Source organism: Lytechinus variegatus, chromosome 3 (assembly GCF_018143015.1).
Source record: "Lytechinus variegatus isolate NC3 chromosome 3, Lvar_3.0, whole genome shotgun sequence".
In the NCBI taxonomy this organism is placed as follows: domain Eukaryota; kingdom Metazoa; phylum Echinodermata; class Echinoidea; order Temnopleuroida; family Toxopneustidae; genus Lytechinus; species Lytechinus variegatus.
In genome coordinates, this window is record NC_054742.1 from 21,070,827 (window position 1) to 21,206,502 (window position 135,676).

General features: G+C 35.5%; 1 protein-coding gene and 1 long non-coding RNA gene across 8 annotated transcripts; both read right to left on the reverse strand.

Annotated features, from left to right (window-relative positions):
• Positions 1-1,725: 1,725 nt before the first annotated feature.
• LOC121410474 lies at positions 1,726-60,509 on the reverse strand. Of its 5 annotated transcripts, XR_005969340.1 has the most exons (6): positions 60,113-60,509; positions 40,277-40,359; positions 24,226-24,288; positions 14,957-15,031; positions 3,657-3,726; positions 1,726-1,953 (listed from the first exon to the last, which is right to left on the reverse strand). It is a non-coding gene; the product is annotated as an uncharacterized LOC121410474 (long non-coding RNA). The 5 variants fall into 5 exon arrangements; XR_005969339.1 differs by lacking the exon at positions 14,957-15,031 and having other exon boundaries at positions 1,731-1,953; positions 60,113-60,500; XR_005969342.1 differs by lacking the exons at positions 14,957-15,031; positions 24,226-24,288; positions 40,277-40,359; positions 60,113-60,509 and adding an exon at positions 19,982-21,866 and having other exon boundaries at positions 1,735-1,953.
• Positions 60,510-75,476: 14,967 nt separating this feature from the next.
• LOC121410475 (protein bicaudal D homolog 1-like) lies at positions 75,477-115,819 on the reverse strand. Of its 3 annotated transcripts, XM_041602596.1 has the most exons (5): positions 115,272-115,815; positions 98,712-99,053; positions 95,320-97,038; positions 81,027-81,042; positions 75,477-76,994 (listed from the first exon to the last, which is right to left on the reverse strand). In XM_041602596.1, the coding sequence occupies exons 1-4, from the start codon at positions 115,500-115,502 to the stop codon at positions 81,034-81,036; spliced, it is 2,301 nt and encodes a 766-aa protein (XP_041458530.1). In that variant the 5' UTR covers positions 115,503-115,815; the 3' UTR covers positions 75,477-76,994; positions 81,027-81,033. The 3 variants fall into 3 exon arrangements, with proteins under 3 accessions (XP_041458530.1, XP_041458531.1, XP_041458528.1); XM_041602597.1 differs by lacking the exon at positions 81,027-81,042 and having other exon boundaries at positions 115,272-115,816; XM_041602594.1 differs by lacking the exons at positions 75,477-76,994; positions 81,027-81,042 and having other exon boundaries at positions 91,532-97,038; positions 115,272-115,819.
• Between the last annotated feature and the right edge of the window lie 19,857 nt (positions 115,820-135,676).

Genomic DNA, 135,676 nt, shown 5'->3' on the forward strand with positions numbered 1-135,676 from the left:
GAACGTTTTCAGAATACCAATTTAAGAAAGTGACGTAGATAAGAACAAAATTAAGATAAGAACGTTTTCAGAATACCGCCCCAGATCCATAAACTTTCAAAGTTATGATGGGAATTCAACAGATATCCCCAATTCGGCCAAAGTTCATTGACCCTAAATGACCTTTGACCTTGGTCATGTGACGTGAAACTCAGGCAGGATGTTCAGTGATACTTGATTAACCTTATGTCCAAGTTTCATGAACTAGGTCCATATATTTTCTAAGTTATGATGACATTTCAAAAACTTAACCTCAGGTTAAGATTTCGATGTTGAATCCTCCAACATGGTCTAAGTTCATTGACCCTAAATGACCTTTGACCTTGGTCATGTGACATGAAACTCTAATAGGATGTTCAGTAATACTTGATTAACCTTATGGCCAAGTTTCATTAACTAGGTCCATATACTTTCTACCTCAGGTTAAGATTTGATGTTTACGCCGCCGCCGCCGTCGGAAAAGCGGCGCCTATAGTCTCACTTTGCTTCGCAGGTGAGACAAAAACACTGTACCAATATAATTTAGGTCAATTCATGTATCAGTTAAACAATAATATGTTACCACCCATATTTAATTTTTCATTTAACAAAAACAAAACCCTTCACAAATAAAAAAATCCCACACGTCAATCCGATGAATTTCATTTACCACTACCCCGGACCATCCTTGCAAAATCAATTTTTACTTTTGAAGGCCCTAGACTCTGGGGAACTATCAATAGTAACATCAAAGAATCTCCAAGCCTTAATTCTTTCAAATATAAGTTCAAAAAAAATTTCTTCAAGATAACCATTGAATTTAACTCTTCATCACTCAAGCTCTTGTATTTTTTTAATCAAACATGTTTATCATGTCACGTACACTTATACATCTCTTTCGTTTTCCTGTTGATCGGCGAGGTCCGTCTGTGAGTGCTGGGGCTGGATTCTGGAGACCTTTAATCTCTCTTTTTCTTATTTTCTTTTCTATTTTTATTTCCAATTTTTCTTTTTAATTCAACTGGTCATGCTCAAGTTGGTACCTTATTTTTTTTATATGCTAAACAACTGCAAGAATATTTATTAGGAGGCTGCACTCTACAAGCTCCGCTTTTTAGCAGCCTCCTCCATTTTCAACCTGATTTGTAATAATCTTGAATATAATTTTCTGTACAGGAATAATTAAAATATGTTTTGTTATTTATATATGTCAACATGTACAGAAGAAACTGTAATTGTTGAAAATGGAAATAAACGAATGAAATGAATGAAATGAAATGTTTCCATCTTCTGTCAATTCTCATTTATATTTTGTTTTCTCCTTCCATTTTCTTCTTTATGATCTTTTTATGTTTTAATTCTTCTTTCACTCTTTTTTCTATCAAGTCTTAGGTATTTGTATTTTTAATTCTTCTCTTTTCTTCAATCAATTATGTATTTCAATGTTTTAAGTTTTCTTTCATACTTTCTTCTATCAATTCACATGTATTTTTGTGTTTTAATTCTTCTTTCATTCTCTTTCCTTTCAAATCTGTGTTTTTGTTTTATATTTTTTTTTATCTTTTCTTCTGTCAGTTCTATGTATTCCTATGTTTTAACTCTTCTTTCATCGTTTTTCCTTAATTCTTGTCAATTCTTTTTTTTTGTCAATTATTGTGTATTCTATGTTTTTATTCATCTTTCTTTTTCTATTAAATCTTGTGTATTTCTTTATTTTCTCCTTCTTCCGTTTTCTTTTCTATAATTTCTCATGTATTTCTATGTTTTACTCCTTCTTTCATGTTTTCTTCAATCAATTTTCTTATGTATTTCTCTGTTTATAATTATGTCTTAATTCAACATACCTCAGACTTGTGCTTTGTCCTCTGTGCCGAGACTGTTTAGATCTAACGTGATGCGGTATACCTCCAGAGGCGCTATAGATTTTTGGCAGATCTAAACAGGGTTAAGGAAGATAGGTTTATACTTTTAATTTCAGGCCAAAATCAGGCTTTTGATGTGCAGTTAATTCACAACATGGTTGCATCCCTTATCTATTTCATTTAAACGCTGATTACAGACAGCAATCAAAATCTCACAAAAAGCGCTTTAAAAATTCCCTTTTCTCCCCTCAAAAGACCATATCTGGGGAAGCATAAATGCATTTAAATGACATTGTAATAAATGGGTTTCTCAGTTGATCGAGAGAGTAATAAGACAAAAAAAAATTGAAAAGGGGTGCACCTAAACTTGAAATAGAGTTGCTTCATTGGGGTATTAAGAGCTTGTGTATGGTGATGAACAACTCCAGCACAAATAAAACACATTTTGCACCATCCATAAAGGTCTAGCATAAGATTACAATTTTTCAGACATGTCTCATGTCAATCACTTAAAAGGAAGCTTTATTTCAAATTAAAAATCAAACCTACTACACCCATTGCAGTTTTTTCATCCTTTATATACATAAAAACAGAAAAAACATACTGAACATACAAGGAAACCAGCGAAATATTTAATAAAGCAAAGCAAAATCATTTCATCAAGATCTATCACTTTTTTTCAGGAGATATGTAATTAGGTAGTGGGGTGAGAACTTTGAAACAGGTGGAAGTATTCTGCCATATCCATCATCAGAGGCTATATAAAATACTCTTCTAAATACCTAATAAGGTCAAGCCTGAAAAGTACAGAAGGCTAGACTCAGAATACTTTATTAGGAGCAGGGGATACCTACAGTTTGAGAGTGACAAATGAAAACCAGTTGGTTTAAAAAAATCAATACATGATGTTGCACATTTTATAAGCTAAAAAATACCAGTCAAGTAAAGCTGTGTCTGATCCGTTGAACATTTTAACACTGTCAAACATTAAACTGCAACAGGATGTCTCAAATATTGGGTCATACTTATATGCTTTTCACATTGCATTTCCTTAACCCCACACTATCCTTAACCCCATACTATCTTTTTTTTTTATTCACACTGTCTTTCTTAACCCCATACTATCTGCTTAGCCGGGGTTAACGCCTTAACCCCGGACTATCCCACAGCTCATGAATATTGATGATTTTACAATACAGAGCGTGATTAACATGCAATATCGACTTCTGTGATTGGCTATTGCTTAGCCCCACTTTTCCTTAGCCCAGTTTAGTTTCACACTGCATCTCTTAGCACCGCAATATTGGTGCTAGCACCACAATAAGCCGGCTAACCCTGCTTTTTTTGCAGATAGTACCATACTATTTACTGTGCTAGCCCTCTTTGCTAAAACGTAGAGTGAAAACGAGGTGGGCTAGGCTTAACTCCGGGATATTGGTGGGGCTAAGACCTCCCCCCCCCCCCTCCCTTAGCCCCACCAATTTCCCGGGGTTAAGGGAAAAAAGTACAGTATGAAAAGTATATATGTAAACCCTTCAGCTTACTCTAAAAACAGGCCTGTACAACCAATCTTCATTTTAATACATATCAAGCATTATTGTAAGTCTTCAGCAAACTGCCAAAAAAGTTACTTTTAATTGTATAGGTCTATATTCATCACACCATCTGGTTACATTTGTTACCACATGTAACTCAAAGAGCATTTAGTAACAAACGTATAAACCATTTCAACTTAAAAATCCTACTAGTTTAATTAAAATTATTAAAAAAACATACCTGATTCTCCTAGTATGAATCCAATCAGCTATAAGGTATCCAACCCAGTCTGGACAATGCTACAAGGTATCTGTAATGATAGAGAACAAGCCATTTAGAAAATATTGTCAAGTGTCTCTATTCACTGGTTGCAAATTGCTCTTGAACAAACAAATGATTCTTACAAAGGAAACCTTCAATCAAAAGATGAGAGCAATATGAAGTCAGGAAGTCAAGTGTGTCTATGGTGAACTCACATTCCAATGCTACCAGTGGTTATTTGGATAATGCACTATCCAATACAATGAATTGAAGCAGTTGATAGGAGATGGGTCGGCCTACAATAACAGACCAACTTGCCTTCAAGAACAAGAAACTATTTTTACTTCCACAAAGAGAGACTACCATAGATGACTTGTTTGTACACACAGCCCTCACAAAAGTCCTGTCATAAAAGTTCGAAAAAGCAGCAAAGCCATGATTATCTGTCATGTCTTGATTAAAAAAAAATCCTATCTCAGTTCCACTCTCAATAAAAACAAATAAAGCAAGTCCTATGTTCAGACTTTTTCTAGGACTACATAACATAAAGAGGGTTTTGTTGAATGAGACTAGATCTAACCCAGACATCATAAATAGAACCACATCACCTTGATGACCTTTGTCCTTAGAGTGTCCTCATGCCAAGGCAGTCATTATCATTGTTTACATTTATCCATCATACTTAGGTACAAACTTTTCACCCACAACACATTCTAGAGTTGTTACATTCCAATCTATTATTACCAGCTAAGTCCCTCTCAGTTTGAACAGAGGACAGAGCCCAGTACTTGTAATGAGAGCAACTTTCCAAACAAAAATCATCCCCTTCCCCCTTCTCCCTTTCTTCCAACTCTTCTTTCTCACTCCCTGTCTTCTTCCCTTTTAGATTCCCCTCTTGCTTTCATTTTCTCCTTCTTCTCCTCACCATCCCTTCTCTCCTCCATCTACTCTCTCAGCCCAACACAAGATGAAAATGTGTGTGTTCTTCCTATTATTTGCTAACTCGATTACTGGTGTGACTGTTAATCTGTGCTTTATCACGTTCCTCATCGTAAATCACACTACCATCTTAAAACGCACCAGTGATAACTCCACAACCACCATCCTCTCATTCCTCTCATTCCTCTGTCTGTTTTCATCTTATTTCTTGCTGTATTCTGTGATGCCTGCTTCAGTTGAAATCACACATTAAATAGAAAACTCAAGTAAAAACATGTTTGTGATAGCATGGTTCATGGTGATAGTCAGTCTTGGACCCAATCCAGGTTTAATATATGGACCAATACCAAGTGAAGAATTGCAGAAATGAAAACAGTATACAGCAACATCACAAAACTCATTGCAAAAGAAAAGAGGCTTGATATTACACAATGATATTTGCCTGCAATACCAAAGATATTAAATTCTTCTCTTTTTTTAATGCAGACAAGAAATAAATGCTTGGTCAGTTATTGTTTGGTTGTAGTAACTTTGTATATGTTGTGGTAGAAATACATGCAGAAATTATATCGATAGGAAGTCCTTGTGAAATTTTCTTACATGGTTTACACCTAATTCCTCAAGTTGGTATGTGGAAGGTGGAGATGCAATGCAATAATGAATACATAAGCTGATATCCTCTGTGGCTACTGACAGGTAATTCATTATGGACATGTCTGCTCAAAAGATGTCTACTGGACTAAATAATTCAAGGAAGATATCAGGCTAGGATAAAGGTCGCATCTTATCAAGTAAGATGATGCATTCTTGATGTTTCATATGGGTTTGAAATCTCTTGAGAGAATTGGATAGAGCAGCCAAAATGCCATAAACCCTCTGGCTGATTCTATAAAGAGTACAAAAGCATAGTTTGAACAACAGATAATGTCTTTAAAAATTTGATGCATCACATAAACTCTATGAATTTCCTGTTATTACAGCCGGAATATCCAAATTGTGGGTATTTAAGAAAAAAAAATCTTTACAAATTGATGAGTTTGTTGAGAGTCCACCCACCTATGCCCCCTCAAAATGAGAGAGAATGTTCATAGGAAGTAACCCATTATCTCTGATAACATTTGGCAAAATATAATCATCAAATCTAAGTAAGGGTTCATGTTTATACAGGTATCCATAATAAAGGATATAATAATAGAAAAAAAAGTATTTTAGATACCATAACCTCCATCCTCTATTCTACAGTCTTCCTTCCCTCTCTTGCTTGCTCTCTGTCTGTCTCCTTTTTGCCACTCTACATCTCCTCTTACTTTTCCTCTTTTCTTTCTCACTCTTCCCCAATAAGATCCATCACAAATCAATCCTTCACACAAAAGAAGACAAGAAAATAAAAGGATAGTGTCTACCTGTGATTGACTACTGAATGTCAAGATCAAATCGATCCATCAGAAATAGAGAGTGTGTTTTCAACGATCACCCCCTTACAATGGAACCACTTTGATTCATGGCTTTCTACATCTAAGTGCTTCTCGTTCTCCATCTTCAACGAAAAGTATCCATCTCTTGACGTGTTCATACACACTCAACGCTTTATCTCACAAACGCCACTCTGGGACATATAATCTTACAAAAAGAATCCTGATAGATTGCAGGAATTTGACTCCTCAAAGAATGCATTTGTAATAAGATTTACCTGTTCATTCAATGCAGATAAATGGCGATTTCTCTGGTGTTTCTGACAAGAAATTTTCTCAACTCAAGTTATCATGTATCTTGTATTTGTCATTTTTTCTTATAACCAAACATCATTGAATGGATGTTTTGTGATATTTCTAAAGATTTACATGGCTTAGGAGAAGGTTGGCAAGATGAATCAGATCTTTAGCTAAAGGATCTTCTGTTTTGATTATTGAATCTAGTACTTCAGTTTTTATAGATACGATATATCAAGAGTAACATGGAAAATACATGGATAGGAAAGTGTGAACAACTCATTCACAACTCAAGATGATGAGGTAAGGATGAGTTTTCTTCTTTTTTTTTTTGCATTTCAGCAGAATGAAGGAATGTACATGTCTGTTTTGAGTTCCATGTATTTTCAGTTCCCTATAAAGTCTTGAGTATATCTAATGTAACAAGCCAACAAACTGCCAAAATAATACAGTCAAGTTCATGAATATGGTAGAAAAACGTTATTCTTTTTTACTTCTCTATTATTTCAGTTAGTGAATATTAAGTTCATGAGTGTGATATTTCATGAGCATGGTAAATTCACCATTTCAAAACAAACAATAATTAGGTTCAGAGGCAAGGCATTTTGATACCATGACCATTAAGTAAGAAAACAAAACAAACAAAAGAAAACACATTCAAAATACCAATGGCATTGACTATGATTAGTCTTGTGCAATGCAGTAAGAAGTTTGCAAATTTTAACACCATATTGCTGACAATATGAGTGACATGCGTACTCATCATCTAATGGGGTTATACACCAAGAAAATAGCCCATCTTACACAGACAATATCCTGTTAGTTCATAATGCAACACATCCCTCCAATGGTTCATACATTAGCTAATCCTACGTAATCAAGATGGACGTGTCTTAAATTAATTTCACTGGCTTCCTCTTACCTTATCCCACATTCAACAACAAAACCAATTTTCTTCTCAGAAATAATTAAGGGTGTTAAGACATTCATATATGAGATGACAGGAGGCAAAGAGTTCATTCCTCCTCTTAAATGGCAAAAAATAAATTTCATTTTATCTTCTATAAGATAAAAATCCTATTTTAAGTTTTGGCAAATCCATTAAGAGCATCTGTTTCTGTTCGAAATTGCCCTAAAGCTGTTACATGTGGTAATGTGAAATAAAAACATGTATTGATGGATGTAGTTTACAATATTACAGGAACATTAAATTTGATCAGGTGCCTGATAAGAAGAAAATATCTGCATATTTTTAGGGACAGTGAAAAAGGAAAGAATTCAGGGAAACAGCCTTTCGAAACAGAAAGGGGCATTTCAAACAGAAAATCACAGAAATCATTTTTCCTCAAAATACACAGAACAGCAATAAAAATTATTCCAAAATCTCAACAAAATAAGAATATAAATTGGCCACCATACCCCCAAAACATGATCTCACTTCGCTACAATTATGACAATCCACACATTGTGACTACACTCGACTCCAACACACTTTATAGTACCCCTTGCCCTGGCCCTCAGCCAGCGGGGTCGGCCGTATCAAAAACATTTACATGCACACATCGTTTGATTTTAAAAACACGGCCGTGTGTTGCTGCCCTCTACTTTTGAAGATGTAACAGCACGATAACGCAATACTCTTGAAATCCCAAATGGCGGATAGGCAAAAATCGTGGACTGTTAGAAACGATGTCCAAAAACCCCAAAAATTACTGATCAAATTTCAATTAATGGTAAAATAATGCTAATAATATGAAAGGTGAGGATGTATTCATGTTAAATGTGTTTGTCAAAATATTTTGTGTACCCGTATACATGTAGATCTGATTAGAACGGATTCGAATGCGTTGCTGGTACAGTGTATCGTGACATCAGTGCGCATTGATTTTCTGTGTAAACGGAATTGTCACTTTTTCATGTACAAAAAGTCTAAGTGGAAACAGAATTTCTGTTTTCTGACATGCTGAAATGGAATTTAAGATTTTCTGAAATTGAAAAGGCATTTTTTTTTAATCACTGTCCCTAATTTTTTTAAATATCAAACTATTGTTCAAGGGATGGGTTTAAAAAATAGGATATTGTCCTTATATGTAACTCCTTGTATCCAATCACTAAATTTGTGTTCAAAGAGGACATGAAATAACTGCAAATTCAAAATAACATTTTTCCAACAGCAGTCAATATCAGAGATTGTTACAAGTAATTACAAAAAGTGTCATATACTGCAAGAAAAATTTCAGACCATAGTGAAAACAAGATTCATCACGACCTTTGTTACACTTCCCCTTTAAATGTCAACTGATATAGTTTAAATTTTTTCTGTACAAAATAAAGTTGAAGAAAGAAGTTTCTCAACGGAAATATCAACAGGATTAGGAAGGATACAATGGTGATTGTCACTGGAAACCAAATGTGCTTTAATAATAATCTTGGATCGGAGAGTTTTATTGTTTACTATGAGCTGTACAGATGATACCAATCTTTAGAGGAAACAATTGGAGTGAATTAGTAAAAAAAAAAAAAACTGAAAGTACAAGTGAAAACTGATAGTAATTTGCAGAATGGGAGATGTTTTTATATGGTCTCTCAGAAATATGCCGCACCTCCTGAAATAGTTCAGGCACACAGCTAATAAAGTACTCTGACCTCTTGTAGTTGGATAATGATAAAACAAAAAAGTGAAATAATAAGCTTTGTTCATTCAAGTATAATTTAACCTCATAATTATTCTTTCAAATATCTGATCATCTATCTTGTAACTTAATTTGGAACACAACTCATGTGACATCAAGACAATATATCATAAACAATTGAATAAAAGGTAAAATCCCAATAATTTAAAAAGGAATGATGTACTTTTTTCATTTTTTAAATGTTCTTTAGAAGTAGAGGGAGTAATATTTTGTGCTTTGTCTCTGTACTTTCCTATCTGATGATGAGTATACCAGATAAACTTCCCACGCCTTCTCTCCAAGGTTGCATTTTAGGTCACAACTTTATACAGGCATATGGTGACGGACTTTTCAATTGCGATATGGAGTGCTGTTTAGAAGAGAACGTGATTGAACGACAAGCCTATCCAATGGTATTTCAATCACAAATTATCATGTTAGAATATGACAGGCTCTTTATTGAGATGTAAATATCAAATTTTGTTTCATTTCTCAAATCTTTCAATCATAGGTTTGAGAAGAACGTGATTAGACTTCCTGAATAAAGGTTCAGGTCGTTTTAATCACAACTGGTTCAGCAGAACTTGAATGACCATGGAAATAGCCTGTCAGGGAGGAGGTTCTACTTTGATGGTTTGATGAAATGACAGCATCTAATAGAGCTCTACGAACTTTGTTACTTCAACTTTAGGTCTATTCACCGATATCATGACCCTATATCAGACTAGAGAGTATTGCCCTCTCCCTGTACTTTCTAGAACCTTATTCCATGAGCTTAGACGAGGATAAATCATGGAGGGAAAGATTTTTTTAAAAACCTCATAAATTCTGGAGAGAACAAACTAGAACTACAGAAGATGAAAATTATGTAATTATCAAGATATTTGAGGGTATAGAACTTCAGGCATTCCATCTTTCCAATGAAATGTATAATTTAATTCAGTAAAAAAAAATGTTCCAGTGATAAGAAACAGAATTGCCATTTGAAAAATGAAATAGAGATTTAGAATGTTCTGATGCCCATGGTCCATGCTGGAATGACAAGAGATGACAAAAAACATTTCTACTTGAGCAGGAAGATGCATACCATTTTAAGCCTTTCAATACCCAATGGAGAAGAACCTTTCATTTTGTCACTATCTCACTTTTGTTATTCATTTAATGAAATATTTAGGGCAATGTGTGAACCTCAAGACCAGAAAATGATGGCAAGACGTTCAGTACCTATTGATCTACTTCAGCTTGGACTTGCCATTTCCCTCTCTCCTTTTCCCTTCTTCCTCTGTCTTTAGTATCCCTTCCCCTATCTCCCCCCCCCTTCCATTCATGTCTCTCATTCTCTCTACATATACTGAACTTTCCTTTTTTTTATACTTTTCTCTTCATTGACAAATAACAGTATCTGTCTTCCCCTCTGTATATTAACATTCCCAAACTTGCATCAACAATGTAAAACAAAGACATCAAAAATGAAAGAAAATGGTACCAAATATTCTTATGTAAAGAAATTATTTCAGATAGTGAAAGTCAAGTGACTGAATCATTTGAACATAGTTCATTTGTTTTCAGAATGTTTGGTATGTTTGATACTAGCATCCCACATACATCCACCTACGCAAGCTACTCCCTATACAACAGGCCACCTGTCTATTTGTTTCTATCTTTTCTAAGACTAAACCTGTCATTACAGCAACTAAGGCCATGTTTATGCTTCCACTTTTCAGGCAAGAATCAGTGTTTTCATACTGATTAGTCCAAAATACGGTTGCATCCATGCTTACTTTCATTTAAACGTCGTTTCAGAACGCTGATCATAAACTTACAAAACGATGCGTTTCTAAACTTCGCTTGACCTGAATCAGGCTTTCTGGGGAAGTATAAACAGGACCGCGATCGTAAACGTGTTTAAATGACGTCATTTTGTACATGCTTCCGGCGAGATGAAAATCCACGGGCAAATACAGTAGCACGGTTCTAACAGGGAATTACCTCTCAGCTCTCTCTGATTCTATCAATGATCAATGTACATTGCATGTATGATTATTAAGTTAAGTACTATCACTATTACTATTCCTCTACTTTATATTTACAAAAAAAAACGGAATATGAGTTATGATGAGACATCGCTGAGCCAAAAGCCCTAGTAGCATAAACAAATCAATGTCTTATTATTTTCTTATGTATACTTTAATATTCTTTATTTTATCTTACTATTATCCTCACCATGGTAAAAAATTCTATAGCTTTGTCAAGTAGCTCCATGCAATTACTTAAAGATAAAAAATAGTTCCAAGTTAAAATTGTCGACCATAACACTCAGAAAAAAACTTTTGAAAAAGGGCGCGCCCAATTTGACCTCGCTTTCCTGCTCAATGAAAATTACGATATGAAGCAAGCTGCAGATCGTGATTTCGCCTCTGAAAAATTAAGCATAAACAGCATCTCCAGAACCACATTTGCGATCGGTGTTCTGAAACGACATTTGAAAAAGCTGATTCTGTCTATGCAGTGGAAGCACACCCTTAATGAGCTAGAATCACAAACATGAATAACAATTCAAGCAACAAACACAAGTCAATGGAAACTGTGGAATCATTGTTAAATCAACACTAACAATCACTCAAATACTGTTTATCCCTTGCTTCAAGCCTAGCCAGTGTGCATTATAGGAAGGACGAACTGTGTATGATTAGTTCAAGTTGATAAAATTTTCATTAATCCATTCAGGATTTTAAAATGTATGGAAATAACACTAATACCCTTTTCATAAACCTATCCTCCAATTAGCCGCCTAAGAGTAATGCGGATAATTCAATAAAAATTGCGTTCATAAACTCCGAAAATAAGCCGCATTATTTTTACAAGCGCCCGTCCTGAAAAAGGCGGATAATCGCCACGACAACTGGACACGCCCCCTCCGATGCGGTTGTGTTGGAAAAGGGTGACCTTGTGACCGCACCATGGCAGTTATCCGCATTATTTGGAAATGCGTTCATAAACTCAAAATCTTATCCCGATGCCGCTATTATGCGGATAATAGCAGCATCAGTAATGCGGATAACTCTTGTCCTCCTCCAATTTTACGACCAAATTATGCTGCTATTAGCCGCCTAATTCATAGTAATTGGGTTTATGAAAGGGGTATAAATAGACTTTTTATGATGTATAAAACTTTTATAATCATTTTCCAAGTCTTTAAAAACGAATGATTACCATGTGCTCATCTTCAATAATTACTAGACAGGTGCTTTTAATACATCAAAATGGCTGAAGAATGAGAAGAACAAAATCAATTTAATAATGAAAATTAGTAAACTTGTTAAAATGTAATACCTGGAAGCATATCATTGCATTATCTCTACATATTAGGCATTTGATTCTCTGATCAGAGTATCATCAAATTAATGTTAGACTTGGTCTATTCCAAGAATCTCACCATCTCATCATTCTATTTAAAGTTGCATCTCCTGATACAGATGCAAAAGTCTTTATTCCTGACCTACATGACCTATCATGTGACTCATACAAGTGAAAGAAGGCCAAACTAACTCTGATCCAGAAATCCTCAAGTTTCAAACAAAACTAGAAAATTAGATATTCAGGTTGCATTGCCTCCTAATCTCTCATCCAATATGAAACCAGTTTCTTTCTCCTACCCGACCCTAGAATGGAAAGTAACCGGAGAGATCCCAATACCATTGATTATCTGCCAATATATGGGGGTCTTATCGGCACCTATCTATGACAGCAATGCCAACAGATGAAACAGTGAAGACTCACGTAGAGTAAATTGCTCGCATACTCCCGGGTATGTGTCTATTACAATACAGAGGAAACGTAAAAACTCTTAAGAAGATCAAACATACCTACTTTACTCCCGTTAACACGAATTGAACCGACAATTGCTGGGGGGCACGGCGCATGCACATATATATCCGATCTGCCGACGAGATCCAAACGAGGTTGCACACACTAACGACGTTGCCTCAGCTGCCGACTTAAATCAATTCAGAGACACGCTCCTAGGTGTACATTTGATAGTGGCATGCGTGATACTAATCAAAATACCGCTGCACCAGCTTAAGCACATTTTAGGATGGAGAAGCAGACAAGTCTTGTCCAGCATGTTTGAAGAGAGATGTAAGCTGGTTACAGGGGTACATCAATGACCCCAAAGGACTCAAGGCCAACAGATCCCCTCCCCTCTCCATTCTAGGTATACATGTACATGTAGGTCCAAAGCAATTGAATGAACAGCTATCTTTTGTGTAGTTGAAGGAAATATCTGAGTGGCTTGCCTGCACATTTTGCAATATTTCAAAACTATTCAACTCTAAAAAGTAAACAGAAATGACTGAAAAACTTTTTGAGACATCAGCTAAACCAATGAAAGTGTGGAAAACATTCTTTTCCTCCTCAGAAATACAAGTTCATACAGAAAAATCTTTTATATACATGTCCCCAAACAAGATATCTGCATATGCTTTCTCAAACTGAATATAATTTCATGGAATTACAATACATGTACTAAAAATCCATGGTAAATAAAGGTCACTCTGAAATGTAAGTGGAATATAGATAGAGGTAGAGAGGCATCTCTTTTATGGATGCTGCATCCAGGGAGTGGCCTCAATGATAACCTTGCTGATACATGGATAATGTATATGGCTTTTTGTTTGTTATATTTTCATATCATGCTACCTAATTCACCCTATACTCATGCGGATTAGAAAAAAATATATTCTCCAGCAGGAAGAAAGCGTGTAAACCTGATTAAAAATCAGCCATTTTACTCTATTTCAGTGTGCCAATATAAATATTGCAATTAGTCCTGTAACCATAAACCCTGTTTGATAAAGTTTATTTCAACCATGGCTCTGAGGGTAAGCATGTGATTTACATATTTTTCTTTACATCCCATCAAAAGGACTTTCAAATGTGATAAATGCATAAAAACTTAAGATGATACTAATACATTTACTGGTTTTAAAGACAATCGTCTACTTTGTTTTATTATGTTATAATGATTGAGATTAAAAATAAGTTTGTAGAAGTTTACAGTGTATTTTTTTTTTGTATTTTCGTGTTACAAATACATCAGACTATAATACTTGCTGACAGTTTGCAGAATACAGATTGTAAAACCATTTAGGCAATCTATAAATCATATGAACTAAATTTTTTTCACCATCTTTAATAGGATTATACTCTATAATGAACATGTCAAAACATTACCATAACATTAGGAATATTGTTCTTAAATATTTCATAAAATAAATTTCTCTCAAAGAGCTTAGGGTAATGTCTGGATCTTGAATAAAAAAAAGAATTATTTTCATTTCTTAAGCTGCTTTGGGAAACCTGATAGCCATTACCATGACAACAAAACCCAAACTAATGGAAAGCTTTATGAAAAGCCCTTATACTCATCTCTCCTTTGAAAGAAAAGATTGCATTATGAACATCTGATGACTAAATGATGAATAATTCTATTCTTCTTCTATTGCTTTTGATGACTTTCATGGGTTCCTTGCTGCCGATATTAAATTGTAACAGTGTTTCATTTCGTCATTGAATGCTGTAATTATACCTTTATTGATCGAGAGCGTGCCACGGACAAGCATGTTCCGAAATATGATTGCTCTTTTTGTGCCATTTCCAAACATATTGTTCACTTTCTAATGAGCAGGGCGCTCCATGACCTTGGGCAACAAATGATCATAGTTTCCCTGATGAATATCAAGAAAGAAATGGGATGATATTTGGCAGATTGCTTAGGCAACTTTCAGTGCTCATAGCTAGGGCAGCCAATATTATTATCCTGTTTAGCAGAAATTTGTTACAAAGATCAAGGTGGTTGTGTTGACATAAATAGGTCCATGGTATTGTTGTTCAGTCTATGCCATGCTCTTTACAGCTTGTTTATAATTCATAAGAAAGATGAGAACAATAACTATACCCTGGCCTTGGCTGCAAGATTGAAGTACAAGATTAATTATTCATCTAGATTTTGCCTTGCTTCACTTCCATAGATCTATGAATAAAAGAATCATTCAACGATATGAGGTGGTATTGAAATCGATTCATCAGGTTCATTAATTGCTGACTTAAAGATAATACATGAAATATTCTCATCACAATTCATGGAGCATCTTGTTCAATTTCTATTCATTGATGAGTTAAGATGATCCCAATTTGATGAGCCCACTGTCAAAGTAGATTTTATGTGCAATCAAGTGAAATGTAACACATGGACATATAGGCATATGTCGACAATCATAAGAACCGTCATTTCGGTCAGTTTTGGGTAAACGTGGCAAAATTTTAATTTTTCCCATTCCAAGATAAGAAACGATTTTCAATACAAAGACACATTAATGGGGAAGTTCACCCTAACTAAAAGTTTGTTGTAAAAATAGCAGAAAAAATAATAAGAAATATTGATGAAGGTTTGAGGAAAATCCATTACAGATTAGTAAAGAAAGTTATTAGAATTTCAAGTTTTGGATTCGTGACGTCATAAACGAGCAGTTGCTTGTTATGTTATATAAAATGCATAAATTTCAATTTTTTAATGGTTTGAGAAGACTCATTTTTGTTTTCTTTTTAGAAACAGGTGTGAAATGACCGATATATGCCTACTAAAGGTACAGTAAAAACCATTTTTAATTCTATGAGAAAATGACATTTCATTGATTTTTTACCATTCGGTATGTAGGAAAGCTGCTCACATATGACGTCACAAATCAAATAATTAAAATTCTCATACCTTTTTTATTCTTTGACAGATTTTTCTCAAACCTTTGGCCATATGTTTTATTATTTTTTCTGCTCTTTTTACAATGAACTTTTTGTCAGGATGAACTTGTCCTTCAACCTTGCACAAAAATGTGCTTCCGTTGAAAACATGTACATGTACTGTAAGAAGTCAGTACAACTGCTCTCATTTAATATGCAAATCCTCGTTCAGCAAAGTGACAATTGCCTGAATTTACTTCGCACAAAGAAGAGCAATGAATACTACAATGATGGTCCGCAGTGTTGCAATAGGCCTCTACTAATTTTATAAAGATAAAATCTAGACTGCTTGGAACTAAAATTGTACCATGTTTTAAAAGATCTACTACAAATCTGAGGGGACCTAGGAGGTTACCTCAGGTCATCCTTTGTCAATGCTTGGATCTAAATGGTCTCAGCACAAAAGACAAAGCACATATCTAGGTGGTTTCAAACCGCCTCGATCACAAGAATCCCCGTTATATTCCGGGAAATGTTTTCGGCTAAAAAATACCCATTAATTATTCCTGCATTCACACCGCCCCAAAACATACCCTTCGGGATAAGTTCCTGAAGTTACAAGCATGCGCATAGTATGGTCTGATAAGCAGGCAAGGCGCGAGATTCAAAATCACTAGCCCAGCAGCCACCCACAGCTCCCGCGCCCAACGACACGCTGGGGTAAAAGTTCCCGTAATTTGCTTTCACATAGCCAAAATACCTGCGACCTTGGAAAAATCCCCGCGAAAGTTCTCGTAATTTCGCCAAGTACCTACTATTTAGCGGGTATTTTCTTTCGGGGAGATTACGCGTAGTTTGCTTTCACATTACCAAAATACCTGGTATTTTCTGATCGGGGTAAATTTCCCGATCAGAGAATACCTGGAACTGACGAACTTCGAGGCGGTCTGAAACCACCTTCTGTGGAAAATTGTGCAAGGAAGTCCAGTACGGTCTAACATGACATGGCACAACCTGTAGTATTATCCCGTTGAGAGTAGGGTTGCGTTTATGCGACCTCAAGCCAGAATCATGATTTGAATGACGATTTAAAACACAAACATGAATCACAATACCACAGAATCAGGGTCTAGACAACTCTCATTCAAATGCTGTTTCTCCTCAGATTCCGGCTGATCCAGTGGGCATTTCAGTGCGCAGTTTGGGCAACTTTTTCGCACGTTTCTAACTTTATGTCGACTGCTATGTTTTGCATGCTACAGTAGTACACGTACAGCGCATAGTTGTTTGTGCAACGTTTGCTCGGCTCTCAAAAAATCTTTTGCTTCCAGAGTTCAGTCTATAATACCTCATTTTGTTTATTATCTTGTCATTTTAACGAAAATGGTGTTGGGAAGTGAATTTCACCTTAGATCCAATTCAATATTGGCAGTGTTAACTCAACAACTGAGCTCATCTTCTGTCAACTTAGTTCCTTTACCAGAACTTGAAGGTGAAGCCATGAAAAAAAAAGCAACAGACGATGCAATGACAAACACAACAAGTGGAACACCTCTGGCAGTCTCGCCTGCATTACGCGATTCAATATTGCACCAGTGCTGACTTTGAATTGAATAATTATTCACAAAAGAAAACATTTGTATGATAATAAATACTATGTCCATTGACCCAAAATGACCTTTGACCATGATCATGCGATCCAAGGGTGCGTTTATGCGCCACTTTTTTACCCTAGAATCATGATCTGAATCATGATTCTGCAGAATCACAATTGCGTTTAGTCGAAATCGAATATAATCATGATTACAATCACAAACATGAAACACAAAAAAGGGGCGTTTGGAAAGACGTTTCTGCAGAATCACGTATGAAAATTTTGTGTTTTTTTTTTTTGTTTTGTAGGAATAATCGATATCGTGATTACAATCATGATTCTATGACCTCACTGTTGTGTCGGGCTACTATCGGTTTGACTCATGCCAAGCTCAAGGCGCTCTATATGCTCATGGTACGTTCATGATTATGTACCATGCATGCATTTATTGTCATGTTCAAGTTCTGTGTTGGTCCGTCCACTACTTTTCATTTTTCGGTCATGTCTTCAACTTCAAGTTCTAATAAATGACAGACAATGAGCTCAGTTGTTGTTGAATATACAGTATCAATAATAAATTGGATCTATGCTGAAAGTCACTTCCGAACTCCATTTTGGATAAACCAACAAGATGAATAGAAGCATATGGAACCTATTATAGAAGTAAAAAAAATGAGGTATAGACTGAATTCTGGAAGCAAAAGACTTTTCGAGATCCAAAACACATGCGAAAAACTTCCTCTGTCAAACTGCGCACTAGTGATGCGCACTGGATTGGCCTGAATCTGAGGAGAAACAGCATTGGAATGAAGGTCATCTAAATGCTGATTCTGTGATATTGTGATTCATGTTGTGTTTTGAACCATGATTCTGGCTTGAGGTCGCATAAACACAGCCCAAGGTGTGTGCAAAACAATCATTTATACTTGATTACCCTTATGTCTATGTTTTGTTTTATGAACTAGATCCATAAACTTCCTAAGTTATGATGCCAATTCAACAAATAACCAACATGATCAAAGTTCATTGACCCTATATGACCTTTGACCTTGGTCATGTGACCTGAAACTCACACAGGATGTTCAGTGATACTTGATTACTCTTATGTCTAAGTGTCATGAACTAAATTCATAAACTTTCAAAGTTACGATGGTAATTCAAAAAATACCCCCAATATAGCCAAAGTTCATTGACCCTAAATTACCTTTGACCTTGGTCATGTGACCTGAAACTCAAGCAGGATGTTCAGTAATACTTCATTACCCTTAATGGCCAAGTTTCATGAACTAGGTCCAAATAATTTCTTAGTTATGATAACATTTCAAAAACTTAACCTTAGGTTAAGATTTTGATATTGATTCCCCCAACATGGTCAAAGTTCATTGACCCTAAATGACTTTTGACCGAGGTCATGTGACCTGGAAACCATTACAAAATGTTCAGTAATACTTGATTACCCTTATGTCCAATTTTCATGAACTAATTCATGACGAATATTGTACATGGTCCAACCAGTTTCTATTAGAAACAATGAAAATAGCTATCGAGAAAAACAAAAGAACCTTTGAAATAAATAAGGGAATGCCTTGAGCACATAATCAATGTGGATTTGAGATTTAAAATCCTCTGTATTTTTGTAATAACATAACTTTCTGCAGAATTATAATTATTTTCCAGTAGTCCATAATGGAACTCCTGTTTGCTGAACTTTTCTTATCAAATATTCAATAGAAAGCTAATTGTGCCATTCTCATTTGACAATATTTTCATGATGCAAAATTGCCAAAGTACCACATTTCAACTCTAGTTCAAGTTTTTATTTCAATTCAACAAAACATTATATATGTCACCAATGAAGTAATAATGAATAAAAAATCATTAAAATTTAGAGCTGAGGTGATCTGTTAAAAAGCACAGCTTGTAAGACAGATCACCTGTAAACATATGTACAGGTACAGTGCTAAGATACATAAGAAATGCACTCATACATACATTAGCAAACAGAATAGGAGAGAAGAAAGTGTAGAGGGCAGAAGTTTAAGGAATAGAATTTAAAGAAGACGGCAGAGCTAGGAGGTATATCGAAAAGATGAAAGTGGAGACAGGAGAGGAGGCTAGAGAAGAAAGAGTGAGGAAGGGAGAATGAAATAACTTACAAATGTACGGCAAGTACCTAAATTCACAAAAACACTCACGCACATGTGCATGCACATAAACTACAAAGAAAGGTAATAATAATACCAGAATATCAAATTGAAATCAATATCCTTCTTTAGACAACAACAGTCAAATATCCATAATCTACTTTGATTTAAAACAATCATTCAATTTGATGTCATTTTGGTTTATCAATTTTATTTGAAACACTTTTTTTCTTATATAGTTATACAAGAGACATGTCAAGGACCTCACATTCATCAGCAGTATTTCAGAGCTCCATATATGTAACACCATCCTACCTACATTATTCATGCACTGCTTTGCTAAAAACCCTACTGAATATCATTCCTATCATACATCTTAGACATTCAACCATCTTGAAGACATCTGATATTCTCACTCTCTCATTCGGATGAAAAGTGAAACCACACATCCATGCAAAAGATATGATGAAGAAGCATGAAATGAAATCTTCATTCATAGCAACAATACCTTGGACAAATGGAATGGTATTTCATCTGGTCTTCTACTTCTCCAATTAGATATTTGATATGTCAATCTGTAAGTTTTAAATAAATGAATGGAAATGAATCCCATCCTGTGTACAAAAGAATATGCAAACAACCTCTCCAACACAAACTATACAAGAAAGAGAGAGATGAAAAGCTGATCTGGAGATTTCTATTCCTAAATATTCTAATTAACAGTTTTGTAATACAAAACTGAAAATGATACAAATAAACTAGTAATAAGGATTCAGAAAATATTCTTTGCTTCTTTCTCACTCTCATGAGAATGCAAGCCATTATTGTATAGCAAAAGCTACCAGTATCTAATATCAAATGTGAGAATAGCAGTTCATTATTAGTTTTCATAAGTAATCATAAGATAAATTTCCACGAGAAAACAAGTGCAAAGAAATTACGTTACTATTTTTTATTTTAAAAACAATCATTAAGATGATTCATTTACCATATAAAGATGACAATTAACACAAAAACATCATCCATACTTTAAGAACATTGAGGTCTCAAGGCTCTGACTCTCGCATTTTAAACAAAGGGTCTTGAGTTTGAATCCCAGCCATGGTGCAAGTTCCTTCAGCAAGAAGTTGAACCACAATTTGCTGCACTCAACCCAGGTGAGGTGAATGTATACCAAGCAGGATTAATTCCTTGAAAGCACCAAGCACCTTTAAGCAGCTGGTGCTAATGCTAGTAATATACTGTACAAGAGGGACCTGTGGAACATCCATGGGTCCTCAAATTCGCGGGATTTTTTTCATATTGTATAATAAGAAAAGAAAAAAAAGTTTGATAGCCACCATTTTTGGTACAAAATTTAGCATTAATCTGTATTAGGCTTATACAGATTCCATATATACGTACGCCATCCCATTCTTCCCTTCTTTTCTTATATTCCTGAAAGCCTGGCAATGTTATTATTTACTTTTCCCCCTTTTCTTCATTCTTTATTTTCCAATTCAGCTCCACCTTAAGCTATTTAGCTAATAGTATTCTACCCTGTCTCCTTTTCCCCAATTTTTGTGTCTTTTCTCTCCCTTTCCTGCTTATTTTGCCATATGCATATTCATTTCCCCTTTCTACTCATACTTCTTAGTATTTCGTGATGATCTGGTTATTTTTCTTCTGATTTATATTACACAAATATTTAACAAAATACTCAAAGTGACCCAAAAAAATGTTGATTGAGATGTTGGGTTTGCAGAAAAATAACTGATAAGATGCAGAGCAAACAAAATTATATCTAATTTTTGAGGAATTAACTGGAAATATATATATAAAAATATTCCTCTCCTCCCTTGAAAAAACAAAATGAAGAATCATTAGATTCGAACCCGCATTAGTTTAACAGAATTTCTGACAGGTGACAAAAGGCATACCCCGCACACCAAAGCACTATTGATCTCCGTGATGGCGTTTAATAGGATATAATTTTTCTTATCAGGCACTGCGGCACTCTTGACTAATCAGAACGCTGCATTGCCTAAACTCGTTTTCGATACAGATGGCCATGAAAACGGCTAGAAATATGGCGGTCAGGGGGTCAACTTCGAATGCCATGCCCGTATTAAAAATAGTGGACTCTCCGCCAACCAGCCTGTGGAACAGAAATCCACAGATACACTCTCGGGACAGAGCCTTTGTAAAAATTCAAACGACATTCCAGACGCCGAAAAAGGGTGCACAGGAGGCTGTGCAGAAGACCAGGCCCATTAGCCTATTACTGTAATAGATAGTGCTCTGTTGAATAGGCAAAGTTTTAAATAATCCATCGTTGTTTTTTATCTTAACTGTAATTCATGTGTATGAATGAATATGAAAAGATCGTCTGCCACATTAAAACAAGGCACAAGCAATTTTGTGTCTCGCCCACTTATGAAAATAACCAGAAATATCGTGATTTGCAAGGGCACGCAACAGAATTGTATCGAAACTTCATTGTGAAATGGCTGGGATGGAATAACACTGTTCATAAGAGCCTTGCACATAAACTTTAATGTTGACCTGAAAATGACCTTTGACCTTACCATGTGACCTCCAACTGCAGCATAACATGCAGGTCCCCCAAGTCCATCCACCATCCAAGTTTGGTTGAAAAGTGACTTACGGTTGCGGAGTTAGGTGTCATAAGAGAGTCTTGCATGTAAACTTTACTGTTGACCTGATAATGACCTTTGACCTTACCATGTGACCTCACACTGCAGCATAACATGCAGGTCCCCCAAGTCCATCTACCATCCAAGTTTGGTTGAAAAGCGACTTATGGTTGTGGAGTTATGTGTCATTATAGTTTTGTGACGGACGGACGGAGGACGACATTTGGATCCCTAAGTCTTGACTTCAACTCCGGTGGGCGAGACAAAAATCAACAAAGTTGAGAAGGAACTTAAAAATAACACTTATTACAACTTCAATTATTAAATATTTTTTCTCTTTTAAGAGGATAGTGTGATTTCATTCCTGCACTGCATCTTTCTCTGACTTTCCTAACTTGAAAGATATTTTGCAATCAAAATAAAACTGCTCTTTAATTTCTTTGAAATGTTGTATTGTATACAATCTACATAGGATGTTAACTTGGACTGTTTTCCAGACCTACATGAAGTGAGAACAATCCATATCAAATACCCCCCACAAAAAAAAATAATAATGAAAATAAATATATAAATAAATGAAAAAACGATATAAATAAATAAAATGAAATAATTTTTCCTAATAGAATAAATGAATTAGTTATCAATTTAAGATTCTTTTAAATCTAAAATGATTTGAATTCAAATTGAAATTTTTATCCAGTATTCAACTGGTCACTAATCACAACTGCCCTGGGTTTAGTGTAATTTAGTTTGATACATTTTATTCATCATCTTACAATTTGGCATATCATATCAATGTTTCTCACGTCCAATATCATGTCATCAATTTATCTTAATTCTGTCACAAATCTTAAATATAAGAAAGGAAAGCAACAAAAGAATTTACGCATCAATTACAAGAGGTGGCACCAACTAGTCAACCTGACACATTTGTCTAATGCTAAGAGATCACATCTTGTATTCTTTACAAAGATCAATGTCATCCAAGAGAAAAACATGTAACCTCTCAGCTGCTTCCGTTAAAGGACAAGTCCACCCCAACAAAAAGTTGATTTGAATAAAAAGAGAAAAATCCAACAAACATAACACTTAAATTTCATCAAAATCAAATGTAAAATAAGTTATAACATTTTAAAGTTTCGCTTAATTTCACAAAACAGTTATATTCAGAAAATAATATGTATATATATATAAACAAATTTAGACCTTTGAACTTGCATACATAATGAGCTGTGGCCTTTGACCTGCAGAATCACAATTTGAACTTAGCCTGTGCTTTGGTGTCATCTACATACACACCAAATTTTGTTTTAATCTGTTGAATATTTTATAAGTTATCAGGAAGAATCCCACTCGCATACATGAGCTGTGACCTTTGACCTGTGGACTCCAAATTTGAACTTGGCCTGCATTTTGGTGTCATCTACCTACACACCACAAATGTTTGAAATCCATTAAATATTTTTGAGTTATTGTGCGGAAGCCAAGTGGGGGACAGACAAACGGGCAATGTTTAATGCCCCCTCCGGACTTTGTGGGGGGGGGGGGATAAAAATAGAAGGATTACATGAACTTCAATCTTTTCAAGGTACATTTGCAATTAAACAACTATAAACAATTATGTATTGCTGTTGCAGGCAATGCATTAGCCATTTTTTTCTTGAGATCAATAACAAATTTAAGATCAGTGTGTAAACTTCGCATCAGTCAATAACCTTGTAGTCTGCCGAAAGGTTTCAGTACCACTGTAGCATACAAAGTCTTTTATGCCATTATTTTTTCATTTCAAGAAAATATTTTGCTGGACATATTAAATCTGATGTATCTTTATTTTAAATAAAATAAAACTATTAAATCACCTTTTTTCAAAAATCCCTTCAAGGAGTGTGAAACATATATTATACATTTTGGCAACCTATCTGTTCTGCAGTGAGCATTAAGTATTCAACTTTAGCAGCCTTAAAATGATTGAATCATGGGTTCTCAATGTGATGGATAGACTAGCCAACTCAGGATGACATCCACAAAGCACTATTACCTGCTACTAAAGAAAAAAAATCAGCAGTAATCACTGACTCATACTACAGGCAAAATAGACTGGATATAAATATCTCACCTTATTTCTCCTAAAAAACAGATTTAGATGGTAGTCCAGAATAAAATGTCCAAGGGCTTTGTGCTAGAAGAAAACATAAAAATACATTCGCCAAAAATTTGTAGATCAACTTCATCAACGAGAGACAAACTTGTAGTTTGTATGGGTCATAGATATGACTGTGATATGATTATAGGCCTCCCTGCCAAGCTCAACTAAGGGACGTCCCTGACTTGGGACAGAGTTTGTGGAGTGAAGTAGTCTTAATCAACAGTCACTTGCAAAGCAAGCTACAAATTTGATGTCTGTTAACTCAATAAACAAATTAAAGAACTGATGCATGCTTATCTAGAGCAAACAAAGCAGGCAGCAGCAAAGCATACCTCACAAATAGGCCCTACATAAATATTATTGAAGTTCCCCTTAATCATTGTTAATATAGTTAACAAGCAAGGGTATCTTAAAGATGTAACCTAGATTTTGGCATAGAAGATATAAAATTCATAATTGTGAACACTATTTCTTTGATTTTACTTCAGAAGGTGTCAAGGACATCTATAATCTCAGGCCAAGAAGAAAAAAATCTTGATCAGTGATTTCCTTATGATAGCCTTATCATATTTTCCAATTACTTTTCTTCAAAAAAATTTTTTTTAGATATGAATTAATAAAGAAAAATCACAACAAAAGAGTATATTAGGGGTAATACAAAGTGTAAGGTACCCTTTCTCTAAACTGCTAACAGAACACTCAAGTAGGCTGAATAAGAATATACTGTCCAGTGTGGACTAGGAACCATTTACAACTGGGACTAGAGTCTAGCACTTATTTAGCAGAGAACCATAGTGCTGACAGCTCAACACTTCTCTCATTTCCTGAACCCTACATGAGAGGATACGTGACGGTTACAACTGCCTAGCATCTAGGGAGGGGAAAAACATGAGGTCAGGAAGCCCTACCCCCCCCCCCACACCTTCTCTCTTTGGCCTACCGCACCCATCTAGCTCTTAATCACTGGCACAGACATTGAACATACACATAAATGGGTAAGCATGAAGGTATGCAGATAGACAGCACATAGAGTCTTTGGATTGACACATTGTTTATAACCACATAAAATGACAAGCAACTGTCATTATCAACAAATCAAAAGACAAAGAACTGCGTTACTATAATATAATAAAAATAGTTACATCATGTTAGGAAGTTGTTTTACGTAACTCTACAAAAGAATTTTCAAAGATTTTTTTTCCAACTGAACTACAATTACATAGATACTGCTCAAATCTATTAAATACTTTATTATCAGCTAACCATATTTCACTATAGTCTACACATGCAGCAACAGCTTTATAGAAAAATCACACACCTGAAATTTCATCAAAATCAGCTACAAAAATGAAATTACACCATTTCAAAGTGTCTGTTAATTTACATAACAGTTTACATGCACAACACATATGCAAGTGAGAGTATTTCTTTTGTTTCAGATTTGACATTAAAGGGGAATGAAACCTTTGGAACAAATAGGCTTGTGTAGAAACAGAAAAATCTAAGAATAAGAATAAAGAAAGTTTGAGAAAAATCGGACAAATAGTAAGAAAGTTATGAGCATTTGAATATTGCAATCACTAATGCTATGGAGATCCTCACATTGGCAATGCGACAAGGATGTGTGATGTCACTGATGAACAACTTTCCCTTTGGTGGACTATGAATTACCCTCAAAATGTCTCTTTTTGCTTTTTCATATGATGATACAAACTCTTTATCCATGATGTATTCTTAAAAAATATGTATTACATGCCCTCATGTAGACAGAACACATGATTTATGGATAGATAAGATAAAAGAGGCAATTCTAGTGAAATATATACTAAAGTAATGGGGAGAGTTGTTCACAAGTGACATCACACATCTTTGTCGCATTGCCAATTTGCTATCTCCATAGCATTAGTGATCGCAATATTCAAATGCTCATAACTTTCTCATTATTTGTCCGAATTTTCTCAAACTTTCATTGATCTGTTTCTTTGATTTTTCTGTTTTCACACAAGCTATCTTGTTCCAATGGTTTCATTCTCCTTTAAGGAAAGTCTTGATTGAATAATACATGTGGGCTACATCTACATGTACAACTAGATGAATAAAGCCAGCTTTTACATTATTTTGAGTTAAAATGATATCTAAAATGTAGGCCAAATATATTTTATGGAGAGTTCATTCAATAAACTGATTATTTTGTAATCTACGAATTTCAGTAAAGTGAAATAGGTTTCCCAAATACACATATACTGTATGTATATGTATATGATAAAAATACTTGAGATAATACTTAAGTTACTAAATTGTCTTCTTAGAATCTAATGAGAAGGAAATTCGGCAAATAGTCATGGATATTGATTCTTTTGCAAAGATCAGCTACATCAGTGCTTTTGTCAGGGCTCTATTTATACACTTACCTGACAGCTATGTAGGGCAAAGCTGCAATTTAGCTTCTTTTTTTTAGAAGGGCTACACAAAGACTAGGCAGAAAGTGGTCAGAGAAGTCATGCAACTTTGTTTCTGATTTACAAAACGATGAATCGTAGGATTGGTATCTCCAGCAAAAAAGATTAGAGATGAATTAGACTGGATTAGATAACATTTATCCTGGGAAAGCTTAGTTTGTTGCCATAGAAACTGTGTCAGTCCATTTAACAAATAATATCTATCTCTATGTATATAAAAAATGAACTGACAGTAAAGTTGTTTTTCATCCTAGACCTTACGCACTATTCTAGTACTTTAATCGACTTCTCAATTAAAGGTCAAGTCCACCCCAGAAAAATGTTGATTTAAATCAGTAAAGAAAAATCAGATAAGCACAATGCTGAAAATTTCATCAAAATCGGATGTAAAATAAGAAAGTTATGACATTTCAAAGTTTCGCTTATTTTTAACAAAATAGTTGTATGAACGAGCCAGTTACATCCAAATGAGAGAGTCGATGACGTCAATCACTCACTATTTCTTATGTTTTTATTGTTTGAATCATACAATATTTCAATTTTTACGAATTTGATGATTAGGACCACATTGCCTGAAGCACAAAATGTTAAAATAATGGAATTCCACATGTTCAGGGAGGAATGAAACTTCATTTCACATGACAATGATGAGAAAATAAAAATATTTCATATTTCATATAATAAACAAGGCAAACGCCAAGCGTTGTCTCGCCTGCATATTGCAGTCATGAAGGGAATGTATGTCAAAACTATGCTATATGACTTCCGAGGCTGTCAGCAGTTTAGGGGGTGAATTGTGGTTCTGACAGTTTACATATGCAATAATGCTATAGGCCTACTTTATCCCTAGGAAATGAGATAACACTAAGAATGCTGTTAATACTATGAAGCTATAATGATTTCCATGGAAGTAAGGAAATTAATGTTAGTGAAAAAGAATGTAATTCATAATAATGTGAGTGAAATAGTAAAATTGAATTAATTATTAAGGTGTTATGGCAAACTTATTGTCATGGAAAGTTCATTGACCTTTGACCTTAATCAAATTCAACTCACATTCGAACTTGACCTGCACCTTCAAAAGATGGACCTCTTGTATGAATTTGGCAATCCTACCTCGAAGCTGTAGAAAGTTATTGGGTGTACAACACAGCACAGTGCCAGTCATGGAAAGTTCATTGACCTTTGACCTTATTCAAATTCGACTCATATTCAAACTTGACCAGTGCCTTCAGGAGATGGACCTCTGGTATGAATTTGGTGATCCCACCTCGAAGCTGTAGAAAGTTATTGGATGTACAGCACAGCACAGTGCCAGTCATGGAAAGTTCATTGACCTTTGACCTTATTCAAATTTGACTCATATTCGAACTTGACCTGTGCCTTCAGGAGATGGACCTCTGGTATGAATTTGGTGATCCCACCTCGAAGCTGTAGAAAGTTATTGGGTGTACAACACAATTGTTGACGACGCCGACGACGCCACCGACGACGCCGACACCGGAAATAGTGATACCTATGTCTCGCTCCGCTACGCAGGCGAGACAAAAACAAAAGAAATAGTGAGTGAGTGATGTCATCAACTCTCTCATTTGGATGTAACTGGCTCGTTCATATAACTATTTTGTTGAAAATAAGTGAAACTTTAAAATGCCATAACTTTCTTATTTTACATCCGATTTTGATGAAATTTTCAGTGTTATGCTTGTTGAATTTTTCTCTTTTTATTCAAATCAAGTTTTTGTTGGGGTGGACTTGTCCTTTAAAGAAAAAAATCTGCATACAAATACATGTATTTTTTCAAAGTTCTAAGTCTTGTTTCAGCTTTAAGTGGGAGAGAGGAAAATCACCCTTAGCACTTAATCATGTGTACATCCCCCCCCACACACACAACCGTTCACTCTCTGAATTTAAATACAGTTTATTGTGTCTAATATTTCATTACCCATAATTTACACATGGAAAGTTGGATAATCACTAAATGTGAACAGGGTCGCCACTCGCCAGTGTGTACTGGACAATGTGAATAGTATGGTGAATGCTTGACATTCTTCAAGCACTCATTAATTAACTTATCATAGATAATGGGTATTGCACCTATTCTAAAACAAATTAATGCTATATTCCATATTCAATAAATCAAAGCATTGAAAACAAGACTAAATATACACAGTAACAATTACATCATATGTACACATTTTTCAGAACATGAACTGCTAAAAATTAAGTATTTTTTTCGGGGATGGAAATACATTTCGATATCACACGATCGCATGATATACAGCACATGGGCAGTTAATTGCAGACCTTTGTCTCAAATTGAAGACAAATATGAAAAAGCCCTCTGAAAACCTCCCTTTTTGTATAATTACTCCTAAAATAATTGTTCTCTCTTGTACAAAATTCAAAAGAATGTCCACATGACAATCAAACTTAATGATTATCTAATACCCTTTTCATAAACCTATCCTCCAATTAGCCGCCTAAGAGTAATGCGGATAATTCAATAAAAATTGCGTTCATAAACTCCGAAAATAAGCCGCATTATTTTTACGAGCGCCCGTCCTGAAAAAGGGGGATAATCGCCATGACAACTGGACACGCCCCCTCCGATGCGGTTGTGTTGGAAAAGGGTGACCTTGTGACCGCACCATGGCAATTATCCACATAATTTGGAAATGCGTTCATTAACTCAAAATCTTGTCCCGATGCTGCTATTATGCGGATAATAGCAGCATCAGAGTAATGCGGATAACTCTTGTCCTCCTCCAATTTTACGACCAAATTATGCTGCTATTAGCCGCCTAATTCATTTTAATGGGGTTTATGAAAGGGGTATAAGCCAACCTACATGTATTCTTACTTGTTCCCCTGCTCACCTCTTCACTACTTATGTTAAAAGATTGCATGTTATCGTATGAAATATGATATGATTCAATTTCCTCTTCATCACAATGCAAAACAAGTATGATTTCAGCCTGAATATGTAATCAAACAATGAAACATAAGAGATGATGAATTAAGGATGTCGATTCATTCTTCTACAAATCCATGTGTTGCGCTTTTTTGTGTTTTGTGAAAAATAAGCTCAATTTTGAACTATCATATTTTTCTTATACATTGGATTTCAATTAAATTTTTAGTGTTATACTAAATTGCATTTGATATATCACTTTTTATTTGTATAAACTTTTTGTTGGGGTGGATTTGCCCTTTACCTGCCTTCAACAATGTTGTTTACTGTCGTTATATTAGAGAATTTTAGGAGCAGTGAACGAGAACGGCATCGCAGTCGTCTGATCGTTCGAGTCAACGTCATCGTCTGCCCTTGTTCACGACAGATGTGAATATTTTAGATTTCATTCGACTTCTACATGTACGTACGTCCACGTGAAACAGCGTAATAACCAGTGAGTCATGACACACTGCCTAACCCGGAAGATCTGGCGCACCATCGCCTGGCGACCCAGCCGTTTGATGCAAAGGTGCAACTTGTGCACACTTGCCCTTTCACTTTCTTTGATTCCTTTTTACGAGTTAGGATATATATATATATAGCGATATATATTTTGGAGATCAGAAAGAAATTTTAAATATGATAAACATAATGCATCGTACAACTTACATTAATTTTGTGAAAAGTCACTGAAAAACTGTGTTTAAAAAGGGAAAGGTTGATCTTCATGCTGAACTTGAGCGGTTAAAATGACGTCACTCACGTGCACGTCGACTATGATTTAAGAGAACTGCAGAATGGATGTGGCGAGGTTTCCGATTCTGATAGTAGACGTGTGTGAGGACCTGAGGCATATGGCAGGCCAAAAAATGATGTCATCTCGTACCAGTCGTCTATGTCGACGTACGTTTCTGAAAGTGCTCTATAATAATGTAATAAGGACTTTTTCTTGCAAGGACAAATGTGTACCCAATGTCTCTAATGTATAAATTTAATCTATTATTTTCTTTTCTGAAGCAGTAGGCATTGATTTTATGTAATGGAAATCAGTTGTTTAAAACAATAAAAAAGTTGTGTTAAGTTGTGTAATATGTGAGAAAAAGCCTTGCTTGCATATTCAACCTTCGTCAGATTTGTTTATACCCAACAGAAGACATTTACAGGGTAATGTTTCAAAACACACTTTTCACTATGAAAATATAGAACAATGAAGGTAACATATCATGTGATAAAAAACAGTCCTCAGTAACATATCTCATTAAACTAATAAATAATTGCTGACAATCATCCTATAAACACATTATACAGTGCGTCCCAGAATTAACGAAACCGAGATTTAGAGATCATTTATCATAACTTAATCATAAATAGAATAGACAAATGACCTACCGACTTAAAGCTTAGAATCTCCTCTTTCATCTGATATTACTCAGGTTATTTCTTATTCACGCATGAGTGAGCAAAAACAATTTGAAGAAAGGATACCAAAAACTCATTTGGCGGGGGGTATCTGGGTTTCAAAAAGAAAACCACATTTCTGAAAAGTTCAATATCTGCTCTTTAATTTGGTACCAAAATTACAGAAAATGGTCAAGAAATGAAAAAGTTCTGGTCATTTGAAATAAGGCTTGTATTTCCATAATTTCATGAGATAAACGTGTTTTCACCGGTTTCCCACAGAAGCTTTCGCATGGTGAACAAAAGATTTAATGCATGGCTGATCGTCAACAAAACAGAGTATCGAGAGAGTTTGAAAGCCAGTCTGGAGAACCTCTTCATTTTATGAAATTATTGAAATTCAAGCCTTATTTCAAATGACCAGAACTTTGTTATTTCGGGACCATTTTCTGTAATTTAGGTATCAAATTAAAGAGGAGATATTGAACTTTTCAAGAATGAGGTTTTCTTTTTGAAACCCAGATACCCCCCGCCAAATGAGTTTTTGATATCCTTTCTTCAAATTGCATTTGCTCACTCATGCGTGAATGAGAAATAATCTAAGTAATATCAGATGAAAGAGGAGATTCTAAGCTTTAAATTGGTAGGTCATTTGTCTATTTTATTTATGATTAAGTAATGATAAATGATCGCTAAATCTCGGTTTCGTTTTTTCTGGGACGCACATCCGATCTCGTGTATGAACACATTAAATAAAGGCTTTAACAAGGCCTTTTGGAACATGCACTCACTGACAAACTGATGTCAAAAGGCACATGATAGGTTAATGAAATGAACAAGGTAAAAGCTCGGCTTACTCTATTATTCATAACATGAGAGACGAGATAACTAGTATCCTTGAATCAGCTCATGACTGCTCATTATTATACCTTTATATCCCCCAATTAGTAGACAAACAGCCTCACTTTATTGATTACAGCCCTTGCACCCTTCATACATGTTTATAGGTATTGAGGTGTATGGAACATTTGAATTCAGACTATTTGATGGAGCTTACAAGGCTGTGCATATATCTCGTGTAAATGAACACTCAAGTTAACAAATGCATGTCCATTCTGGAACATCCTTTCATTTTAGACATTAATATTTGGGTTAATCCTTTCTACAATCCAAATCCCCCGAATGAGCATATACTGGAGAGGATTTCAGTTTGTCCATTTATTCCACTATGCAGGCAAATCTTTTGGCAATTCAGAGAACAAAAGAGAGGGAAGGGAGATACAAGTAATGTCATAGTGACAAGATGACTGCTACCAAATCCGCCAACCCCCCCCCCCCTTCACACTTTCACATCTTTTCACACACCAAGGAAGGTTCTACACAAAAATCTTTGTTCATTGCCACATAAAATTTCATATTGAACTCAATAGCAATTTACATGGATTCCTGTGCAAATTACCAGACTACATTTTGATGGTGAATCATATCAAACTTCCTTATTCCCCACCCCCCCCCCCCCCCATTCACATTATCAGTAGACTTCGCAAAGTCAATCACACATCGAAAAATGCAATGTTTGGATTTTTATAAAAAGAGCATGTACATACAGATACTTAAATTGTTCCATAGAATCAATACAATCTTCAATCAGTGCACTGTTTTCACATGTGTGAATAGTCCTCTTTTCATTCATTGTCTCCATGCAGTGAGAGTGGAGTGAGTGGTGAAATAAATTGAAAGTGATTATGTATTGATCATCAAACCATATAGCTGGTATCAATGATATGGGTTAACAGTGTTAATATCAACCGGTACACAGGAAGAGAGAGTTCATTATCAGAAAATTTTACAGGCAAACCCTGTTATTTTGAGGAAAAGCGTGCTTATACGGGTTTGCTGCCTGGATTTCATTGACTTCTATAGAAGTTCATCTCTTCTTTGTTTTCTGCCTTTGCTTTGTTCCATGTCTATAAAAGATGTAAAAAAACAGGGTATTGTAACATTTTTTAAAAATTAAATATCTACCTTTTCAGTTCAGTTCCAAATTCATAGCATATTCAAATCACTTTGTCCTTTATTTTTTCCAAGTCATAATTTATTCATGAAAAAATCAATTTCAGTTAACCCCATGATCTTGTGATGTGTCATTGAGGTGTGCTGCACTTACCAAGGATTTTTTTAAATGAAGTTACAATATAATTGAAGTAAAAGCAAAACATTTACTTGTACCAGAAGCCTTCACTTTTTTTAGTTAAAAGTTTCCTGGTAAACAAAATCTGAGGAAAAAAGACTTACTAACAGGTTGCTTACTAGAACTGAACAATGGCCAATGTTAATTGAAGAATATTTTATTCATAATCGGGAATAAAAAGTTTAAATAAAATCACAAAATATCAATCTGAAAAACAAAATACATGTGATTTTCTTTATGAGTAGAATAACAAGGTATGAAATAAATCATTTTTCATAGCTCTCAAGACACTACCCATTACAGTATGCAATTCAAGCAGATGTCAATATTCAAAGACACCATGGGGAGGTGTTAACTCTCTCACAGATTCAAGCTTTATTCTGTGTTTACAAATGGCTGCCATTACCATGGCCATTATCACTTCTATAATATGCCTCAGATATTCATTATAATATATAACAACATTTCTGATCCATACATCAATTTGCATAGATATAGCATGGCATAACTACATTTCAGAAAGGAATAGAGCCATTCCTATGTCAATTATCTTAAGAGGTTATTTCAGAGCAGGAACTTTTTTCATATTGCAAAGTCAAATGCCAGTCAAAATTTTGGTTGGGAAACTGATATTCTGAAAATAAAATGGGTCTTCCTGTACATTTTCACTACACTCTGAATCGCGATCTGAATTAAAGTCATACTTTTTATGACCATGACGCCTGGGAATAGGGGACATTGACCACACCCTTTGTTTCTCAATATATTCATGTTTGTAATTGCGTATTCAATCATGATTCATGTTGCTGTTCCAATTTGAATATCAACATTGAACACACCTCATATTATATAAAAATCATGAGGGTATCAATTTGCTGTATTCATCCAAAAATAGTCATGTCTGATATAATTCAGCGCTGATCTCAAGAGGGAGGCTTCCTTTTATTGACATGGACTTTCCGCTTCACAAGCTTTTTTTTTTTTAGCTTTTTGGCCCAGATAAGGTTGTGTAAAAAAATCACTTGATGGCATTGGCAAGATTTATTCTTAAAAAATAAAGAGCACAGAGGATAATACAAATGTCAGGGTTCCCAGCTTTTCAAGAAAACAAAATTCCCTGATATTTCCCTGATTTTTCCCAGATGAAATTTAAAAATTCCCTGATAATTATTTAAACTCATTCCCAGGTTTTGCATGTTTTCTAAGTTTTTGCAGTGAATTAAATGTATTTTCAGTATAAAAAATAATGTAAAACTAGTACTACCATAACAAGTCATTCAATGTATGTTGTTTTGATAAGCAACAAAATATAACAGAGTCTGACTGACTACCATGCTTTCAACTTTTGGGTTGCTCAAAATTCCCTTTCGTCCGTCATTCTAGGCATTTTCCCCTGATTCGGGGTATCAAATTCCCTGATTTTTCCCTGACTGGAAAAAAAGTAAAATAATTTTCCATGATTTCCCTGATGGGCTGGGAACCCTGAAATGTAGAAATAAATGACCCTACATACATGTACCTTTAATATTAACACCAGTAATACAGATGTGCGTTTCATAAAGCTGTTCATAAGGTCGACTTTAAAAAAAATCCCATCTTTTGGTAAATGGGATACACTATTGGCGATGGTTTAGCGTGTAAGAAAGGTTCACCAATCATTCTTAATGTCAATCTTAACTAATGAACAGCTTTATGAAATGGCCCTCTGGTATCTGAGCTAGAGATGACTTTATTTATATTTACACTCCTGGAATGGTACTCTGAAAATTGTCTTAACTATTCTTGTAACTCGGCAAAATAACAGCTCGCTAAAATTCTGAAAATTGTCTTATCTCTGTAAGGACGTCCCCTATTTTATCTCTGACACGTCTAATATTTTATCATCACCAATCATTAAACTTTTGTTTCGTTCAACCAATAAAAGCGTCCCTTCTAAAAAAAATAATCAAGTGCATTGTTGACATGTGAAACTAGAAACCATAAGAGAAACTTCACGTCACTTAAACGAAGCTTGATCCCATATTCACTAGATTTTCTACAAGTGTATTCTCTGAATCTTCATGCCATGGTTGAATTAAGGATTTCATCTTGAATGATAATTTAATGTTCAATAATCTAGTAACAAAAAACTGATACATGGCTAGTGAGCCAGGTGTACCATGAAACCACATTCTAATCACAGAGATCAATATACATTATAGCTAAAAGAAATTGTTGAAAATATCTAAAGAGACTCAGTGTACACTAGAATTAAAACTAAACATTTTTGAGAAAGCAATATTTCTGTTAATTAAACAGATTGTTTGGCACCTAACCAACTATCTGTAATGTGCTTCAGAATTTCCTCTGAAAAGTTCATCTATTTTTTCACATAAAATAATATATGCAATAAAATACATATGCCCAACCAAAACAAATTAGATGACCAATGTGTGCATGTACTCCATTATCTTTTTCTTGAAGGAAATGTGATATGATAGTACCAACCACATGTATTCCCCTTGCATAGATTGGTCTATAATTTTGCAGTAATTCTATCCAGAAACAAATATATTACTGGCCCAGTTGCATCAAACAGTTGCCTTCAGCATTGTTCTCAATATCATTATTCCATTGAAAAGGAGATCTCTTTAAATATACCACTTGGCCTCCTTTAAAAATCGAACAGGATTGAAACTATCCATAAATTCATGTTTGACTTTCAGGAGGCTATTTGGATTTCATTTTACATTCAAAACAATACTGATCTGTACAATGGTGTCAAACTCACCATCACTAGGCGGTTTCAAACCGCCTCGATCACAAGAATCCCCGTTAAATTACGGGAACTTTTTAAGGCTAAAAAATACCCGTTAATTATTCCTGCATTCACACCGCCCCGAAACACATCCTTCGGGATAAGTTCCCGAAGTTACGAGCATGCGCAGTGTGGTCTGATAAGCAGGCAAGGCGGGAGATTCAAAATCTCTAGCCCAGCAGCCACCCACGCCGCCGCGCCCAACGACACGCTGGGATAAAAGTTCCCGTAATTTGCTTTCACATCGCCAAAATACCTGCGACCTTGGAAAAATCCCCACGAAAGTTCTCGTAATTTCGCCAAGTACCTACTATTTAGCGGGTATTTTCTTTCGGGGAGATTACGCGTAGTTTGCTTTCACATTACCAAAATACCTGGTATTTTCTGATCGGGGTAAATTTCCCGATCAGAGAATACCTGGAACTGGCGAACTTCGAGGCGGTCTGAAACCACCTACTTATTTCAATTTATGAGGGATAATACCTCACCTCACTTTTTGGTAGGCCTAATTGCCCTTTAACCTGATTTTAGGCCAGATGAGAAAAGATACTAAAGAGAAAATACTATTTAAAGTGAAAACTGTATGTTGAAAATGTTTCCATAATTTCAAATTGCATGTCTTCATAAGATTCAGAAACGTATTTGAAGATTAATTTTGGCTATGTGAACCCTGTAGACATCATTCTAATTCAATCCCCCTCTGAGCAACATGGAATCTGCATTCATAGCTGGGGAGTCAGTTTGTGAATGGCCATTCTAACAAAATGATAAATCTAAAGAGACTTCCCCTCTCCTTGACAACATGGGGTATGCTTTCCAAGGTCCTACATGACAAGTACTAGCATAGATCTAGAAGTGAATACTTTCAAAGATCAAGTCCACCCCAGAAAAATGTTGATTTGAATAAATAGAGAGAATTCAAACTAGCATTCACTGTAAATTTCATCAAAATCGGATGTAAAATAAGAAAGTTACGACAATTCAAAGTTTCGTTTATTTTTCACAAAACATTGATATGCAAATGAGACAGTCGATGATGTCCCTCACTATTTTTTTTTTAATAATTTGAATATACATGTATTTCATTTTTTTTTACAGATTTGACAATAAGGACCAGCTTGACTGAACCATATAGTATTAAACAATGCCTATTCCACATGTTCAGGGAGGAATAAATCATTGTTTCACTTGACAATGAGAAAATTAGAATATTTCATATAATAAAATACAAAAGAAATAGTGAGTGGATGACATCATCAGTCTCCTCATTTGCATACCGAAAAGGATGTGCATTCATGTTTTGTGAAATTAAGCAAAATTTTAAGATGTCATAACTTTCTTATTTTACATCCGACTTTGATGAAATTTTCAGTGTTATGTTTGTTGGATTTTTCTCTTTTTATCAAAATCACATTTGTACAGGGAGGAGCTACATGAAACTTTTTAAGAGGAATTAAGCTTTACAATAAAATATAAAAAGTGCAAATCTGAAGAGGGTACAGGTATATTAGAACTCACTACCTGACTCATATAATGTATCCAACACAATGCTTTCAAACTACGTTACAAATGTCTTCAATTTCAGAGAGACACCAGTTTGGGCTTAGTCCCATGTGTTCTCTTTCATGCTGGATCATTGACCGTTGTCACGGTCTGGGATTACTACCACCATTATCATGGTCCCAACGGGTGTGAGATATTAAATGGGGTCACACTAAGGTGGAATCTCAAATGAAATCGGAGAAGCTATTGAAATTTTCTTCCGCTCTTCTAGTTTATCAAGTTCTCATGGAAATAGATCTTTGGAAATGATTTGACAATTTTACAGCACAAAATTGGATTCCAAGATCTTTATCACACAAATTGACCAAGTTTTATATTCTTGTCAGGTAGCAAATTGATTTTTTATTACCAAGTCACTGATTAAATTTTTAAAAAAGTAAGAAGTGGAATCGAGTTTGAGTTAAATTTTCAAAATCTGACAGTACAAGAAGTGCATTTTCAGGGCTAATGGAAAGAAAGATCATCTTGATACCAGGACCACAGATATTCTGAAGTGATACTAGACTGAAGGTAAATAATTCTTGACATAAGATTAACTGACCAAAGAAAACACAATAAATTAATGATAGATGGAAAGAACAATATAGAAGAACATGAATTGGATTGAGCAGATACATGAATAAATGCCTACATGTTTTATTTTTACATTCTGAATTCACAAAGATGAATGTTGTATACTATGAGTAAAATGAAATTGACATGGAAAAAAAAATAAAAAGGGGTTCATTTTAAATAAAAAGTGAAAATAAAGCAGGCAATGAGTTGTTGTGAACATATTGTGGTCCAGGCTGGCATATTTTTCACTAGCATGTTCCATGGTATCCAACACAGTGTGTTGTGTCTCAAGGAAAGACTGATTTGTTGTAGAACTGAGCAAAAGTGCCAATTTCCTCATCATATTGCACAATTAGGAAGCATATCTGAAAATAGACTCGTTTCAACAACACATCATGATTCACAATGATTGAAAAAATTCCTGTAAACACTTAGTTCAGCATCGGCCATCTTGAATTCAAATAATATGTTTAAACTCAACTTATAACTGAGGTCATCACAATGAAGTTTTTTTTTTAAGTGTGTATACATACTCATTTCATTACTTGTATTTATATCTATTTGGGCCAAGAATTATATTTTTCCAGGTGAAAAACTGGTTTCACTTCATACCATTACAACCACAGGATCTGGTCAGGTACAGTTTAATAGCGCTAGCAAAATAATTTCCAAAATGTTTGTCTTCATTAATCACCTACCAATGTATAAGATCTACAGACTCTCCCAATTTACTGTGGGAAGGGAAGATCTAATATTTTTTTTACAACCAAGCATCCCATTATTATCAAATCCCCCACAATCTCGAGAACAGATCATTCCTGATTCTTTCATTTCTGCGCTGATCGTAACATGGGCCACTTCTTTCCTTGGTCCGTCCAACAAAACATTTTAAGCAATTCTTCATTCCATTTCACATTTAAGCGAACTTCTAAACTTAACGTTTTGCCTTGGCGTGTCTAAATTTTGGGGACATCCCCAAGCAAATGGAATAATCTAAACACATTCTTTATTTCACCCCTGAATATTTGCCATTCCCCCTTTCCTCTATCAAGAAAATGGTTTAGTTGCTTTAAAGGAAAATAATAGTGAAAAGTTCTTCATCATGGCATTTAGGGTGCGTTTACGCCCCACTTTTTTTACCCTACTTTCAAATCATGATACTGCAGAATCACGATTGCATTTAGACACAAGTGAAAATAAACCTCTTTCAAATCACGGATATGAAACAAAGAAAAAGGGGCGTTTGGATAGACGTTTCTGTAGAATTGCAAATGAAAGAGGTCGGATCAACGTAATCGTGATTTGAATCATGATGCTATGACGTCACTGTGTCGGGCTCTATCACAGGCTACTGCCAGTTTCACTGTTGCCAAGCTCAAAGTGCAATGCTCACGTGTATGTACTATGTGCTATGAATACATTTCTTGTCACATGTATTCAGTTCTCCACTGCTTTTCATTTTTTTTTTTGTCATGGCTTCAACTTCATGTTCTAGTAAATGAACTAACTGGACAGACCATGATCTTAGTTGTTGTTGAGTTAACAGTGTATATATCAAATTGGATCGACGCTGAAAATCACTTTCGATAAACTGACAAGATAAATAGAAGTAAACAAAATGAGGTATAATAGACTGAATTGTGGAAGCAAAGGAGTGATAGTTTGAAAGCCGAAACACCGGCAAAAAAGTTGACCTATATTTCGGGTGTCAAACTGCGCACTGGATCAGCCCAAATCCAATGAGGAACAGCGTTAGAATTAAGGTTGTCTAAACCATGATTATGTGGTATTGTGATTCATGTTTGTGTTTTGAATGATTCAAATCATGATTCTGGCTCGAGGTTGCATAAACGCAGCCTTGATGTAATAGAGGAACTGATGTTCCCAGTCCCAAGTTGTGCAGCAGTGCAGCTAATCCTTCAATTTTATAATTGCACTTACCAAAGCATGTAAGTTATTAAGTGCAGCAGACCCATGTGTATCTCTGTAATGAGTACATAAATCACATGGAGGCCAACGCTAAATCTTACTGTTGAAAAATCTGTCAGGATTTTATATGGACATCGTTCATCCTATATAGAGTAAACACAAATTGCATGTACCTGCTCAGGTATCCTATTTTGTGTCTGAATTCCAAACGTCCTCAGAAAGGAATGAAGAAATCCAGCCTTTTCAGCATACAACTCTAAAAAAAGAGAGACGCATACAGGTGAAAATTAGAATGATATCTGACAAAACATTAGGGAAATTCATGGAACTTGTGATAATCACAGACTGGTTTAAAAACACTATTTATATGAAATGTATTTTCTATAAAAGTGGAAATTTTCGCGGCAAGATCAGCGAGCGCGAATTTAAAACATGCAAATTTATGAGCATCTATTTTAGCGCAAGTTTTGAACTGCAGTTCAATTGCGGGTATCGTTTTGGCAAAGGGACTGCATAGTTTGACCCATAGAGGGCGACATTTTAGAAGCAAACTTGAGCTCCAAAATCATATGCATCGCAAGAATTTGTTCCAATGCAATCATTTTTTAACAGTTGCAGACCAGTATTGAAATAATGATTTTGCTTCAAATTTAAGTTGCTTTTGTTGTTTGATTGGCGAGTGTTTAGATCTGTTTAGTTTTTTACAAGACGTCTTGTCCATTACCCAGGTTTGTTGATTGATCAAAGATCCCATGCACTTTGACTAGCCGTAATCCCACAAGTCCTTACCCGGTGCTCGGCCGTCCATACCAGGCCAGCAGCGCCTCCATTTTGTCTTGCGCGAAATGTCAAAAAAGCTCATGAATGGATCAAAACAATGCTGAATTACACCAATTTAGAGCTAGAATTATGATCATAAAATACAATTTTGTTGCTGAAATGTTAATTAAAACCATTCACAGATAGGGAAGGGAGTGACTTTGTGATTATGAAGTGTGGGGTGTGAATTAAAAAATATGCTGTTTGTTTTGAAGCCACCAAGTGCGAAAAATTAATCCCGTAAAAATAATAGCGTTTACAGTACATGGTACAAAGCAAAACCCTGACAATTTGTGAAAGGCAAACTCCTCCTTGTTTTCACACATCAATGGAATGAATGATTAATCAAAGATTGTTTCAGAGTTAAAATATACATTAGTAAAATAGAAAGTGAAAAGTACTTGAATAACATGATATACTGGAAGTTAGTGATGTCAGTTTTACATTATAAGAACCACCTAAAACAACACTAAATTTGACACAAAGAAACTAAAACTTTCAATAGAAATTAGGAGTAAAATGCAATTATACTATACACTGAACAAAAGTTGTCTGGAAGAGCTGCTTGTAATTCATCTTGAATTCAAGTGCATTTCAAGAGGGAACACTACACTTCCTTCCAGACATTTGCCATAAGACTGGAATAAAGTCATAATGGAAAAGCAGGAAATTAGCTCTCTCAACACACACTTCCAATCCATTATCATGACAAACTACCCCATTTCTCGCCCTAATTGTGATGTGCCAATAACACAAACTACTTAAAAGCAAGAAATAAACAAAAATTTTAGGTTTCTTCACCCCCAGGCTACAATACACACATGCATAAATTCATGAACTTTGGGATAGATCTACATGTAATATTATGAATGCACGACACACCATAAACTGATCATCAACAAATACAAATTGATGGCACGTTTTCATCATTGTGACAACAAAATTCCCCTTTATTTATTCAGAAATAATTTACCTTCATATCAAAAGAAAAGTTTCATTGATTTTTAACATCACTCTTCTACCTCCCCCCCTTCAGTCATGCTCTGCACATGCTACATGGAACGGGCTCAAGAAAACATAAAAAAGTAATTTTATTCAAATAGCTACAGATCCTACAATATTAAAAAAAAGACCATGTAGCACTTATACATGAAAGAAAGGTGTGATTCTATGATTATCCCAATATTCACCTAATACATCTTACTGTAGTAATACTTCTGACTATTCAGGGTTTTCTTCTGCAAGAATCTTCAACCAAATATTACATAACTTACACAGTAAAGATAGGAAAGTAGTAGTAATAGTAGTAGCTGAGTAGTGCTAACAAGTGGAACGTCTCAGGCAGTCTCGCCTGCATTACGCAATTCGATATAGCAGCAGTGCTTCCTTTGAAAAACAGCTAATGAATAATTCTTCACAGAAGAAAACACTAATAATAAAATATTATGTCCATTGACCCAAAATGACCTTTGACCATAATCATGTGACCTAAGACATGTGCAAAACAATCATACTAGATTACCCTTATGTCGATGTTTCATGAGCAAGTACCATAAACTTCCTTAGTTATGATGCCAATTCAACACATACTCCCAACACTAGAGTTCATTGACTTTTAAATGACCCCTGACCTTGGCCATAATCCTGAAACACACACAAAGTATTCAGGGATACATTGCTGCTCTTATGTCCAGTATCATGAACTAAATCCATAAACTTTTAAAGTTATGATAATTCCACAAATACCCCCAACATTACCAAAGTTTGTTGACCCTAAATGACCTTTGACTTGGTCATGTGACCCGAATCTTGCACAGGATTTTTAAGAATACTTGATTACTCTTATGTCCAAGTTTCATGAACAAGATCCAGAAAATTTCAAATGACAATTTTTCAAATACCCCCAATATGGCCAGTTTGTTGACCGTAAGTGATCTTTGACCTTGGTCATGTGACCTGAAACTTGTGAATGATATTCAGGGATACATGGTACCTCTTATGTCAAAGTTTAATGATTTACATGTAGATCCATAAACTTTTCAAGTTATGACAATTCCTCAAATAACCCCAAGATGGCCAAGGTTTGTTGAATTTTAAGTGACCTTTGACCTTAATCATGTGATGTGAAACTCAGGCAGGATATTCAGTGGTACACTATTACCCTTATGTCTAAGTTTTATGAACTAGGTCCATATACTTTTGAAGTTATGACATTTCAAAAACTTAACCTTGATTAAGATTTCGATATTGATTCCCCCAACATGGTCTTAGTACATTGACCCTAAATGACCTTTGACCTTGGTCATGTGACCTGAAACTCAAGGAGGGTATTCAGTAATACTTTATTACTCTTATGTCCAAGTTTCATGAACTAGGTCCATATACTTTCTAAGTTATGATGACATTTCAAAAACTTAACCTTGGTTAAGATTTCAATGTTGACGACGACGCCGTCGCCACCGCCATCGGAAAAGTAGCGCCTATAGTCTCGCTCCGCTATGCAGGCGAGACAAAAATGATGAAATTAACTCAATATACAGTGCGTATCAAAAAAAAGTTTACACTTTGAAAAAGCTCTGGGAATTAAAAAATATACAACATGTGGGTAATTTTTTCACATATAATCTTGGGTTAGGGTCTCATCTATCAAATGAAAGTAAAAGTTTTGACAGAATGTTACACTTGAGTGAGCACTGTCCAGTTTTGTAAAGCTCGCAGAAATCTGTTTGTGCAGAAATGCTAGTTTTCACACAAAGTCAAGGGAAAGGGCGAAATCAAACTTACCCTGCTATACATTTTTCCTACATTTCCCCTGCACTTTTAGTCAATTAAGATAAAACAGATACATTCAGGCATTTTTAAACAAATTTTGCCACCTAAATTGAAATTTCAACACTTAGTAAGCACAACTTTTTACCCTTTTTGTGCCAGCTGGATCTGAGGACATAACTAAATCTAAACAAAAATTTACATCAGACATCTCCAGCACTTTTTCACTAAGTTTTTACTATTTAAAGTGGGTTGACATTTAACTTTTCCCAAGCTTGACAATGATTAACAAAATAAAAATCAAGACTTATTCATTTTATGTAAATCACAGCTCAGTGTAAATAAAATATCGTCTTGATGGCCTTGGTGTGTGGGAAAGTGGGGCGGGGCGCAATGCACTTTTCGAAGTGTATTGGGCAAGGAAAGAAGTTAAAAGAGGTCAAAGATATCTTCAAACCAATTGTGCTTGCTATTAAAATTATACGTGTTCTTCATAATAAAGGTTTACTTTTATTCGCATAGCTATTTCAAAGTTCTGCGCAAATCATTTTTCACTAACTTTTCAAAAATAAGTGGTGCTCACTCAAGCGGAAATATTTTTCGATAGTTATATCGTCATTTTCTTAAATGGATCTGTACCAATGATAAAATGTGGAAAAATCTTCAGGATATTACAAAATTATAATTTTACAGGATATCTTCAAAGTGTAAACTTTTTTTTGATACGCACTGTATAGTAAGGTTGTGGCAATGTGAGTTGCTGAATCCGCTCCATATTTTCATTAGATGTTTCAAAAATATTTCACTGAAAAGGACTTTTGTGCAAATGCCTTTTCATAATTACAAAAAAGAGGTCTGGTTGACAAATATCTATTGTCCACTCCCACACATCCTTTTCTCTGTGTGACTCTCAACATACACGTGTAAGTCAGTCAGTTTACAGTATAATCAAGGAGCTCCTTGGTATAATGTTTTGGTGATTCCAAGGAGCTTCTGATTCCAATGCTAAGACATGCTTACTTGTAATAAGTGAGGTACATGTTAATAAATAACGTTATCCATCAATCAGGAAAGGTTTTTTTTCAATTCGATATTATGACCGGCAAAGAGGGGAGTGTTTTCTTGCAAACACAAATCTGAACTGCAAGTCACACAGAAAACCCAGGGACATAATTTCATTTGTCACTGATTTTTTAATCTTGGAGGTTAGCAATTAACACTTGTTATCACACATTCTTATCATGAATGTACAGCAGATGCATGGTGTCAATTTTCATGTTCCCCTTACTCAATTATTCACGCCTCATTTATTACCCAGGTTTTGCTCTTTTATTATTGTCCTATCATTCTGGGCTTAAACTGCAAATGGCTGATTAAAAGAGACCCCAGGCATGAACAGCATGAATACGTATTGTGGGCACCAAATACTAAAGGACTAGGTACATGTATACATGTATGAGCCTATACTCAAACTTTATTTTCTAAGCACAGGCTTCTTTTTAAAGAAGGTCTTCTTGTTCATATTAAATGAATTGTATTTTGGTTAGCTGTACCTTCTTCTTTTGTTTTTTGTTGTTTGAATGATTTTAAAATTCAATTTTTACAGAATTGACAATAAGGTAAATCTTGACTGAATCACATAATGTTAAAAAATGTTCATTCCACATGTGCAGGGAGGAATAAAACTAAATTTCACATGACAAGGGGGAGAAAATCATATTTCATGTAATAGAATACAAAAGAAATAGTGAGAGGGTGACATCATCAGTCTCCTCATTTGCATACCGCCCAGGATGTGCATATAACTGTTTCGTGAAATTAAGTGAAATTTGAAAATGTCATAACTTTCTTATTTTACATCCGATTTTGATGAAATTTTCAGTGATATGCTAGTTTTTTCTCTATTTATTTAAATCAACATTTTATGGGGTGGACTTGACCTCCAAGCTTAAATTTTATAACTAATACCAAAAGAGACACTGAAAATTTATTGTATTACTCAGTCTATCCAAGTGGTAAAATCAAGGAGTTACCAGCATTGGTAAAATGAACAAACGTCCTTTAAATATGCTGTCATGATGTCACACTCTCTGATAGGCAGTTGTTATCACAAGATAACCTCAAATAGCTAATCTCCTTTGACATTCCATAGAGCAGGCTGCTCCTGACTTCTATCTAAATCACATAAACAATTGCTTCTTCATAACATTACTGTGTGGTCCATAAAGATTGACAGTATTCAATTCCACTTTGTTCATTTGTACACATGTAGACCTACAGTATACAGCAATCCTACGGAAACCTTTAAAGGTAAATGCTAGTTTTGGTAACAATATCAAAATAAGTTCGTACAGAATCCAATGAAATGACCACCAAAGTGTCTGTTTGTACAAATAAAACGCATGTGCCAAAGGATTCTGGAAGAAATTGTGTAATTGCTGAGAAATCAGCAAATAAGCACAGGATTCGGGTAGAGCATCAGGCCCGACGCTCTAAGCAATAATTATACATTGTCCCACGTGCGCTTATCTGTGTTGGGGATCTTCAGTGTGAAAATTTTTCAGCGTAGATTTCAAGATTTCACAAAGTTCAGTTAATGTAACTGTACCAGATCTAGATCCTCGATGATATACTGACAATTAAGCCTTGTTTTACAGACTTTCTCATGAAATCAGTGTTTACTGCAACTACTGGAATTTCTCTTTAAAATGACAATTGTAATGGTGATAAAATCTGCTCTTTCGTATATCTAATGTAGATTTGACTTTCAAAATGCAATTTTTCAACAACAAAAATGTCTTTTTATCAAAGTATTATTCAAATTTAGTCAACAAAATACTATGATTCAAAATTTAAGTGTATTTGAATTTACATGACTCTTGTGGGCCTAAATAAATAACTCATGGAATTGTCACTTTGCTTGAACAGAGAAAATTTTACACAAATTAAGAATGAACTTTTATGTTGAATGTATGGTTTACTCTAAATAAATTCAAGCATTTTTTTGTCAGACATTTGCTGAAATTCCACATTCCACATATTTTTTCAACCATTTATGGACATCTATTATCTGCGATTTTCATTTTTTTGTTCATACTAGACCACAAACATTAATGTGTATTGTGGAACATGTATTGTACTGGATCATATTCCGGCAAAGCCAACAATAATTTGTTATGCTTAATTTCTTATATGCATACAAATTGATTATAATCCAAAAATAAGTTAATAATCATTGGTTTTGAATGTATTTTTGTACATGGGTTACTTTTCTCAACTTGAAAAAAAAATGTATATTATATATCAGAGGGCATTGTGGGTAAGGCAAAAGTTCATTGACTTGCCATATGACTTCATGTTGGAGCTGATACCACATTATTTTGTAAGACAAGAAAATGAGCTCACAAACATATAGGCCTACAACTAATTAAAAATGAACAATTCTATAATGAGAACTATTTGTTGTGAAAGTTTTTTTTTTTGTAATTTAGTTGGTTGCCTGTAATGTACTTTTTTATTTCCTCAGATGTTCTTTTCATATCAGTTCCAATAAAACTGATGTATTCTTTACTTCCTAGAGCTCTACGGGCCTAAATCTTCAGTTCGTTCTTTCAGCCTATCTGTATTCTAATTTGTAGGTTAATTTCTTCAATTGGATACCTAGGCTCATTTTTCACCTCCTGCAGAAAAATAGAACCATTTGATTGTACGACTGAAAAAACATTTTGCAAGGTATCTTCTCTGATATAATAAACACCAGAGGCAAAACAGCCTATAGGATGAGAATCATCTGTCAATTTACAGGTGTTGATGTAAAATCCACAGCTTATCCTCTAAGATAGATCTCTCTGAAAATAGCTTTATCAGAAAAGTAGAGCAATGTCTTCTGCCCTCATAAAATGAAACTGAATTCTTAAATCAAACATTATCAACTTCCTAACAGTTCCACTGAGCTTGTGAACTGATCAATATTCACACAAACCTTTATTCTCAACTTAAAAATGTGTCATGTCTCACCAGAAATCTTGAGTAATGTAACAATAGAAAGTGAAACTTATAATCAAACATGCAGACAAAGAAGAAAAGGGAAGTCAAGGACAAAGTGTTGTAAGGAACTGCTTGAGATGAAGACCTAGTCAGCAATTACTGCAACAATGTATGCTCCAGTGGGTCACAGACTCCCTTTCATGATGCAATAGTAATATCAGGGATTTTAGCAACAGATTGAATAGGAACAAAGCTTCCACCCGAGATGACAAATTTCTCGGGTAACTTGCAAATTAAGACGCAGAAATTTGTTCCTTTCTTCAAGTTCACCCATTTCCCCCCACCTCCCACAGCGGGTGTGCCTACTCTATTCAAATGAGGCATCTAGAATTTTGAATGCATTATTCTAGGATTGGCGAGTGACCTTGACAATGGTAAGGGTTTGAGGGCAAGCCAGACACAACAGGGATCCTTCCTTCCATCTCCATCATGCCTTCATGCTTCACTTCATTTCTTCCACAAGTTACTCTTGATTACGCTTGGTGGATTTCAGGGTGAGTCACATAATCTAACCGTACTGCCCTCATAGAACTGGTTTATTTTTCATTAAAGGGAAATCCTATCTTCAAAGAAAACTAATCCTCAGCAGGTAGAATCTCCTGATGATACATTAGAGATAGTGTAGAAGTCTCAGTTAAAGTTCTATCCCCGGCAGAAAAAAAAACAGTTTCTGAAAAAAAATCCCTTTTTTCTCCTCACAGTTACATTTCCCCATGAGAGAATGCAGTACAAAATAAGCTTATCTATAAAAAAAGGAAATTGGAATTTGATTTATTGGATTTTAAAATACAGGGCCTAAATACCAATTCTAAAATAAAGGCTAGATATATAAGGGTCCCACTCAAAGATGTTTTCAAAACCACCAATTAACATGAGTTCTTGATTGGTCAAAGTTTACAATCTACACTACAGTATTCCCAAGTATTTTGAAATATTTTCTTTCACCATTTTATCAATCTAATCCCAATAAATAAGGCTCCTAATCAAATAATTATAAATTGCTAAAATAGTCAGATGTTTGAGCAATATGTAAGACAATGAGTGAATATGCATGTAGCACTTACATGTACAGTAAATATAACTTTCTCTTTTGAAAGTATGTCTTACCAAGGCACTTATCCCATCTTGTTTCTTATCCAATTCAACATTTCACTTTGTCCTATAATCATCGCAATAATTCTAAAGTATAAGTAGATAACCGCAAAGCGCTGTATCACCACAAAGATTGTATTGAGCTTGCTACTGATCAAGAACAGCTCTCAAAATGAGTAGTCACACATGAGCTGATATGAAAGTGAGATGGTCACACATGAGGCAGTCTGTAAGTCCTATCTCTACGCTCAGAGCAGGGATGGTCATACATGGTAGAGCTTAGACATGGTCCATCACTTCAGGTTTGTAGTCATTTCAGTTTTTCCTTCTCTCTTCCTGTACAACAGGCCAAGCTATGGTGAAAACAACCTGATCACAAACCTGCTAATATGCACTGCAAAGAAATTTAGGTGTTACACATAATTATCCTGATATGAGCCAAGACAAGCTATAGATAAATATTGAAAATCTATTTTCCCTATCCATGATATATAACAGAATCAAGATATCACAAAACAATCACCATGATTGCATTAATACAGATTATTAACTTTCTATCTAAAAAAAAAAACATTTTGTAGATAAGAGTTGGTAGCATATTAAGTCAAATTCAAGATTAAATAAATGACAAACCAATTACAATTATTGGAATTCAAACTAAGAGGGATTTTTTCAAACTTCTCCAAGATATTTGAGAATTTCCAAGATTGTAACTTAGTGTAAAACAAGAAAACACAGGGGGGGAAATCTCACACAGACAACCACAAGTGAGAACCCATTAACTGGGGATTTTTTTTAAGAGGTGTGATCTGAATTATAATGAGGCACTTGTATATAATTTGAGGCATAAACTGGCATATCAAATACCTAGACAGCTCCTCTGAAAACACAAATCCATAACAGTAGATGGCAGTATACAACTTAGATCCTAGAATATCATCCCATGATCTGAGTTATAAACTGTCTATAAAAATATTCTCACATGTGATCATGAAACGTGAAGGACCTGCCTTTTACATGAATGTTCATGTAATGACTAACAAAACGTACATGTAATGTAAGCTATACTGGGCATGATGTAGGCCTTTGGCCAAAAAGTTGTAATTATCATTCAATTTCTGTATAATGTATGTATAACTTTGAATACCATTGTTGATGCTGATGTTATTACTATACATATAGTATAAAAGGTGTTTTTGCTTCCATTGTGAAGACAGAACCAGCATTTTTAAATGCCGTTTTAGAACGCTCATTGCAAGCTTGGTTCTGGGAGTGTTGTTTATACTTTTCAGAGGTGAAATCATGATCTGCAGCTGGCTTTGCATCATAATTTTTATTGAACAAGAAAGCAAAGTAAAATTAGGCACTTTTTTTTAAATCTAATTCATTTAGGTGGTCTACTAGTATGATGAAAATAATAGTAAGACAAAATAAAGTTTATAGGACAACAGTATGGTTTTTGTTTGTGCTACAGGCTCAGAAATGTCTCCTTAGAAAGATAACTCATGTTTTGTTGTGTTTGATTCCAATCATTCATTGTGATGACAAGAGGAGTGTTCACATCGATAATACTTAATTTGATGATAACAAATGTAAATTGTTGGCCATTATTTAGAACCAGGGAGTTAGGAAGTAACTCTCCTTTCTGATGGTTTACTGAAAGGGTCCTCATGACAGAAACAAAATCCATTGTAAATCATCACAAGCAATTTTGCTGCAAGGTGTAGACTAGTTTAGTTCATAACAGGACCAGAATTGGAAGAATTACTGAAAGGGGTATTAGTACATACACATGAAAAGACCCAAAACATGAATAAAGTCCTAAATGCAAATCATTATCCTTGTATTGTGACTAATGGCTCTGCTTTAACTCTACAATGGTCAATCCCTGAACAGTGACCACAGATACCCTCTTAATAAGACAGGTCAAAGATTTAGAGTACACTGTCCAGTATATTCAGGATGTATTTTATAAGTCTCTTGAAAACCATAACAAGATAAACAGGCAAGTGATCAATATGTATCCTGAAAAGGAGGAAGCTACATGTTGATGAGCATTAGCATAATCAGTCGATTCCCTCTCCATGATAACCAATGGTTTCAATTAGACCAACACCAGGTTTCATGAACTTAATTGAAAGCAAATGGCTCAAACTTTCATTTTTTATAAATCACATCAATGATTGAAAAAGACAGACTAAGCCTCTCAGCACCCACTGAATTTATAGAAGCCTGTTGAAAATTTGTGGCCTGAACTAGGGCCAGCAGTTACGGGAAACAATTGTTTGGTGGTGTTTTTATTTTCAATTCATTACAATGTTCAGACAGGGGATACATACATACCTTCAGCTTCAATACATACAACATGTATTCATTTTCAATAAGCAACTACATGTAATTTTCACCAGGTAAGAAACTAAGAAGTTTGTAAGAAATCCTTCTAATATGCCTAATCTACTGAATAAGAAACGGTGTATTTTAGCATTGATCATTTGTTATCTTCACTGAAATTTAACCTTCTTCAAGAGGAAAAGTGCATCTTGTTTCTCTAGAGGTTGGGGTCTGAGGACTTCAGTTCTTCTGCAAATATTGACTATCAGTCCCCTTCTCAAGATGCCCTACTGGGTGCACTGTTTGGTAAACAAAGGATTTAGACATGGTCAGTTAATATTTGAATCCCCAATTTGGTTGACAAAATGTCTGTGTCTCGTGACATGTAGAGAACAAATTAAAACTAACGGACAATGATCATTTCATTTGTATTCTGAATTGTTCTGGTGGTAATTAACCTCCATCAAATTATCATAAAATTAACAAGGATACAACTCATTTATAGTAGGGTCCATTGCAAAACTAATGCCTACATGTCCTTTGTATAATAAGTTTTGGTAAATTCAAAGAATTTTTCAGACAAAAATGAAGGCTTATATTGAAGAAAACAAATTGTGTAAAAGATGCACTTTTTATTTGAAAAATGCCTTCATACTGATGGGTAAATTTTACAAATAAAGTATTCGAATAGAATATTTGAGTCTCTGATAATTTGGGAGAAGGGTCTGTTTGACTGTTTCAGTTTGATATAAAAGAAAGGGACTTGCCAAGCATGAAACTGAATGACAATTTGAGTATTATTTCTTTCCAATAACTTTTTAATTACCATCTCTTAAATGCATCTTCAATTTTTTTTAATAAGATAACATTTACATTTTAAGGAGATAGATAAAAGAGTCAAACTTAAGTTTTTATCTATTTTACAGACAAATGTTTTCGTAATATACTAGAAAAAATTAATAATCCATCTTGGAAAGAATTTTTTTCCATGCTGTTTTTTATACCAGTACTTAAGAAATCTGAAAATATGAATTGGTTAGTGCAACCTTTATTGAAAAATAGAAAAATACAAAAAGGAAAGTCTGTTTATTCAAACAGTTGCAGATACATGTGTAAGGTATAAGATTTATTAATGATTTAAAAATAGATCAAGAAGGAAATATTATATCTTTAACCCAATGTGAATCACAATTTAATTTCAAGGGTGATTTTTTTTGCGATATTTTTCAAGATGTCAGGCTAGGTGGTTTCAAACCACCTTGATCACAAGAATCCCCGTTAAATTACGAGAACTTTTTTTGGCTGAAAAATACCCATCAATTATTCTTGCATTCATACCGCCCCGAAACATACCCTTCAGGATAAGTCCCTGAAGTTACGAGCATGCGCAGTATATGGTCTGATAAGCAGGCAAGGCGAGATTCAAAATCACTAGCCCAGCAGCCACCCACAGCTCCCGCGCCCAACGATGCCCAACTACACGCTGGGCTAAAAGTTCCCGTAAATTGCTTTCACATTGCCAAAATACCTGCGACCTTGGTAAAATCCCCGCGAAAGTTCTCCTAATTTCGCCAAGTACCTACTACTTAGTGGGTATTTTCTTTCGGGGAAATTACGCGTAGTTTGCTTTCACATTACCAAAATACCTGGTATTTTCTGATCGGGGTAAATTTCCTGATCAGAGAATACCTGGAACTGGCGAACTTCAAGGCAGTCTGAAACCACCTGCTCTAAGAAGTAGGCAGGCCTACGTTGTTTAATCACAAATTCCAAAACCTAATACCTTTTTACACACGCTAAAATTTCCTTAAACCCGTACTATAGGTGGGGCTAAATTGCCATTTAGCCCCACCTATAGTACAGGGTTAAGCTTAGCCCACTTTCTTTTTACACAGCATTTTTGCAAAGTGGGCTAACCCCACCTTTAGAACTGGATTATTTGGCCCTGCAAAAAAGCAGGGTTATCCCAGCAATTGCGGTGCTAAGGCGATAGTACGGGGTTAAGATCGCTAGTGTAAAATGAAAGTGGGCTAACCTTAACCCCGAACTATAGGTGGAGCTAAATGGCAATTTAGCCCCACCTATAGTACAGGGTTAAATTTTATAAAGTGTAAAAAGTGTATGAGTTACAGTAAGTACTTGTACTACGAATGATCGACAAATGTATTTAAAGCATGAGCTAGCTACCACAAGTCGGGGTTAGCGAGTTTCGTGTGTGAAAAGCAAGCATTCCTGATTCGGGGTTAGCGATAGTCCGGGCTAAGATAATCCTGTGTAAAAAGGGTATAAGTCATAGAATATGTGAGCCTAATGTTGTGCCTTTTATTTCTTCTATAATACATGATAAAAAGGGATGTAAAAATATATACAAACTACTGATAGGAAATAAAGATTTTGCCAAAACTGTGGCAACAAAATATGAAAGAATTCATATCTTTTACATCACACTATAATACCTAGGTTTAATAGGATGATTTCCAGATTCACAATGGGCATCACACTAAAATATTTCCAAGTAAAAGTTTACAATAGAACATTGTTTTTAAACTGAAGATCACCAATAGCAAGTGCTGTACATTTTGTAATACTGTAAAAAAAAATTGAACACTTGAAGGTAATTTCAGTAGAAATGCTTGGTGTAAAGTAGAGTCATATCATCTCCTATGTTTACTATTAAGTTTACTCCACAGAATATATTTTTGATACAAGAAAATCCAAATGTTCTGAATTCTATTATTATTAAACAACCATTTGTATTCGAGGGTAAAAAAAGACTATGCCTGATTTTTAAAAGATACGAAAGTCAATTAAAACGTATCAGTTAGATGAAAGTTACATTTATGATTTGAATGGGAAGAGAAATGGAGTATGTTAAAGAGAACCACATAGGCCTGCATGTATTGTAATCCCCATTTCATATGCAGCAATTTACACCTATTAGCACAAATCTATAAACACTATTATCAATATAGGATTATATAACATTTGTATGACGTGAATTCACATGTTCAACAGTCCCCATTGATCAGTCATGTCATATAGGGATAATCAGAGCTATTAATATGTCTAAGAACTACATGTATAAATGGAGCTAAATGGCAAGGAGGGTATAGGTTATTTGTTTTCAAAAATATGAAGTTATAATGAGCACTGAAGAGGGACTGATGTATGCGAGTACATGTATGTGTTACCATATCAAGTGTAGGCCCTAATCGTATTCCATTGAGAAATTATGTTATACATACATGTATGAAGTTGATACTTGCCCTAATATAGAATAGGCCTATGTCTTACAAATAGTTTGCCTCTTCAACAATTTTCGTTCACAGCTTGACTCTCAAAGGGGAAGTTCACCCTGACGAAAACTTTGTTGTAAAAATAGCAGAAAAATTGGTGAAGGTTTGAGGGAAATCCATTAAAGATTAAGAAAGTTAAGAGAATTTCAAGTTTTCCATTTGTGAGGTCATTAACGAGCAGCTGCCCCATATGTATATAAAATGCATTAATTTCATTTTTTGATAGTTCATGATGACTTATTTTTTTTATTTTCTTTTTAGGAATGGGTGTGAAATAATTTGTGCATTGATATACTGAAGTTACAATAAAAACAATTTTCAATTTTCTGAGAAAATGACATTTCATTGATTTTTACCAATCGATATGTACATGTACATGTAAGAAAGCTGCTCGCATATGACTTCACAAATCAAATACCGGTAATCAAAATTCTAATAACTTTTTCATTCTATGATGTTCAAGTATTTTCCAAGTATTATCCAATACCTTTTTTAATTTTTTATGCTATTATTACAATAAACTTTTTGTCAGGGTAAACTTCCCCATTAATTATGAACAAGGATTCAAATTATTCTGCATTACATGAGCATGCACCAAATACTGAGTTGCCAAACAAATCCATTAGACAAGATAACCGGCATTCTGTTCCAAGTGGATTGCAAAGTGGCAACATATGAAGTTATCTGCTCTGGTACCTTGGAGATCAGTCCCCAAGGATCCATGTCTTTGATGGATGTGGTCCATTGTTTTATATTACATCTAGCCAAAGGTTTGCTAAGGTTTGCAAAGTACCACTCTCAAGTAAATTGGCCCTGCAACACTTAATATGAAAGGAAAATATCAAAATTCTCCTCCTTTAAAGTTAACCTCCTGATGTCTCTTGAAATTTTTCTCAATTTTCTGACTCCACCTTTGTAAATTTACATAAAAATGCATTGATATAAGACACCTTACCCCTGTGTTTTTCACTGAATGATTTCTTTTAGGATGCATTCATACTTAATTCAGGCTAAGCAAAATCAAGCTTTGTTACTTCAAAACACAGTTTCCTCTTTTCGCAGTTTTAGATGGTGATTGTAGGCATTAATAATAATTACATGTACTGTAGGGCCTCATAAAAAGATGCATCTATGATCTGCAATTCTAGAAGAAAAATTCTGGAGAACAAATTGTGTAAGATCCATTCTGAACCCTGTTTTTTTTAAAAAGCATGCACCAAAACCTTCCTCCCAGGTCAATTTGTGCTTTATGAATCCACCTTCAAAGTCAAAATTTGCCTTATAAAAAAAGAAGCATTAACTGAGCATTTTAATATGAGTCTGCCCTTGCAGAAAAAAAACATAAATGCAGTCTTTAATTATTGTTCTATAGTATACAGGTCAGCATATTTTTTCTTATAATTAAAAGTCCTTGAGAATATGAGTTCATGAAAGGACCCTTGCATTTAGTTAATGCTAGGGTTGATATTATGTGGCTACCGATATAATCATAAACAAGACACATTATGATAGCAGTCTTTATTTCAAAGCCTGAAAAGGATTCAGTGATGTTTGCACAAATACATGTATCTGGACCACAATCACTTGATTGATACTTACATGTACTTTTCTTATTGCTAGTATTCTTTATTGATTTGTTTTTTCTCTGACTGAACAAGAAATAGAAACATGGAGATCCTAGGATAGATAGAATATATCGTAATCCAAGCTGATGATGCGATGACGATGCATGGTATCCAACAAACTAGGTCTGCATATGAAACTAATCTGCATCCACCCCCTATCTATCACCTAGCCACAAGCCAACCCCCTGGAATCGATCTGTTGGTTGCAATAGATAAAAGTGGGCAACAAAAGCAGGGCATGGTGATCAATAACGCCTTTCAGCATTGCACAATTGGAAGAAAAGAGTGGTACAAGAGCACCATTACGTGATTACAGCAAACAGATGGCCCAAAGAAAGAGGCACGCTCCCTACCAATAGATTATGCTTATGAGGTCCCTGGCAATGTCCTTACGGTCTTCATACATTACTAATTGAAGAATACTCATTGTTAACAGACATGTGCTTATTATATTTGCATGTCCTTCTCTTCACACAATCGTACAAGAGCACTTCTCAATTAACAGTCCATTTTCATCATTTTTATTGACCAATATCTAAAGCTGCTCTGAGTATGAAACTTCGATACAAACGACTTGTAAATATTCCCTCAGCCCTCAGGTCAGGTTGTAAGCCATGTACGGAGTAATTTTTTTCCCTCTTGAAAATGAAAATCAAACAGCCTTTAAAATTCAGTAACTGATTTTGTTTGTGTTTTTAAAAAAAATTGGACAACAATGTTTTGAACAAGAGAATTCAAGAAAGATAATTCTACATAAATTGATGTACTGTTTATCATATCATGTCCTTGAAAAACTCTAAAAATAACTGTTTATCAAAGCTAATATTATGTACACAGTATTCTTGAGAGTGGAGTGTATTTGCATGGAGAGTACATGGAGGTAGAATGGTATTTGTGTTAATGGTAGTTGGTCACTTCAGTTAGGCACTTGTCAGAGCAAAGATAGCCTCTTCAATTCTCAAATGCTTAATAGACTGCTTATTATAAAAAGAATTAAAAAGAACATACTATCACACTGCCCAATGCATTGTCTGAGAAGTATCAAACCAGCTTGTTTAATTCAGAGCGAGGTAAACTACTGTATGCCCATTACTGTCTTTTATTGACAAGGCAATTCATCTGTCATTTCTAGCATAAAAACTAACATTTGTACCATAAGGAACTATCAACAGATTCTGAAGACAGCTTGATCACTATGGTTGCAGGATAACACATCTAGCAAGATGATCATGTTTCCCATTTTTTAAATCCAGGTGAAGTCAACTGAATAGGCATAAGCTGTGATATTGTGAGATTTTTGGTCAGTACTTCAAAAGGGGGGGGGGAGATGTGTCCTTCTCCCATAAGCAGCTGTACAAAATTTAAAATTCAAGGGTGGCCGGGCCTACTCCTTAGCTGTCATTTTGAAACAAGATTGTCAATTTTTAGAATGCAATACATGTAAAAATTATCATTTGAGACTTTTCAAACTTTCATAACTTTCTTATTCATAACAGCTTTTGTTGAAACTTCATTCTTTTAACTCCTCTCAATATCTATCAAAGTTTTGCATTTATTTGGTTAGTTTTATTGATTTTAAGGCAAATAAATTAATATAATTTACAATACTTAAAGAGTAATTCAACAAAACAAAAGAGAACAGAATTTCATAAATGTAAGTCAACACGATAAGAGAGCACTGCTTCATTAAAGATCCACCCCCTCCACACTCACACTAGTGTGAGGTTAGTATTAATATACCTTGCACAAAGAACCGCGTTTGGCAGTAGATTTCTAACTATTCGGTGTCGCGTGCTGCTATGCCACTTCTGGTGACTTGATTTTTCTGTGTGCTGCAAGTACACCCTGTATGTAATGAACCCTTGAGTGCCCCCTCCAAAAAGAAAGAAAAAAATACCAGATTTTAGGATCTGCAAGTCAGACCAAGCTCTATACATATACATGTATCCACTTCTGACAATAATGTTCAATTATGCTCAAATGTTCATACATTAAAACAGTATAACATGATTTATTGAGAGTTCACAAAACATACAAAAAAAAAAGACACCTCCTTCCTTAATCATCACTACTCGTATAATATAAGGGGCCTAATCATTTAGAACCTGAACTGGACAGCTCAATCACATGTATCCTGTTTCCAGGTATGGTTCTGGAATATATTTCTCTCATCATCACACATAGGAAGACAAAGAGACAGCAAACAAACCCAGAACAAAAGGTAAATTGCCAAATCGTTCACTCATATGGGCTACCTTCATTTCGTCTAATAACAACCATTTGGTTTTGGTCCAATCATCACTTTGTCTTATCACCAGTTCATCTATTACCATTTCGTCTAATAACCAGTTGGTCTAATACTCTTTTTCTTTTCATCTGTTTTGCATGATTAACACTTTAGTTTTATTATACCAAATGTTAGACTATATGGACTAAATAGCTATTGGACCAACTGGTTATTAGACAGAATGGCATTAGACTAAATGAAAGTAGACCAAGTGGTGGGTGGACGAAATGATGGTAGACCAAATGATAGTAGATGAGTTGGCAATTGGACGAATTGGCATTAGACTAATAAATATTGTAAATAAACCAAACAAAATACAATGAAATAGGGCCTATATAATACTAGACCAAAAGCTTCAGTATTTTGGTTGTTCCCCTACTACGTTGGCTCCACTCACCAATACATAGACTGAAGAGCTTGGAGGCCCGTACGTACAGCCAACGTATAAGTGAACTAACGTTTTATAGGTCGCGATTTAAAACTGTTTTTTAAGCGAAATTTACAGTTTCATGGTTTCTATTATCAGGAAAATATCAGTAATTGTGTACCTTGGACCGGAGTTATTGATAAAAATCCTTCAGATAATCCAGAAACCTTTCTTCTCAGATATTTTCACCTGAACTGACGGTTTTTCTTGCAAGTTGCCATCTTGAATGACGTCATTATCGTTAATGTCTCGATATATCGAATGTTGTCTGCTACCTGTGATCGTAGCGGTTTAGCTCGCATGTGGAGCAGATCACATAATTAATATCGAAAGCAATATCGATATCACATTCGTAAATTGTTGATGCACTCTCCGTTCGTTTGTAGTTTTGGCTGCTATTTTGGGAGTGATTCTGGCATCCAAGTCACAAGAAAACATTGGTAAAGTACCATTTTCATACCTTTTAATATACATCTTTGACTTTTTACATTGATTAGAAATTATAAATTGATATCTTATTCTTGAAGTTGATAAATCCTTGGAGTGTAAATTCGATGTAAAAAAAGCACATCGAAATCTGGACAGTCAATTGACAATAGGGAGGGCATGATAACACATGCGAGCTCACACTAACACCCTACCGTCAGTGAATGGGGATGATAGTAAAATGTCAGAAATTGTTGAATAAATCCCCAGAAACGACGGTTATTCCTGTCTAATACAGAACTACCAAGTCTCACGCATTATGCGTGAGACTCAAGCATTTTGGACTCTTGTTCATCCCCTCAAGTCTCTGTCTCACGCAACTATCACAGCCTATCCCCATATACATTGTACACAATGTCTGTGATCTCACTCAGATTCACAAAAAATCTCACGCATAGCTGGTCTTTGCTAATATAATAGGCCTACTACTAGTGAAGCTACACATAAATTTAAATTTGCTTAAGTTAAAATTAAATTAATTTATAATACCAGTATGCAACTAGATCTAATTGTTTTTACCATAATCTTTCAATACTAGTACCCATAGTTTTTAATGGGTGTTCACTGTGTCGCCCGATTTTGCGCTCCTAGACATTTCACTGCCTGAAATTTGAATGAAGTAGTGTTGTTTTAACCGAGCGGCAAGCAGAGCGAATCACAGGGCTACCTGTGGGGTGCACGAGGAGGTACCGGTACCTACTGAACACTTCTCTACCTCTAAAAAAAAACTTTCAACTTCTTCCTTCGTTCGTACCGTTACCCGCAGATTAAACAAAACGAACACCATTAATTCAAATACATAACTGACAGTTCACATTTTAGCAGCTTACCTGAAATTCATAACACTTTTGTGACAACCATTCCATACGAATTTTGGAGAAAATAACGACGTAGAATGGTCGGATCCCGGGTCGGATTCCACGCAGTTCTCATAACTCAATACATCATACGGTATAGCAACCCAATAGTACCAGGGCGTTCTCCCTGTACCTCCCCAATGCGTATAATGTACACCTGTAAGGCAATGGGTAAACGCATGGGTATGATGAGGAGCGCTTACTAGTACTTGGAAGCATGGTCCGTGTTGGTAGGCAGCTCAGATAAAAGAGCTGAAAGTACTTCCACATTCCCACGAAATGTAAACACTTCGTGTGGGGTCTACAATGGGGAGGGGGCATTTGAGAGTAGCAGGGGCCGCAGAACCAGACGCTAGGGTCTTTAAGCCCGAGCCCCCCACCCCCCACACACACTTCTTCTTTTTTCAATACTTTCGGCTCAGCCCCCACTTTCTAAAATATTCCAGTCGTCCATGAAGAGGGCATCGGAGGGCATTTGTCACCCAGGTCATGAAGGAGCAGGCATTATAGGCGTCGAAAGCGGGGGGGGGGGCAGAGAGGGCACTTCCTCCATAAAGTTGGGGGGAAAACGAGTTTTTGCCCCCCCCCCAACATGTGCCCAGAAAAAGTAAGATAATAATCATTTTTTAAAGAAAATTAAACAATGAAAGCACTTTCTTGTCTAAAATTGTACATCTTTAAATTAAAAAGTTAAAATTATCGCTCCTGACGGGGCAAGTTCATAATATTACAAGTAAATTTAGTGTTTAGCCTCCAGTCCGTCGACAACTATGCCCCATGCCCAGGTGAAACATACCTTTAGTAAACCCTTTCATCATCATTGACTTATTGTTCAGACATGTATTACATGTATATGTAAATAGTTTTTGTTGTTCTGCTCTAAAGCGCCTTGAGCATCTAATCAAGATGGAAAGTGCGCTATATAAATATTATGTATTATTGTATTATCATCTTAATTTTTCTATGTTTACTTGTAATAAAAGAATAGGCCTATTATTCATTGCTCGCGTACTTAGTAAATGCATGGATGGTAAATGAATAATCTTCATAATCTACGATTATAGTTCGTGGCAGTGAATTTCAACTTTGTTTAATTCCCAAGGAATTGCCCTATAAATTACAAAAGTCCTTATCGCGGGAGGGGGTCATATAGGCGAATCAAAGGGGGGGGGTGAAGCAACCGCCCACCTACAAGTGGCGCCCAAAAAAGTGAAGGAGAGGACAAAAAGGAGATGAAAGAAAAATGAATTAAATAAGGGGAGGAGAATAATTAGAAAAAAGGGAAAAAAATTCAGTCATAATGATTTCGTTCGCGCTTCGTTCTCGCAATTATGTCTGTTGAGAAAGATAATTTGTTCAAGATTATAGGCTTGAAAATATTTTGATATTTAATAAGTCCCAAATTTTTCTGCTCGCGATTCGAGTTTTTATTATTTTCATTTAGGAAGATACGCACCCTGTTCATGATTACATAAACATTGCTGAATATGAAAATAAATGTAGTTTGCGTCACGCCCTCGCATTACTTGATTGTAAGATTTTAATCCTCTCCATGAATTTTTGCAAACTGTCCTCAACAAATCCCTTTTCATGTAAATTTATTAAAAATTCCAACCCGCGCTTCACCTACTCGCATTAATTATTTAGGCATTAAGAGATGCTTATCTTGTCTGTAAAAGAATAAGCATAAGATGTGCTTGAATCTCAAGTCCACCCAAAAATGATTTAAATCAAAAGAGAAAATTAAACAAGCACATCACTGAAAATTTCATCAAAATCGGATGTAAAATAAGAAAGTTAAGGGGATTGTCCAGCCTGGAAATATTTATATCTCAATAAATAGGGCAAAATGCACAGAGCAAAGTGCTGAAAATTTGTTCAAAATCGGATAACAAAAAACGAAGTAATTTAATTTTAAGGATTTGCATTAATCTGGTGAAACAGTTCTAGTCATGTCTTCATGAATATTCATAAGGTGGGCTGATGATGTATCCCCACTTTCTTTTGTATTTCATTATATATGAAATTAGGTTTATTAAAATTTTTCTACCAAGAACTAAAACAATTGGATTGACAACTGATTAAGTGCATTGATTATTTATTGCCGCAACTTATTTCATCATAATTGAGACACTTCATTTACACATGCAGGTATAAAAAAAAACAATAAAACAATTATGATTTAATGTAATATCATACGAAAAAGGAAAGTGGGGATATGATATCATCAGTCCACCTAATGAATATTCATTACGATGTGCAAATAACTGTTTTCACAAAATATTGATAAACTTTAAAATTCAATAATTTTGTTACTTGTTATCCGATTTCGATAATTTTTTTTGAATTTTACTCTATTTATTTAGATATATTTCCAGCCCTGACCATCCCTTTAAGGCATTTTAAAGCTTCAACCATTTATGCACTACTCAGTCATATGCAAATGAGAGAACCAATGATTTCCCTTACTCATTGTTCTTTTTTGTTTATTGTTTGAATTACGCAATATTTCAGTTTTTACAGATTTGATAATAATGACCCTCTTGATTGAACCACAAAACGTTAAAACTCTAAAATTTATATTCTACATGTTCAGGAAGGAATAAAACTTTGTTTTATACGACAATCTTGAAAAAAAAATATAATGACAAATGGTGACGGTGTAATGTCACCGTCCAAGAATATGTTTTGTGAAATTAAGTGAAACTTTAAAATGTCATAACTTTCTTATTTTACATCCGACTTTAATTAGCAGAAGCGGATCTAGAGGGGGGGGGTGGGGGGGGGGGGTAACCCCCCCAAAAAAAAAATCTGGGGACCATTTTTTTAAATCTTATCTTTTTGAAAAAACTTGTAATTTTATTTTATTCTATTTCTATGTATTTATTTCATTTATTATTATTCCAAGGTCCCCAATTCTTTGTATCTGTGTTGTTAACTGGCCTTACATTGCAGGAAAATGCAAATTACAAATTTTCATGGGGTTAATTTGGCAACGACCTCTATACTAAAAATAGTGGTGTTTTAGATGCAAGAAAACGCCATTTTCACACACAGATTTTCAAAAATTTTCCCTACTGTGGGAGGGGGGACACCCTCCCCCTAGATCGCTCCGCTCGCTTGGACTCGGTCGCTACGCTCCCTCGCATACCACCCCAACCCCCCCCCCCTTTATAAAAAACTGGATCCGCCCCTGATTAGATTTACATTTTGTTATGCTTGTTGGATTTTTCCCTTTCTATTCAAATCAACTTTAAGTTGGGGTGGACTTGTCCTTTAAAATATTACTCTTTAGTTAGGGCTGCCCCCTCAAGATCGAAAATAAAACAAGAAGTAAAAAAAAATATTGGCCGATTGGAAAGAAAGTGGATGAAAATACTTTTACGCCCCTCCCCGTTGACAGGGGCGGCGGAAAGTGTTTTGGTTTGCGGGTAGGGCAAAGAAAATAAAAGGGACCCAGGCTGTCAAAATGGGAATTTTGGTGCAAACGAATGTTTTCATATTATACTATCATCTGCGTAAAGAAGTTTTGTGGTAATTACATTGGGCAAAGACTTTTTAAGTGATTTCTGATTAATAAAACAAATCTTCAGGCTTTATTTTTTCCGCGAGAGAGATTAGCGGCCGAGAAATTTAGGAACAATTTTAAAATCTGAAGTTGTGAAAATCGCTCTTTGGTCAACTCATGGATCCATGGTCAACTGGCATCATGGGGGATTGATGCTAGTGCGAATCGCTAGTTCAAACTTTTGGTAAAATTCATGTAATACAAATTAAACATTCCGAGCATTTTTTTTAATCATGAAAAATGTGCGTATTTAACTAAACAATTAAGACAAGCGCGAAGCGTGATCTGAAATTTTTAAAATATTGGCTTGAAAAAAATCTGTTAAGGACTGCATTTTTTTTAATCTATGAGGAGAAATAATTTAACCAATCGAATAATGCGAGCGCGAGCTGAAAATTTGTGATATTCCAACTGAAAACTAGACATTCTAAGCATTTTTTTTGTAACCAGGAACAGAATGAGTACTTTACTAAACAATAATTAATGCGAGTGTGAACCCGAGTCATTTTTTTTGTGTGTATATTTTAACCTGAAAACTATAGTATGTTTGTAACCATGAACGTAACATGTGTTATGTTTTGCTTCAACAAGTGTATTCCATTATGAAAAAGGGCAAATTTCATTTTGAAAAAATGACATTTTTCCTCCGGGTAAATTTCTTGGGGGCAAGTTCCGATCCTGCCCCCCCCTTACGCCGCCCCTGCCCGTTGACAAAAGACGCGGAGGGGAAGGGGTCCCTTCCCCATTCTCCATCCACTCGGTCGCTTTGCTTACTCGCCACTTTCAAACAAATTTATTTATTCCCTTCAAGACTTTGACCTCTCAAAACTGAAAGTGTTCCGACGTGCCCGGTAATATAGAGATAGGCCAAATCGAATCCGGTCTTAACCACTCTAATGGTATAGGAGGAATTCTTTAAAAATATTGACTTTAAGATTTATTTACTTTATGGAGTCATTGATTTGTAGGCCTAGCCGTTTATGTTGCAGGGTGCATGCATGGGGTTTTGGGTGAAAAAGATATCGCTTTATTTATCATCATGATTTTAGTCAGAATAATATCTGGCAAATTGAACCTCTCTTAGTCAATTACTGTATACTCGTACCAGATTTCATTTTCTCATTCATCAAATTTTATACCTTCCAATTTTTTGTGCAAATCCATGGAGAAAAATGCATACACGGTGCGGGTATGTATGCAGGAACCCATGACCGGGCGCTTAGAAACGCAAAGTATATTTATTACGGTCGTTCATGATTCGCGTTCGCAAACCTTCAGCCCCCGCTAAGGGAAAGGGGGCGGGGGAGGAACGCCTCTGACAGTCTCGCATGCATTATACGCCATCATCGATACAACAGTCAGTGCTAACTTTTAAAACAGCTATTGAATAATCATTCACAAAAGAAAACATTCCTATGATAATAAAATACTTTGTCCATTGGCCCAAACTGACCTTTGACCGTGATCATGTGACCTAAGACGTGTAAAAACAATCATTCACACTTGATTAACAATAATGTCAATAAGTTATGTCTGTGTTTCATGAACTAGGTCCATATATGTAATGATGACATGTCAAAAACTTAACCTTGGTATAGATTTCGATATTGATTCCCCAACATGGTCTAAATTCATTGACCCTATATGACCTTTGACCTTGATCATGTAACCTGAATCTCAGGGAGGATGTTTAGTAATACTTAATTACCCTTATGTCCAAGTTTCATGATCTAGGTCGTTATATAATTGAGATTTCAATGTTGACGATGCCGCCGCCGTCGGAAAAGTGGCGCCTATAAGTCTCGCTCTGCAATGCAGGCGAGACATAAACAAAACAACAAACAAACATGACTTCCTCCGGCACTCCTACTTCAAAAGCACAGCCACCATCTCAAAATCGGTTGTGTACATCTGCAAAAAACTAAATATTGTCATGATTGTCATGTGTTGACATTCGACATTATACCTGTATAGAAAAAGATGTGCGTTAAAATGCATCCATCCTACATGGCAAATAATTGTCACTTTTGGTCTTCTGCAACACAAACTTTGTCCTATATAGATTTGATTTATTGAAAAATAATTTATTGAATTTTCTTGTGTGATGGTATTTATTTTCACCAGCCCCGGGGCTGGTGAAAATACATTGATAAACTATATTATCCAACTTTAATTATTGTCGCAGAGAGGTGCTATATGCACCGAGATCTTGTCAAGGAAAGAACCTGATATTGGAATTATATCACAAATTCCAGTCGAATACATTTTTTTTTGGGGGGGAGGGGAGGTTAGGTAATGATAATAAAAATATTCACCGTATTCTCGATATGTGCGCAATATCTGCTATTTTCATGGTAGATCGAATTTATTATTTTTTTTTACCTCATTGCTTCATTTCCAACATAAACAACTGGAACACCTATTTTTTTTTTTTTTAGTTTAGACAGTTAAAATGGATGCTGCATGGAGATACAATAAAATGTTTAAGGCAAGTCGGCTGTCTTCACCTTTTTTATGCTCTTAGCATCTTCTTTCGTTCCCATCCATAATCATAAATTTAAGAAATGAAATATTCTGCGCGAGACAAGTAAACATGCTAACTCAGTTTTCGAAAGGTCCATGCAAGAAAATCAAATTGAGGATTTATGTACCTTTGTGATAAAATGAAATGGAAGCGCTGGGTGTTTTTAACGAGCTCTACCATACCATTACAGGTAGTCGAGTTTACTGCTACATCATGTTTAGAGCGGTGCTTCTCCATCTCAATAATTACTAAAGCGTGTCTGAAGTCACGAAAGCCGATACTTTTTCTCTCACAAAATATTACTCACGAGATTGATTAAAGTTATATGTAGATGATGATACGGGAGTAATGGAAAGCCATGTTAAAAGGTTTTCAGAGTGCGTTTGACAGTCTGAAAACATCGACAGTACAAGAAAAGCCATGTTAGTGTATTTGCAATAAAGGGACCAATATCAACTATAGCTTACATCACGGGAGGGGGCGGGGGCAGAGTACCCCTGACTGAGTTCAAACCGAAGGAAAGAAAATATTAAAGGATGAAAATAATAAAATGGAAAAAAGGACAAACTGAAAAGGATTAAAGGTTGGAAAAAAAATAAAGAAGAGAAAGGAAAGGGGGGAATTTCGGGGAGACAAAAGGAATGATTTTTATCCTCCATTACCCAAGAGCGCCTGCCAAAATAAAGGCCATGGTTTAGTGGGGCCCGGTTTAGTGCACCTAGTTCCTCAATGATGATCAAGATAGTTCAGCATAAAATTTTACGCACTTGCTCCTATTCGCTCACATAATTTATGCGGGACATTTAATTTATAAGAGGAGGATATATATATATATGTATGTATATATATATTTGAGAGGATGATGTATGTAGATACAACTAGATAAAACATAAAACAAACAATGAGACGTTATAGCCGGGGTTTCTGTTCATCAAGTATTAGCTTTCGTCCATAATTGGGCCTTCTTCAGGTATCTGAAGTAGAAAAGAAACAAGTGGCCATATATTTGCGGAATATGTATACACAGAACAAGGTTACTACAACAGTTAAGTAAGGCTAATTTAGGTCGTAATTTAAGTCGTTGAAGTCAATAAGAATCGGCAGCCGCCTTATGAAAATCTATAAACAGACGTCTTAAAGAATATGCTGTATATCATCATAATACTGAACCCTGGCTGAGTCTCATTGCTTTATTCTCGCTGAATCTATACAGCATCCTCTACGCTAGAAAGCACCTCGCAATGAATAGGTCCCTGTTCTTCGCTTTGGACGGGGGTGTGCGGCTGAAGGTTCAAAACCCATACCCAGCCCATACCCATAATTACGGGTCATTTTGGCTAAAAAGGCCTATTTTTAAGGATTTATCTCCCCAAATATGGACCCATGTTTAAGGCCAGCATCTAAGAATTTGGGTCATGGACCCAAGCTTAAGGCCAGTATCTAAAAATTTGGGCCATGTTAAGGGATTTTCCAGCATAAACTCATATAGGCCTACCCCATGTTTAGGGATTTCTTCCCAAAAGTGACCCATTCCAGCGGCATATCCCCGTATGCCTTATTTCATGAGTACCCCCCCCCCCGATCTTATTCGTTCACTGATATCACCTGGATTATTATAATTTCTATTAATACAGAAAACAAAGGAATGAACTTGTCAGTTTCGGTAGTATGATATCAGACATAACTTCCTCCAACATTCCAGATGTTGGAAATCTTATTCATAGAAATAGAAAGAACGCTCAGAATTTTCGTAGTAAAGCACCTGTGTTACATGAGACTTCCTTATTCTGCATATCTTATAGATAGTTAAAGAGTAAATTTTCAGACTTTTGATTTGAAATCTTCAGACCTTATGATAAAATAATATAGATTCGAAAGTGGGACATTCTATTGAAGTACGTTTTATTATCATTATCTTGGCGTGTATCAAACCACCCATTGATGAGGGCGCAAGTTGATTTTTTTTAATATTCCACCCCAGAAAATGTTGATTTGAATCAAAAGAGAAAATCAAACAAGAATAACGCTGAAAATTTTAGCTTATTTTTCACATAACAGTTAAATGTACCACTCAGCAACATGCAAATGAGAGTCGATGATGTCCCTCACTCACTATTTTAGTCCAGGATAGAAGAGGCATAACCTTGTTTTTTTATATATACAATATTTTTTGATGGTTTCTTGTCAATTCGAGGGTGCTGATTCCGAATCTGAATGATGCCACTCGTGTAACCTTGAGCATTTTCCGCAAATTGGCAAAATCCAATATGGCCGCCAAAATATGCAAATTACCCATGATAATCCTAATATTGTTCACACATTGGCTATGAAAAGCATGAAATTGTGTGGCAGGAGTGAAATACTCTCTGAAAAAATAACTTTTGACAAAATATTTATTTCCCTGATATTCAAAATGGCCGCCAAAGGCCCTTGTATACTCTATTATGTACATTATGAATAGGGAAAACTAATTTTCACAAAAATTAGCACTAAAGTGCAAAAAATCGCGATGCATGAACGAAGTAATATATGCAAATCATCAATACTAACGAGATATATCATTTATTATGTCATATATGGTAACATTTCTGTATTTTTATATCTAAAATAGCCTCCACTGGCCCAAACAGTATTGCGTACAATGGCAATGGGGGCCAAAAAAAATCACAAGAGTGATCACTAAAATGCATATTATTAAGATTAAACGAGTGGAATACTGACTAAAAACATAATTGTTAACGAAATGAATTATTAATATGCCATGTATGTGATGAATGTTTTATTTTGATATTCAAAATGGCTGCCAAAGGCCCTAAAAAGTATTATGCACAATGAGAAAGAGGAGCAAAGAAATCACAAGAGAGAGCACTAAAATGCATATATATGTGATAAATTAATGGGATACAGTCTAAAAACATATATTCTAACGAAATATATAATTCAGGTTTCAAGTTTGTGTTAAATACTGTATTTTGACTTTCAAAATGGCCGCCATAGACATTAACAGTATCATGTACAATGCAAAGTGGGTAACCAATATTCACAGGAGTGATCACCATAAATGCACGTAATAGTGATCAATGAGTAAAATATTGTCTGAAAGCATAATTTCTATTAAGATATATCATTTATTCTGCCAGTTAGGCGATAAATACTGTTATTGGAAAGTCAAAATGGCCGCTACAGGCCATTATGGTATTATGCACAATGTGAATGGGAACAAATTATTTCAACAGAAGTTGGCTTTGCTTGGCCAAATGGTGGTGTATGAGTGAAATATTGTCTGAAAACATGATTTATAACAAAATACATCATATCTTAAGTAATTCAGGTGATAAAAACTGTATTTCAACATTCAAAATGCCTGCCTTATATGCTCATTTTGTGAACATTGTTTATCTCCACTCAAATTGTATATTATACGATAAGGGCCTATGGTGGCCATTTTCAATTTAAATGCAGCATTTATCAACTTAATTACACATGATATGATATATTTCGGTAGAAACCATGGTTTTAGATTTCACCCTTTCACAATTCACAATTATATGCAATATTTAGAGTCAAGCAAAGCCAAATTCTGTCAAAGTTATATGTCCCATGTTACAATGTACACAATAGTTTTAGGACCTATGGCAGCCATTTTGGATTTCAAAGTACAGCATTTATTACCTCCACGACCAATATGTGATGTATTTAGTTAGAAATCATGTTTAAGACAATATTTTTAACTCGAATATCACAGTTTTATGCATTTTAGGATTCTCACTCTTGTGAAAATTAGTTTGTCCATTCGCATTGTACATGATAAATAGGGCATATGGCTTGCGGCCATTTTGAATGTGAAAATACAGCATTTATCACATGAATGGCATATTAATGGCAATGATGTTTTAACTTAGCATTCCACTCGTTTATCTTAATAATATGCATTTTAGTGCTCACTCTTGTCATTTTTTGGTCCCGGCCATTGCCATTGTACATACCCTTTGGGCCAGTGGTGGCTATTTTAGATATCAAAATACAGCAATATCCCCATATATGACATAATAAATGATATATCTCGTTAGTAATGATGATTTGCACATATTATTTCGTTCATACATCGCGATTTTTTTGCACTTAAGTGCTAAGTTTTGTGAAAATGAGTTTTCCCTATTCATATTGTACATAATAGAGTATACAATGGCCTATGGCGGCCATTTTCAATATCAGGAAAATAAATATTTTGTCAAAAATTATTTTTTCAGAGAGTATTTCACTCCTGCCACACGATTTCTTGCATTTCATAGCCAATGTGCGGACAATTTTAGGATTTTCATGGGTAATTTGCACATTTTGGCGGCCATATTGGATTTTGCCAATTTGCGGAAAATGCTCAAGGTTACACGAGTGGCATCATCCAGATTCGTAATCAGCACCCTCGAATTGACAAGAAACCATCAAAAAATATTGTATATATAAAAAAACAAGGTTTGGTCAAGTTTCTATGGGGCCTCTCCTGGACTATTTCTTTCGTTTTTATTGTTTAATCTTTACATTTCATTTCTTTTCAGATTTGACAAGGACCAGCTTGACTGAATGTTAGCATGTTAAAACAATTGCAAGTCCCCATGTTCATGATGGAAGAAAATTTGCTTTACCTTCAAATGAGGAGAAAATTAGAATATGCTATATTTTATATAATAAAATACAAAAGAAGTAACGAGTGAGTGACGTCATCATTCCCCTCATTTGCATACCAACCTGGATGTGCATTGTCTTGTGAACTTAAAATTACATAACTTTCCTATTTTACATCCGTTTTCAATGAAATTTTCAGTGTTATGCTTTTTGGAATTTTCTCTTTTTGTTCAAATCAACATTTTGTTGGGGTGGACATTGATTTTTAACGCTGACGTCACAAAAGGAGCTGAGCTATGTTTGCTCCCCTGGGGGATTTTACCAGGAAATTGTTTTTAAAAAAAGGGAGGGGTGAGAGACGGAAAGGGAAGAAAGAAAATGGAGAAAAGAACAGAAAGGAAAGAAGTTGAAAACGGAAGAAAAGGGACGGAAAGAAGAAAAAAATAATAAGAGAAAGAACAAAATATCAAGAAATAATGAGGGAAAAAGGGGAAATAAATTAAAGGGTGGCAAAATGGAAGAGGAAAGGGAAAGAAAAGCGGCAAAAAGAAATGAAGATAAAGTGGAAAGAGTGAAAAGGCTAAGGGAAATGCTAAAATGGAAAGTAAAGAAAAGGAAAAAGGCCAAGCTGCAAAACAGAAAAAAAAACTGTCAAAGAAGAATGGAAGTTTGAAGAAAAGGGATAGGAAAGGACACGTCGGGCCTTAGAGGAAAAAATGAAACTAGAATGAAGATAGGAGGAAAGATAAGATGATTTAACCAGTCAAAGTGAATGAAATAAATCAAAAGGGGAAGATGACAGAATACTAGAAAATAATGAAAGAGGATCATGTATATTAAGAGGTGGGAGATAAAACCTTGTATATCACAGTGGTGGGTCTCGCCCGATATTGAGTGAACAAGATTATTTTTGCACGTCTGGAATTTCTTCCCATTTCTAGTAGGTGGCGCTATTTACGAAGGTTTTCAATGTGAGATTTACTACAGACTTCTGTCCGATAATTGCATAATATTGTGTTTACTTCATCAAAGGTTATCCAGGAACTGGAACCTTAGAAAAAAAGACTGTCACCATCACCGTCACCACCACCACCACCATCATCATCATCATCATCACCATCATCATTATTCATATTACAAAGAAGTGAAGCAACTGATGTTTCATTGAAAATAAATAATTTCATCTAAGCTGGGGACAACTATGACTTAAATGAAGGAAATTCTATCAAAATATATGTATATTGATAATAATGAAAGCTGTTTATTCATAATAAATTGTGAACAGCAAATATACCATGACAAAATTGCCAACCTCAGCAATTCTCCATATATCCAGTGCATTTAAAAATGATTCAGAAATCCAACATAAAAGCTTTCATAAAAAATCACTTCAGCATGACAAAATGTAAAAATCAGTAAATCAAAACAAAGCAAATTGATACATTATATAGGCAATGATTACATATCACTGAGATCCCATTCATAATGAGTCGTTTGAAAACTATTGGACTAATAATTAAACCTTACAGCTCTCAAAGAAGTATAAAACTTTATCCCCTTCATAACTCTATATTTCTCCATTATTTCAGTTGTTAATCTAAACCTATTAGTAAAAGCTAACAAATCATTTTTTTTAGTCTCCAAGTACAAGAACCAACTAGTTATTAAGTGTACACATCTGTATTCTATGTGACTGTGACCATCAAAGTAAATTGATTTCCAAGAATCAAGTTAGTGGAATGATAAAAACAATTATTGGATGTCACTTTTTTAATAAGCTGAATACAGATAGTGACTATTGTAATAAAAATATGATTGAGAACTTTGATCTCTTAAAGATAAATACCTGTTGTGATAAATGAGTTCGAACAGAATCCCATGAAATTACCATCAAAGTGTTTGCATGTTTAACTAAAAAAATATGTGCCAAATAGCTCTGGAAGAAAATGTTAAATGCTGAAAAATTAGCAAAATAAGCATTGAATTCAATCAAATGTCGAGTATTTTTCGAAGCAATATTAATACACTTTCCCACATATGATTTTCTGTGTAAAGCCCCTTTTACACCTTCACGGATGCAACATGGATCATCACGGATCTCAGTCCGTGATGATCCGGGGTGCCAAATTTGTATTTTCCTAGCATTCCCGGAGTGAGTACGGAGTTAACTGGTTATTAACACGGATATGTACGGAAAAGTACGGAGTCTACAAGGATAGGCAAGGTAGCAATAGGGATCCTGTTTGATATGCTCCCGGAGCCAACACGGAATTCCCGGATGATCACGGATGTTACTGGTTCTTTACACGGACCTTCACGGTTGCTCACATTCTGTACTGGCTAGAATGAAGTTTCATCCCTTTTTGCAGCATCTGGAGCATGCTCGTGCTTGGTTATGAATACGGACTATTGTTCATGTACGCAAACAATACAAACATTTGACCTCGGATAAAGCCGGTATCAACAAGGATCACCCGGTTCTTACAAGGAGCCTCCCGGATGCATTCGGTAGCTACACGGATGTACAAGGAGGTTACAAGGATGAACACGGATGATTATCAGTCCGTGTACTCCCGGGATGAAAAATTGAACATGTTCAATTTTTCTCCCGGACATGCCGGTACATCAAGGATGGCGCCGGATGAGTAGCCGGAGTGTACACGGTAGTCCCGGACTGTACACGGATGACCCCGGATTGACAATCCGGGATGATCCGTGTTGCTTCCGTGAAGGTGTAAAAGGGGCTTTAGTGATCATCAGAATTATTGATTTGAAGCTAAGATTTCATGATTAAACAAAAGTCAGTTGACATTATGTACCAGATCGAGATGTATGATAATATTTTGACAATTAGCCTTGATTTAAAAGACTTTCTCATGAAATAATTGTATGCTGCAACTACTGTCTTTTATGTTTAATATAAAATATTATGAAGAAACCTGTTCTGATTTAGAATTGTATATTATTGTATGAAGTCTAGTATAAATATTCACATCTTCTAAGCAAAACATTTATAAAGAGTATAAATATTTCTTGCAGCACAAACTATATTGACAATATAATAGACATGACTTAACATTATAAATCTACAGATTCATAAAAGGTACACTAAATGAATAGGCGTCAAGTAGGCCTAATGGTTGAATAATGTCAATATACGTTTAGACAAAGATATTGCCCCCTTCAAAGTGTGATACTATAATGCCCCTTTCTACGAACTTTAAGTTTAAAAAATGACTGAAATGTTCTTTGCATAATGTGAAGTTGAAACTTCTTTAAAGAATCATTCCTGTTCCATTCCAAAGACTGACAGAGAAAACACACTAACAATTCCTAACATGAATTGAACAACCTGTTGCAGTTGTCTTTTCAATATTAGACATGTTGCATAAGTTTTAAACATTTTCAAAAAGCATGTTCACAGTGTAAATCTTCAAAGTAATCCATAAACATCGGGGGGGGGGGGGGGGGGACAAAAATGATTATCAACACAAAATGGATCAGTCACTGAATACAAGATTCTAATTAGTTCTATATCATTATTGTTATCATGTCATCAACCCATACATACCCATATACATGTAAAGTTAGCCTCACAGTTTAACCCAATATTTAGTCATCCATACACTGGAGTTCAACATTTCATCATTCATAAATCATTTTAAATTCAACAGTCTTCATACTTTTGATAATAATCTTCATTTTAAATATTCTATAAATATAAAGTTAAAAATCATAATGAGCTATAGAAAGGAGAAAAATTACCTGGACTAACTATATATTGCACAATAAATGTATACTATGCTGAATTTTAATTTCCTTTTTCAAAACACGATTACAAATACTAAGAATCACTTAACAAATTATAAGACGGATTCTGCTAGTATTAGAAAATAAAAATTATTAGGCACAGTGTGGTTGGCTAGGATAAATAACCTCAATATGTCACAACATTGACTGATATAGCACAATACAAAATAGGCCTGAACAACACAATGCCACAAGCACAAGAAAAAAAGAAGACCAAGTAAAGTGACTCATACTGTGAACCTTTGTAATTATACACATCAACAACACACATATTCATCTGCTGCAATACCAAACTTGGTGTTATTTATTTTTTAAAGGGGAAGTTCACCCTGAAGAAAACTTTGTTGTAAAAATAGCAGAAAAAATAGTAAAAAATATTGGTGAAGGTTTGAGGAAAATCTGTTAAAGAGTAAGAAAGTTATTAGAGTTCAAAGTTTTGGATTTGTGACGTCATAAACGAGCAGCTGCCCCTTGTGTTATGCAATATAAAATGCATGAATTTCAAATTTTATATGGTTCCTGATGACTTAATTTTGTTTTCTATTCATGATCGGGTGTGAAATGATTTGTCTATTGATATACAAAAGGTACAGTGAAAACCATTTTCAATTTTTTGAGAAAATGACATTTCATTGATTTTTTACCATTCGCTAGTGTAGGAATTCTGCTCGCATATGACGTCACAAATCAAATAATTGAAATTCTAATAACATTTTAAGTACATGATGAATTTTTCTCAAACCTTTGGCAATATTTTTTATTATTTTTCCTGCTATTTTTACAATAAACTTTTTGTCAGTGTGAACTTTCCCTTTAATACAGTCCATCTTTGAAAACAAAAACCAAATATGGGCTAATTTAAAATGTAAGAACTTTTGAGCCTTTTTGCAGAATAGACAGATGCACAAACTCTCATTTTTTGTGACTTACATTAAGTCAAACTCCATTATTATCAGAAAAAAAATCAAGCACATCACTTCATACTTTGTTTAATTTCATTACTTCCAGAACTATCAATGCCTAGAATTTAAAGAAAATAATCAACAAAATTTTTGGTAAAAATAAATATAAAATACTTAGATAATCATAGTCAACTTGGGCACTAACATGAACACAGAATTTTCAGTTGCTTTCCAAAGGGTCATATAGATGAAACTAAAGTAACTCCTTGAATCATATTTTCAAAACTAGCTACCCCAGTTCCTAATCCATTATATGTTTTTAATCTAACCCACCCCCTTGGACTGTACATGATTTATTGTACTTAAATACTTTGGATAATAGGCATACACTATATATTGGTTCTTGTACATTCAAGGGTACTACAAACCCTAATTATGTTAGTACATATACAAATGGACTGATTTAAATTCAACAGATTAATGTCCCCACCTAATATTTAGAAGACATACATGCGATATCAATTTCAAGTGCATCCTTTGGGTATGTTGGGCTTTTGTTATCTTACAGTCATTTTTTGAGGTACATAACGTGTGTTGTAAAACACAAAAATATTAATTGCCGTGAAAATTTTTTTGTGACTTTTCATAAATAGAATAAAATATTTCTACAAAAGTTTCAGATATGTGAATCCCAGCACCAATATGAAATATGAGTTGAATACATTTTGCTATTAAAGTTAAAACCATAATAAAAAAATTACAATTTGATTTTTGACATGCAATTTGAATAACTATCATTAGGTCCATATAGTTTACCAAACATGAAGGTTTTAATCATACTGAGAAGAAATATATCTCAATTTGCCAGATGAAGTTTTTTTTTCTTTTCATGTATGGCCTAAAATACAATGCAATTTTTTTAAATTTAGGTACTGATAGTGATATTTGATCCCAATAGAAACATTCAATTATTTATAATTTTTTACTAGTCCCACATGCATCTGCTCTTGAAATATTACCATGATTTCTTTCTAGTTTGAAACAGTAAACAGTGAACTTACTTATGGACAGTTTTCATTTCAAAACAAACTCAATGTAAACTATGTCCTACAAGGTGATTTTGCAAGGTAGTGCCTCCCTCTGTAATGTACTGTACTGTATTATATTATACCTGTATACCATTAGTGCTCTCCTTGACAATGTGTTAAATAGTGGACTGTAGGGACTGTCAGCTCCTTCTGTTACAAACCCTGCGTAGGCACAGTACAATATGATACAAGGAGCTTCTTCCCATCGTTGGCTACAAGCTCCCCCTGCAAGCTCTCCATATAGGGTCCACGGTAAGTGCTCCTCCTACTGTAAACTTGGGCTCCATGCAGACTTTGGTTCAAAATTCTTCTTAGCACATAACAAGCTCCATCTTCAGCTCTTGAAGAGAGAAAAAATAAAAAACATTAATTTCCTGTATGTTACATATTTATATCTTCAGAAGAAGACATAAGTCAAGTTCAGTACTGTACCATGAGTGATTTTAGGACCTGTTCGAAATTTAGACTGTTTTCAAAACAAGCTTTGATATAATTGCCTTCAAAGTTTGGATGTTCTTCCGATGAGCACTCATAGTTTTGCAGTCCGAAGGAAACCACAGCAATTTTTATTTTTAATTTAAAGTATAAATTCTATTATTTCATAATAAATGGTGTACGCGATATTGTTTAAGGCACTTCATAAAATCACACAATAAAAATGCAAAAATGTCTAGGTAGGGTTTTGACCCCTGCACGTTATTCAGGAGGCTGCTATAGTGTATAGAAAAAATGGTTAAGGATGTTTCATAAAATCAAATCAGTGGGATCATCTGGTAAGAAAAATTTGAATCTTATCTTACTTTTAAAAACTGATCAGAAGTTTGATCTGAAATTCAATAAATGGATTAAGTTGAAACAAATTTTTTTAAATATAAAACTCTTCAATTTTTAGAATTTGACAAAAAAACTAGGTTTATAACAGTTTGTAAAATCAGCGATGATAATGAGACGAATATATCTTAAAAAGTATTCAACAAAAACACAAAGTAAATTACCATGAAAGCCCCCTAATTATATGACATTGTATTACTGCTGTTGTATGTCTCATGCTTCTCAAGATAGACTATCACAGATACACATCTGAGTGCTCTGTGAGCTTTCACGAATAATTAAAAGAATGATTGTAAAGAAGGTAAAGTGTTTTAAAATTTATTAGAAACCAGTTTTAATGCGTTTTTTTTTTTATTTCACAGACAGTCCCAAACAACTTTCACTCAGTATGTTCTGCCTAATGTTTCAATATAAATTACACAATTTGTTTGGGCTATCAGGGCTGGCATATTTAGGGTTATCCCTTGTCCAGCATTATCTGCCTCTATCCTAATATTATTATCTCTCTCTTTTATTTTTGTTTTGATTTTATTGTATTTTCTTCCTTTCTTTAAAATTGAAAATATATAAATAGAACACTTTAAGGCAACAAATAATAAATTACTTGCAGCATCCCTAGTACAGCTCTTATCACATGCACAAAATAATTGCTGCTTACTCAACTGCAGCCTGCAGTCAAGCAATAAGGTAGATTAAGAATCCACAGCGCCATCTAGTGACAGGGTTGTTAAGTGCATGACAAGGATGTTAAGTGCATAACAGAGAGAAAAAACATAATGTATCATGGGCAAAAATAAGAACACCAGTTTGAGTTTAAGCATTGATATATCTTATCTAAAAATTCAATTAGTAATTTAGGTGGGGAAAGTCTGAATATTTTTTGGCTAATTCATTTAGTGCTGATGAAAATAAATAAAGATAATAATAAAGATGTTGACTGGCAGCTGAAAATTTGCATACATAATCATAATATGCCAATGAGAGCAACGTTTATTTCAAAATCCATTTTCATTGCTTTTCCCTGATTTAAGTCCTGTTTACTGATATATTCAAATTTCATGTTCTCAAAGGAAGACAACCTGAAAACTTGCCACAGGAATGTTACAAGTATGAACAGGGGTTAGCCAGAATACAGCTCATGCTCACTTGTGTTGAATGTAAAAAGGCAGCATGTTATTCATGATTGCTTCACAAAGAAAAATAGTCTCCCGCTATCATGAGTGTGTACACTGAACCATTTGCCACTTGTTTGTAGTCCTTTAACTTGTGGTTTTTCTATCTAAGCTCTGCCTGAAAGTATAGCCACAATATAAGTGTAAAAACAAGGAAACAAATACTTTCATATTTATCGGCCACCATTCATATTTACCATCAAAAGCATATCCCTAAAGCACCTGAATATTTATGGTCAGGGTTTATGAGATGCTTTATATTGAAGCAAAGATTATAGGCCTTATCATTGAGATATTAACATAACTCCATGGCCTATGCAGTATGGAGTCTCCAGTGTCATTATTGCATGAAATGATAACTGTCCAAAGCTTGTATAAATGTGTCATTGTATATAGAACCAATCTTTGCATCCTCATATGTTTCACACTTTTACTGCAAGGGGTTTGTACATGTATTTGGATTTAAAAAAAAATTGTTTTCTATCTTTTTAATTGTGAATGGTTCTTTTATATCTAAAACGTTTTTTTTTCAAAAATTCTTCCAAAACTATTTAAAAAATTAATTATTTTTCTTAAATTGTCCAAAAGGAAAGGATGTTACAAGGGGGTCATATGGGACAAATTGTGAATATAGGATGATCCAGTATACCAAACATCTGGTCACGATTGAATGATATATGTAGATGAGAGTATGTAATATATCCCTGATGAAAAGCATGAATACAGGTGAATATCATATATTCTAAAGTGTATAATGACCACAAATAACCATCGATAAACACAGTGGAAAATCAGTATGACCAAGTCATTTGGAACTACATCAATTAATCAAATTATAAAGCAGAAACATAATTATCTTGGGCTTTAAAAGCTAATGTTATAGAAAGTCAACCCTACATAACAACTTTACAAATAACCTATGGTAAAATTGGCAATTATCTTCCAAAGTTTTTAAACCTTATTTCATTAGCTTTTGAGTGATGTTTTGAACAAATTGATACTGCCGATATGAAAAATGACCATCCAAACTCATTGAGGTCCAAACATCTTAATACCAAGTTTCCACTGAAATGTTTTTTTTTTAAGTTAAAATTGATTTTTAAATGATTAAAATATCAATCTCAAGTACATCAAAATGTATAGGCTGCATGCATTTCATGAATATTAATATTTTATGTAATGATAACATCACAGTATAAGTGTAATGAGAAATCCAATTCAAACTTCATGTTAATTGAATTATACAAGCATATCAGTAGATGACAGGTGATCTATGAATCTCCACCTTATGATGATGTTGTTGGTATTTGAAAACAATATGGAAAGGGACAGGGGTATGCAGTTAGTGCAACCTTTGCTAATAAGATTAAATTATCCCAGTGAGGTAGTCAATTTTTTCTTTCTCACTAAAATTTTTGAACGATAAATAATTATGTATCATACCAAATCTAACATTTATTGTTTCATACATCTACTTAAAAAAATATATATATACATATATATTTTCAAAGCGAAATTGGCAAGAGTTGTCAAGTTTGTCATGTCAGCCCCCAGCCCCCTATGATTTTGAAGTAGTAAATAAACAGATGAGAGGTCTGGGGTTATAGCAGTATTTTTTCTACAATATCTGCTATAATTATATGAGAAAAATATGACATCTTTAGGTCACACCCATGCCCTATCAAAATATTAATTACACCACCATGACCACAGTATGGTTTGTCAGTCCCCTTGAAACACTGCCTTAATGTTTGTTTTCATAAAAAAAGAGAAATAAAATTAATCCCCATTTTTTTGTTTACCAGTCAATGGCTGTAACCGAAAGGGGAGATATAATATAGTGTCTAAATTTAATTGTACAACAAACCAAAGTTTCATTTTAGACTTTGTCCCAATTACCTCACTTTAACTTTCTTATTCTATATCCCATTTCTTTACATCATTCATCCCATGTTCATTTTCTACAATATCTGCTTTCAAGCAAATCATGTCATAACCAAGATCAGATTGCCCTTTCAAAAAGAAAAAAAAATAGACAACCTCACTATCCATGGATGAATATACATTTTTTGCAAGAAAAAATTCAGAGTATAACATAATAAATAAAACATATTTACATATTGTGGGACTTTCCAGGAAGCTAACAAAATGCTGTAGATTTATATTACCAATTAAGGAAAGAGAAACAAGAACAAACAAAAATCTATAAATAAACAAGTTTACAATACAAGGGTAGTACCCCCTCCTACCCTAACATTCCCTTTCTACAATGGAAATAAGAAATGTTAAATGAAAATTAAATGAAAATATCAACATTAGTACATTTGTTAATAAAGTTACAGATTGTGAAATATTTTTCAAAAACTTACGTTCTACTTAACGATGCTGTGAGATAGAAAAGAGTAAAAAGGCAAATAATTGTTAATATCAGTTATACCATTAAGGAACAGTCAGTTTGGTCTAACAAAAAGAGCAAGAGCCAGAAGGGAATGTCCCAAATCCCTGATGATAGCCAAAGTTAACAAGTGCTATTGCCTATTAGGCATTCATATTTTCATCAATATAGTCAAACCTTCACCTGACCATATTTTTGTTGACTCACGCTTGGTGGTTCCTCGGTGAAAAAGTGGTTGAAGAGAAATTTGCATATAAAGCCAAACTTTTTTTCTTCTCCTTTTTTTCCTTTCAATGGTTGTTTTCCAAAGGTATCAGCTTCCAAGGCTACATCTTCAGTGCAGGTCTTACTCATGACTGTAACATATGTAAATTGCCAGTCACTCTGTCTGCCCAAACAAATTGATTGCTCTTTCACCAAAAAGGGGTATCATGGAGATGTCTTCAGTAATACTCCAGGTGATAATCAAAGACACCGTTCTCATTATACTTTCTAAAACTGGTTTACTGGAAACCGGTTCAAGAAACCAGTTTGGAAGATCGCTTTGCTAGCATTCCCATTTGATCACCTGAAAGTAGTTTTCAAAACCACTTCACGTAAAGCGGTCTTGTTGCTAATGGAACACTCTCAGTGGGGATGATATGTATCGCAAGAAATTTGAAACTGCACCGTATGCATTCCACATACAGTGTGTGGAGTGGCACGCTTGAAATGTGCCAAGATCGCTTCCCGAAGAGCGGTTGTGTCCTCACTTACGCTAAAACCAGTTTAACGAGGCAAAGCGATCTTCAAAACTACAACGCGAGGTGGTTTTTCTGAACTGGTTTGGAAGACCGTTTCTAAGGCCGCTTCAACCGTTCTCATTACATGTTAAATTATTTTCCACTAACTAGTTTCTCGTAAACTAGTTTTAGGACAGTAGTGAGAAGTCACCACAGAGAGATGACTTAACATTACGAAAGTGATAATTTCAGTGAAGCAGAATAGAATTTAGAAATATTGTTGAGATCTGCAGGGACTGGTTATCATTTCAAAGTAACATTCTATTATGATATCAAGTTGCTATTACAAGGAAAATCAAAGGAGCAAGTCAGCGAAATGATATGATTAAAGGAATGAAGTTGTGATTTTTCAGTCATTTACAGGACACAAATGATCTTTATTGATAACATCTCTCTTAGCTACATGAATGATATTCCATGAATCATGCTCTACTGTCAATAAATTAGGCCTACATTTGTGTATTCTTCAGATTTGGCAATCATTACTATACATATAAAGTCAATCATAGAATCTTAATCTGATCATAATCAAATGTCAGTGAAAGTAAATAAATATACATATGAAAATAAATATGTGATGCAAAAAGCAGAATAGGAGCTTGTATCAAAGTGTGTTTTGCATTCATATTTGATTATTAGACATCTATCTATGTTTGAGATTATAGTTTTCTCATAACTTTCGACCACTTGATATCAGGAATGACCAACCCCTCTATCCCATCCCCCTCCCCCATCAAAAACAATGGGGGAAGAAAAAGAGAGGGGGCAGCGAAATACAGAGGGAGGAAGAGAGAGCAAGGGGGAGAGATGGAAGGAGGAGATAGAGATAGGTCATGATGGCCCAGTGGTAGAGTGCCTGCTTTCATGGACTGAATCTGATTCACATCAAAGAATTCTAAGAATAGAACCTTCTTCCTTCTTCTAGAAATGGGGTTTTCGAGGTTTTTTCAATTACTGTACTTTTATTGATGTGCCAATTTGTTATCAGAAATCTATACTACGCTACTATCCATTATGTGTAGAGATCGTAGCTTCACAATATTAAAGGGTACAGGGACCCTTTTCAGGCCAGCAATATAGTCCTAAGCTTGGGTAGAGCGGGCAGAACCCCAAACCTTTTGAATATGAGGACTTTTAAATGGGTCAAAATCTGTTTTATTAATGTTAAAGGACCATCCACCCCATCAAAAAGTTGATTTGAATAAAAAGAGAAAAATCCAACAAGCATAACACTGAAAATTTCATCCAAATCAGATGTAAAATACAAAATTTATGACATTTCAATGTTTCGCTTAATTTCACAAAACAGTTATTTGCACATCCTGGTCATTATGCAAATAAGGAGACTGATAGTGTCATCCAATCACTATTTCTTTTGTATTATATTTTATGAAATATTTTTCTCCTTATTGTCAAGTGAAACAACAATTAATTCCTCCATGAACAAGTGGAATTAGCATTGTTTAATACTACATGGTTCAGTCAAGTTGGTCCTTATTGTCAAATCTGTAAAAAATGAAATATTGTACAATTCAAACAATAGAAAACAAAAGTAATAGTTGGTGAGGGACATCATCAACCGTTCCATTTGCATGTCACTGTGTTGTGTGTATCACCGTTTTGTGAAAAATAAGCAAAACTTTAAAATGTCGTAACTTTCTCGTTTTACATCCAAATTTGATGAAATTTTCAGTGTTATTGTAATTTGATTCTTCTCTCTTTAACCAAATAAACATTTTTCTCGGGTGGACTTGACCTTTAACATAACAAAGTCAGAACTGAGAAATTGAGACCCCCTGTTCTAGGCACTCAGCATTTAGTTTGGAGGAGAATTATTACATTCTGCAAAGTTTTATTGCATTATGCACTTGCTATTCATTTGACTGAGTATAAATACATTTTTTATGTTTAGCATTACTGAAATACATCTTTTAGCAGGAATCCCACATGATTTGAGTCTGTATTATAGTGTCTTTGATTATCTACATGAATGTGACGAGTGGCGAATAGATGCAGCCAGGTGAGCCAGGATTTCTGCAAGATGCTGTGATTTTTGGTAAGGTGCCTTCTGGTGTAGGAATGGATATGTTCCAAACCCTATTCTCAAGGTTTGATTTGTACCATGGTACCATGATTTATGCACATTTCTCATATCACACTTACTGTCACACTTCCCTTTATAGCGCCCTCTGCCAAGGTGCCCATTTAATTGGATTTTTATTAAGTATACACAATGAAATAAGCATAATTATGTAGAAAACTCTGCATAGAGTTCCCCCGGGGGGGCACTCAGTATAAAATGCATAGTGGGTATGTGCCGCGGAGGGGACCCCCATTTTTACACTCAAATTTCCGTTCCAAGGCATAGCATTTTTGCCTTGTTGAGAAAAAGAACACAGAAAGCCGCTCCAAGGCATAGCATTTTCTTCTTATCGAGAAAAAAGAAGAGAGAAATCCGCTCCAAAGCTTCGCATATTTTTCGTTACGCCGCTCCGATCGCGTTGAATGAGCTGCAATTTTGGTGAAAAGCGGCCGCAGAGCTCGACGGAGCTAGGCCGCGCTAGCTGCATCATGCACGCATGACCGTTCCGTAGGGAGGCATACGCGCTCACACGCTGGCGATCCGTTCCAAGGACCCCCGTTTTCACAAACATTTGTCGTTCCGAAGCCCGATCCGAGGACCCTCCTTTTACAATAAGCCCGTTCTAAGGCCCCTGTTTTTTGTCTCGCCCGCGGCACACCCCCACCACTTTTTTTGTCGAGTGCCCCCCCCGGGCATAGTCCATGGTTGTGTACCATGGTACAACCTCTTTGGAGAATACAGGCCAATGACACGGACCCCTTTCTAAACATCAGTGGTCTAGAACTAGCTATATAGGCCTACCTATGCAGAGTGTGGCAGTCTTATCTTGGTCTTTTGGCATGCTCCCCTACAAATCACCTTGTGATTGAGAACACAATAAAATGAGTATGCCAGGAGTACATCACAATGAGATCATTCTTATTAAAGTCTGTTCCCTCTAAAATGAATAGACCCCTTTAGGTTGGAAGGGGGGGTTACAGTGGAATGTAAAGTGTAGTAAAAAAAAAATGACAAATATCCTCAACCCCTGAGCAGAAAGAAACTGTTGTATTTACAAGAGTTAAAAACCCCCATCAGGGGTTACAGTGTACTCCACATTTCCCATTCCATATCCAACCACAAGATGTTTTCCTCAGTAGATGGGATATCAACCTCCTGTATACCTGGTCAAGAAGGTTTACCTTTTCAATCAGAATGAAATCAATCAAAGTCACACATATGAAACCCCTTCTACCCCCCCCCAAAAAAAAAAAAAACTAGGGGATTCTAAATGAAATGCTTTAAAGGGTAAGTTCACCCTCACAACAAGTTGTAAAAAAAAACAGGAAAAATAAAAATATCGGTGAAGGTTCAAGGAAAATCCATCAAATATTCAATATTAGAATTCTAAATTTTCGAGTTTGTGACATCAGCTTCCCCATATCATAAAATGCAGAAATTTCAATTTTTTGGTAGTTCATAATGACTAAAAATTTTCTTCTGTCAGAAGTGGGTGCAAAATAATTTGTCTGTTGATATATTCTGAAGGTATTAAAAACTATTTTCAATTTTTTTTAGAAAATGACATTTCATTGTGTATCTTTCATTCATGATACCTGAGCTGCTGTTGCATTTGAAAAAATAACTTTCCTCAAACATTCTCCAATATGTTTTTAGTTATTTTTCTGCTATTTCTACATCTTTTTTTGAAATCAGGGTGAAGTTACCCTTTAATAACAACTCCCATCCCAGTTGGACCATCATCACCACCACCACCACAGCTACTACATTCAAGCATAAGGATACAATTTGACAGAATAATGCAGGAAAATACTACATTTTGCTAGGCCAGGGAGAATTAAAGATGAAAAATAATTTCATGTTAAAGGAAAAGATATTTAAGATAAGTACCATTATAGAAAATTTTTGAAATATGCTTACCATCTTCATTCCTGAAATCCACAAAAAACAAATTACTTGATGTAAGCCCATGTCATACAGTTAGTAGAGTGTAGTACAATATCTTTTTCATGAAAGAGGGGGGAAATGTATAACATGATGGGAAAATATATGAACTGCTTCTTATCCACCATAGCACTTTGGAAGATATCCAGCCATGGACTAGCTTTCATTTAATGAATTTAATAGAATGGATAGGAAAGATAATCAGAAATGAAGTTATTATGTTTTGTATGACAATAATTGAAGTGTAAATGATGATCATGAATCTGATGTAATGTAACAATTTAATTTGTGTTCATATTGTTTTATTCATAAATAATCTATACAAAAATCTGCCAAGCTAACTCCTAAAATAAAACTGTCTGAACTATTGACATGTGTCCATTCTATAAAAAAGCTAGTAGGGATCTTAACAGTGTACATGTCTCTATTAAAGCATTTGAATACCAATACTCATTTATACTATTCATAACAAAATATTTTTCTGTTCATTTGTTTTTCATAATCAACCTTAAGAAAAATAGTCTAATAATAAAATAAATCAGAATATTTTTGAAAACTATTGAATCAGTTTAAAAGTAATATGAATGCACTATTTAAAAATATGCTGAAGAGATTATAAGAAACATGTATGTACAATGTATACCAGGATATAAATAAATATAACTTTGTTAGTTTATGCTTGGGACATGTTTATGTACAATATTACCACATCAGGAAGTTAATATTTGATAGAGCTTTTTTTTCATAATAGATTAAATTTTGAGGCATATGGCTTTATGAGATGCTACTTGCTAGGGAAAGAATAAGGTCATTTACTTACTATAATAGTTAAATAATCTGAATGTTACTTTGATTAAAAATTTCGAAAATGCATTACAAAACTGACTTTAAAATTGATGTTAAATTATGTTTGTTAAATTTGGTCTGTCTATTTCCATTGAAGCGTATGCTTCCAGATATAAAAATTAATGAATTAAAATCTGATGGTAAAAAATATGATTTTGATAATTGACATGAATGGTATATGTAGGCAGCTATACAATATTACTCATCAAGTACCACACCAAAACCCACATACACAATTGTTAAAGTTGAAAAAACATGGTCTCTAATACACATACATGTATTTCATTAATTTCTAATGAATGGAGTTAGTATATGAATGTTGTTAGCAAACAATTAATGCAGTACATGACTATTAGCAAGATATAAAAAATGACCCAACATTTGTGCAATTTTTTGCTGGACTTTATACCTTTTATTGACTACTGCAAACTTCCATATACATTAAATGAAAACTAAAATTCCATTATTACTATGAGTATACACAGATTTTCTCAAGTATTAAGTACACTCTAAAGCTATAACTTCAGCAGATCTGGTATTAAAGCAATGTAGCACTTTGTATCAACATGGAATTAAGCTTTGTACATTGATTGAGATGCAAACAATTTTTGTTCTATTTTGTCTCAATTTTTTTTCTCAATGCATGATTGCTTAATGTGCTTTTGTCCAAGAAGCAAAACAAGTTCCAGTCTAAGCTTAAAATTGCTTTAAAAACAAATCTTAAATTAAAAATAATCTTGAATATTGATCTGAATCAATCATCTATTGAGTCCAGATATGTATACAATATATTCAAACTTATACAGTGCAGATGCAGAGTAATAAGTGCCTTCTTACAATACTGGAAGTCTTACATTACCTTAGTAATTACTCTCCTTATAGGAAATAAATAAAATCAGTTTACATCTACAAATACGATAAACATCTATTGCATAATTGAACACACAAAATACACACTTGACTACGCTAACAAGACTTTATTACTTGAGTTAAATAACACTGACAATTTAACATATGTTATTACAGTTGCATGGAAAAATGACAAGAAATGCAATTTCTTCAGAGTAATATTGCTTAATAATAATACAACAATTACAGCCCCTGAAATCTATATGCAGATCACCTCTGATCAGTCAACAATATTTTGCCCACAGAGCAGTTAACAACGACTTTAAACCCTCCACAATATAATTGTTGATACAAGTACATTAATGTTATATACACAAAGTTGCAATAACTTACATTGTCCAATTTTCAAAAGGTTGGAGAGGGGTGGAGATGATTCTAAAGATTGTTTTTTTAATTATATATTTTACCAAACATATTCTGTTCAGAATATGGAGAGTTTTAAACAGAGATGTGAATTATATGAATCGATATTAAACAAATGCAACAGAATTTTGCCTACTGGTAAAAATGTTATGTATAAGCAAAAAATACAGTTACATAAAGTTTTATTTCTGCAATGTAAAATAGGTTGTTCATAAGATATGAAACTGGCTTCTACAATATTATGTATACATGTTTTACCAAATACTTAAGTTGTATAAAAATGCAAAGGGAACAAATACAATATGAAAATCATGGAATTTTTTAAGGAGAAATATATGGAAATTGAAAGGTTATGATAATGGGGATTATCATTATGACATTTGTAAAATGAAGACAGACATGGCATATGTTACACCCCTTCCCTTGCAGATATGCACACATGTATAACCCCCCAAAAACAAACACTTGCATATGCCCCTTCAGAAAAAAAAACTTCTTGAATACATTATTAGCTTCAATGTACTAACAAGTTATTTTCCACAAGGAAAAAAGGAAGAAAATCAGCAGAATGTTACTACACTTCAAAATACAGCTTTAATTATCTAGAAAAAAAGTATCCATGAACAAGATCAGATCAGATTTCAAATAAGAATGATTACCTCTCTAAAATCTGATTTACCTACAACTCTGATCAAATAATAGACCCTGTCTCAAAACCATTACACAATACACAAGCAAGAGTTACCAATTCCTTTTCAGCATCATGTACATTATACACAAATTTCATTCTTTTCTTCAGAGTAGTTCATTTATGCAATCAAATTTACATAAATCCACCATATGCACAAAATTTTCTTAAATAATCATACTCAAAAAGTAATTTGGTTTATTTTGTTACACAACTGTAAAAATGCATGGGTATATCAAAATAATGTATTGTCTAAAATCAATGGGGAAAAAATCATAAGTACTTGGAATTTGGATGAATAAATTATACCAATAATTAAAGTATGAATACAAATTATGAACTTGTACTTAAAGAAATCTCAGATACATACTGTACATGTAGATGATTGCTCAAACAGACATCAAGTCGATCTTATCTTCAAATGTAGAAAAAAAAGTATTTAACATGATTTTGCACATCTAAAATGCCAAAATATTTCAATTCAAACAAAAATTTGACAAACCATGCATGTATGAACAAATACACAAAACTGATTATGAAATAAATGGATTGTCTGGCTAGATTATTAGAATTTTAGGAATTTTTTTATTTTTTTCTATAAATATCTATAATGATAATAATCATGGACCCCACAGTTGTATAAGATTTTGATTCAAATGAAATTATTATGAGAATATTATTAAATTTACAAATGTATTGACTGCACTTTTTAAATCTTAAATAATGGAAAATCCATAAAGTAGTATCACTGTACACATATTACATCATGGATCGCACATTTTAAATAAGAGTATAAAAAATATGAGGTAATAAATACACCAGGGTAAGTTTTTTTGTGCATTGTTGCAATTGTAAAAAAAAATGAGCTAAAAATGAGAGATTTGCATGGTGGAGTACAACTGAAAATAATGCAAAAGGTTTCTTTTTACTGAACTGTTCTATAGCAATTTAAATGATAGAAGTAGTGTATTTCCAGACTTGACTATATATGGTCAAATTAAATCAATCTATTAAATCATGCATTAGTGAGTGCACATTAAAGGTATAATTGTCACTTCAAAGTTCACAGGAGACATTTTCATGCCACAATATGAGTCAAATTAAGAGTATCTCATTATTTAAATCTGTGCTCACTCAACCCTGATATGACAACTATATTTTGGGGTATTTTCAGAATTGAAACTACAACTGATAGCAAAACCTGCTTTCAATCTCCCCAATACTAAAGTAACCTATATGAATTTAACCATTCTAATACCGATAATAAACATAGGTAAAATAAAAATCCCAAAGAATTGTGTTCATTGATCTGTGCAAATCAAATACTGTCAGCTACATACATGGTAAATTGCCAATTTGTCTACTCATCACATGGTCAACCTTTATTTAAGTCTAATGACAGTCCGTCCATCAACATTTCTTCTAACAACCATATTTTGGTCCAGTCATCACTTTGTCTAATCACTAGTTTGTTTATGACCATTTCGTCTCATAACCAATTGGTCTAATACCCATTTTATTTTCATTCATTTTCATTTGCCCAATTAAGACTGAATGATATACATGTACAACTGAATGGCTATTGGACCAACTGGTTATTAGACAAAACGTGAGTGGACGAAATGTCAATTAGACCATTGGGATGGACAAACTGATGGTAGACAAATGATAGTATACAAATTGGTAATTGGACAAATTGGCATTATGATTCGACCAATTGAAAATAAACCAGTGCAAATGGATGAAGTGATAAATATTTAACAACCACAGCAGTTTCAACATTCACTAGAGAAAAAAATTGATATGACAAATTTCAGAAAAATAATTTTAAAAAATGAAAATTTGAAATACCTGTGTGCTCAAAAGGGATCTAGTTTCATACAGAATTTAGTCAAATATTTCTTGTTATTTAAGTTATGCCATTTCAATTAAGGGGGAACTTACATTTTGTGTTATATTTAGAATGAGGATGAGGTTTCTAGAAAGCACCATGTAATGTTATAATCAAAGGAATCATAACCTACTCAATATATTACGTTATTTTTAATGGCATATTATCAACCAGTTAGGAGTCTTATTTCCCTGGGTTGACTGGAACATAAGTACATGTATTCCTCTGGACTTCTTCAGTGAAATTTCTCATAAGATCTGTGTTTTTCAAAAATTTTTGTTGTTGCATAACTCATGGTTCTTTCTGACAAAAAAAGAGAAACCTTATCCTCATTTAGTTGTTTTGTTTTGGTATTCATTAAATCATTGCACAGTGCCTACAAAAAGGGGATGGGATTGTTTGTGTTCTACTTTGATGCAAAAATTGTAGGACTCAACAGAGTTATCGCCAATTAATTCTGCCAGCCACAGTATTTGTTTGCTTGCATTAACTATAAGGAACTTTCATTTTGGACAATGGATGCTTCTATCGGTTCTACCACAAACACATAAGTGCCGTCCAGTGTTGCATTATTTCCATCTTCGCATAAAGATACCTAAAATGTTAATTGAAAAAGACCAAATCTCTGTGGACATGAGTTGTCATTTTCAGCACAACCCTGATTCACCATAAAACTGTTGAACAAACTGGAGAATTGAAGATGCAACCACAAGAGCTGATGCATACGCACACAGTTCAATCATCAGAAATCAATTGCAGAAGCATCCATTTTGTAAAACAAAAGCTCCTTATTGCATGACAAATATATGCACAATAATTCAGTGTATTTTTCATCATAGATTTCAGGTAAACAGTCAATAGTCCCTACTTCAACTTTACTGGATAAAATTTAATGTTTCTTTGGTTTTATGGAAGCTTTTGTAGACAAGAGGATAAAGTTACGGTAAGCCAAATTACTATGTAAAAGAGAAAACTCTTGCATGAGTTCTCAAATGCATTTAGTGCAGTGTGCATGCAGTCTAATCAAAAATACATCTTGTGTGCTTTCTCACTAGCGGTTAATATAACGATAGTCCATATTATTTCCTTGTTACACTTGTTAAACAGACAAGAAACAATGAAACAACTTTTATTGCCTGGTTTTCCTTTTTTTATGAGGGTGAATCAATAAAAGTGGCATAATATGATTGTTTCTATGTAATCACATTAATGAGCATGTAAATTGGAAACATACAGCACCAGTATACAAAGTACTGTATGTGTAGTTGTGGCTGAAGTTGCCATTTAATATCAAAGGTGCACTGGAATGGTTATCCATGTGACACAAAACCATTAGAGGACCATTGTATACAAGACAACAGAGTGAAATTGAAGATTACACATGCGCAGATTGACTCTGAATTGGCTACCCACATATATCCTTATTTGCAAAAGCTCCCATTATCTTCTTAATATGATCATTCATTAAAAAAAAGAACAGGCTTATATCACTGTGGTGACAATACATGCCACAACACAAGCAGAATGGTCAAACTCATATCATAAGTTCAACAGAAATTGAATGCAAACTTAATAGTGACCAGTAAAAATGAATATTTCATCATGCATCATGCCATTCAATCAACAAATACAATCAATATAATGAAATACGTATGTATATGAACCATGCTTTTTACTACACAGCTCTGCCTTAGTAATTTATAATCAACATAATAGATGTATCTTTAAAACCAATGTGACTTTAAATCTCTCAATGAAATGAAGTGAAAATCAAAGTAAAATTATTATTTGAATTTTATTGATCAGCATACACATACATGTAAATTGTAAGTGAGGTACTAAGGTATGCATCATTGATGATAATTTTGATTTCTAGTGTAATCTGACTTATGTCAAACTAAGCAATCACTAGAGCTTTGAGATATTTCCCACTCAAATCTTGATATACATGTGCATGAAATGCACAAAGCGATGTATACTACTACTACTAGACATTTTGTGAGATTCATCATTTTAAGAACAAAATCTTATCTTGTCCAATATCAGTTTCATTTATAGGATACTTCAAAGACAAGATATTTAAAAGTAATATCTTGAGGGTATGGCTAAAGTGTTGATACAATCAGTTGTCAAATGAAAAGATTATTTAAACCCTTCATATATTGAATTTATTAATATTCAACTCAGTATCAGTATAATATGTTTGAATCATAATTCATCTAAAAAATCTGTCAGAGAATAGACATTTACTTTGAGTTCTGGGTTGAACCTAGACCTCTCTTAAACGAAGGTACCGAGACAACATCTCATCTTGAATCAGTACTGTGCAAACCACAATGGATTATCTCTCAAATATGCTTCATATTTGTCCGTCTACAAAATAAAACAATTTAACTTGGAAAATGTGGTTGCCTTTTACATCATCACTGCAGTCCTCAGGTCCATTTTATGGTAGAGCTCTCTGACTTACAAACACCATGAAATCAAGATAAATCATGTACATGTAGATCTGAAGGCAGGTGCATGGTTGATGTCCAGACTCCTCCTCCTCCTTCAGTCAAGCTTTGTCACCTCATCAACTTACAAGCAACACAAAGGTCATTCATCGACTAAAACCAATTATCTATTTAAATCTGATAAATTTGAAAAATACACACACTATGGATCTGTGCACCTAAATAATACACTCTGATTTTCAAAGACACACTGATGCACACCAAACTGCATTATTGTATTCCATAACGGATTAAATCCAGAGTTAATGAATTCTACATCTACATGTAATTGGATTACAGATATCATGTGACCAGGTCTTTTATCCCGAGGGAATGCTTCTTTCTAAATTTCTTCACCATCTTATTACCCTTCTACGATAGTTGTGGTTTTCATTATTTCTAATTTGATAATTCATATAAACTACTGTATGCCAATGGGGCTCTGGTAATGCTTGTGTTATTACAAAAATAATATGTACCATTAAAATAGTTGCTAACCATGTTGTTATTAGAGCAGTCATCCCAATAAATTAAGGCTACATGTACATAAAAGCAGTCTTATCATCGTCATTATTACAAATGGAAAATTTATGTGCTTGAGCAATTAAAATATACTGGGTAAGAAGAAATTTGAAATTTTGTATGCATCCTATTTAAGACATGAAGTTTATCGATCAAGCACATGGAATTAGTAGTGCTAATTTAATTTTGTTTTTAAGACACTTTTAATGGACTTATTGCTTCCCTGACCTGACCATTCATGCTCTCGAGCAACACAGACATTAAATTTTGGCATGGCGGTCCCTAAAGCACATATCACATAGATTGTTTGCTACATCAAACATTATAATCAATGCTAATCCTCACAAGGTTCTATTTAGCATAGCATGTCTACATGTAACATCAGACAAGCTTGATAAGGAAGTTGTTTCATTAAAAAAGTTAAGTGTGAATTAAGTTGCAAATTTGTCATTTGTGCTGTATGTGCAGAATAAAATAAATCACTGCAATGGTCATATCATATTGTGTATTGATTTTGGACCATGAAAAAAAATCTATCGAGCACCAGCTAACAAAGTAGCATAGAACTGAACTGGTAAATATACCCCATCCAAAAAAATTATTTCAGCTACACCTTATCAAAGAAAAAATGAAAATTAATTTTAGTTCCAGATAATATTCACTGCTCTATTTTCAACCATTTATACTCATACATGTAAAAGAGCTAGTAGTGACCCCCCCCCCCTTTTTTTTCTTTTCTAGGGGAAGGAAACATGTGGGTGTGGAGTAATTCAATGTGATAAAGATGATAAAGTATTCTTATTTAAATACCATTTTTATCAATAAAAAAGACATATTTTAAGCCAACAAATTGTCATAATATTGTTTTGATTGAATGATTCATCCAGTACCAAACACTTTTATTACATGCAAAATGTACATGCCATGCATTAATATTAATGATACAATTAAGAAAAATCATTCATTAGGGAATAAATACATTCAAAGGAAAAATATACAACACTGGGTACTACATGTTTATGTATTAAGTGGGGATCAATCACTTATAACATAATCTTTATCATGTGTTAGTACATTCCATTAACCTTTTAATACATGCTTGTGTTAGTAGAACTACATGTAAAACCTGGTATTATACCTTGATTTATGTGAATGTGAAATGAAATGAATAACTATTTTTATCTGTGAATTAGCTGCATCATTATATGTTTAGAATTTGATACATGTCCATTGGTTTAAAAAAAAAAATCTGTAAAGTAAAAGTAACCATGATAAAACTTGGAGTCATGCTTTGACAATCAGATTCATTGTGCCATTCATTGTAGAATGATTTCAAAATGGAGTAGTTTTCATTTTGAGAAAATATTAATGGATATCAGACATCACCATCTGAAATACAGAAATTTAATAAAAGAAATAAGATTTAATGGTTGATCCAATAAGTTGGACAAAGTTGCCTGGTATTGTTTAGAATGACTCAAAATTTTTCATAGATTTAGAAGAAGAAAAGAATGGAGGACAGAATAAACCTTGGGACTCACCACTACAAGAAATGAGGTTGGTTAGAATAAGGAAAGCGAGGCATTCTCATAGGAAGATGTTGATGGTGTGGTGGTGGTGGTGGTGGCGGTGGTCTCATTGATCTAAAAGGAAGAGGAACAAGAGGAGGTCCCATAGGCCCCATATGATGATGGGGCATTGGTAGACCCATACTAGTCACCCAAGCCATTTGATTATCACTCACTTTGGAGGATTTGTGTTTTCGAGGACCTCTTCGCTGGCTGGTCATCTCGTTCTGGAATTCTAGATCCTCAAGACGTTGTGTAAGGGCAAGCTTCTGTTGGATGGCCATCCTTAAGAGTGAGTTCAGCGTCTTCTTCTCCTCCTCAGCAGCAGCAAGCTGACGATGCATGTCATCTAGTTGGGTCACGTATTCATCACATCGCTTGGCAAACATAGCACGGAGACTGGCAAAACTGGCTGCTTCCTCCTTGAGGGCTTTCAATTCATTCCGCAGCTTTTTCATTGTCTCTGCAATTATAGCTTTTTCATGTTCATATTTGCTCTTAAGATTGGCAAGAGCTACTTCTGCAGTTGTTTTATTTGCTTTAAGTACAGTCCTGAGAGTGGCCACTTGCTCCCGTTTGGTCATGAGAAGAGCTTTAAGTTTAACAACCTCCTCACGCAAATCTTCATTCTCTGCACCACTACCTTCGGTGCCATGTTGCCTGGACATTTCAACTGCCTGTTCCACAGATCGCTTCAGGTACTTGATCTGGTCTCTGACAGTTGTGACCAGTGTTGAGCAAGTAACAGTGTCTCCATTAAATTTGGCATGTTCATCTAATCGTTTGGAAGGACTACTGGTAGCAGAATTGGCGCCAACACCATCCGCTGATTTTTCTTTACTATGTTCATTTGATACTTCTTTGAGTTGGCTTGCAATCTCAGCACGGAAACCGTCTCTCCTACTTTGCCTGGTGACCTTAAGGTGATCTTGCATGATCCGATTAGGAGCTTCCCCATTTACCATGCAAACATGATGATAGAGCTGAGCAATGTCTTCGCTTACACCTGCCAACTCATCGTGAGTTAAGTTAAGCTGGCCATGGGCATCTCCTACCATATCATTAATGCCTTTGAGCTGTCCTTGAAGATCCCTTATTGTATCTTGTTGTTTCCTATTCTTATCATTCATGAATTGAACTTCCTTCTGTAGCTCTACCTTGGCCCCTTCATCATTCACTTTAGATCTCAGTACCTCAAGCTCACTTTGCAAGTCCTTGTTCTTATTTAGCACACCAGCATATTTCTTTTCTTGGATCTTGTAAAGACTCACAAGTTGGTAGAGTTTTTGATGAGCTTCATCAAGATGCTGATACTGAGAATGATCTATTTCACCTTCTGTTGGGGAGATGTTGAGATCAGACAAGCTCTGAAGGGCATCCCGGGTTGTCTCCAACTCTGAGTTAGATTTCTCTAAATGCTTTGACAACTCACTCTTTTCACTTTCAACTTGTTTAAGCTGCTTTTCTAACTTCTGCACCTCCATAGATTGTAATTCACTAAACAAATCTGATGCTTCTTGCCCAATATTGGTTTGTTCCCCTTCATTGTCATCTCTCATCTGTCGTTCATATCGCCTGAGTAGAGGATGGCCAACACCATCTTCGTCTTCATAGTCCTCTTCCATGTAATGGAATTGAGAATTATTTTCAAGATCCACATTAATAGCTTCTAGTTCAGAGATCATTGCCTGATCTAGTTGCTTCTTTAGTTGATGTTTCTGATCTCTTTCACACTCCAAGGCTTGCATGGTCTCTTCAATCTGCTTCTCTGAGATGTCTCTCAATCGCATCAGGTCTTCAATGTTGGAATTCAGGTACTGGATCTCTTCAGCAAGGCGTCTATTCTCATGCTTGAAAGATTCATATTCGATCTGGGATGACTTCAGAGACGAATTCTGCAAGTAATACAAAATCATAACAGGGGTATTAGTAAAACTACAATAAGTTTTCCTGTTGCTTTCACAATTTGTTGGTTATATCTACATGATCTCACACAAGCTTGAGCTCAAAAGCTCAAACTATACAGTTAGATACAGCTGGAAGCGAAGAATAATCAAAATTTTACTTAACCCAAGATAGTCTAAACAATTTTGGTCTCGATACAAAAAAAGAATTTTAAGTAAATACAATTGTTATATTTTTGTTCATAACAAACTCTGCATATATATATACAAGAGATATTGAGATGTACTATTTTTGAATTCATTTTAATTTTGTTTTTATTTGCTTCAGTAGCCATACATCATAAAGAAAAATACAATTTTAGTTGGTGATCTTCAATGGTCCAAAAATGAAAATAACTCAGAATGGGACTCCTGGGGAGCATTTATCCCACAAGTTTTATCTGACAGTTACTATGGTAATGGTGCCTCTTAGCTGGCCTCTACAATTTTGTTATCATCACTTGCATGACAGGGCAAGTGATGAAAAATTTTGCTTGCCCGATAGAAAAAAAATGCTTGCCAAATATTTTTCATTATTCTTTCGCTCTTTGATATTTTTTTTTTCATAATGGTACTACACTCGATTTTAAAGGTCAAGAAAAATAACTACAAATGGGAATCATAGTAAAGAACACACATACCGGGTAAGTTTATTTTTTCATGACAATAGTTCTTGTTGCCATCATAGACATGGATCTGCTATTTTACTAGTAGTTTCACTCACAATACCTTTGGAGCTATAAAACTAAGTCACTGCCAATTATAATGACAAAAATTGCAGATTTTAGTCTGATGACTCATTATTTACTCGGTTTGGAACGATCACAAATCTTGAGGCCAAGTCACAAGGTTTGCTGCAAGCAGCTCGAGAATCAGCTAGCTCGCTCTTAATTGTGAAGCGCCGATGTATACGGAGCATGCTGTGTGTTGCTGCCATCTACGTTCGTTGGTCATCGGCAAATTGCCCAAGACAGTAGTGTATGCACAGTGTATTTTAGAGCATAAGAAGGCAGCCCTGGTAAATTTGCTGCTGATTAACATGTTTCCACTGTTTTTTTTTACTGATTTGAGAAATAACTGGAAGTTAATTGTGATTTATTGAAATTTACTGTCATTTTATTTTTAAAACAGCCACTTGCCTGATGGGGAAATTGCTTGCCCGCATATCATTTTTCACATGCCTTGGGCAAGCAGTTTTGTTGCGCCCTGCTCTTAGCCAATCATAATCAAGGAAAGTTGTCAGACCTCACAACTTTCCTTGATTATGATTGGATAAGAGGCACTGTTACCATAGTAACTGTCGGATTTTTCGGATAAATCCGACAAGTCCTTTCATGAAATGCTCCCCTGAAAGGAGACACTGAAGTTTTAATCATGAAAACCAAATATTCTGTTTTCCATGTATTTTGCACACTTTGGGAATCAACTACAAATGCATGTTATAACCCAACTTCACTACATTGTAGTAAAAAACAATCTTCAACTTCCCTGTTTTTCAAATACAGACTATAGCTGAATCTGCAACACGAATAAAGAGTGATAACTGCTTTACATAGTATGCAATAGCAAATTTGATTGTGTTGACCCTAAATGTGTTTATTTTTACTGTGCATGAAAATACTGACCTGTTTCTGCATAGCAATATTCTCCTCTTCTAGCTCACTGTAGTCTCGAAGAAGACGCTTTTCTCTAAACTTAATCTCCCGCAGTTCTTCTTTCAATTCCTTGCGTTCTTTCTCAAACTGCTCCAAAGACGAGTTCATCTCAGTATGTCTGGAGTGAAGCCTCTCTTTCTCCACCCGGAGTCGGCTCACCTCCTGTCTCATGTGACGCCCCTCAGTCTCCAACTCTGCCAGCCTCTCAGTAAGATCCGCCTCACGGGTTGCACTCTCTTCAAGAAGACTCTGTTCATGATTAACTTCTTGCTCTGAATAACGCTTCTGCCATTGAGTTTTTGAATCCAGGGCCTGAAAATTGATAGTATTTAAGATATTAAGACATGGTAAAAGTGTACACAGAAAATCAATGACTACTCATGATCAAACTATTTTAGTCATATTGACAGTGACAAAATAATTTGTGTTGCTCTAATCAGCTCGAAGTCCCTATTAAATTCATCAGTCTATGTCACACACGGATCTAGGGGAGGGGGGAGGGCTGAAGGTGCACCCTGTAGAATTTCAAGAAAAAAAGAACAGCCTTTTTTATGCCCGTCAACTTCTTTTGGAGAACATGATGAAATTAATTTTATGTTCCATCTTTACCTTTTTTTATCATTTTGCTTTCGCTTTTCTGCTTCGGTGCTAAAGACACGACTTCAATTCACAGAAATAAACCGTGCTTCAATTTTTTATGGTGCATCGTGCACCCGTGCCTTGCCTAGCTATGACCAAACACACTACAAGCAAGGGATACGAATTCGCAAAATTCTGGCGCAAAAGCTTGAGCGGCTTAGCTGAGGCGAGAGTACTCTGCTAATTAAGTTTTTTAAGCTTGGACCAGTTTAAACTGACATCTGAAGTAGCTGAAATTATGAAGAGCATAACTAAGGGGGGGCACATGCACCCCAATCACCCGACCAAAAAAAAGGGGCGGGGAGGAGTAACAGAGGGAGAAAGAAAAAAATATTGTATATAATTACAATGTATCATATTATATGATACATATACATGTATATTTTTTTTCATTAATGAAATGAAACATAATTTGCTTAGGGCTTAGTGTTTGTCACTCCTGGTGCTCGCATTGTCTGTTTAATGAGATAAAAAATACTGTTCAAGGGATTAAAATGTTACTAAAAAACCTGTTTTAAGTCAATATACACCAAATATATTTCCTTGCACTTCAAGCTTTTATCATTTGATGTACATGTAGTGACATATGCTTCTTTTTCATGACTTCTTAAAGTGATTGCCCCCTTTTAAGGTCTGAATATAAAACATTTTCAGTCCTGCTTAGGTTCACATTAGTGACGAGATACATTGGTGGATTGGTGAGATAACGTCGGCGGTCATCCGATCCCTTGTATCACACATACGACTCGACTTCAAAGCTTACTATAATTTTCACACTTAGTTCCCAAGCCTTACAACATATTCTTGCTAGAAAAATACATGGTTGGAAGACGAAGACAGTTGCTTGACATTGGTATCCTTATTTTAACACAAAACCAAGGATCAGAGAAAATCGTAAAAGAACTCCATGAGTGTAATTTCGGTTTAAGTGGTTTAGAGTTCCCCTGTACAAAAACGCCATAGGGGATACAAGAACCCTGACCGCGATTTCAATGCGCGCATTCAGTCTAAACATTGCAGCGTTTTTCACATGCAAAGTCAATGCAGTGTCGATACCCACGTACAATGGTTTGGCTGACCATGCGCATTGACATTGTGGTCAGTCAAAACGTTGTATTGCTCAGCTAAAGTACACGTTTCCAATGGGGTTTGTGCATTTTTCTTCACAAATTGTATGTCATCGCCATGAAAATCCCCTCATATCTCAGATACTAAAATAAATTGCTGCCTAGAAATTTATTTATGACTAGAATAGGACTTTTCGACGGTTCGTATGAAAGCTGACAATATGTCTGCTCTTCATAAATTCCTAAATTAAAAAACAGTACTTAAAATGTCCCTTTTTCTGTTCGGAACACTAAAAATTTTCAGCTCGCACTTTGTGCTTGCTTCATTTGGTTAGTGAAATACGAATGGTCTTAATTCCTTCAAACAAGCCTTAGAATGCCTCTCTTCAGATCTAAATATAAAAAAAATCAGATCGCATTTTGTGCTTGCAATTATTGATTAGTGAGATACGTATCATGTTCATGATTACAATACTACAAAAATGCTTCACGTGCCTTGATGTAATTCTAAAAAAAAATCACCACACGCTACATGGTATGTACTATGCTCTTCATGAATTCGTGAAAAGTCTTTAAAATGACCCTGTTTAGGGTCAATACATTCTATATACAAACATTTCAGCTCGTGCTCTGTGCTTGCATCATTTGTTTTAGTGAGACTGGTGCGTATCATGATTTCAAACAATTTCTTATAATGTCCCTTTTTAGGTCTGAATATCAAAAATTTTTGCAGTCACATCAATTGCTTAGTTAGAAACTATCATGTTCATGGTTACAAAAAGTGCTTAGAATGTCCAGTTTTCATGTTGGAACTTCAAAACAATGTCAGCTTGTGCTTCGCACTCACATCCATTGTTTATTTAGAAATCATTCATATTCAATGTTACAAAAAGTGCTTAGAATTTTCATTTTGGAATATCAACAATTTTCAGCTCAAACTTCGTGCTCTTATAATTGTTTATTTAGATCTGTTATGTTGATAAAAAGTGGTGAGAATGTCCAGTTTTGACTTTGGGATTTAAAAGAATTTCTGCTCGCACTTCGCACTCGCATCAATTGCTTATTAGACCTACATAAATGTATCATGTTTATGGTTACAAAAAGTGCTTAGAATGTCCAGTATTCATGTTGGAACCTCAAAACCAATTTCAGCTTGCACTTCGCACTCACATCAATTGTTTAGTTAGAAACTATCATATTCAATGTTACAAAAAGTGCTTAGAATTTTCATGTTGGAATATAAAAAATTTTCAGCTCACACTTCACGCTCATATAATTGTTTATTTTTAGATACCATCCCGTTACATGTATGTTGACAAAAAGTGGTGAGAATGTCTAGTTTTGATTTTGGGATTTCAAAGAATTCCTGCTTGAGCTTCACACTTGCATCAATTGTTTAGTTAGAAATGATCCCTTTTATGACTACAAGAGTGCTAACATTGCCCAGTTTTCATGATGGAATTAAAAAAAAATAAGCTCACGCTTCAAGCTTGCATCTAATGTTTATTTAAAAACCATCATGTTCATGGAACTTACAAAAAGTGCATAAAATTGTCAATTTCCATGTTGGAATATCAAAAAATTTCAGCTCACACTTCGTGCTCATATAATTGTTTACATGTAGATACCATAATGTTATGTTGACAAATATTGGTGAGAATGTCCAGTTTAATTTTGAGATTTCACAGAATTTCTGCTTGTGCTTTGCACTCACATCAATTGTTTAGTTCAAATCCATCTTGTTCATGGTTACAAAAATTGTTAAGAATCTCCAGTTTTTATGTTGGAATACCAAAACTTTTCAGCTTGTATCGATGTGTTGCCTAGGATAGGTTTTTTTCTTTGTTACAAAATATGTTTTAAATGCTTCTTTTTCAGGTCGGTATATGGAAATTGATGATAAACAGTGCTTGAAGAATATTCTGTTATTTTTAGGCCCGTTTTTAAAGTTAATTTTGATGCACATGTACACTGCATGTTTTTTGGTCGTGTACACGCTGTAAACACTGAGAGCCAGTTACATGTACATGTATGTTACTTAATATGATAACTTGCGTTAGACCCAAGTCATATTGATTATTTTGTAAACAGCTTTAATTCGATGGAACATCGATGCATCGAAATTGAAGGCGGGAATATCAAGTCAATTATTTTTCTCTGTCATGACCATGCTGAAATGCGCTGAGGGCCAGGGTTAGTTTTGCACAAGTGGCTGTATTTTCCATGATCACAAAACAACTAAAAAAAGGTATCCAAGAAGAATTCTTCCCAAAATATTTTACACAATGATATTTGCAGATGACAACATATACGGCATTTGAATTTATGGAAGACAGAATCAATCTGAACAATTCTCGGTCAACTCACAGTCAAGACTCGCACACACACTACAGCCCCTTACGACACTCACTCTCCCCCAAGACAGGCATGCTTGCCGCCAAACAAGTGATATACTAGCGGAGACCAACTTGCCTGAGATGTAGTTGGATCCAAAATGAGCACCAAATTGATGGGGATAAGTATCATATGTAATGTTCTCAGGATGGTCATTTGAATTGGTATTCTATGCTGATATATAACGATTGTGAGAAGTTTGTGGAATATCAGTTAAGACGATGTTCGAGAATTAATCCTGATGATATTTTTGATAATCCATTTTTAGACACAGAACAAACAACTGCAGAGCACTGACTCAATCAAAATAAATACAGATGTCTTAAATTGAGCTCTTAATTTCTATGAATGATTATTGAATGTAAATTATTGTTAAGTATTTCGATTTGATAACATTCTATGGAAATACTAAAAATATTGGTAATGTCAGCAAAGTTATAGTCTCCGGACGTCTCCGAGATAAAGACGCAAATTGCGCATTTGCGATTGAAGACATAATTTTCCATTCATGAATTCTAATGTGGAGTTGGGTGAAAACAAGCTTCAAATTAATGGAAATAAATATCAAATGTAATTTTCTCTACTTTGTCATGTAAAACTGTATTCAATGGTGATATTACGATCATGAGAAGAGTTTCGGCAACAATGATGTTTGAATCAATCATGACATGATATAATTTCTTTTTAGTGCTGCAGGTGGCGTGGAAAGCGGGCGATTTGCGGATCTGGAGGAGTTAATAGCAGCAGCAGTACAAATACTAACAAATGTGGTTAGATGCGGACGTCGTTGTCCCCAGTCCGTCAAACGCAGGGTAGTCAAATGCCTTTACGACAGGCCATCACGCATTGTATCGAAGCCACAAGGCACCGCCGCTGAGAAGCAACGCATTGCTTCTGCTCTCGTTTCCAATGGTTACCCGCGCTCCTTTCTCAACCGTGAAACTAAGGGAAAGAACGCCGCCGATAAAGAAATTGTGCGATACAAGTCTACCGTTTGTCGATTCTATTTACCGCCAGCTCTGCTGGCACTTAGAGAAGTATAGCATACGCGCTGTTTTCAAGTCCGATACTACTATCCGTAAACAGCTAGTGTGCCCAAAGACCCTGCGCTGCCCGGCAGATTCGATAGCGTTTGTATACAAGATACCATGCGGGGCTTGTGACAAGGTTTACATCGGGGAAACGGGCAGACCCGTTAGCGAAAGAATGCTAGAACATCACAGAGATGTCAAGCACCGGCGCATAGATAGTTTGGCAGTTGCAGAGCATGCTTGGAATACAGATCACCCTCCCAATTGGGACGAGGTAAGCTGCATAGCGCGGGATAAGCACTGGTACACACGGCGTGTTAAAGAGGCTATCCAAATTCATCTACATCCTAATAATGTCAACAGGGAAAATGGCATTGACATCCCCAAAGAATGGCTTCCGACCATTTGCCCCCTACGACCGCCCGATGCTCACTGGTCGATCGCCCTCCAACGTCCGCATCTAACCACATTAGTATTTGTACAGCTGCCGCTATTAACTCCTCGACGTCCGCAAATCGCCCGCTTTCCATGGCGCCTGCAGCCGATGGGATTTCCTCGACATCTGCAAGCCCCCGGTGATCGCATCATCCGCAGCTTCTGATTGGTCGGTTGTGCCGACCAATCATACCGCGGCGGTTCAGGCATCTACGACCCGCAGCCTACAGTAAACAGGCACGTGCAGCGAGTGTCCACTTCATTGCCTGACGAAGACTAGCAGGTGCAGTCGAAATGTTGTAATTTCAGTTTGCCACATCGTGAGACAGCAGATTATCTCTTACTCCAATTGTTCACTTGTTTACAACTCCCACACAAGTTTTATACAAATGCTACTGTGTACACGGTCATGGAATTTAGTACACGTGCACTGACTGGGCATGTTCACGTGTACCCGAAACGGGCCTACTTGTTTTGCTTTCAATTTATCAGGCATTATGGTATACCGATATTGCTTTTACGATGTACTTTAACTTCCTGCCTTAGATGTAGGAATACCCCTTCCAATAAAAAAAAAACCCTGCTGACCAGGAAATAAATGGGAATGATTGGATTTTTTTCCAGCCACAACCCCCTCCTGCTTTTAGCAAAAGCTACTAGATCAGCACATATAGGTATTCTTGATTCTTTACACGTACTTGGCAGTGTTATATGCCACTAAAAATCTGCTCTCGTGACTTCGAATTTGCCCCCCCCCCCCAGAAATCCTGGATTCACGCCTGTGATTGCCTACCCTAAAGCAAGAAAAAAAATAAAAACAAGAAATGAAATAAAGGGAATATTATGCAATGGAAAGGAAAATGGAGAGAAAATAAATACCGGTACTTCATTCAATTCCCCCCACCCATTTTATGCATTTGTAATCTGTATTATTTCAAAAAAAGGGAGGAGAAGAAAAGGGAAAAGAGAGTAAGGAATTTGTAATAAAGGAAGTATTAAATCAAGCCATCGTTTTCAAAACGATGATAAAACATTATATTTACAGCGCATTGATTGAAGATGACAACAGCTACATGTACATCATGCCAAAAATTAGCACCCTGTAAAAGTCCAACTCTGGATCTGTGCCCGGGGGGGGGGGGGCCACTTACATTGACGAGTGGATACCATGCGCGACCGTAAAAACACGTAAAAAGGATGTCTTTCTCACGATAGGGCACGTTACGTACGTAACGTGATAAGGGTGTCAAAAACACAAAAATAATGAAAAAGGGGTATCTATTTCGCTAGGAAAATTATGTGTTTAGGGTCGAATTTGCGGGGATGATAAAACAAAATTAAAATGTATAAAGGATGTCCTTTTTGCACCAACACTACGTGTTTAGAGTCCGATTTGTGCGAGGTGTAGAAGGTGGGGTCGTACTAAACCAAATAAGGTAAAGCCAACGACCGAAGGACCCGTAAGGCGTAACAATAAAACATTCCTGTACTTGTTTAGGGGTTCATTTCAGGGAATATTTGCCAAGAGTATCATTTTGTTTCCAATACTTGTTAAGGGTAGGGTTTCACAAGCCAATACTTGTGAAGGGGTGCATTTTCAGAATACGGAAATTACGTGTTTAGGGTGCTTTTCGAGACCCCATGGTCGCGCATGGTATCCACTCGTGAATGGAAGTGGCCCCCCCCCCCGGGGATCTGTGCAAGTATATGTACTGTACAAGTACACCAATATCAATGTATGCGTTTCTCTATAAACTGATGTCTACTTACATGTAGGCCTACATTGTATTTTACTCTTTTTGTGTGCATACATGCACATGTAGCACATGGGCCTCTGCAATAATTTAGGCCAAGGCTTTAGATTTTTTGATCTTCAAAATCCATTCAATGAAAGGTCATAAGGTGTGTTTCAACCTACATGTAGACGCTAACACATTTTATTTTGGTGAGAAATGAGATAGCATGTATGACTACTGAGGAGAGTACAACATCAAGAACTGTTTTTCATTAAGAGATGAGTCAGATGACTCATCTTATCCCTATAAAGCTTTAAGCAGTGTATCAAGCAATTTACAATATTCATACACTGTACATGCGTACAGCATAGTGAGCACACAGCAGACTTCCACAGAGAAACAAACAAATGCAATGGAAGTAATATAATGTACAATTGTACATGAATTTTTTTCTAATGTATTCCATGATTTATTATGTTAAAAAATATGGTGCTAACAAGTTAGTCTACAAAAGGGGCTCATACATTTGGATGCTTTGATATAATTTTACTATTTCTTCATACCTGTAGACAAAGCCAACTTCACACTAGGAAGTTGTTCACACCATCAAATTAAATCCTGAGATATGTTTCAGTATCAAAAAAGGTTAACTTTCATTTCTGTTAGTTACATTACAAAGAGAGGATTATCTTTGTTTTTGTGAATGTATAAAACTGTGATACAGGTACATGTATATCAGATTACTGATGGATATTTACGAAGTCAATAGTTACAAGTATGTACATTGTATATTAAATGGCCACAAAACCCCACAAAACACGATCTCACTTCGCTACAATCATGACAATCCACACATCCTGACTGCACTCGACTCCATCACACTCGATCTTACCCCTCAGCCGGAAGGATCAGTAGGGACAGTGATTTTCCGCGATCGCGGAAAACGGACGGAATTCACGGAAAAGGCCTTTTGAAACGGAAAGTGGCATTTCAAACGGAAAATCACGGAAAACGTATTTTCCCTCAAAATACACAGAATAGCAACAGAAATTACTCCAAAATAACAACAAAATAAGAATATTAAATGGCCACAAAACCCCAGAAAACACGATCTCACTTCGCTACAATCATGACAATTCACACATCGTGATTGCTCTCGACATCAGCACACTCGATAGTACCCCGCGATCGTACCCGGCCGGCCGGGTTGGGCTTCACATCGCTTCAGATCGCTCAACTGCACGGTCGTGTGTTGCTGCCCTCTACGTTTGAAGATGTAACAGCACGATATCGTGGTCTTAAAATCCAAGATGGCGGATTGGCGAAAGTCGTTGACTGATGATAACGATGTCCAAAAAACCCCAAAATTATCGATGAAATTTAATTTCACCGTAAAATAATGCTAATTATGTGAAAGGTGAGGATGTATGCATGCTAAATCAGTTTAAAAAATCATTAAATACACCAGCATAGATCCGATTAGAATGGATTCTATTGTGTTGTTGGCCCGGAGGGGCCACTTACATTGACGAGTGGATACCATGCGCGACCAAAAAAACATGTAAAAAGGATGTCTTTTTCACGATAGGGCACGTTACGTACGTAACGTGATAAGGGTGTCAAAAACACAAAAATAATGAAAAAAGGGTATCTATTTCGCTAGGAAAATTACGTGTTTAGGGTCTAATTTGCGGGGATGATAAAACAAAATTAAAATGTTTTATAAAGGATCATTTTTGCGCCAACACTTCGTGTTTAGAGTCCGATTTGCGCGAGGTGTAGAAGTGGGGTCGTACTATACCAAATAAGGTAAAGCCGACGACCGAAGGAACCGTAACAATAAAACATTCCTGTACTTGTTTAGGGGTTCATTTCAGGGAATATTTGCCAAGAGTATCGTTTTGTTTCCAATACTTGTTAAGGGTAGGGTTTCACACGCCAATACTTGTTAAGGGGTTCATTTTCAGAATATCGATATTACGTGTTTAGGGTGCTTTTCGAGACCCCTTGGTCGTGCATGGTATCCACTCGTGAATGGAAGTGGCCCCCCCGGGGTTGTTGGTACAGTAGCAGATACAAATTTTGGCCAGTGCGAGTGTATGCGCTTTGATTTTGCTTTTCAATGTGTAAACGGAATTGTCACTTTTCCGTGTGTACAACGTCTATGGGGAAACGGAATTTCCGTTTTCTGACGTGCTGAAACAGAATTTGAGATTTTCTGAAACGGAAAAGGCCATTTTTTGAAACGGAAAATCACTGTCCCTAGATCAGCCGTACTGACAATATTCACATGCACACATCGTTTGATTTTAACAACACAGCCATGTATTGCTGCCCTCTACGTTCAAAGATATAACAGCACAATGTTGCGGTATTGAAATCTAAAATGGCGGATTGGTAAAAATCGAAAAAATGATGTCCAAAACCCCCCAAAATTATTGATAGAATATCATTCAACCATAAAATAATGCTAATAATGTGAAAGGTAAGGATGTACATGTATTCATGTTACAGTTGTAAATGTGCCTGTCAAAATATTTTGTGTACCTGTATTTATCTGATTAGAATGAATTCTACTGCGTTGTTGGTGTAAAGTGGCAGATACTAATTTTGACTAGCGAGAGTGTTGTGACATCACTACTCAATGCGTATTGATTTTCTGTGTAAACTTCATTGTCACTTTTTCATGTACATAAAGTCTACGGGGAAACAGAATTTCCGTTTTGTGACATGCTGAAACAGAATTTAAGATTTTCTGAAAAGGAAAAGGAAATTTTTGGAAATGGAAAATCACTGTCCTATATAAGATTAATCTGTATTTGAGGTAAAAGAAAATAAAGTTTTGGGAAATGTTCCATAATTAAGGAAATTAACCTATATGTTTTATTTTCTAAAAGAAATTAAGTTTGGTAATTTATCTCATTTTTTGTTATTTTTGTGTATAACATGGTGATTCAACCTCCCTACATAAATAAACACAGTAGGGGAAGGCGGGGTAAGTTGAGCATAGGGGCAAGTTGAGCCACCACCCCCTGGCTAATAATGAGTTATACCTTGGTCACATTTGCTCTACGGCGGCCGTACGGCGAGTCGAAACAGCCGTTTTATTCATTTTTATGCAAACCACCTACATGTAGCTCGTACATAAAATGTTAAAACGGCTGTTTTCAACTCGCCATACGGCCGCCGTAGAGCAAATGTGACCAAGGTATAATTCAGACATTGTTGTGGTGTCTTGTATTCATTACCCATTGCATAACCCTTAACCCCACCTCTTTGTTTTCAACTTTTTAAACAAAAAGTACTTTTTAGAGGGAAAAATGCAAATTTCAGCCAAAAAAGTGAAAAAGGGTGTGAAATAGATCAGTGCTTTTTACGCACACACATCTTTAAATATATTGTAGAAATAAGAACAATATTGTTAGTCCAGGTATGGATTCTCATTCTTGTCATTATCTTTTACATGATGAATGCATAAGAAATGTGTTCATGTGAAAATATCGCAATAAGTTCGGACTGGGGTAATTTAAGCCAAATCAACATGGGGCAAGTTGAACCATGGTAATTCTTATGGTGATGTATAACAAAAAAATTAAAAAACGTAAAAAGCCATTGATATGCAGGCAGAAAGGAGCAAATTCACATGATAGTTCTGTTACTTTTAGATGATGTTAGTATTTATAGAGAATTAGCAAGTGAAAAGACTTAAATGAAAAATTGACATCCTGGTTATTCCCGCATACAATTTGTACATAGTTTTTGTGGCTCAACTTACCCCAGACGGTGACACAACTTACCCCACAGATGGAGCAAGTTGAGCCATTTGACATTGTTTTTTTCAAATGTCACGATGACTTTCAGTGTGGGGGTAGAAAGTTATATATAGGTGAAAAATATTTCCCAAGAATCAAATTTAAAGGCAAGGTACTTATTTCTACAATATCGTTAGTCATATCAATTCTAACATGCAAAATTCAAAAAGTGTCACAACTTACCCTGCCTTCCCTATACTGTAGCTATAAGTACACATTTTAATTGTAAAGCAAAAGTCATAAACATCAGAGAATTTCTTGTTTTTTTGGAACAGCCATATATTTCCTGTAGGCTGTAAGAAGTGTAAGAATGACTTCAGTCAATTTACGCCACATGTGGAGGAGTTTTTAGACAGCAAGGCAAGATGTACACATGACCGTCCAGCAGAAAAATTAACTGACGAAACAGAGCAAGACAGACTGAACTTCACGTTCAGTCCAGACAACATCTTGATCTTGCTTCACTAAGCACTAAGTTAGTATTCTAGAGACAAGTAGGCTTATATCAATGGATTGTATGGGAAGTTCCTTTTTTGACAGCCCCCATAGTGGAAAAAAAATAATATAAGGGTTAGGATAGGAGTAAGGTACGTAAGGGTGGCTGTCAAAAAAGGAACTCTTTATCGATTTGGGGACCGAACACTTTTCATAAATTCAGTCATCATACAGTATTCAAATGCAAGATTTTTTAAATATTCATCAACTACCACCATGAATACACAAACACCTACAAAAAAAAGGAAGAATTTTTGCCAGGATCAGTTCTCCTGTTTATGATATCAGCTTCTGTTCACTGCCCTTCGCATACATTGTATTTGGGTCACTTGAAAATAGTATCGTCTTAAACCAACATCACATTGTCACACACATTTTTTGTTAGGGATGGGGAAAGTTTGAAAATTAAACAAAAATTGACCATATTTTGTTGTTTAAAAAAAAAGAAAGTCTTTGAAAATTGTGCTAGCCTTTGCCTTTGGCCCCTTTCATCATATTTCTATTGTCAAATGTTTTGGAAGCAAAGTTTAAAGTGTAGATCTAGGCCTAGACCTGGATGTAGTACAGTGTAGGACCATTAGGTATAATGCACCTGGTTAGGAGAGGGAGCAAATGAGTTTAGTCGAAACGTAAATGGCTTTCTTCGATCTTGGCTTTAAACACCTCTGGTGATGTACTGCTGACTGCTGACCTACATGTTACATCTAAGTGATCTAACTTAGATCTAGACCCTAACTTAAGTTTTGATGCCTACACGTAGATGTACATGTAGATCTACCTGCATGTGCATGTGTTTGGTTGAAAAAAAAAGGCTGGTAGGTAAAACAATCACACTGTAGTGTAGATCTACAACCAAAAAAGTAAAAAATAAAAAACCCCAATTACAGGGGCACAAAAACGGTGTTGGCTAACACGATTGGTATTCTGAAAATCATGTTAGCATGAAAAACATGTGGCCAAATTGGTAACACCGTGCATGGTCATGAAATACACCATGCACACCCCCCCCCCATACGCTGTGTTAAGGGTGGAAGATAACATGAAATTTGGTATTCTAAAAATGGTGTCGGGCTGCTTTAGCAAAAGTTTAGTTTAAAGATAACATGAAACATTTCCATGTAACACTGCGTTAAGGAGAGGTTAAGTTGGGGACGACGATGGCTGTCCTTTTTCTAGTAGACGCAAACTTCAATAACAACATACGGGCATACAGCTACCTGAACTTCCTGCAATTTTCCATCACTTTTCTAGCTTTATTTTCCATTTACCCTTCTCTCTACTAACAATCATTAAACAATTTCTTTGGAACTTCTTGTGAAAATACATTTTAAATGCATCTTTAATTTTGATTACCGGTAATTTAAAATCATTGTTATTATTACGCTCATGAGTTATTTATTTGGTATCTTTTTGCCATATCATAAAAAAGATAAAGGAGAGGAAGAAAATTAAAAACATCAAAAGGTAAAAAGGCACAAGCAGCAATAAAAAAGAATGGAATTATGCATGGATTTGGGAACCCCTTTATAATATTTACAAAACTTTTACCTTTTTTAATGGATTATAGTTCCAATGATTACAATTTTCAAATCTCAATGCTTGTACAGCCTTGAGGACTTCGTGATATTTTTTAATACTTTGACATACATCACAAAGCCTTGAAACCCTTCCCCATACAGGCTAAGTGAGACACACACAGATGGATTTCCCTAGGAAACCCATCTTTAAACCTACAAATCACATAAATTTGTTGCATTTTATTATTTTACTTATCTAAAGATACACCTTCATACGTCTAATGCGTACATGTATGAAGGCGCAAAAAATGTTAGTACGAATATGAAAAATGAGAGTTTTCTTACCAGACCGATCTCGTGTAGATCCCTTGATCCATTCGTAAACACCGCGAATCGAATACAATAGGCTTGACCGCTTCGTTATGACGTAGCTTCGATAAGCGATGTTACAAAATGCCGTTTTGAAGAACAATTTTACAAATAAAAATCATTATTTAACAAATAATAAAATATGAAACTTGATTATAGTTATTATAATAATAATTATTTATAATCAAGTTTTTAAATCTTAGATGTATTTGTTAAATGTTTATTTACAAAATTATTTATTTATGATCAAGTTTCCTATTTCATAACAAAGCGGTATAGATGAAAAATGCAATAAATCTATGTGATTTGAAGGATTAAAGAAGGATTTCATAGGGAAATCCACCCGGTTTATATACATGTATCTCTCTTAGCCTGTATGGGGAAGGGTTTCAAGGCTTCGTGATGAATGATATGTCAAACTATTGAAAAATATCATCACGAAGTCCTCAAGAGTACAAAATGTAGGTTATCCTAGGCCTTAATCTATTTCTCCTGCCATGTTTCGGATGGGGGTGAAAAAAATGTTTTTTTTGGCTGATCGCTCTACACACCAATTTATAATAACAAAATTTGTATGCTGAGCGCACCGAAAAAATTACAATTTTGTATGTTTGATATTTCTATGTCGGGTTTAATTTTTCTATTGAGCTTTTCATGTTTTTTTTTAATTGCATTGCATATTTATTTTTTCAAGTTTTCTAAATCATTGGGGGCATACAGATTATAATTTTAATCAAAATTCAAATTTTATTATATGTTAAATAATAATTTTTACCTATAAATCGTTCTTCAAAACAGCATTTTAAACATCACTCATCGATGCTACGTCATATCAACAAAGCGGTTCAAAAGTCAAGCCTATTGTATTTGTGGTGTTTACGAATGGATACACGAGATCAGTCAGGTAAGAAACCTCTCATTTTTCATATATATAATATACTGTGACTTTTCACACCTTCATACACATTAGGTGAATGAAGACACTTTCATACACATTAAGCGTATAAAGGTTTATAGATAAATAAAATCGAGCAATATAAGTCAATTTCTAATTTCTAGGGAAATCCATCCGTGTTTACATGTCTTGCTTTAATAGGCATGTACATGTATGTGCAACTGTCAAGGCTCCGTGATGTAGAAGTACAGATACAGTATATTACGAGTTTCATACAGTAAATCAACTCACATATTGCTGCTTTATTGCCTGCTTTTCTTCAAGAACAAATAAACCGTATTCAGCAGCCTGTATTTTCTCTCTGCTGGCCAAAGCGAGTTCCTCTTTCAAAAGGCTGATTTCAACCCGTAACTCTTCAATGGTTTCCGAACCATTGTCCGAGTCGAACATGGCAAATTTCATCTATCTATAAACCTTCATACGCTTAATGCGTACATGTATGAAGGTTTATAGATAAATAAATCAAGCAATATAAATCGATTTCTAATTTCTAGGGAAATCCATCCGTGTTTACATGTCTCGCTTTAATAGGCATGTATGTGCAGCGTGTCAAGGCTCTGTGATGTAAAAGTATACAGATCTATGTAAAATATCATCACGGAGTCCTCAAGGCTAGCCCCCTCCATAGTCGATTGGGGCATCTGTCTCCCGATAAAATGTTGTATCTATGCTGTCTGAAATAATCCATTCTCAATTGCCACAATCACCCCATTCCCAAGTCTCTATCTAGCTTTAACTTTCATTTAGCTTCCTGTTTGAACTTACAAATTCATGCTGATGTCACAATGCAGGCTTCATGTTACCGCATGCACACAGCACACTCATTTTTTTTCCCTGAAAATTTTGCGCTATCTTTTCTTTAACACTACAACGCATTTGATTGGATTAAATATGGTATGGTACGTAGGCCTAGATGCAGAGTGGGACATGTGGGAGGAGCAAGGAGCTGAAGATAACATGGTTTTCAGAATACCGATTTGGGGGTATGTTAGGGGCGTGTTCAATCAGAGAGATAACACGATATTTAACACCAAAGTTAACACGATTTTCAGAACACCACCCCACTAGGGAGAAGGTAGCCAGGAGGCTTCTAGAGAGTAAAAATCATTTACTAACGTAAGGTTACTCTCATACGAAGCCAGGTCTTCCTTTCTATACTTTCGTGTGTACCACCAAAAAACCTGAAACTTTCGCCCCCGAGATTTCTACTTTCTTTCTAAAAGATCTAGCCGTAAATCATGTACTTCATTTCCGAAATTTCTACGCTATGGATTTTGTTTAGATAAGAATTCATCAAAAAAATGAGAAAAATATCATGAAAAGACCGAAAAGACTTGCTCAATGTTTACGCCGCCATCTTGTTTTCTATTGTTCTTCACCCACGATACGGACGCTTGCGTCGGGTAACGTTGGGGAAGAACAATAGAAAACAAGATGGCGGTGTAAATATCGGGCAAGTCTCTTCCGTCTTTCCACAATATTTTTCTCATTTTTTTAAATGAATTCTTGTTCAAAAAATAACGAGAGCATAGAAATGTCGGAAATGAAGTTTTATCTCATGTACATCATGATTTAGGGCTAGATCTTTTAGAAGGAAAGTAGAAATCTCGGGGGTGAAAGTTTCAGGTTTTGGCTTCCGTCGTGTGGATCAATGAGAAAGACCTGGCTTCGTATGAAAGTTACATATGATTTTTACTCTCTAGAACTAGAAGCCTCCCGAGTCCTGGCTATAGGACTCAGGGGCCGATTGCAAGAAAGGGTCTTTCCAAGGACCGTCTTTCGTGTCGCCCATCTTTTATGATATGCTATAGGCGGGGTGTTTCTGAAATTTATGATAAAGAATAAGATTCGTTAGTTTGCTTTTAAATCAAATTTTATATGATTTCATATCACATCATTTTATACACAAATATTTTGTTTAATTTAACGGACGAATGAAATGTTTGCAGATGATTTATTTAAAATGCGTTTCACATGGCGCATCATTTCACATGGCGCGACACGAAAGACGGTCCTTGCAAAGACCCTTTCATGCAATCGGCCCCCGGGGCCTAACTAGTAACTAAGTTGTTAGTGTTACCTCTTTTGCCATCTGAAGCTCCTGTTTACAAGTTTCATAGAGTAAATCAAGGTCTTCATATTGCTGCTTTATTGCCTGCTTTTCTTCAAGAACAACTAAACCGTATTCAGCAGCCTGTATTTTCTCTCTGCTGGCCAAAGCGAGTTCCTCTTTCAAACGGCTGATTTCAACCCGTAACTCTTCGATGGTTTCCGAACCATCGTCCGAGTCGAACATGGCGAATGACTGCATTTTCAACAGCAAGTGATACCGGTATTGTTGGACTTGGAGCCGGTTCTCGGGTGGCCTGCACTCCTTACAGACTGTGGTGACAATACCACTATTAGAGTTTCACAGTCGATCCGCAAGGTTAATGACGAATCCAGCGTTCTGGAGTTCATCCGTTTTCATCCTTGAATTTCGGAGATCATTGTGCTCCTTATAAAAAACAACACCGATGCTAAAAAGGTGAAATTTGAAGGTTTCTTAGTCGTGGGTCTGTGGTACAATCGCAGACTCGCGACAACGCAACATACGGGAATGTAGTGAGCATTTCCTACGCGCGCGCATTATGCATTTGATTTTATAGCGCAATATACGCTAGCGCCAGGAAACTCTGCATGAGTCGGTTTTGTATATTAGCAAAGGTCGGCGGCGTATCCGCCCAGAGATCCTCCGTAGGTGTCCTAGCCATGTTCCGAACTGGCTCAAAACCACTGATCTAGGGGAGAGATCAGTGCTCAAAACTGAGCAAGCGCATCGCAGCCGTACGTTTTCTCTCTGGTCATGTCATCGTATCTAGCTGGAGCTGGAGTTCACCACTGATCTCTATAAAAAATAGAGATCAGTGGAGTTCACCCACTCAGTGAGTTCACCCCGCGAGCGTCTGCGCCATAGGTCTGCGCATGCATAAGGCTAAAGTGGGCGTGGGCGTGGCGGGCGTGTACTTAAAAGTGGTACAAATAATTTTAACTACTTTATTATGAAAACAAAAAATGAGGAATAAAACAAAAATGTGATGGGGCAAACCCCTCAAAGCCAGAAAAGTAAATAATGTGACTCTGCTCAAAGCTGCGAGCGTTTTTTTTTTTTTACCTTTACCTTTATCCCCAAAATTGATTTTGGGATAGATTTTGAAATATTGAGGAAATGCATATTTAACAATATACCGTACGTTCTGTTTCTTGCTTTTATCTCTCTTTTGATTGTGATTGGGGGGGGGGGAGGGAAACGGGGGGGGGGGCATGTCCCCATCGGGATTTAGAGACTATATTTATTCATTCATGCATGTTCACAATGTCACAGCCTGTAATAGATTACATAGATGATTGGGATTATGCAAAAGTATATTAGATATTAGTATTATAATTATCATGCAATAGCATGGTTACTCAACAAATACCCCCAATATGGCCTAAGTCCATTGACCTTTGACCTTGGCCATGTGACCTGAAACTTGCACAGGATGTTCAGTGAAACTTGATTACTTTTATGTCCAAGTTTTATGAACTAAACCAATAAATTTACAGAGTTATTGATGGTAATTCAACAAATACCCCTTGGCCAAACTTCATTGACCTTAAACGACCTTTGTCATGTGACTTGAAACTCAGGCAAGATGTTCAGTAATAATTATTAAACCTTATGTCCAAGTTTCATGAACTAGGTAAGTTATGATTACATTTAAAAAACTTAACCTTAGGTTAAGATTTTGATGATGATTCCCCCAACATGGTCTAAGTTCATTGACCCCAAATGACCTTGAACCTTGGTCATGTGACCTGAAACTCAGGCAGGTTGTTTAGTCATTTCAAAAACTTAAGCTTCGGTTAATATTTGGTGTTGATGCCGCCGCCGCCGTCGGAAATAGTCTTAAGACCCGTTTTAATAGACAGTGCCCAGGCAGAGGGCGGGTAGAAAAGGGGATGGCGATAAAACCACAGGTGGTAGCCTCCATGGTCCGTCTTAACAGACACTCTCCTAAAATCCTATACCTTGGTAAGGTTTCCATGGTAATGACCCCCCCCCTCAAAAAAAGAGAGAGGCGTACAGAAGGAGAATTTATACTACAGGAAGGAAAAGTGGAGTAGTAAAAGAAAGAAGGGGGAGGGGGAAATGGAAAGGGGGAGACAGTGAAGTGAAGGAAAAGAAAAGAAGAGAGAGGGGAAAGGAAAGGGGAATAGAGAAAAAGAGAAGGGAAAGAAAGCCAGATGGGAAAGAAAAGGAAAGAAAACGAAAATAAAGACATCAAAGGGAGAGAGGAGAGAAAGGAAGATAGGAGAGGGAGAGAAAAGGAGTGACCCGTGAAATGGCATAGGAGAAAAGGAGAGAGGGAGAGAGAGAAGAGAAACTCGGGGAGAATGATAGAAAAGAAAGGGGAGAGGGATAGAGAGAGAAAGAAAAGAGGACGAAACTATGGGAAATAAAAGGAGAAGGGAAAAGAAAAAGGGAGTAAAAAGAATGAGAAGACAATAGAGGAAAGGAAAGGTGGGGGGGGGATTAAGGAAGGAAAAAAGATAAGGAAGGGAAAAGGAAATGAGGAAGAAAAGGAATGAAGGGAAAGGGAGGTATGTAAAAGGGAAAGATAATAAAGGGGAGAGAAGGGAAAGGAGAGAAAAGAGGGGCAATAAGATAAAGAGAAATGAGAGAGGAAAGAAAAGGAAGAGGGTAGAGAGAGAAAAAGAAACATGCACAAGACAGGGAAAGAAAAAGAAAGGGGTAAAGAGGGGAGAGAAAGGAGAGAAAAGAGGGGTAATAAGATAAAGAGAAATGAGAGAGGAGAGAAAAGGAAGAGGGTAGAGAGAGAAAAAGAAACATGCACAAGACAGGGAAAGAAAAAGAAAGGGGTAAAGAGGGGAGAGAAAATGAGGAACAGAGAGAGAGACTATGAGGGGAAAGCTATTCAGACATACTTCTCTGCCATGCAATTGAGAAAAAATGCAAATTTTTTTCATTTCATTAATGTTTTTTAAATGATAAATATTGTTGAATATAAGCTTCCAAAAATTAAATATCATCTTATTCGATAATTTTACAGATAGAAATGTGATATAATTTTTTTTTACCCATATTTTCCCCGATCGGCCGCTCAAAGTTGATTTTTTTTTCTTTGAAGGGGTATATGCCTAACAGTCACTTCATAGCTTTATTCTCATAAAACAACATAAAATATGTGTAGTGATCGCATAAGTCCAATTTAAATAGTGCGAGCTAGCACTTTTGGAAACTTCATGTAATTTGTCCTGAAAATTGAAGATTCTGGACAATGCTTGTGATCCTGAACAAGATTCGTATGTAACTAGATACTACGAGCGCGAAGCGCGAGCAGATTTTTTTTTATATGCGTCATATGGCCTGATAGATTTTTTGGTTACACTTCGTAATTCCGAAGGTTCTTTATTCCGAAGGTTCGTAATTCTGAAACACGTAAATTGCCCATACCCCGATGTTCGTTAATCCGAAAACGAAAAAGGGTTCGTTAATTCGAACATTTGTGGCGTTATTCCGAAAACGAAATAAGGTTCGTTGTTCCGAAGGTTCGTTAATCCGAAAACGAAATAGGGTTCGTTATTCCAAAGGTTCGTTAGTCCGAAAACGAAATAAAGTTCCTTAATCTGAAGGTTCGTTAATCCGAAAAAGAAATAGGGTTCGTTATTCCGAAGGTTCGTTGGTCCGAAAACGAAATAAGGTTCGTTAATCCGGAGGTTCGTTAGTCCAAAAACGAAATATGGTTCGTTAATCCGAAAATCAAATAAGGTTTGTATTTCCGAAAATGAAATTAATTCATTTTGGTAACAAGAATGGTGCTGTTCTTGCAAGATAACAGGATATTATGCAATGATAAACAAACGAGCGATGATACATGTGTGTGTTGTGGCCAAAGCATGTATTGATTTAAGAATAGGCGCCCGGATCAAACATTCGCTTAACTTCGATTTTATCTGAGCAAATGCTGCAGAAGCAAATGGTTTAAAGGTGCAGCTAGGGGATTAAGTGTGTTGGTCGTTTGCGAGTAACCTCTAGATAATAGGATTTGTATTGGAGGGGATGTCATTTTTTATGAACTAGGTCCATATAATACTTTCTAAGTTATGCTGTCATTTCAAAAACTTAACCTTCGGTTAAGATTTGGTGTTGACGCCGCCGCCGTCGGAAAATCGGCACCTAGTCTCACACTGCTATGCAGGCGAGACAAAAACTGGGGAGAATGATTGGTTATATTGCATGGCTAAAGTATTTCGTAAATTTGTCAGAATTCAAGTTTTATAAATCAATAATTGTACCTCATTTTTTTATTATGGTGACATTATCTATCAATCTGCAAACAAATCTCTGCTTGACCAACTTCAAAAAATTCAAAATAGATTGGAAGAAAATTGTGTAAAGTGAAAATTGAACCCTATTCACACACTTCTATAGACCACTCAAATTCAATCTATTCTTGTTTGGACACTATTAAATAATTACAATATACATGTACTCACTTGATATTATTCATGTATAAGATCAATAACAACATGACAACTGAATATTATGTTTCATTCAAAAGCAACTTCTTTCCCTCATAGAAATGTTTGCCCAGACCCAGAACCAATCTTTCTGGCGTCTCACACTATGCGATCCAGTGCAACGCGATTTTTCAAGTAATTGCATTTTGCATTAAATATGAATGTTCGAAGAAGTAGAATTATTTTATTTAAAGTTTGGCATATTGTTCGGAAAAGTAAAATCATGTTTTCACAATGCGGCAAGCCATATGGTCGGAGTAAAGTCCAATTCGGTTTCAAGTCGCAGCCGATGATGACTTCATTATACGATCTGGAATTGAATTTGTTTTTATTCATTCAGGGAGGCCCTAACTGGACTGAATTCCGATTTCAATAGTCCTACCACTATTCTGAACTCTGATACGTAATATTTTATTAGTTGAAATATCCAATATTCATAATTCGGATCGCAACGAATTGCTTAGTGTGAGATGGGCTTTACCGAGCTGCCTCTGAATTTAGCTGCGCAATGCCGCCACTTTCAATTCTTTTAAGAGTATATTTTTTAAATAAATCTGTTGTAGGATTTTTCTTTGTTTTTAATGATTTCTTCTTTTATTTTTGACTTCTATATGGTAATCATATTATAGCCTTTTTTAAAGTAAACTGGCTCCAAGGAAGACCAGCAGCAATACAACATTGCAGCTCAGTCACGTTCAGATTTTTAAAAATGTGCTCAGAAAAGGTGCTTTATAAAGGCATTTTGTGTTAATGCTGATTTTTCGATTGTTTTCAGGTAATTCAGGGGTGCTGAATCCAAAAATGCTGTTTGCCAATTTTGATTCCGACGTTTTCATCCTCAAATCAGCAAAAAACAAATATGGCGGCTTCTTAATGCAGTTTCCATATTAAACGATTTTTATGGGTGATTATATTTCAGGAATTGGAGTCTATGCCTTATTTTGATACCCTGGGATGTAAACATAATGCATCCGATTGATTCGTCAGCCATCTTTAATTTCAAGATGGCTGCCATGATTCACAGCTGCTGATTGATTACTAATATGGCCATTGGCCAAATGTTTGATAATTTTGGAGCGATGCTGGCATCATCACGTTGTGATATTTTTGACGTTTTAGCGTTTTCCCCGCCTGAATAGAAAAAAGCAAGACATGGACGTCGTTTTTCCGACGGCGGCGATGATGGCGGCGGCGAATTAAGTCAACATCAAATCATAAGTGAGGTTAAGTTTGTGAAATGTCGTAACCTTTAGGGTATAGATGTCTATTTCGTGAAACTTTGGGTCAAACAGAGTCTATTGAGACAGGTATAATAGTTACAAAAGGTCGTCCAGGATGGAAATCCATCATATGGCGTCCAAAACGGCAGTCGTTGTACCATCAACTCCAAAAATTACAGTAAATCGTCAAAATCATCAAAAAGCTTTCAAGGCAAATAATGAATCAGGACATGTTTATAAGATAGTGTGTCACTGTCAGAGAATGCAAGATGACCTTCCAAAATGGTGTCTATATAAGACGTTGTAACTTTGAAATGGTCCAAATTCATATAATATCCACCTGGTAGAAATAACTTTGGGGTCTAACGAGAAAAAATTAAATATATAGAAAAACATGGTTCCAACGGGAAAAAGTACATTGAAAAAAAAATCAAGGTTTATCGGTGGTGCAGTTTTGCAAAAAAAAAATTATGAATGCTTTGAAAAATGGTTGCTATTTCTTGAAAATTTGGCTGCAAAGTGCATATACTTTCTACCTCGAGACAATTTTGTGTCTTTCTCATGATTCCAAGGGTCAAATAATACAGGTGAAGACGAATTACATGCAGGGAGATGCTGTTGTGTAAATAAAAAGAACAATACTCTATGAATTGCATTCAAATTGCACCATTGATAAAAAATGGCAATACTTCATATTCCATCTAGTGCCACTATTTTGGTGTCTCTGTTATGATTTTAAGGCTCATAATAATGTTTGACAAGAGTTTTTTTCATATATTTATTAACATACAAGTATACAAGTTAATATTCAAACACAACACGCTTATAGAACTGCCTACATACATGTTATAACAACAAAAACACTTATGCATTAATGAATAATATACTGACTATACATAAAAACACACATTTAAGAGTAAATTGTGATTGTAGAAGCACACTAACTGATTAAAGGACAAGTCCACCAGTGGCGTAGCTAGGATTTTTTTCCGGGGGGGGGGCACTGGAGGGTCCTTGCTTTTTCAGGGGGGTGGGGCACCGGCCATTTTTCCCAGTGTGTATGTATATGTCACAAGGGCGGATCCGACTTTCGCCAATAGGGGACGGGGCACGAAATTATTTTCACCTATATTTTCCCCGATCAGTTAATTCTTAGTTTTATTCTTATAAAACAACATAAACATGAAATAATCTCATAAGCCTTATAAAAAGTGCGAACGCGAAGCGCGAGCGTTTTTTTTTTTTTTTTACTTTCATATATTTTGTCCTGAAAATTTAATATTCCGGGCAATGGCATGTGTGATCCTGAACAAGATTCGTATGTAACTAGATGGTTACTGCGAACGCCAAGCGCGAGCAGAAATTTCTATTAACTGTTCTAGCATTATCGAAAAGGGACCTGTTAAGGACTGCTTACAGTTACCAACGAAAATGGTATATATTTCAATAATGCGAGCGCGAAGCGCGAGCAATTTTTTTTGACATTCCGACCTAAAAGAAGGGGACATCCCGATAGACCGCGGGTCCGATAGACCGCGGGTCCGATAGTTCGCGGGTCCGATAGACCGCGGGTCCGATAGACCGCTGGTCCGTTAGACCGCGGGTCCGATAGTCCGCAGTGCGTGTAAAATTATGATCAGATATATCAAATGTCATCGAGAGGTCCAAAGGTCAAATGATACGAGACCATGGGATTCTATCAGGTGCGGATCCATGGGGGCCGAGGGAGAACTGCCCCACCCCCAGCTCAAAAAAGAGGGGGGAGAAGGGAAAAGGAGAGAATAAAAAGCGAGAGGAAGATGGGAAAAGAAGATAATAGAAAAGAAAGTAAGAGGGGGAAAGAAAAGACAAAGAAAAAGGGAGAACAGGGGGAAAGAAGAGAAAAAAGACAGGAGGGAAAAGGAAGAGAAGAAAAGAAAGGAGAAAGGAAAAGGAGGAAAAAAGAAGAAGAAAAAAAAGAGGAAGGAAGAGAAGATCGTTTAAATAGAGAGGAAGATGGGAAGAAAGATAAGAAAAAAGAGAGAGAGTGGAAGGGGGAGAGAAGAAAAAAAAAGAGAAAAAGAGAAAAAAGGGGAAGGAAAGAAAAAGAAAAAGGGAGAAGTAAAGGGGAAAGAGAAAAAAGAGGAAAAGGGAAAAGAAAGGAAAATGGGAAAAGAAGAAGAAAAAATAGGAAGAGAATAATATTGAAAATAAAAGGAAGATGGGAAAAAAGAAAAGAAAAAGGGGCTAAAATTATCCAGTTTCAGATCAGAATATCAAAGATTTTCTTCTCGCGCTTTGCGCTCGCATTATTATTGTAGAAAGATACCAAAAATTACCCATCCTTTTTCATGATTGACAAACATGAATCGAATGTCCCATTGGGGGGTTTGAAATCTCATCTTTTTAGGTTGGAATATCAAAAATGTTCGGTTTAATCGTTGAAATATGTATCGTCTTTATGGCTAACTGCAAAATATCCTTAACAGGTCCCTTTTCGACCAAGCCATAGCGAATATTTAACATTTCTGCTCGCGCTTCGCGCTCGTGGGAATTATCTAGTTACATATACGCGCCCTGTTCAGGTTCACAAACATTGCCCAGTATGTTAAATTGTCAGGACAATATACAAGAAATTTCATTTTTAGCTTGCATAGGGCTTATGAGATTAAAACACATTTATGTTGCTTATAAAGTAAGTCTAGGAAATGACTGTTAGGACATGGGCGTTTGCCCCCCCCCCCCACAAAAAAGAGAGAATCAAGACTAAGAAAAAATAGAGAGAAAAGGAATGGGATTAGGATGAAATATACTATTATTTTCCAAACATTATGTCAAAATCTATCACAACCTTGTATTTTTGTAATAAAAGTGTCAACATATTTGCTTGCTCGCTTCGCTCACTGCCAACTTCTTATTAATCTTATGCGATACGCCGAACCGAGCCCCCTGGAAATTGTTGGCTCATTACGGCACTTGGACAAATCAACTTTGAGCGGCCGATATCGGGGAAAATATGGGTGAAAAAATGGCCCCTCCCCATATTGGCGGAAGCTGGGTCCGATTCTGATTTGGGCTTTCAGGATAAAATACAGGAAAATTCTTTTAAAAAAAATCAGATCGCGCTTCGCGTTCTCATTATTTATTTAGGCCTTGTGAGATACCTCAAAGTGTTTTTCAAGAATAAAATCTCAGATTTTCTTTAATGTCTACCCCCCCATTTCATTTATTTTTTTATCTTGGTGCCCTCGTCCCCCCCCCCCCTGCACCCATGCTGAATGAATACGCCAATGATGAGGATAATTAGTCGAGATTGCATATTCCCAAGAGGTTATCATTAATAATATTGAAGGGTATACTAAAACAACACTACAGCTCCCGTTCACAATATTCTACTAGGGCCTACTCTGGTGAGAAGTTAAACCAAATTGAAACCCCCCAAATCGCTCGTGCTTCGCGCTCCCATTGATATTACATCATGGGCGGTAATCCCAGGGGGGACAGGGGGGACGTGTCCCACCTACTCAAAATAGTAGGGGACACAATATCAAATGTCCCCCTACTATTTTGGTCTTTTATGATCATAAAAATACATCATTCTAAATCAAAATAAAACATGTGTTTTGGGACGAGATGACCTTACTTTGGCGATGATAACCTTGTTTCTTTTTTTTGGCTTGTCATATTTTCCTGCCCCTTGTCCCTATAGGCGGATCCAGGGGGCCGAGCTCCCCCCCCCCTTCTTGGCGGAGCAAAAAAAAGGGAAAGAAAAAAGGAAAAAAGGAGGAAAAAGAGAGGAGAAAAGAAAGAGAAGGACGACGAGTGCATAAAATAAGATGAGAGGAGGATTTGGAAAATAAAAAGAATCTTTCGTGCCACTATATAAAACTTTCGCTCGCGCTCCGCGCTCGCATTGTCTGTTAGGTGATTTACATATTTTGTTTAATATGGAGTTCAAATATCAAGTTTGGAAGTCAATATACAACACATATTTCACCTCGGAAATTGAACTTTCATTATTTTGTGTAATTTACAAATTAGTTTTTAAAAAGTGCTCTGTAAAAATGTCCGTTTTATGGTTTGAATGTTAACATTTGCTGCTTGCGCTTCGCGCTCGCAAATTTTGATTTATCAGGTACCTATTTTCGTGTATTCCATAAAGTTTTCAAAATATCCCTTTTCTGGTCTGATTGTCAAGACGCATCAGCTAGCGCGCTGCACGCTCGCATTTTGATTGGCGAGTTATATAAATGTTTCAATATTGTTTATACAACAAACTACTTAAAATCCCCCTTTCATGACAATTTATCAAAAATGATAGCTCGCGATTTGCGCTCGCATTAATGGTTAAAATATATTAACTGATGCATCCTATTCATAATTACAAAAGTGAATTGTCCAGTTTTTATGCCATGATATCAATTTAATAATTAAATTGTCCCTTTTGTATCATATCGCGCTTAGCAAGAGGAATAGGAAGATAGTCATCATTTTCATATGATGGCATGTCATAAGGATGTCCCGGTCCTATGTCAAAACTCAAAGTAATAATAATATCAGCTCTTTTTTAACTGCGATCCATATCCAGCTTAACAATTTTTCTCCAAAGTGCTTGAAATATAAAGCTGAAATTGACTCTTTTTTCAGATCGGACAATCAAAGTTTCATAGTTTTTACGATTAAAGTTGTATTTAGAATGCCTAGATTCTAGGTCTAAATATGAAACACGCTCGCGCATGTTTATTCAGATACCCAACTTGTTCTCTAATTTAAATCATTATCCAGTTTCAGTTCACAATATCAAAAATTTTCTGCACGCGCTTTGTGCTCGCATTATTAATGTGGGAAGACCCCATCCTTTTGATGATTTACAAAACATGAACAGAGTGGCCCACTTTTAGGTCTAAATCTCGATTTTTATTCTGCTCGCGCTCGCATCAATCGTTAAATTACATGGCTATCCTGTTCACGATTCCAAAAACTGATTGAAATTTTCCATTCTTTCTTTAAAAAGTTCAAAAATGTTCAGCTCGCCCTTCGCGCTCGCATCATATAAATGAGGATTATGATATTATATATTAATTTATAAGAATAAAGCCAAAAAGTGACTAATGAGGACTAACCCGTCAAAGAAACAAACAAAAATTATCTTCGAGCTGCCGATCGGGGAAAATATGGCTGAAACAAATTTCCGCCCACCCCTCCCCCCCATTGGCGAAAGCTGGAACCGCCCCTGTGTCCCCCTACCTTTTGGTATTTATGTATTCATGATTTTTTATTTCAAGAACACATTAAAAAGTGGTCTTTATTTTTTTTTAAATGTGATTATAACATAATTTAAGTTAGCCTGGCCGGGAGGGAGTGGGTGCAATTTTTCGAATAGTACACATAAGCGCCAAACATCAGGTCAAATTTGACCCCCCCCCCCCGCCCCCTCCCTCCCCACGAAATCCTGGATCCGCGCCTGGGTTCTCTAACAACCAAATTAGGGCAATCACACCCTGACAACTACTTCAAGAACCTATTATTTACCGCCGGGGACTGTTACCCCCCCCCTGAAATTTACTCTCCAGACAATTACCCCAGATAATTACCCCTAGTACGGAGTTGTGAAAATGCCATCAACGTGACGACATGGCGTGGTATTTTATCTTACCATGTCTTAATTAATCATTGGCGGCGGAAGGCAAAACATTAAGGGAGAACCACCTGAAATTTTGGGATGGACACAGGTAAAAATGTGACGAGCAAATCAACCAAAATTTTAGGAGGGACCACCAAAATTTTTTGACAAGGAAAAAAAAAGAAGGTTGTCAACCAAAATTAGGGGGGACAAAAATATTTTAGAGGGGTCTACCTCAATTTACGGGGGGACGTAGAAAACAAATTGACAAGGAAAAAAAAGGTTCTCAACTAAAAATTTAGGGGACCGTCCCCCCACCTCAAATTTAGGGGGGAAAGGTCCCCCCCTGCTTCCGCCGCCTAAGTAATTAATAAGGTTATTATTTCGACATCATATGTTCTATCTTGTCAAGTCAATATGTCCACATGGCGAGATATGAAGTGTACAATTGCCGGTAAGAATCCCGATATATCGCCATGTTGACATGTAACATGATTATTTAAGTCGACTTGGCAAGATAAAATATCTCGCCATGTTGACATAACTTTTTATAAGTGGACTGACTTGGCAGGATAATGTATGGATCTCGCCATGCGGACATAATAAGCTTATTTAGTCGACATGGCAATAAAGTATCTCGCCATGTCGTCAAGTCGATGGCATTTTAGAGGCTCCGTATGGCGTCTAGAGGGTAAATTTCCGGGGGAGGGGGGGGGGGTAACAGTCCCCGCCGATAAAAATAGGGGGATAATATTTTCCTTGAAGTAGATGTCAGGGGGCGATTGTCCTGTGGTCATCCTTATAGAACCCCATGGACTCGTATCATTGACCTTTTGACCTCTTGATGACATGGATTTCACTATATTGTCCTGATCATAATTTTACACACACCGCGGACTATCGGACCCGCGGTCTATCGGGCCCGCGGTTTATCGGACCCGCGGTCTAACGGACCCGCGTTCTAACGGACCCGCGGGCTATCGGACCCGCGGTCTATCGGGCTGTAACCTAAAAAAATGGTCATTCTAAGTACTGTTTGTATTAATAAATGGGATAGGTATGTAACTAAACAATTGATGCGAGCGCGAAGCGCGAGAGGAAGAAAATTGAGATTTTAGACCTAAAAGCGGGACATTCTATATTCATATTTTGTAAATCATAAATAGGATATAGTTAATTGGGTATCATTAATAATGCGATTGTGAAGCGTGAGCAGACAATTATTGATATTCTGATGTGAAACTGGATAATTTAAGTACATTTTAAACAAAGAACATGCAGGCTATTGCGCCTGTTTTAGACCTAGAATCTGGGCATTCTGAATACATTTTGTTTAATGGAACATTATGGAATACACGTTAACAATATGAACTTGGCAAATCAAACAATATGACCACGCAACGTGAGCTTAAAATGCTGATATGTAGACTTCAAAACTTTCTCTATATCAGCCTATTGACATGATTGAGCAAGATATGAATCTCATCGAACAGGCAATTCTGGCGCGAGCAATAATTTTATATAGTAACATGAAAGATTTGTTTTTTTTTGCAAGTCTTCCCCTCACATTATTTCAGTCACTCGTCTTCCTCCTCTTATTTTCCTCTTCTTCTGTCTTTCTTCTTCTTTTCCTTTTTTCTTTTCTTCTTTCTCCCTTTTTTCTTTTTTTTGCTCTGCCAATTTTTTTCTGGGGGGGCACACAAAATCTCAGGGGGGCACGTGCTCCCCCCCGTAGCTACGCCACTGAAGTCCACCCCAACAAAAATTGATTTGAATAAAAGAGAAAAATCCAACAAGCATAACACTGAAAATTTCATCAAAATCGGATGCAAAATAAGAAAGTTATGACATTTGAAAGTTTCGCTTAATTTCACAAAACAGTTATATGCACATCCTGGTTGGTATGCAAATGAGGAGACTAATGACGTCATCCACTCACTATTTCTTTTGTATTTTTTTTCCTCTTGACAATGCAAATCGTTTAGTCATAAATCCATTATCTAAAACTGAGCTAAATCTTTCATTATAAAATGTTTTTGTCTCACCTGCGAAGCAAAGTGAGACTATAGGCGCCGCTTTTCCGACGGCGGCGGCGGCGTCAACATCAAATCTTAACCTGAGGTTAAGTTTTTGAAATGACGTCATAACTTAGAAAGTATATGGACCTAGTTAATAAAACTTGGCCATAAGGTTAATAAAGTATTACTGAACATCCTATTAGAGTTTCATGTCACATGACCAAGGTCAAAGGTCATTTAGGGTAAAATAAGAAAGTTATGACATTTTAAAGTTTTGCTTGTTTTTTTTTTCACTAAACAGTGATGTGTACAACTCAAGTGAGACAGTCGATGATGTCCCTCACTCACTATTTCTTTTGTTATTGTTTGAACAATATTTCATTTTTGTCTCACCTGCATAGCAGAGTGAGACTATAGGCGCCGCTTTTCCGACGGCGGCGGCGTTAACATCAAATCTTAACCTGAGGTTAAGTTTTTGAAATGACATCATAACTTAGAAAGTATATGGACCTAGTTCATGAAACTTGGCCATAAGGTTAATCAAGTATTACTGAACATCCTAGTAGAGTTTCATGTCACATGACCAAGGTCAAAGGTCATTTAGGGTCAATGAACTTAGACCATGTTGGAGGAATCAACATCGAAATCTTAACCTGAGGTTAAGTTTTTGAAATGTCATCATAACTTAGAAAATATATTGACCTAGTTCATGAAACTTGAATATTAGGTTAATCAAGTATCACTGAACATCCTACATGAGTTTCACGTCACATGACCAAGGTCAAAGGTCATTTAGGGTCAATGAACTTTGGCCGAATTGGGGATATCTGTTGAATTCCCATCATAACTTTGAAAGTTTATGGATCTGATTCATGAAACTTGGACACAATAGTAATCAAGCATCACTGAAAATTTTGTGCAAGTTTCAGGTCTCATGATTAAGGTCAAAGGTCATTTAGGGTCAATGAACTTTGGCCGAATCGGGGGTATCTGTTGAATTACCATCATAACTTTGAAAGTTTATTGGTCTAGTTCATTAAACTTGGACATTAGAGTAATCAAGTATCACTGAACATCCTGTGCGCGTTTCAGGTCACATGACCAAGGTCAAAGGTCAATGAACTTTGGCCGAATTGGGTGTATCTGTTGAATTACCATCATAACTTTGAAAGTTTATGGATCTGATTCATGAAACTTGTACATAAGAGTAATCAAGTATCACTGAACATCCTGTTCGAGTTTCAGGTCACATGATCAAGGTCAAAGGTCATGTAAGGTCAATGAACTTTGGCCATGTTGGGGTTTTTTGTTGAATAACCATCATATCTCTGTAAGTTTATTGGTCTAGTTCATAAAAAGTGGACAAAAGAGTAACCATGTATCACTGAACATCTTGTGCGAGTTAGAGTAGTATTCAAAGTCAGCACTGCTGCTATATTGAAACGCGTGATGCAGGTGAGACGGCCAGAGGCTTTCCACTTGTTATTCAAAGCGTCAAATATGTAATTACGGTATGTTCTACTCTATTGAAAGCCTTTCCAAATCAAGCAATACGATAGAGCCTAATTTAATATCTTTGAAATCTGCATACTCTACTACATCAATAATAGTGCGAATATTGTTACTAATATTTCTACCTTTCATAAATCCTTGCTGATCAGTATGTTTAGACAATGCAAAACTTTTTTCAATCTTGCTCCCAAAATTTATAATCAGTGGTTAATAAAGTAATGTGACGATAGTTTTTAATACAGGATACATCTTTATCTTTTTTAGGAATGTTTGACAAGAGTTAGTGACAGAGTTAGATGGTGGTGCAACAAAAGTAAACATCCAGAAAACAAACTTTAACAAGTGGAATGCCTCTGGCCGTCTCACCTGCATCACGCGATTCAACATAGCAGCAGTGCTGACTTTGAAAACTACTATAACGTGCACAAGATGTTCAGTGATGCTTGGTTACTCTTATTTCCACGTTTTATGAACTAGACCAATACACTTTACAGAGATAGGATGGTAATTCAACAAATATCCCCAATGTGGCCAAAGTTCATTGACCTCACATGACCTTTGACCTTGATCATGTGACCTGAAACTTGCACAGGATGTTCAGTGATACTTGATTACTCTTATGTCCAAGTTTCAAAAGTCAGATAAAAAAACTTACAAAGTTATGATGGTAATTCAACAGATACCCCATTATGGCCAAAGTTCACTGACCTTTGACCTTGGTCATGTGAGCTAAAGTGCGCACAGGATGTTCAGTGATACTTGATTACTCTTATGTCCAAGTTTTATGAACTAGACCAACATACTTTTAAAGTTATGATTGTAATTCAACAAATACCCCCAATTCGGCCAAAGTTCATTGACCCTAAATGACCTTTGACCTTGATCATGTGACCTGAAACTTGCACAGGATGTTCAGTGATACTTGATTACTATTATGTCCAAGTTTCATGAATCAGATCTAAAAACTTAAAGTTTTGATTGTAATACAACAGATACCCCCATCGGCCAAAGTTCATTGACCCTGGTCATGTGACGTGAAACTCATGCAGGATGTTTGGTGATACTTGATTAACCTTATGTCCAAGTTTAATGAACTAGGTCCATATATTTTCTAAGTTATGATGACATTTCAAAAACTTAACCTCGGGTTAAGATTTTGATGTTGATTCCCCCAACATGGTCTAAGTTCATTGACCCTAAATGACCTTTGACCTTGGTCATGTGACATGAAACTCTAATAGGATGTTCAGTAATACTTGATTAACCTTATGGCCAAGTTTCATGAACTAGGTCCATATACTTTCTAAGTTATGTCATTTCAAAAACTTAACCTCAGGTTAAGATTTGATGTTGACGCCGCCGCCGTCGGAAAAGCGGCGCCTATAGTCTCACTCTGCTATGCAGGTGAGACAAAAACTAAGGTGCACTTTCACCTAAAAAGTACCAAATTCACTGATAATTATTTCAAGACAAGTCATTTTAGTGCTTAGGACTATCGTATGGTTTCATGATTAGGGGACAGCGGTCATTTTTACCCAATTTTAGAAGTCGCTTTGGACTTTTTACGACAAAAAAGAACAGAAATTATCATCCATCCTTGTATTTGTCCCGATTTATTATTGTATCCATCAAACCACAGTAGTGTAGATTTTGTTCAATTATGACTATATTTAAGTGATGGAAGTCTTTTTAGACTAATTTTGAAAGCCATCTTTGAATAATAGCCAAAAAGGGACAGCTTCATACCATCATAACTAATAAAAAGTATTATTTAACCCCTGAAACCATAGGGTAGACACCAAAATCTTATCTCCAAGATGGATTCTAAATGGATTATGTCAATTTTTAAGTATAGGCAGCAATTTTTAGACTCTTGTATTTGAAGCCATCTTGGATTTTTAGACATACAGGACCATTGATTGCCCTTGTACAGTTGTAAATTATCCTAAGGTATTACTCGACCCTTTAAACCAATGATTAGACAACATAATCATATACCCAGGCAGATAATAAACAAACTGTCAGTTTTTAGCTAACAATAGCCATTTCAGACTCTAATTCTGGAAGCCTTTTTGGATTCTTGGACATGCTCTACCTATGACTGGCCTTGTAACTTGTCCTCATTTATTACTTGGCCCTTTAAACCATGGGTTAAATGACAAAATCATATACCCCAGGCTGATATTAAACAAACTTTGTCAGTTTTTGGTAAGAACAGAAATTATCAACTCCATTTTGGAAGCCATTTTGGATTTTTGGACATACTGGAACCAATAACTGTGCTTGTAACTTGTCCCAATGTAATACTTGACCCTTTAAACCATGGGTTATACTAAAAATCATACTGTGTCCGTTTGTAATTAACGACAGACATTTTATACTCCATTTTTGCAAACAATCTTGGATTTTTGGACATCGAGGACCACAGACTGTCGTCGTTACTTTTCCCGATGTATTTCTTGACCGATTAAACCATGGGTTAGACACCAACATCATATTCCCAAGCCAGATATTTAACAAACTATGTCAGGTTTTAGGGTTTTTCGATAACAACAGCTATTTTAGACTCCAATTTTGAAAGCCATCTTTGATTTTTGGACATAATAGACTGTCATTGCAACTTGTCCTAGTTTACTTCTTGACCCTTGAAATCACCAATGGATAAAACCCAAACAAAAACGCTTAAAAATAGGTTATAAATTGTAAATTTTTAGGCCATGGCAGCCATTTTTACGCAATCTTTGATTTTATGTACCCTTGAGTGCTTATGACCACTCTTTCCTTTTACCCCTACATGTTTGAATACATGTATGCGCCGAAAAGATGTCTAGGGTAGATAATGAGTAGGTTATAAATGTTAATTTTCAGTGAATGGTTGCCATCTTAGAAATAACCACTTTCCCGGAAGTGGATTTTGGTAGATTTTTAGTACATTATTTTTGAGATCAAAGAGTACCAAAAACAGTTGAGAAACATGTTTGCTACTAGTTTTGGAAGTTCAAAATAGAGCAAAATAAGTGTAGAATGGCGGCCATATTGTTTTTGCCAATTTGAGGATCTTATCAAAATCAAGGTCGGCAAACAGTATTTGGACTTGGCACCCTTAAATTATGCTAAAACACTTCTCATTTTAGCATTAACACGATTTGCCTAAGGCATCAAATTTACATGGACCTGACTAGCTGAATATGAACTACTTTTTACCCTTACCATTATTACTATATTTTAACCTTTACCTTTGTCATTTCATGTTTTATGTATTTGTATGTATTATACTTTGTATTTGTTATTCAAACAGCAAACAAACTGGATATTAAGCACTTTTTTCTTTAAAGATTAAGCTGCGTATCTCAATAAACATGCTTTCGCATGTTTTAGAGTTAGACAGAATCTGGGCATTCCGAATCCATTTTTTAAATCATGAAAATCAGCGCGAGTGCCCCCCCCTCCCCCTCCCCCCGGGTTTAACATTAGGTGGTTTCAGACCGCCTCGAAGTTCGCCAGTTCCAGGTATTCTCTGATCGGGAAATTTACCCCGATCAGAAAATACCAGGTATTTTGGTAATGTGAAAGCAAACTACGCGTAATCTCCCCGAAAGAAAATACCCGCTAAATAGTAGGTACTTGGCGAAATTACGAGAACTTTCGTGGGGATTTTTCCAAGGTCGCAGGTATTTTGGCGATGTGAAAGCAAATTACGGGAACTTTTATACAAGTGTGTCGTTGGGCGCGGCGGCGTGGGTGGCTGCTGCTTATGGGCTAGTGATTTTGAATCTCCCGCCTTGCCTGCTTATCAGACCACACTGCGCATGCTCGTAACTTTGGGAACTTATCCCGAAGGATGTGTTTCGGGGCGGTGTGAATGCAGGAATAATTAACAGGTATTTTTTAGCCTTAAAAAGTTCTCGTAATTTAACGGGGATTCTTGTGATCGAGGCGGTTTGAAACCGCCTAATATGTGAGCGCAAATAAAATTTTTTGATAAACTGTCATATAAAGGAATTTTAAGTAGTTTGTGGTATAATATATTTTGAGGTATACATAACTCACCAATCACAATACAAGCACACATAGCTAGCTAAAATGCCTACTTTTTGAAAATCAGACATAATATCATAATATGAAAAGGGATATTTTGAGAACTTTATGGAATACACAAAGGCAATACATGTAGGTACTACTTGGTGAATCCAATAATGCGAGCGCACGGCGAAAGCTGAAAATGGGCATCTTACGGAGCAATCAATTTGTAAATCAAAATAATGAAACTTATCAGAATGGCGTATCTTAAAAACAATTTTATCATCTTTATTGGTACATGATAGTAAATTATAAAAAGTCCCAACACACCCTTTCCGTAAAGCAAGGGGGGGGAGAGTGGGGGATTGGACAAAGAGTGGGGTTCCAACGCGCCTAACACACCCTTTTAGCAAAACTGGGGGGTTGGACAAGACAGTGGTGGGATTTCCGTTAACATAACACTACCCACCCTTCCAGTACAAGCATAAGAAAAAAAAAATCTAAATAGAGCAAACTTCACAGAGCAAAATGCAAAAAATTTAATCAAAATCAAAAAACAAATAATGAAGTTATTGAATTTTAAAGTTTATCAATATTGTGTGAAAACAGTTATATGCACATGGTTATGAATATTCATTAGGTGGGCTGATGATATCACATCCCCAATTTCTTTTTTCTTATGTTATTACATGAAATCATAAGTGTTTAATATTTCATACATGTGTAAATGACGTGTCTCCATTATGATAAAATAAGTTGCAGAAATAAATAATCAATGCACTTAATCAGTTGTCAATCCAATTGTTTTAGTTCTTGGTAGAAAATTTTTGAATAAACCTGATTTCATCTATTAAAATTCAAAAGAACAAGTGAGCATATGACATCATCAGCCCACGTAATGAATATTCATAAAGACATGCCTAGAACTGTTTCACCGGAATAATGCCTATTTTTAAAATTCAATAACTTCGTTATTTGTTACCCAATTTTGATCAAATTTTCAGCAATTTGCTCTGTGAATTTTACTCTATTTTTTGAGATATAAATATCTCCAGCCTGGACCATCCCTTCAACAATTCGACCCTAAAATAAAATTCAAAATTATTTGCTACTATTGAGTTATCACAAGTTGTTTGAATTGTTTGAAAGTATTTTCTGAGGAGCATCCATTAAGGCGACTGCACACCTTGGTCTGCGACCCAATTTTGGAATAACACGTAGTAGAATTTTATGCTAATATTGAGACATGGAATGTCTTACTGTGTAATGTTTGAAATCATTGTACGAATACCTATGTTCAAATCTGTGACTATGCTATCATCCTTCTTAGAATAAAAGCAAATTTAATATCTAGTCGTAATGACGTCACAGCGGTTGTACGATTGGCTACGACTGGAAACTAAATTGGCCTTTACTCCAAAATAAAGGCTTGCAATCTTTCAAAATGGTTATATTAGTATTCGTTCAATTTCAACCTCTAATAAAATGATTTGTTCTATTCATATTCTCAGAAAATTAGCAAAATCAATTTGTTCCAAAATCGGAT

What these genes read in the sequence shown, in the direction of transcription:
- LOC121410475 (XM_041602594.1), bottom strand. Translation starts at nt 115,502, where the DNA reads ATGCAGTCATTCGCCATGTTCGACTCGGACGATGGTTCGGAAACCATC. An exon ending in AGCTTCAGATGGCAAAAGAG is followed by an intron (nt 99,054 to 115,271) that starts GTAACACTAACA and finishes ATCAATTTTCAG; the next exon opens with GCCCTGGATTCAAAAACTCA. An exon ending in ATATTGCTATGCAGAAACAG is followed by an intron (nt 97,039 to 98,711) that starts GTCAGTATTTTC and finishes TATTACTTGCAG; the next exon opens with AATTCGTCTCTGAAGTCATC.